This window comes from Brachyistius frenatus, unplaced genomic scaffold (genome assembly GCF_029030835.1).
Source record: "Brachyistius frenatus isolate BFR_SWC_R1_liver_20210118 unplaced genomic scaffold, ASM2903083v1 Contig_20, whole genome shotgun sequence".
Classification (NCBI taxonomy): Eukaryota; Metazoa; Chordata; class Actinopteri; family Embiotocidae; genus Brachyistius; species Brachyistius frenatus.
The window spans coordinates 1,984,826-2,124,640 of record NW_027210619.1 but is presented as its reverse complement, the minus strand read 5'-3'; the positions used below and the strand labels follow the sequence as shown (position 1 = coordinate 2,124,640).

Here is a 139,815-nt window from a genome sequence, read left to right as displayed (position 1 = left end):
AACAAGCACATTCAGACATCTTCGTTTGTGTTTTCCTTTGAATTTAGAGAATGACATGACTGAAGGAAGACTTCATCCTTTACTTTTTTTTGCCTTCCACTTTACCAGGTAAAATCTTGACGGATGACTTTGCTGACAAAGAAGGTCTCGAGATGGGTGACGAGTATTTTGCTAACCTGGACCACATAGAGAGTGTGGAGAACTTCAAGGAGGGCTATGAAAGCGAGGCTCACTGTTCAGACAGCGAGGGCAGCGGCGTGGATGTATCCCGAATAAAAATCCAGCCATCTGCTTTAGTATCATCTAACACTGGGGGACGACCGTCCAAGAAGGGTGAGACCAAATCCAAAGGTCAGAGATCAAACTGGTCCCTACTTCTCTGTAATGATTGTTCTCACAACTAGGGCTGTCACGATCATGAAGTTTTAGTTGACAATTAATTGTCATAGTAATAATTGCAATTCATGATTTAATCGTCTTTTTCTGCTCATTTTATATTTGCTGCAAATCCAACAAATCGCCTCCACCAAGTTATCCGGCTGTCCTTTTTTATTTGGCTTAAAAATGAAATGTGCCAACAGCATTGCTGTAGTGTTTGGCTTTGCAACTAAATTTGAATGTCAATAGAGGCTCATCAAACTGCGGTTGGTCGAATATTAGAAGTTAAGAGCCTCACAGTTGGTGGCGCTAATTCTCCGCTCATGTGCCATTCAATCATAGCCTGAAAAAGGGGGCAAGAGGAGATGATGTCGTTAAGAGACAACCAGTCAAATCTGGAAGGTAGAAAATGATGTGGAAATAATGATGGAAATATGACGTGTCTGTTGGTTTCATCCAGCTGTTTTTATATAAAGATGAATGGAACCAATTCTAATGACGGCAAAATGATTGCAGTCAGCTTCTGCGATCAGGCAATTATGTAATAATTGTGACGGGCCCCGCCACACCAGTTAATATTCTCAGTCCCGATAAGATTTTTCAAATCTTTTTCCTTCTCGCAGCCCGAAGCCCAAGCTCATCAAGCGACAGCAATGAAGAAGACGATAAAGACTCCAAGAGCGAAGATGAAAGCGACAGTTCAGACGACACGTTTGTGAAGGAGAACTACTTCAGCTCCAGCTCGGTGTGGAGAAGTTACACCACACGTGGTCAGGTCAAGGGCAACAAAGAAGGTGAGCCGGCTGCACCTTTGTAAAGACTGTCAGCGTTCGCTGTTTTTTTTTTTTTTATTTTCACCAGAAAGACTGTTCACGTTAGACCTGGTTGTGTTCTGAACGCGAGACTGCACGTTAGTGACCAGATCGGTCATGAAGCTGCTTTAGGACTGTATGAAAGTCTTTTCTATCGTCTCCCTAAATCTCAGCAGCAGAGAACAGACGGATTAAAAACTAAAACAGTCTGGTTCCTCAAGTCCTAAAATTAGAGGTTAGGTTTTGCCGTTTCTATTTCACATGACCTCAAATAAAATGTCTGGGTATTTTGTGCTGATAAGAAAAATGAAAGATCATTTAAGATTCTTGGAGTTTGCCCGCAATTTGTCAGTGAGTTTGAAAATTACAGACCAAATATGAAAATAAGAGTTATTTGCAGGCTGAGTCGACAGCATTATTCTTTCCTGTTTTTTTTTTTTACACTTCCAAGTGTAATTTTGAGTGTGTGACTATTGAAGTAAACAACATGGTAACTTGAGAGTTAAGGACATACCTCGGCAATGCACTTTAATCTTTCTCAGACTCACTTGTCTGATTATGGGAAACATATTAATTTCCTTCCTTTAAAACAGCTGGAGTTGTTTTTTTAGTTAGTTCGTGTTAATGTTTGCAGCATTCATTTCGTACGTCTTAACGCTGTGTTGTAAGGTTTCTGTGTTGCCTCTTGACGCTTACCTTTCTCCTTCCTGCCTCAGGGAGTCAGGACAGTAAAGATGGATTGGGCGCCTCAGTCAGAGGAACTGATGATGATAAGCCACCGTCGATGCCGGAGGAGACGGGGAAGAGCAAAGTGGCTTCCTGGCTGACGAGCCAGGGGCTGAAAAAGGCGAGTGAAGAAAACACAAAGAAAGAATAATGTTTCAGAGAATGGACATTTTTATTTCACATCTAACGAATATAGAACAACCCTTTTAAAAATAATTAGTGTCTTACACAGAAATAAAGATGTAATCCTACTTTCCTCTTTGATGCAGTATGTGATCATTTTTAAGATAGTAAATCTAACAAGGTGGTACTTTAGGTGTTTTTGTTTCATAATTGTTTTGCACAATTATCGTAACTTTTCTTTTTTCATCACAGGAAACTGGAGACAACAAGAGGTTTGTTGAAATTTCCAAAATAAGCTTAAAAGGATATTTAGTTTTTCCTGAAATAAAACATTTTATTTAACTATAATCCTGTGACTTGATGATCAATAATATGACCTGAAGTTTGACTGTTCTTGGGATTCATTTTGTTTTTTTGCAGTCACGTGAAAAAACAGGATGTGATGACGCTCTCTGACAGCGATGATGTTCAGACCATCAGCTCAGGATCTGAAGACAACAAGGAGAGAGAGAAAGTCACCCCAGGTAAACAGAAGAGAAAGGAAAGCAGCTGATTTCACACCACATCTGTCATAACCCCGTGGTTCTGACCGTTTCCACTTGTCATCGTTTTGTTTTTTCTTCTTCCTGCTTCAGGTTCAGGTTTGCCTAAAAAGCAGGTAGCAGTGAAATCTACTCGTGGCATCGCCCTGAAAACCAGCCACGGCATGATGGTAAAAACAGGTGTGTCTGGAGGCGGGGGAGGGCCAGGGGGTCAGGGGGGGAAAAGTGGGCAGCAGGGACAGACTGGAGGAGGCGGAGACAACACTCCCAAAAACACCCGGCAGTTCTTCGACGGTGAAGAGTCCTGCTACATTATTGATGCCAAGTTGGAAGGAAACCTCGGGCGTTACCTCAATGTAAGAATCTGTTTCAGTACAACCATTTAATGTTGTTTAAATGTGCTCTTTTCTTTTACACCGTCACCTCTTGTCTTTTCGCCGTGTTACAGCACAGCTGCAGTCCTAACCTCTTCGTCCAGAATGTGTTCGTGGACACACACGACTTGCGGTTCCCCTGGGTGGCATTCTTCGCCAGCAAGTGAGTTTTTGCAAGTTTGTCACAGATTCTTTTGACATCATCTGATGAGTTTTTGCCGACCTCAGGAAAATAATTGTTCTGCATTTGTACGTGTGTGTTGTTTCAGATACCGATACAAAAATTATTCCCAGGGCAGATTTGAGTGAAACATTCATGAGTTAAAAGGTCAGAGATGTCAGATGAATGTCAGCGATAAATCTCGCAGGAATTTGTGCTTGATCAGCTAGTGGTAGTGTTACTGTATGTCACTGAGGAAATTTGAGCCACGCAGCGTTGTCATTGGAAAAAAAAATTATGTAAACAATTTCTTTTTTCAATGCGATGCTCTTATCTGTATGAACATGGCCTTCGGGTGGTGCTGCTGTGTGGTGTTTAGTCTTGGGTTTCATAGGACTGTTTTTTTCCTCGACTGTTTCACTGTAAAAATCATATCAATAGTCCCCATCAGGCACTTTAAGATTGCTCCAAATTCACTCACTAAAATGTCACAAAGAAGCATTATGGGAGGAGCAAAGGGTTAAATGATCAACTCTGCGATTAGTGGTGGACCCGCTCGACCTGCTGAGGAACACAAATATTTAGTTATTCCTTCTCAACACTCAAATATTGTATGAAGACCAAAACAGGATTTTCAATAAAACCACATTCGTCCCTTATGTTTTTCTATCTGTTTTTGTGAAGGATTGTTCTACTTTCATTACAGTCTGTAATTACAACATTATGTACTTATTAATGCATTACATTGCCTCCATATTCACATATTGTGCTTGCACTGATTTGCTTGCTTGCTTCCTCGTGCAGGCGGATCCGGGCCGGCACCGAGCTGACATGGGACTATAACTATGAGGTGGGAAGCGTGGAGGGTAAAGTGCTGCTCTGCTGCTGTGGATCCACCGAGTGCAGAGGAAGACTGCTGTGATCCGTATGGATCACCTCTGCTGTATCTATAGGAAACTTAAAGAGCCCCTTCATCACTGTAACTTTGTGTTGTTTCTTTTTTTTTTTTTTTTTTTTTTTTTTTAAGTTTTACTATAAATTTTGCTACAGCTCTTTTGTTGCTTTGATTTTATATGAGCATGGTTCTCGATTTGTCTCGTTTTATCCCTGACATGTTTGTTTTACATATACATTTTTTTGAATTGACTATTCGCTATTGCATCTGAAAAAAGACAACTTTTTCAATTAAACGTCAATCAAATCATTACATTTTACCATTTTGAGCTCTGTATTAAATGTTTTATTGAATGCACCATTAACATGTTCCATCCTCATTTTTGTCCCTCGGCAGCAGGTGTCCGTCCGTCCGGCTGTCTGACCCATTCTTGTGAACGCTATTAATCAGGAATACTTGGAGGGGATTTTCCCACATCTAGCCCAAACGTTCACTCGGACTCAAAGATGAAGTGATTCAAATTTACAAGTCAAAGGTCACTGTGACCTCACAAAACACATCTGTGGCCATAAATGAAGAATTCATGATGCTTATTATGACAAAATGTCACACAAATGTCGGGTAGAAGGAATTGATGACTTTTTTATATTCAAGAGGTCAAAGGTCAACGCCACTGAGACATAATGTTCTGCAAAAACACATACTTGGTTTTAAGTCAATGCCATAACTCAGGAACAGAAGGGGAGACCATAATTCACATCCGAATCCGTGACACTAATGTTGGGTGTCCACCTTGAAATTGTGGTCACTGTATAGATCTTTGCTGTCGGGTCAAAGATGTGCGTGAGGGTCGTACTTTCTTTGCAGCAAAATGCTTATTTGAAGCATTGTCCACTGTCATGGCAACAACTTTGTGTTCCATCTGATTTGTTGGCCAAATTCCTGTGAAGTCTTCACTACATATATTACATGAGTTTGGACAGACATGGATCTAAACTGTAACTTGACTGGTTGGTGGAGGCAAACAATTACAAGGCTGTAATTCTAGTTTTCCAGATGGAAAACGAGTTATTTATGAGAACTCTCATTGGTCTTACAGAGGAATTTACAGTTTGAAGGAGTTGGATAATCTTTACTTCCTGCTCTTAATGCCGAACAGTGATCAGCAAATTGTATGTCTTTTTTTTTTTTTTTTTTTTCTGTTGTCATGAAATCTACTTCCGGTGTATTTCATTGTTTCATGTGACAAATGGATCAATCAAATTCGGTAAGTCCTCCCATCGGGACCGACCAATCAGATTGTCTCAGACAAAAATAAATAAACTTCAGTCACACAGTCGACCAAATCGGCTCTGATTTAAAGCAGAAACTAATCTCAACCTTTTATCACCTTCATCGGCTATTTCATTATTTTCTGAAAGATTTGCTCAAATGTTTTACTACCCAACAGTTTTAAAGCGCCACACAGGATGCTTCTCTACTATCTGGTGAGTAAATCGTTGAATGTGCCTTTAGTTCAGCTACTTTAAAGTGTTCACTCTGTAGGCCAATTATCTTTTTCAGTGATATACGAACTGCCATTACATCCCGTTGTTAATTGAATTTCTTAAACGGGATTAGAATATAACTAATATAGTTTTCTTGCATCTCTAGTTAGAGACTCGACTTGGACACAGCGGGTTTTTAAAGACATGAAAACCCTCAAAATTCATCCTAAATGCGCAAAAACTCTTCTTTCGCACGAGAACCCCCTTAAATATCCATTCAGGCTATCTAAAGTGGTTATTTATTGTCCCAGTCTTCCTGTAGTCACAGGACACAGATCGTTTTAGTCAACTTAAAGTGATTAGATACGTTAATAACTGAAGTAAAAGCAGAGACAGACGCAGCTTAATGTTTCTGCTGACGTATTTTTGTTCCTCGTGGAAAAATGTCCAGTACATATCTTAACGTTTCTCTCTGGGAATCTATAATATATATATATATATATTTTACATATCTGAGCTTAACCTTAAAACCCAGTTTCTCCAACATTTAAAAGAACTTCTAGGAGAGTTGAATTAAAAAAAAAATAAAGACGTCAGACTGCAGGTGCACCAGTGGTAAAAAAACAACAACAACAGAAACACCACAGTCAAAACAAGATTTCTGAAGCGTTTGAAGTCCCAATTGTAAAAAAAAAAAAAAAAAAACAGCTTTGAAGATGAGGGCTCAAATGTTATTTGAGGTTAAAAGAGAGAGAGAAAAAAACCCGATGAGATTTAAAATATGTAAACTAAGGACATTCCCAACTCAAAAGGTTTATTTTTAAGTCATTTTGATCGGTTGAAAACACAAATGAAAATGAGCATAGAAAGTGCTAGATTATTAATGTGTAGAATTTGGGATAATTTTCAATATAAGCTTTGACTCGTTTGAAAAAAACACTCACTTTTAACAGTTGGGTCTATTTGGAGGCTTTTGTTCTGACTCAAGAGTTCATGTTTACTGAAAAATCCCCATATCATTATGAGTCGATGTGATAATGTTAATTATCTACTGGTTGAGTGTTATGCCCCGGCATTATTAATTGAACATTTGAGCCCCATCATTTAGGTTTATTAACTTGACCATTAACTAAGCTTGTTGGTTGATTAATTAATTCAAAGTCATCTTATTGCCTACCTAAGTTTTGTCAAACCAGCTGAGTTAAATAGCTGCTGTATACTTGAGAAAACAATTTCAACAACCTTAATACATCAGGTTAATCCCATGGATGGACCAAATAACATAGATTTCTTACAGCAGCAGCTGTTGAAGCCAAATATTTTCTGGAGTCACTACACATCTGTGGGGCTTCTCTCAGACAGACTGGAATTGTTTTTAATGGAAGAAAAACAAACCATGACATATATATACCAAGTTTCCATCATATCTTACGTCTTCAAACGACAACGTTTCTTATGTAAAAGGAACTTATTTTCACAAGTTCTGAAGTGGTCTGAAAATTAAAAAAATTAGACATTCTTACTCAAATTAAAAATAAATTAACATATTATATACATTCAGTAAACTACATAAGATGAGTTGATTTGACTAGTTTCCTGTGTGATGTTTAACAATGTCCCATGATCTGCACTGTGAGAGTCAAACATCTTTATAAATCTTGTTCAGAAGCTTAAACAAGCTTCAAAAAGTGTCAAAGCTATAAGAACATTCTGACATTTTTGTAGGATATTTGCTCATAAAGTGTAAATAACTAAACTCAATGCACCAACATTGCTGAGTCTCATCCAACAGGCAGCCAAGCTAAGCCCCTGTTTTTCAGTCTTAAATCATATTAAACAAGATTGCATCGATGTGCTGTGTCCATTTCAGGCTGGTTGCTACAAAAGGCATCAAAGTTCCTCGCCGGGAATTCCTGAAAGTCAACGTTCAAAACACCTGGTGAGTAGTTATTTGAGTCATTTTCTCATATTTTCAGTCGGTACAGTTGTTGCAATAGAACTAACGCCCATCCAGTGACGACATCATGAACTACCTGCTGGAGCGCATCCCACCACCTCGTCCAGGTCTGCCGCGACCCCGCTTCTCCCTCTACCTCTCCTCCCAGCTCCAGTATGGCGTCATTGTGGTCTACCACCAGCAGTGTACTATTCTCCTGGGTAAGAAAGCATGCACAGACTAGAAGACAGGGAGACGAGAGTGTACTGGTGCTGATGTTGAACTTTGTGTCCTCTCAGAGGAACTTTATTCTGTCGTGGGCCAGCTGCATAAAAAGTGGAGGAAATCGCAGAAAATTGATATGGATGACCACAGCAGGTGAGAACAGGTGTTTCAAATGTCACACATTTGATAACCCCTGTTTCCTGCTGCTGAGCCTCCTGTTTTCTTCCAGACAAGCTCAGGTCCTGCCAGATGCTCTGTCTCTCCTGGAGGAGGCAGAAGGAGCTCCTGACCCTCTGTTTGGAGCGATGTACTTGCAGGATGCCATTCCCAGTCCCACTACACTGATACAGTCAGCTGAAAACACAGGAATGACAGTAAGTTAGATTACAGTTAGCAGACATTTGTAAGTGGTGATAAAGCTGGAAATGATTTAAATAGATGTACTGATATAAAGTAAACATAATCTTACTGCTTCTCAGATGAGTTGGGAGTTGAGAGAAGCATCTCCTGAGCATCCTGAACTGAGGAGTCCAGCTGCTGCTGCTGCTGCTGCTGCTGCAGCTGCAACAGAAGGCGGTAAGACGATTTGGTGTGCCGTAATGAAATGATAATAATGAAATAATGTCTTCAGGACGCTGGGCCATTGCAGTCATAAAAAATAGGATGCACTCTCAAGAAACACCCATAAATATAACTCTTGAAATGATAAATTAACTGCCAGATAGATCAAATGTGTCTCAAAAAGGTGAAATTTAAAACCTGTTAACAATAAATTGTTATATTTTCAGGATTTGCCAATATTTCATGCATTTTTCTTAGTCTTTGTTGCATCTTTTAAACATACAAGTTATTGTCCTGGTAGCACAAACTGTAAGTCTGACGATAATCACTCATAAACATTCTTTCACTATTCATACCCTCAAATGCATCATAAAAATATAAGAAATTGAACTATCGCACTCTCTATTTACATGTAAAATATATATATAGATATATTATATGTACAGCATGGCAGGCTGTGTGCAGTAATGGGCACAGAAACACTAATGAACAGAGCTCAGAGAGCAAATCAAGGCAGAAATACAGACCGGAGAGAAATTATAAATCAGTGCAAGCGAGTCAGGAAGTGTTACACAGCCAGATTTCCCTGGCAGAAGAGATCACTTTAACTTCTACTTGATTAGTTGCATCCTCTCCTGCTGGCTTCATTTGATTGTGTCGCTGTTGAAGTTGCATCTTGTTATTAGTGTCATCCAATGTGTTTTCTGCAGGCATAACTGCATCTCCAGAGAGCATCACTCTGACAGAGACGGAGCCTGTCACCATCCCCACTCCAGAGGTATGGCTGTTCAAACAAACGCATGTAAAGACATTCAAATTTAGAATCTAATTTCTTCCTCTCATTGTCAGTTTGAAGGTGCAGAGCTTGCTGATGAACATCTAGATATTATTGACTTCCTGTTGGCCGAAACAGATGACTTTCCAGAAGGTGTGTGGCAAAACTAAGAACTTTCAGGCAGTTTTAAAGACAGAGGTTAGAAGGAGAGAGGTTTGCTTGTTATTCATCCTTTAACATTTTCTAACAGAGAATTTGGAGAGACCACGAGAGGAAGTGACAGCAGGGGAGCAAGAAAGAAAGATAGAAAGAGAAGAAGGAGAGGAAGTGACCGCGTTGGAGCAAGAAAGAGAGATAAAAAGAGAAGAAGGAGAGGAAGTGATCGCGTTGGAGCAAGAAAGAGAGATAAAAAGAGAAGAAGGAGAGGAAGTGACCGCGTTGGAGCAAGAAAGAGCGATAGAAAGAGAAGAAGGAGAGGAAGTGACCGCGTTGGAGCAAGAAAGAGAGATAGAAAGAGAAGAAGGAGAGGAAGTGACCGCGGAGCAAGGAGCAAGAAAGAAGGAGATAGAAAGAAAGAAGGAGAGGAAGTGATCGCGTTGGAGCAAGAAAGAGAGATAGAAAGAGAAGAAGGAGAGGAAGTGACCGCGTTGGAGCAAGAAAGAGAGATAGAAAGAGAAGAAGGAGAGGAAGTGACCGCGTTGGAGCAAGAAAGAGAGATAGAAAGAGAAGAAGGAGAGGAAGTGACCGCGTTGGAGCAAGAAAGAGAGATAGAAAGAGAAGAAGGAGAGGAAGACCTGGAGAAAGATAGAAAAAAGGAGATCACAGGATCCACTCTTGAGTAAATTACCTACAGTCATTACACAAAAACACAAACACACACAGATCTACTGACTGTGTTTCCGCCTGTATCAGATTGCAGCCCACGACTGTCGCCAGTGAAGATGCCACATTGTTGCCTCAGGAGGAGCCAGGCCAGGCTGTGGAGGAGGCCAAACCCCCCATAGACCAGCTCACCCCCGTGTCTGTGCCCGGCATCCCCTCCCCACCCACTGCAGCAAGGGAACGAGAAAGAAGTCCGAGAAGTGTCGAGTTAGAGGTGCTGGCTTGGGTGGTTTTAGTTCAAAAGACAGAATATTTTATATAAAAAGAGACCTTTTATCAAGATTTTACATAATAAAGTTAATCAAATTTGTTTAAAAACGTCCATCTAGCCAAGTCGACTGGATGGACTTTAATGTTGTGGATAACCACCTGCCAGAAAATATTTTGCAGCCACCATCTTGGCTGCATGCGATTCTCCACGTCTCTCCATCAGCTCCATAATGTCAACGCGATAATAAAGGCACAAAATTGTCCCCAAAAATGTCAAAAGCTGTTCTTACCAATCACTTATAATGAATCAATAAAAGGATTGATGAAGCCATTTGTAACATTTTACAAATTTATAAAGTGCAACCCACTAATAAATGTATTTCTCACACTCCTCCCACCACCAGAATGTGCCTCCTCCAGAGAAGAGGAGGAGGAGGAGGAGGAGGCAGCTGATCTTCTACGACCCCGAGACGCAGATCCGCCAGGAGGAGCTGCAGCAGCAGATCAACGACCCTCTGGTTGAGACCAGATGTCAGCCTCTCCACCCGCCTTCCTCTCAGAGGAGCCATCCTGCTGCTGCGCTCTTCAACAACCCTTGTAGCTGTCAGTAACACACCTGTTAAAAAAAACCCACTGCAACGCACCCTCACATTTATACAAAAACATCTGATAAAGGCTCTGCTCACTGACACCCACACAGGTGTCTTCAGATATTCTCTACTGGGGCTGACGTTGGGTCGAGTTGTGAATCTACTCCGTTTTTCTATTATGGCCATTTTCCAATTACAGTAATACTAAGCTGCAGCCTTCTTCTAGTCTGGTTTCCTGTGAAACAACTCGGAGTGGAATTGATTAGAAGCCTCTAATCTTCTCAGAAATATTTTTTTTTTTTTTTTTAATGCTGTTGCCTCTTAATTTTTCTCTTAATTATTTAACTGATGTAAAGTGAAACACATTAAATCTCTAATTCTACCCTTCCGTCACCCCCTCCTCTCACACACACACACACACACACACACACACACACACACACACACACACACACACACACACACACACACACACACACACACACACACACACACACACACACACACACACACACACACACACACACACACACACACACACACACACACACACACACTTCTCATATTCTGCAGCTACTGAAGGACCTTACTCAAGTAATCTTTTCAAAAATAAACAATGAAGCTGTTTCCCCCCACAGTCTTGCCTGAAGAAGTTCAGTTTCTATGGAGACAGGCTGCAACCATCACGCCTGTCTTGAGTATGAACCTGTGGGTCGTGGAGAGAGGGCCCGAGTCCACCGACTCTGAAAGAGAGCGGGAGATGATGGAGGTGGCCCAAACAGAGGAGGGCAGAGTGGAGCTCAGCCCCAAGGAGGTTTGTTTGTTTGTTTGTGTAGTGGTGAAAAGGATATCTGTCAGGTCTTTCTGAGCAGGTTGAAGATGGGAAAAGTCACCAGATTATTAACCTGTTCTTGTACCTGTGTGTGAATACAGGTCCCAAGACAAGTGACAGAATCAGAGATGTATGAGTTTTCAGGTAAAATGTTTTCTGGAAAATAACGTGATGAATGAAATTCATAACTAAATGAAATGAGACACTTTTAATGTGGTTCACTGGGGACAGTTTGTGTCTGTGTTCACCATGTTGTCTACAACGTGTTTGGCATTCAGTTACATTTGGCACAAGCCGAAGTGTTTTGTACATTTACAGGGGTGAGGCAGAGGTCAGATGTCGGGTTAGGCGTGTATCACTTGTGATTAAAGATTACGGCAAGCCTCTGGGGAATGATTATAAGAAAGTGCAATGTCCTCTAACGTGTGTGTGTGTGTGTGTGTGTGTGTGTGTGTGTGTGTGTGTGTGTGTGTGTGTGTGTGTGTGTGTGTGTGTGTGTGTGTGTGTGTGTGTGTGTGTGTGTGTGTGTGTGTGTGTGTGTGTGTGTGTGTGTGTGTCCAGCTGAGGATATACTGACACTGGAGGGCTCTGACCAAAAGGAGCTGTCTCGTGAGATCTCCCCTATTTGGACATCGGACAAAGAAGTGTAGGTAACAGAGACAGATCTCTGAAAGTGTGTGGTTGAAGTCACACTTAAATGCATGTTGCACACGTGTGTGTTGGCAGGTCCCCCGTCTCCAAGCCTGTTTCTATAATGACGGACATCCCAGAGGTGGCGGATGAGTTGCTTGGGAAAGAAGTGGCAGAGTCTCCAGGGTAACCATTTCTAACCCCTAAAAACTCTGCGATGAGGATGTGGTTTTGCCCAGTTTTTAAAAAAAATGTTTCTTACGATTTGGAGATTGGTTTGCTGTTTTGTGTTTGTGTGCATCCAGGTTGGTGCCAGAGGTGGCTGAGCACGAAGTGGCTCCTGTACCCGTTCAGTCTCTTTTGCCACCAGAGGCCGACCGCAAAACTGTCAGCGACATGCTTCTGAAGCTGCTGGGTAAGGAGGACGTTTCACTTATTGTCCCATTAGTCATGATGAAATTGAGTCAAAGGGAAAGTTTGCCATTGTTGATGGTAAATGAAGTCAATTGAAGCACTAAATTCCTCAGTGTGTCTTATATTGAGTGAGAAAGTTGAAGTTACTTTAAGTTGTCCTGCTTGTGGAGCCATAAACAAAATAATAATAATCAGCCAGACGATGTCGTCTGCACAGAGCAACAGAGAGGAAAGAAGCTAGTTATTCACCAGGAATCTACTGATCATATACAGTACAATAATGTTAGCAGCTATTGTGAAGACAAACAACACAACATTGTCAAAAAAAACCCTGCTAGTTTCAGTCGTCTTTTCCAGTTTGTTGTAGTTTGTTGTCCTGAAAAAGGTCTCCAGCACACCTCTGTTCAAGTGAGGAGTAAAACATTCATGTATAGTAACACACACTCGGCTCTCTGGGTCGGCATCGATGACAGCATCCGACGAAAACTGCCCGAACTGAAATTCATAGCAGCAGAATGATTTCTGATGAACACTGTGAAATGTATCCTCGTCCACAACATCCTCTGCACTCATATCTTGGGGATGTTGTTGTAAACGTAGCTTGTCGCAGTGCAAGCGAAGACGACAAGGTTTTATTTTGTTCTTGAGCGAACCACAGAGCGTACCGTTGCAACCCAGACAACTCAATTAGCCCGACGTGCCTTTACACGTCAAACAATATCACCAGTGCCAGAAGAATAACTGATTTGCAAGAGGACATGACTGGCAAGGACAATCCAGGAGCTGAGCTGCAGAGAGCAAACAGCGGCTGGTGATGGCCTTCCATGCCAACAGAAACTAAATCAGGAATTTCAGCAGCTGCTTCCCAGAGACACGGGGAACATTAACAAAAACTGTCCTCCACGTCATATCCCTGATTCAGTTAACTAGAGATAAGGTTGAAAATAGGCAAATCGGTCCTTTAATGTTACATCGCCAACAAATGATCTCATAGTAATGAATTTCAGTTTAGAGAAAGGCTGAGTCATGTCTTTGAAAATACCAGATGGAGTCATCAGTTTAACAAACTTGTGGTTCGTGTACAGAAGTTCATAGAGAAATGATTTAGACAGTTCTTCATGCCATGTGCTATTATTCTCATATTTTTATGACTATGATCTTTCTGTGTTTGTTGTCTTCAAGATACTGAGCATGCTAAACCTGGTGTGTGTGTGTGTGTGTGTGTGTGTGTGTGTGTGTGTGTGTGTGTGTGTGTGTGTGTGTGTGTGTGTGTGTGTGTGTGTGTGTGTGTGTGTGTGTGTGTGTGTGTGTGTGTGTGTGTGTATGTGTGTCCAGCTGAGGATATACTGACACTGGAGGGCTCTGACCAAAAGGAGCTGTCTCGTGAGATCTCCCCTATTTGGACATCGGACAGAGAAGTGTAGGTAAAAGAGACAGATCTCTGAAAGTGTGTGGTTGAAGTCACACTTAAATGCATGTTGCACACGTGTGTGTTGGCAGGTCCCCCGTCTCCAAGCCTGTTTCTATAATGACGGACATCCCAGAGGTGGCGGATGAGTTGCTTGGGAAAGAAGTGGCAGAGTCTCCAGGGTAACCATTTCTAACCCCTAAAAACTCTGCGATGAGGATGTGGTTTTGCCCAGTTTAAAAAAAAAATGTTTCTTACGATTTGGAGATTGGTTTGCTGTTTTGTGTTTGTGTGCATCCAGGTTGGTGCCAGAGGTGGCTGAGCACGAAGTGGCTCCTGTACCCTTTCAGTCTCTTGTGCCACCAGAGGCCGACCGCAAAACTGTCAGCAACATGTTTCTGAAGCTGCTGGGTAAGGAGGACGTTTCACTTATTGTCCCATTAGTCATGATGAAATTGAGTCAAAGGGAAAGTTTGCCATTGTTGATGGTAAATGAAGTCAATTGAAGCACTAAATTCCTCAGTGTGTCTTATATTGAGTGAGAAAGTTGAAGTTACTTTAAGTTGTCCTGCTTGTGGAGCCATAAACAAAAAAACAATAATCAGCCAGACGATGTCGTCTGCACAGAGCAACAGAGAGGAAAGAAGCTGGTTATTCACCAGGAATCTACTGATCATATACAGTACAATAATGTTAGCAGCTATTGTGAAGACAAACAACACAACATTGTCAAAAAAAACCCTGCTAGTTTCAGTCGTCTTTTCCAGTTTGTTGTAGTTTGTTGTCCTGAAAAAGGTCTCCAGCACACCTCTGTTCAAGTGAGGAGTAAAACATTCATGTATAGTAACACACACTCGGCTCTCTGGGTCGGCATTGATGACAGCATCCGACGAAAACTGCCCGAACTGAAATTCATAGCAGCAGAACGATTTCTGATGAACACTGTGAAATGTATCCTCGTCCACAACATCCTCTGCACTCATATCTTGGGGATGTTGTTGTAAACGTAGCTTGTCGCAGTGGTCCTTTAATGTTACATCGCCAACAAACGATCTCGCAACAATGAATTTCAGTTTAGAGAAAGGCTGAGTAATGTCTGAAAATAGCAGATGGAGTCATCAGTTCAACAAACTTGTGGTTCGTGTACAGAAGTTCATAGAGAAATGATTTAGACAGTTCTTCATGTGCTATTATTCTCATATTCTTATGACTGCGATCTTTCTGTGTTTGTTGTTTTCAAGATACTGAGCGTGTTAAACCTGGTGTGTGTGTGTGTGTGTGTGTGTGTGTGTGTGTGTGTGTGTGTGTGTGTGTGTGTGTGTGTGTGTGTGTGTGTGTGTGTGTGTGTGTGTGTGTGTGTGTGTGTGTGTGTGTGTGTGTGTGTGCGCGCGCGGGCAGAGAATTTATCGTCCAGGAAGCTGCAGGTGGAGCAGGACGAGCCTTATGGCGACATCTTGATTTCACCAGGATCCAACTTGGACGAGGCGTAACAGACTTTTTAGCGTGTCCACTTGTCATTCAAGTCTCATCGTGAGCCTCATGTTCTGGCATTTTCTGTGTTCACTTTCAGACAAATTCTGGATTCAGATGATATCAGACACACAAAACAGTCGTAGAAGTCAAATGTTTTGTAAAAGATCATTTCATAAGAATAGTTACCGGTGTCTCTTCCTGATATGTTTCAAATTATTTACGTTTTTAAAACATTTTACGCTGCGTTTTTAAGTAAAAAAAAAAACATTGTTTACATCATTGGTCCCTGTTATTAATACGACCAATAAGTTGCATCAACTTTATGAGATTCCAGAAAAGTATTTAAACAGTTTTTATTGTTATATTTGTGATATTTTTCATGAACTTGCCTGATGTTAGTCTGCACAGACAGAAACCTCTGCTGAAAAGGTGTGTTCCCTTGAATGTGAGCTACAAAATAAAATATTGATATGAACTCTTGTCAGTTATTTCTGTATATAAAGCATAAACTGTATATTGGAGGGTATCTGGAGTATGTAGAGCGGGACATATTGGGGTGGAGGGGTGGGGGGGTTAAGGAGGATCAAGGAGGAGAGTAAGTAAGTTGAGTGAAACTGGATCTTTCTCACCCTCCTCCTCCTCCCCCTGATCACATCTTGATTCTCCTCTGAAGACTTTCTCAGGGGGTTGTGACCTAAGTTTATTATTAGCGTCTGTCTCTGCTCTCTCTCTCTCTCTCTCTCTGTCTGTCGTCCACCTCCTGTCTTTTTGTCTCATTTCTGTCCCTCACTTTCTGTGTTTGTCTGTACATCAGCTCTTTTCCGCTGTTTGATTTGTTACTTCTATTTGTTACTTCTGAAGGTTTTTTTGTTTTTTTTACTTTGTCACTTTTTGTGGTGAGACTGCTTAAATTGTGTCTCTCCTTCAATTCTGGTTTCTGCTGACAACACTGCAGGCTATTTTTTACTTTGTCACAACTCCATGTCCTTCTGTTTTTTTCTGCGCTGTTGCTTTAATATTTAGCGTCCAGTCCTCTGTGATTTTTCTTTCCACAACTCCTGTAAGTCTTGCTGCTGCTTTATCTGCCTCTCCTTCACCTTTGTGCAACATCCCTGCATCCACTCCTGCTCCACTCATCCTCTCTGTGTAGATCTTCACCTCTGTATAATGGGAAAGACAGAGCTGTATTCTCTGTGTAAAGGTTTTGTGGACTGTGTTTGCCTCTGCCTGCCCGTGAGTATCTGCATTTTCTCTGTATGCATTTTTCATGTTCTTACAGCTCTTGTCATTCTGTCACTTGTGCATCTGCATGATTTACTTCTGACCTGATATCACCTGCGCTGTGTGTTGAGGTTGAATGCGTAAGTTGTATCTTCATTGGCTTTCTAGCAACAAATCTGCAGATTTTTTATTTTTATTTTTACTTTTTATCTGCGTCAGTGTTGTGTCTATGTTGTGGTCTGTGGCCTGCACCAAGTGTCACCTCACTTACTCACACGCTGGGCTTCTGATATTAATAACAGTCTCAGAATGTGGATGGAAATAGAGCCTCAGCTCCTCCGAACAGGCCAGAAGTCACTTGGCATTTCTTATTAACCTCCTTTAGAACAAGCTCAGCGGCCTCATTTATAACTGTTGTGTCAGCACTAAACGGGGCCTGAAAAAGGTGTACGCCACTCCCTACGCAAAAGTCGGGCTTTATAAAAACAAACTTGACGGTAAATAGTCCGTACCTGTAAGCAAACTCTGACCCATCCGTACGCACGTTTTGGAGACGGGGAAAATTGGCGACACAGACGGTGAGGTGGTGAATTGAAGCCTGATTGTAGAAATTAAATTTGACAGACAACTTGATACGTATTACGAAGCATCTCACATATTTCATTTCACTTCATATCACATCTTATTTGGACACGGGTCCATTTTATTATTAACATTCCAACCAGCAGGGTCATTTTGGCTCGTGGCCTATAATCATTCCATGAGCAACTTTGAACTGTAAATGACAGAAGCAAATCTATATCTCACATTTAATCCAACTCCAACACGTTCCTTTTCACCGCATTTACATTCCAAACGAATCATCATCCTTTGTAAAAATCCAAGATAACATGAAACAGCATCAGGTTAAAGAACTGCAGAACAGTAAATATGTTTCTCATATTGTGGACATATAGTTTAATGCAGTTGTTGTGTGTAAAAGTGTTTCCACTGCGCTCTCAGGCGCGCAGAGCGCAGCGTAATGGAGACATCGCGGCGGAACTTCTATCACGTGACCACTCGCTGCGTTTCCTTTAGTTTTTGATCCCACAGCTGTGACAACCGAACAAATATGTGCTTCATATCCTCCACCTCGTCCACAAACGCCTCGAGTTCTGCCTCGGAAAAGTTATATTTCCGGGGCTCCCTCCGTTGTTTACACGATTCACCAAGAACCACTGATCCACATGGCTACTTTTATATGCATCAACCTTTATAATATGCTTTGCATTGACAATTTATGGTTGAACGTGGGCGTGTTGAAGGCGGGATATGATCTACTCGTGCACATTTCAATGTGGATTGTGATTTATAAAGGGAACATTGCGTGCAAGGGTGCGTGCGCACGGTTTAATAAATCAGAATATTATTTTTTTATGCACGCCGTGCGCATGTACACTTTTAGTATGGATCCCACACAATGTTTTACAAATGAGGCCCCAGGTCACTGGGAACAAACTTAATGCATTAATCCCGGCCCCATGAATGAAGACGTGCATAATATTGAGAACCTTCCTGTGCAGATTCAACTGAATATGTAAGTGTTTGAAAGGTGGTATGTTTGAATGCATCAGTGGCAGTCAGGTGTATGTCCAGCTGGTGACCTTTGCCCTTTCAGGCTCGGAGGTCAGATGTTACTCAATCTGTTTTTAGTTGGAGAGTGATGATTATTTGTCTTTTGCTCCAGCGGTCATGAATTTGGTTGACTTTGTTTGCAGCGGAGCAATAGCGAGGCTGCAGGCGACAACGAGCGGGACACTGAAAATGGTCACCTGATCTACAAATGTGCGGATGTCCTCGAAGACAGATGTAGGTGTCAGAGCAGCTGGAAGCGTAAGCAGCATCCGTAAAGCGCTCCATTTTTGATTCTAATCTCAATCTGTGTTACAGATGAGATAGTCGACACTTTAGGTGAAGGCACTTTTGGGAAAGTCGTGCAATGTTTGGATCACAGCAGGTAATTGTTTGATCTAAAAATGAAATCAATCGGTAGCTTGCATGGGTTATTATTATTTTTAAGCACAGTATTTAAACACAGAGGAGGAAGTCGAGTTGCCCTGAAGATTATTAAGAACCAGGAGAAGTACAGAGAAGCAGCCAAACTGGAGATCGATGTGCTGGAGAAGATCAGTGAGACGGATCCAAACAACAAACAGTGAGTCGTTTGTCATTTTATTCAGTGTTGAAATAATATTACTTGTTTAATGTGTTAATAATTGTACCTTTGGGTTTCTCTTCCCATCAGCAACTGTGTGCAGATGCTCGACTGGTTTAACTACTATGGCCATGTGTGCATCGCTTTCGAGCTGCTGTCTTTCAGCACCTTTGACTTCTTGAAATCAAACAACTTCCTGCCTTATCCAATGAACCAGATCCGAAACATGGCCCGGCAGATCTGCCACGCTGTCAGCTGTGAGTCCAATATGCATCACACCAACTGTTCAGCACCACACTATTTTTTTTCTTCTTTCTTTTCTCTTGTTCCTCTGGATCAGCGTCAGTGATGAGAGTAAGCAGGTTGCTCACAGCTGTCTGATGGAGCAGCAAACACAATATTCAGAGGGCAACTATCACCTGAGGACATGACAAATGTTCCTGATTTAACCTTTCTGTTGTCCTCGTTGTCTTTCGTGACCCAAAATGGATTTGAAAATGGGTCACGAAAGACCCGAGGACAACAAGTAGCTAGGACAGTGACTAACATTTACTTTTCGTAACTGATTAATTGATTTATATCTATAACTTGATTTATTATAATAGACAATTTCAAACTATCACAGTTTCCCAGAGCCCAAGGAGATGCACTCAAATTACTTGTTTGTTTGATCAACAGTCCAAAATCCCAAAACTGTATTGGTGAACAAAATCATTGTATACTTGAATAAAATGGCGGATGTATGTGTAGTGCTGTATGAAGTAAACAGGGAGCAATTTTGGACACAGCGTGCATCTTCAGGACTGAGTCTGTTTTTCATATTACTCTTCACGCCACTTATTTAACATTCATTTAAAACACTTGCATAATATCAGTAACCTGGTGGTTTAATTGATATTATGGCAACAAATTAGCTTTTGACTCAGACAGGGATATTTAATTAAAATTGTATCACATATAATTTTCCAAAGCAGAAGCACTCAGTAACTATTTGAGGTGCAATCACAATCAATATTAAAGCAGCAGTAGGCAAGTTGAACATCCACATTCAAAAAACCTTCATCTTCTCCTACCGCTACCTCAGACCACTCCACTTAGCCCCGCCCACCAAAGAAGCACTGGTAAACTTGAATTCAAGCCCGATCTCATAGACTACATAAAAGTGGACGTAGCTTCCGAGTCTGAAAAATAAAGCCATTGCAGAACTATCTTAAACTGCAATACCACTAAAGACCACTAGAGGTTGGCTCCAAAAAGCCTCTGGCTCTATAGACTCCCATTTAAGTTCCCTCATGAAATACGAAATCAATAAAAAAAAATTCCACGAGTCATTATAGTGATTTGTTAAGTCCCTCCTTCTCATTAGTTTTTTTGGCAGTTCTTCTGAAAATAATCCTATCATTCATAAGATATTATGCCTTGATTTTGCAGGTATGTCTGTTTGATTGACAGGCCTGTGGTGCAGGCAGGTTTCCGCTGTTGGTGGGTGGGAAGTTTTGTCCTCGGGTTCCCAACCAGATCGAGTGAAATCCACCGCTCACTCCTCCCCAGCTTGCCCAAATACGATCACTTCTGGCTCCGAACCGCTCCAAACTAGTAAAATGGCAGCAGAATATTCAGACGGTGTCTGTTTTTTTTTTTTTTAAACAATGTATACAGTGGTATGGGTGATCACAGACAAATATATATATATTTTTAAAGGCACCCTTCAATTACGTATTTTTAGTGATACAGTGGTAAAAATATGTTATTTCAAGCAAATTGTAATTAAGTAAAATTGCCTACTGCAGCAGCACATTCTGTCCTGTTTTTTTTTTTTAAAAATTTTTTATTAATTAAACCAACATTTTATCAGACAGAGTGGCTTCATGAGGGTATGTTTTTCCACCATCTTTTCCAGTCTCCCATAAATCGGTCATGATGTTCAACTGTTTAACCAACAAAATGTGACCAGAGGAGGGCGTCGGCTGCTGGCGAATCTCTATTTGCTTTCTTTCCTCTCCCCCTCTTCTGTCTCCCATTGCAGTTCTCCATGACAACAAGCTGACTCACACCGACCTGAAGCCCGAGAACATTCTCTTTGTCAACTCCGACTACTCCCTTGTATACAACACTGAGAAGGTCAGAAACACTGCAGCCATGAAAGCTGGGGCCTTCAGGGTGACAAGTAAACCAGGCTGTTAAATAAGCAGGGATAAGTGAAGGCAGAACAACCTGGGAGTTCGCTTTGTGTTCGCCTATTTGGATGCAAATTTGTCTCAGCCGAACTGTGAGCCATCTACATGTGTTCCCTTTATAGGCACATGCTGTATTTATCCAGAGTGATTGCGAGATGTGTTTGTTGACCTCAGAGGGACACCGTGACATGTTTCAAGAAATATTGTTTAAAAAAAACAAAAATATTTTTATTCATGGAAAACCCCATTTTATTTCAACTTGGGTCTGGTTTGGGAAATCATTGCAGTCATATTTCCTGTGTATTAAGCTTCAAACTTGCCAAAAAGAATAGTTTTTGGAAGAGAAACGGAGGCAAACACTTGAATCAGTACCCGATTAACAACCTTAACAATCCACAGACAGACTAATTGGTTCAAATTTGAACCATTAGACCTTTTTTTTTGACTTTGTGGTAAATATGCTTATTCATTTTCCTGCTAAGAATCAGCTTATCAAAGCATAAACTCTTTATACAGGGGAAAACAGCTACTCTTACACAACAAAGTCCACCAACAAGAATTTAATCGGTTCACTAATCGAGATGTTAAATATTGTTTGTTTAATTTGTAAGAAAAACTGAACCATAAAAACAAGAAGTTATTCATTTAGGAGGAGTTATACACTGAGCGGTTTTTTAATTATTTTTTTTTTTTTTACACCAGGTTAGCTTAGTTTCAGCTATGCTAGCTGGCTGCTGGTAGTAGATTCGTATTTACTGATATACATTTACTATATAAGAGATTTATACCAACATACTGGATGTGCACACTTTCAGTTTGTCTGAGCACTCAAGAGTCTTTCCCAGATTTCATTGTGGGTACATGTTTCCATGTTTCCCAGCCTTTGCATTTTTTGTTCACAGCGTTATTGTAAGCAATGGGAACGATGGCAGAGCTACCAAAATGAGAAATAAACTGACAAAACTTTAGAGACTGGTCAGTTTTTCTGTCTGCCCTCCATTTAGAAGTGCAATGAAAGGAGACTAAATGACACCACAGTGCGGCTTGTTGACTTTGGCAGCGCCACCTTTGACCACGAACACCACTCTGTCGTCGTCTCCACGCGTCACTACCGAGCCCCGGAGGTCATACTGGGTAAGAGATGTCGATTTATCCTGGAGAGGAACCAGGGGCTGTTTGTCTTGTTTGGTTGGTGACGAAGCTCTTTCCTCTCCCACAGAGTTGGGATGGAGTCACCCGTGTGATGTGTGGAGCATCGGCTGCATCCTGTGTGAATACTACGAAGGCTTCACACTGTTCCAGGTCACATGTGCAGCATGTTCAAAGAGGGATGATATTAATCTCGTTGTTTTGGTCTTCACGTGTTCATCTGTTCACTTACAGACTCATGACAACAAGGAACATCTTGCCATGATGGAGAGAATACAGGGACCAATTCCTCAGAGAATGATTCGGAAGAGCAGGTAAAACACTTCTGGCCCTTCTTACTGTAAAACATAAACACTTATACCAGACACCATCTACTTAGACTATTTTTCTCTTCTCAGAAAGCAGAAGTATTTCCACCGTGGCCGTCTAGATTGGAACGAGGGCTCCAAGGCCGGACGTTACGTTAAATCCAAGTGCAAACCGTTGAGGGTGAGCTGAGGCGAGTGCAAACATTCAGCTATCAGTTTACCCCTTGAATGACATACTCTCTGGTTTTGCAGAAGTACTTGTTGTCACATGGGACAGAACACCACCAGTTTTTCGATCTCTTGGAGAGGATGTTGGAGTACGAGCCCTCAAAACGTATCTCTCTTCCCTCCGCTCTGCACCACCCCTTCTTCCTGCCCCTTCATCATTCGGGAAGGAGTCAGGTCTGGAGAAACAGCTCTGATATGAGCAGATGACCCTTAGAAGACACTTTGAAGTATGTACCAGTGGGTTTGAAAGTTTGAGTTCAGTTGCCACAAATCATGCATATTTTACATTTCAGTCAGGAGGGACTAATTCAATTTAGCAGGAAATTAATATATCCACAATTTAATTCATTTATTTAACATAGTGTGTACAAAGAAAGTTGAAAAGATACTAAAGAGTCTTTACTAATTAAGCCCTTTAGCTGAGGCAAATTTCTGACATCAGCCTTGAAAAATACCCAAATTCAATCAGCCACACTTCTCAAGCCAAACTGAACAACCTTGGGCTCTACAGATAAGAGTCACTCGGGAGACTTTTAAAATATAATAAGTCTCCTTGTCTCCATCACTAGGACAGTGAGATTTGAAAAAATAAAAATAAAGGGACATTTTTACTTCTGCCTTATCCAAATTTTTGCCTAATGAGGTCTGTACAGTGATGGTGGTAAATGAATCGTTGACGTCGATGGGTGGGATGTGCAGCTGGATTGCTAAAGAGCTCTCTGGAAGGACACATGTTGACATGTTGACAGTGGTTTGAGGGAAGCTGAAGATAAGTGGCTGAAGGTTTAAACCTGTATAACATTCATTTAGCACATACTTCCTCCCAAAAGGACATCTAAATGTTTTTGCTGACCATGTTTTAATGCATGTTTCCGGCTTCCTGTGTTCTCCATTCGTTTCTGTATTGCATGAAAATCAAATAGAAGACTATCAAAATGTTTTAAAATCATTGCATATTTATACATTTTACTGTAGACTTAAGTGAACAGTATGAACCATTTGAGATCAGAAACAATCTTTCAATTTTGGCCATAATTAAAGGACACTTGGTCTTTTTGGTTTGAAATTCAAGCGAGTTTTAGTCTGCTTGTAGATTTTCATATACTTCAAAAATAAATGGAAAAACTAGAGAAGAAATGTATCCTTAAAACAGCAGAAACATGGTTTGAAAATAAATTATCTAAAAAATATACTTGAATGGGGGTAAATAGTTTAAAACATGCAAACCCACAGGTGTAGTCCTCTAAAGACTGAGATGCAAGTAGAGGAAATTTGCACCAACTTGAAATTTAAAACAAAACAAAAAATAAAGTGTCTCTAAAATTTAGAGGAAATGTTCAGTAAATAGAAAACCTGAAGGGATATGATCCTTTAACACAATATTTTTTAGTTTTGTGCTCTCAGTCACTTAATAACAATAATTTCTGTGTTTTTTGGTATAAGTTTTGTATCGAATGACATCTGCAGTCGTTTAATAAATTCAGTTCTTCAGTTCTCGCATTCTGATCGTGGCCTCTCAGTTCCTCAGCCTCAGCCAGCAAGCAGTCCAGTCCGGAGCAACACGCACACACACACACGCACACGCACACGCACACGCACACGCACACACACACACACACACACACACACACACACACACACACACACACACACACACACACACACACACACACACACACACACACAATGCCATTGACTCGCAGCCCTTCTCTGGCAACTTGATTGAGTGCAGCTCAGCAGAGAGCATGGTCACACGGCTGACCGAGAGGGAGCACTCGCCAGTTTTCCTCTTCAGCCTTGCCTCGGTAAGTGTGCTTGTGTGTGTGTCTGACTAAATGAGACCTTACCTCTGAAGTGTGTGTTGGACAGTTGTGTGTTCTTGTGTTTGCAGTAAGGACATGAAGACGTATTTGTTTATGACCTTCTTCCTTTGCAATGCTGAAAGTAATTTTAGATTGTGAGCTGAAATTACAATATAGAGACATTTTAATGTTAATCAGTGTTAGTGTATATCTGCAAACATTAATGTTATTTTACTGTCTCAACAGGACTTTTATTTAGACTGAGAATAAGACTGAAATTACAACAATGTTACGATATTTTCAACCAATCACACACTTTTAGTACAAAGCACTCCCTCCAATCTCATCGGTCGGACCTCGACATGCAACCAAACCAGAGACAAACACTGGAAGAATCCAGAATTAAACCCCGCTGAAGACAGAAATCCCACATGACAAAAAACAACTGAAGGCAGCTGCTTCGAAGATCAAAAGAAAACAATTAAAAAAGTTTCTTCACGTCTGTGATTCGAAGATATGGTGATCATTGGATCAACATGCTGTGCAACTAAATAATCGACTTTTCCACCTGAACCATGAGCAACTGGGTGGTGACACAAAATGGTAAACATGTTTTTTTAACATGGAACAGTAGACACTTTTCACCTTCAACATTGCCATCGTTGCAGAAAGGAAGAGACCGACAACTGAATTTCAAACTGCTGAAATTGTCAGATGCAACTGTTGCAGAACGTTGCTCTTTACCACAGCAAATTTTACGCGACCTCACAAAATGTTGTATTTTTCAGCAGGTATCGCTATACTGTTGTCAGATAGAAGCCATCAGTATGTCTATTGTATGGATGAAAACACACTCATATTTAGCTCAAATAACCAAACAAAGTCAGCAGATATATTTGCGGGATGCATTCAAATGTTACAGTCATTTCCCGTAAGTGCAGAGTGGCAGTTTAATAAGCATACTAACATGTGAGTGTACTCAATGAAGTATACTAATTGAGACGGGGTCTTTCTTCCTGCTGGCTGCCACTCCCACCTCACCTGCTCCCAGTTCCCCAATCAGCACACCTGCAGTCACTCTGTCAATCAGGCCACTTAGGATCTGAACTCCCAGTCTGCCACTGCTGGGTTGACAGATCAGAACTTATAGTTTATCTGTGTTAAAGCGTGTATTGTTCTATTTTGCTTGTTAATTACTTGGTAACTTTGGACCCTGCCTCGGCCTCACCCTCTGTATTTTGTTACCTGGCTGATCTTTGTAATCCCACCTCCTGCCCGTTAAGTACAGTTCATCGTGTGCTTCGTAACCTGCCTCTGTGTTGTTTGCTCCGGTTTCCTTCTTGTGACATCGTGGAAAGAAACACCTGAACAGGATATTTAGTATCTGCAAACTAGAATTACATGATATTACATGCAGAATAAACCGTAGGCGTAGTATAATGTGACCACAATTAACAAAAAAGTCATAACACTGCATTGAAGTAAAGAAGTAATAGCCTATCAAATCATTTGAGAATTGATATTTATCTTTAGGTTACAGACTGGATGTTTGTCTTTAGGTTTAAGGAAAACAGTAATGATCAGAATCGGAGGAAACTGAGATCCATTTAAACAAAATTCAAAGTGTTAAAAGACTTTCTGTTCTCGGATGACAAGAATGAATCCCGTGGTGGTCGTATTGGTTTTATTTAAAGCAATAATTTTAAATGTATTTTGATCATTATGCTAATTGCTTTCACAATAATATTTTTTTAATACTGAATTAGTACAGTTAAAGTTCCATCACCTCCTCAAGATGAAGGGGCCCATTAACACAATGAATCAAATACACAAAAATTATTACAAGATCTAAATGATATATTTGTATTTAATTTTTTTCTCTATGTTCTTTATATGTGTTTATTACCTACACAATAGGCGCATGTGTGATCACACGCACTGTCATGTTTTGTCATGGTAATTCCCTTTAATACTTAACCATGAGTTAGCCTTTTTGTGCTGAAGTTCTCACCGGACTGTGATGTCAACATCTTGTCTGACCGCTTCAGACATTAGAGGGAAGTTTTCAGTCATGAGCTCTGTCCCTTTGTCTGCCTTTTTCCTGTTAAAGGTGCTGCTGACTCAGAGCCACATCACCCTTCCTCCAGTCACTGGTGTGACTGGTGAACCCTGGATTGGTAAACTGAACTCAGATTTGTTACTGGGATCATTAAGGGGGGCGTGGCTTCTTCCTGTAATCTTGTTAAAGCATTAATGCTTCCTTACCTGACAGAAATCGAAGTGGTGGGGGGGAACAGATGGAAAACAATAGGAAGAAGGTAAAAAAGCAATCAAAGGATTTTAGATGGGTTGGCTGAAGTGTGGGTATGTGCTGTTGGGGCCAATGAGGGCATTAGAGTAGGTCACAGAGCATAAAACTGACTATGGGGAGGCAAAACGGATAATGAATGGCTGCAGAGAGTATTAAAGCAGTCCTAAAACATGTCCTGATAGAGGACATACCAGTTGACACGTACAATAAAATATTTAAAATGCCCTTATATCTGCTTCTACATACAAATATAGTGTCAAAAACTATTCAGCAAATGTTTATATGTCACTTATAAAAGCTATTGACAGTTTCTCCTTGTGATAATAGACACACATCTTCAAAAAGAAAAACAATAATTGAAGAAATCCAATGGATTAGCAGGAAAATCACATGGCTGAGGGATAAATAAAAAAAAATAATGAAAAGATTCACTCAATCTCCTATATTTTCCATTATAGCTAATCAGTGTCGATACTAATTTTGATCAACAAGCATTTAAACGTTGTCTCACTACTTGTATCTTCTTTTTCACTAACATATATCTGATCCATTATTTGTGAGCAGGTGAGGACGTATTCTTCTTCAATACAACATATTAATTAGGCAGTTGTTATATATTTTTTTTAATGATTCTTGCAGTTAAAGTTGCAGGTAACAAGTTAAAACAACTTGCAGAGATTGTCGAAAACATTTCTAGGATTTGTTTCACTGATGCAGAAAAACCTCCTCTGCATCTTTAAACAGCTTTACTCTGTCATATTTTGTATTTGGTGGAGGCACTTGATGGTGAGCTCACTCTGTCGCTTCCTCTTGGACAGCTTGGGCAGCTTTTCGATCCAGCTGTCAATACTTTTATCCCTCAATGATTCAGATGCTGCTCTCAGGCCAGACTCTCCACCTAGATGTCTCTTTGTTTCATTTCCACATCATTGCTCATCTTTTTATCTGCAAAATACCCACTGAACTAAATGGTCTTCTAAGGCATCAAAGATGCTTGGGAAGCTACGTATATCTGCATGACTTTCATACCAGTACCAGCTAGTCTTACCTTTACCCTCCTATTTTCTTAAATACATTTATAAGATTGGACTTAAAACTTTGCTTTTTGATAAAGCTTTTAGTTAGGACCATGTGTCTCAGGTCTCGGTTGCTGGGAGACCTCTCATGATGTACCAAGCTCCTCTACTCTCTTTTTCACTCTCTATGCATTAACATGCCACCATTGCTTGTCATTAACTGTGTCTTTTCTCTCGCTGTACCTTTCTGAAAGTATGTCTGGTTTGAGGCTACATTTTTCAGATTTTGGTTTACTGGCCCCATCAACATGCCCATTTTTTTTGTTTGTTGTCTCTCTATGCTGTTCTTTTTTCTCTCTGCTCTCCCCTCACCCAAACCATTTGAGGCAGATGGACAGACTGGCTCTTTCCAAGGTTTCTTCCTGTCAAAAGGGAGTTGTTCTTTCAACTTTCGCTCATGTGGGAACAGTTGAATTGTTCTCTCTATAAGATTGACTCTGCCATGATGACTTCTGTTGTGATTTGGCACTATATAAATAAAATCTAATTGAATTGATTAAATTAAGAAAACGACGCGGGAACTACAGTGATCCAAAAGTACAAAAGAGTCTCTGAATGTAAAAACAATGCTGATGTCAGGCCGATGAATGCATGCGTGTGTCACTCAATATGACATCAGCCGACGCCTCTAAATCTTCATGATAACACGTGTGTCATCGTGTGCCTTCCCTGCCACGGCTAACGAGATTCCCCTCATTAAGTCCTTTAAGTGGTAATCTGTACGGGAGAGTTGGGGGTGGTGAAGCTTGGAGCGAGCCCGCAGGAGGGAAAGAGGGAAGCAGAGGCTGGAACCTGAACAGCAAACAGTAATTTTGTCCTGGGAGGACAAGAGAGCACAGGAACAACATCTTGTGGAGAGTCTTCTGTATTTTTTTTCTTCTTCTTGTTTTCTCCAGTTTGTTTGAAAACTTTTGTCTGGAAAGTGATTGTCTAGTGGTGTTGGAAGCCATCTGGCCGGGTGCTTTATCAGGATTTTATGCTGTGAACCTTCGGCCAACTGTGGCCACCTGCAGGGTAAGAAAGCTTTGGAGGGGAAGACCACACTAAACCAATTTTGTGTGTGTGAATAAATAGTAACAAATGATGTGAGAAATAGCCTGTCCATAATTTAGTGTGCTATTTGTCACTTTATGTCCTTGTGTGGTTTCCATCTTTCTCTTTTTGTAACTCCCTCTAGATGATAAACATGTCATCTGTGTATGTAACCTTTGTAAGCAGGTGTGTGTTTACAAAGTCTGCGTGTCTGAGCCTTCTCTAACTTCTGTCCTTGTCCTTGGCAGGTCTCAACTAGAGTTATTGCTGTGAGACATGAAACTCTGTGTCCCGAGTTTGTCCTGTCAGAGCAACACAACATGAGCGAAGGTGAAAACCATCATATATTCACTCATCATCTGTCGAGGAAGTAGAGGTGTGGTCGTTCCCTTTAATCCCTAGAGCTGCAGCTCGTCATGGAGTCTGTGGTGAGGGTAAAGAAGTCGCTGAGGGCTCCCATCAGGAAGCTGACCAGCTGTGTGTCAGAGGTGAAGGAGAGGAAGTTGTGTGCCAAACGCAGAAATCGGAGGGCCAGAGGTGGGGGAGGCAGAGGAGGACGCAACAGGTTGGGGAAGACGCCTCCCCTCCGAACTGCACATCCCAAAGACCCACCAGTCATTTGCTTGTACCAAGCAGATCTGGAGAAGGAGAGGCAAGTGGACACTGTGTATAGTGTAGAAACAGACATGCAGTAGTGAAGGAAGTGTTCAGATACTTTAAGTCAGGCAGCAACATCTGTTACTGTAGAAATACATCAATACAATACTTGCAGTGGAAATGTTACTGAAGGGGCTAAAATGTACTTAAAGAAAAGTACTCTGTGATGAGACTATTATATGACATTGTCTCTTTAGATAGTTAAGAAAAAGCTAATTTGAACAATTATTATTATACAATTATTAAACTATTTAGTTTCATTCATGATATTTTATTAAAAACTAAAATCTTTTTGAAATTTGTAAGGAAATCTTAAATCTGTAAAATAACTTGTAACTGAAGCTGTTAGATAAATGTAGTTAAATAAGGAAAAGGGCAATAGTTCCTTCTGAATTGCTGTAGAGAAGCTGTATGAACTAAACAGAATGAGTGGAAATACGTGGACGTATAATACAAGTACCACAACATTTTACAGTACTTGAGGAATGCTTTATTCTTCCACCATTAAAAGAGACAGCAAAGGTTCTTTATGAAAACATGTAAACGGGTGTGGTTTTATAATTCTCAGGTGAAAATGGGAACTGATCCATCACATATGAAAATAAAAGTTTCCCCCGCTGTAAACACTTTATGTTAATGAAATTGTCACTTGTGCTTTTCAAATGTACCATTTTTACAGCATTACTGTCTCCAGTTGTCACAAAATGCTTTCATTGGAGTAGGCGACTGAAAAGAATCGCTTCAAATCATGTCACCCGTGCTGTGATAGAGACAATGCTTGAGCTGAATTCTGTCTGGTATATGTCAGGTGTATTTGTGTTTGTCTGCTGTGTTTACAGAAAGCTGCGGGAGGCAATGAACACTCAGAAGAACGCAGAGAGAGCAGCTATGAGAACTCACTTCAGGAAAAAATATCAGTTGTCTGAGGTCAGAGAGAGAACAAAATATGATACGTGCTGAAAAGAAGTATTGTAAGTTAGCAGGATATTCTGCAGTTCTGCAGATATAATGAGTTTATAAAATGGAACAATTTACAAAATGCTTTTGTTCAAAGCTCACATACACTGATTTCCTGCTGTTTTGAATTTTTTGTGAAACACAAACTTATTCAAGCTTTACCAAAGTTGATACATAACATATTTAAACCACCCTTAAATAGTTGTTCATGTGTTTTTTTTAAAAATCCCTGTAGTTATTTTTTTTTTTAACCATCTGCCAGATTATTGGATTTATTACCTGTTTCCATGGTAAATTGCTTTTGAAAAGATTTCAAATGTAATTATTATCAAGTCTCATTTAAAGGGCCATAACTCAGTAGTTATAAATCTGACCCACACACAGTTTTGGAACACTAATTCTGGAACACAGTCCTGACATTGCCAAACAAAAATAGATATTTTTGACAAAAATTGGCATCAATTTCCACCCTGCATTTTTAGAGGTATGCGTTCTTTGTCAAACCAAAACAATAAATAATAGGCTTACTCTTTACAAGTGTAGTTTATTGTACAGTTGTGCAGTGTGGAACTTTTGACTCCTCCCTCTGTCAGTGGAAGGTGATTATAACGAGCTTTATTCAAAGGCTCCGCTGTAGTCTTCTCCATCACTACTGGTGTGTCTGTAAACCGGAGGATACATTGTTAATAGTTGACAGATAAATGAAATAAGAGACAACTGACATCACAAGGACTCATTTCACTGTCAGATTTGATCCATTTGGTCCCATAACATTTGAAAAGTCTAGAGGAGCTGCATGATGGAAATATTTTGTTTCCGTTCAAGCATAGGGCTAAACTGGATCTGAGCTTCTTTGTCTGCCAGAAGTCTGTGGTGTACATGCTCTGTCCATAGAGCATGCCCAGTATGCATTCTTCCGCCCAGTGCTGGATTGTCTCACCAGACACCAGATTTAAAAACCCTTGAAGATTTATTGGTGGGAGGTTTGAACTCCTTTAGCAAGGGCTTGAATGTAACACATTCGTTTTTGTAAAAGTACTTCACTAAAGCTTTAAGTTCGTTAATTTGGATAATCAAGTTCTTATATTTTGTCACATCTTGAGCCCTTCACTTATATTCTTCCTCTATTTTTTCCTTCATGTCTTAGAGCCTGACGGACACAAACCACCTGAGGTCTGTCGGAAGCAAAGTGTCACTCCCCCACAAGCTTTCGACGATTATTCATCCCGAAACCAAACCCAAGGATGATGGCTTTAACCTGCTGAGCGCCTTTCAAGGCCTCAGCTTCAGCACAGCAGTGCTCACAGGGAGGAGACACCGCAGGACTCCCACTCCCACGCCGGCAAACGGGGACTCTTGTAAAATCATGTGATCAATATGTAATCCCAGAGATGAGTACTACGCTGTCTTCTGATTGTGTAAATAAGGGGAACAGCGGGGAGAATACACATGATTGCTGCTTACACGTGATTAAGCTTCACTGTTTTACATGAACACAGAGTCAGACTGTTCATACCTGTTGTCACAATGAAACCACATTATTGAGACTCTACTCTTGTACCTATCTTTTGACTTTTATGTAGCAAGCACAAAGTGTAACTGCCAGACAAGTCAATATCAAATATAGAATGAACAAGAAGAAAAATGTAATGTCTGAAAATTAGATGCAGGCTTTTAGTTCTGACCCCTACATAATAGCCTTTACGCACAAGCCAGTGAAATCTACCTATAGTGAGTACCATTTGTCCTAATCAGTGGGACATAGTTAAGTGTTGCCCGTGACTTTATTTTGTGCAGATGCAACAATAATAGTAACTGATAGTTAAATTAAAACTTTGATATCCTCACGAGGTGTTACATTACAGGCCAGTAAATAACATGATACAGTTTTGTTAAAAACACTGTTAATGAGGTTTTTTTTTTACATGATCTTTTAGCTCATTTATAGTCATTTTATATGTTTAAATAACTTGTTGCATTATGATGTACTGTCTTACAGAATCAGTTATTATATAGGGTGTTGTCATGATAATGCTTCACTAAGAAGCTGCTGTTTTATGATAGAGCAACTGTAGGTAGTTTACAGGGCTGTCGCAGCTCTACAAACATTATAGATCCAACTGGGTGATCTATGCACAAGTGAGGAACCTCAGGCCCACATGTTCACGACATGCATTGACAAAGTAATGAAAATACAGATGTGCAAATGATTATGAGTAACTTGTTTTACTGTTTCTTGTTCAATATTCGCTGAAATGTTTGTTATATCTGCAGAATGTATATGAGCCAAAAATATATGTGTGATGTGTCTGAGCCAAATATGAAGCTACTTCTTTCTTGTGATGGTGACTACTTTTTTTTTTTTTTTTTAGCTGATTTTGGTGTACTTAGTCTCATGCTGATGGCTATTGTACAACATGAAGCAGAAATATAAAACTCAGCAAAGAACCTTGTCACCAACATGTAGCTGCTTATATTCTTTTTATTTATTGTTGATTAGCTGTAAGTGAAACTTGTAATACAGAGTTTTTTAGCCAGTTGGACTCACTTTTTTTTTTTTTTGCCCTATGTGTGTTTGTGTGTGTGTTCTGGTCTGGATCAGCCTGACATCCTGGCTCTGTTGTGTTTCTCTTGAACTCTGACACTCACATTCATAAATCGCCTCCTCCTATCAGTTCATCAGCATGATAAAGCTCATTCAAGGATGTGTAGGAGGTTGAGGCTGGAGGAAGTAAATGATCAGTCCTCAGAAACGAAGACAACAAAGGGTGTCAGAGCTCTGGATGAGACCGACGGACACATCTGGTTTGGAGTATGAGGAGCATGTCCATACGAGTGACTGTGTGTGTCAGAGCTCAGAGCAATCGTGGCTCCAGAAATGTGCTTTTCGGTGTCACACCACAAAAGGGTCTTTGTATGACGGCAGCAGGGACTGTGGTGGATAGAAAGTTAGAAGGGGGGAAAGGAGCTCTTAAAGAGGTTAGAAGAAGAGGTGTGGATGGACGGGTGAGGAGCTTTGAGGAAATCCCTCACACTGGGAGGAACGGCTGGTACAACCTGGTGAAGTTCTGGAGAGAGGATCGTTTCCGGCAGCTCCACAAGCACATGGAGGGGACCTTCAACGCCCTCGGCCCCATCTACAGGTAGAGGGAGGTGTAAATGTGGACAATTGGTCTCCAACATGTAGCAGTCTTGAGTGTGTGTTTACACCATCACCTCTCTGTGTATGTGTGAAGGGAGAACATGGGCACCCTAAACAGTGTAAACATCATACTGCCATCCGACATCAGTGAGCTGTTTCAGTCGGAGGGCCTGCACCCCCGACGGATGACCCTGCAGCCGTGGGCAACACATCGAGAGATACGCAAGCACAGCAAGGGAGTCTTCCTCAAGTCAGTGCCAGTCTATGTTTTCATGTGTATTACTCGATGTGGTGATCTGTTTAAGCAGTAAAACTGTGGGGACTCGCCTCCCTTCCGTGGCCAAAATCTTCATCATTCTAGTCATCAAATTTTAGGGTCAAGACTTGACTAAATCCATACAATGTTCCTATGAGTATTGTTAATAAGTTTGTGTGTGTAAATGCATGTAATCACTTGTACCCTCATCATTTTACTCAATTTTGGAGTGGTTTAATCAGCTGTGCAAAATATTTATTCTTCGTTCAAGTTATTGTTTGCTGAAAAATGAGCCAAGTTGGATAAAACCTGGTGCAGTCTGTGTTGCCTTCTGCCCATCCTCCTCGGTGGGAGATGGTATTCATTGTTGTCTGCTACTGTGCCTTTTTTATTCTACTGTTGGGAAAGTGTAGAATTGGAAAATTACTCCAGCTTCTTCGTATTGCACCCATAAAGTTTGAAGACTCACATGAGGTGTGAAAATCAGGAGAGGCTGAGGTATGACTTTTGGTCCATACAGGTCCAGCTACAAAAACACTGGACTCTACGCTTCCTAAAATCCAACACATACAATATTTTATTTTGAGACTATCTGCCTGGATCCAAACCTACACTGAGATTACCCTAATGATGTCCGAGTTTGGAAAGTAGTACATATCCTGATGGGTAAACTGGCATTTATAAGTAAAATTGGTGGAAAGCCCCTTTAATTGACTTTCAAAATCAATTTGCTTTCACTTAAGCAACTGTGTATTGATGTAATTCACGCAACTACTGACACATACTGCAGTTGAATCGTATATAAAGGTTGCCTTTTTTTTTATTATAATGTTCTTTCATATAAAGAAATAATAGAAAATGTGAGAGTCTGAATTAATATGTTTGTAGGTCGGTTGTATTGCAATAATAATAGAATAATTACGGTCAGGAGTGACTAATAGTCACCTTCACAAGGCAGAGCTGCTTGATAAATGTATTGTGGCTTTCTTTCATATTCAAATTTTTTTGCTTCACAATAACTGAGCAGAAGTGAAATGGGTCGATTTCAATGCTTTGCATAAATTCTTCTCTCCGCAGGAACGGTGAGGAGTGGAGGGCTGACCGTCTGCAGCTCAACAAGGAGGTGATGATGAGCGCGGCGGTGAAGCGCTTCCTCCCCCTGCTTGATGAGGTGGCGGGGGATTTCTGTCGAATGCTGCAGGCGAGAGTGGAGAAGGAGGGGAGAGGGGGGGAGGGGAGACGCAGTCTTACATTGGATCCCAGTCCTGACCTCTTCCGCTTTGCACTGGAAGGTCAGAGGTCATCTTCCCCAGTGATTTGTGACATGTGGTTTCTTTGTGGATTTATGTGTCTTTAAGCGACTGAAGTTTGCATGAATTCCTGTTTATTTACACCGAAGCCACAAAACTCTGACTCTAGATAAAGTGAGGTAAGTGTAGGAGGTGACACAGGATGGAAATGTGTTGTCCCTTAACTGTCATGTCTTGTTTTCATCCAGCAGTGATCGCCCTTGAGCCCCTCAGCGAGGGGAGGGTATGGATTAAAGTTGCCTCCCTCTATTGACAGCCTTTCATTCAGCCTAACTATGAGCTCTTTGCATTGAGTCACAAATGCTGACGTAGGCTGTGACAGTTTCTGACGTCAGAGGAATTATACAATCTGCAGGAACATCACCTCTCTAAAATCTTCAACAAAAACAACTTTCCTCTTTCAAATATATCACTGCTTCTGCTTTAATTTTAAGATAGTCGCACCCTGTATGAGCACCAAACCTTACTCTAACCCGAGGCATTTCTGTCATGAACATATTCTGAGTGTAGGAGGTCAAGGAGAACATTCACCTTTAAAAATAGAAACAGCAACAAAGATGATCAAAGCTCCAGCATTTTTTCAGCAGGTCTGCTCCTTTCATGTGCCTATCTGCAACATGCCACATTCACAAATGTGAATGCTCCACTGACTCAGTGTGCTGTGCACTTGTTTGCATCTGTGTGTACGTGAGCATGTGTGGGGGGGGGAGTCGATGACTTTGAGTTTAGCTGCTCTGCTACTTAATGGAGCACAGCACACGGAACCAGGTGCTAAGCCATCGCAGGAACAGGCAGTCTAGAAACTCTATTCCTGATGTGTAGTTAATGTAACACAAGCAGGTCTGAAGGGCAATGGATGCTGGTGGAGGGGATACAGTTCCTCCACGACATCGGATACACTCAGAAAACAAAATGGCTCTTTCTGTGTGGGGATGGGTTTGAATTATTTTCTTACTGCCAATGAGATTTTTTTTTTTTTTTATTTTATTTTTTTATGATTACCTAAAAAAAGTATATTTTTGAATTGTGGTTGTCTGGAAGAAATGAATAAATTCATGACTCATAATATGTTGAACCCAAAAGGCCAAATAATCCTTCAAAAGCTTAAATTTACAATCTGAAAATACGAGTCAAGATGTTTTATAATCTACTTAAAAAACTGTCAACTTTATGTTTATTATTCTGAAAAGCCTTTGTGTTTGTTTCAGTATTGTTATCTCACCCTCACTCACCTATTATAACCTCCCTGCAGCCAGTTGCCACGTGATCTACGGAGAGCGCATTGGCCTTTTCTCCTCCTCTCCCTCCCTGGAGTCTCAGCAGTTCATCTGGGCCGTGGAGCGAATGCTGACAACCACCCCTCCCCTCCTCTACCTGCCCCCCCGCCTGCTGCTCCGCATCGGCGCCCCCCTGTGGACGCAGCACGCCACTGCATGGGACCACATCTTCAGCCATGGTAGGACGAGCTGCTATTATTGATTAGAGCCTTGGTTCATCTAAGGGTCTTTGATCGGTTTCAATGTGCTTTTGATGGGTCAAATACATCGCTTGAATGACCAGAATTGTATTGTTATTAGTTGTGTGTACATTGGGTGTAGAGCTCAGGTAGGCCTATATAGGTAGAAAGGTTCCTGTTGGCAGGTATTTGACCCCGGAAGTACAAAGGATTTTTGACCGCTGAGGCGCTGAAGTTTATGGATGCGTCCGAACAGTCCAAAAAAAATGACCTCCTAAGTCCTTCTATTCTTTGACCGCATTGGAAAACGTCACGAGGTCAAGGAAAGATGAAGATAAATTACAAAAAGCATCTTACTGTACTTTGTCTACTCAAGACAAGACAAAGTACAGGACAGTATAAGGTGCAGTAACATCAAACAGAAGAGATCAGCACCTCGCGAAATAATGCCACACTGCAACTTTGAAATAAATTGTTTTATCAGCACATAAGGCCTACTTTGGGTCGTTTTGTCGTGACTTTAAATATTATTCATTTTTAATGATCTAAACAATAATAGCCTTCTATACAACATGCATGCCCCTGGGCTCTGTAATTCGCCTACTTTATTTGACAGACAGATTTTGAGATCCCACATTAATTTCAGCATTTAAAAACTTTGTTTTATGTAAAACTATCTGAAATCCTAAGTTCTGCTTAAAAACACACATATTAGTCTAAAAAAAATGAGATAAGCCTATATAAAGGAAACCGAGTAAATTTCTGACCAATCATATCAAGCAAATGCGATTCATCAGCCTACTTGATGTAATGAAGACTGTAAATGTTCAAAGTAGACTTCGAGTCATTTATCTTCACTAATGAACCTAACAAAGAAGATTTTTAAACAGTAGTCCCATGACTTTGCTAGATCTTTACAATGTCTGTTAGTTTTCCCTGTAGCAAGGTGCAGTCAGTCTAACACCTGTCACTCCTGGGTTGGACATCTCAGTAGCTTGAAGTGATAGACTTGGCTCCTACGTCTCTTTCTCCTTCATGTCTCACACCCGACTCTGTCATCCTGTTCCCGTGCTTCTTCCAGCGGAGGCGAGGATCCAGAAGGGGTACCAGCGCCTCTCGTCCTCCCAGGGCCGGGGGTCTGTGGTGGGGGCAGCTGGAGGCGAGTACACTGGGGTCCTGGGGCAGCTTATGGAGAAAGGGCAGCTATCTTTGGACCTCATCAAAGCCAACATCACTGAGTTGATGGCTGGAGGGGTCGACACGGTATGTATGTGTGTGTGTGTGTGTGTGTGTGTGTGTGTGTGTGTGTGTGTGTGTGTGTGTGTGTGTGTGTGTGTGTGTGTGTGTGTTAGCACTGTCGCCTCACATGTGTGACTCCTGGGCCTTTCTGTGCGGATCTTTCTCCCTGGCTTGCTGGGTTCTCTCCGGGTTCTCCGGCTCCTCCCATCATCCAAAAACATGCACTTCAGGTCAGGTCCTGTGTGAGCCTGCTGCTCATCCCATTAATAAAGTGTATAAAATCAAATCAAAAATCAAATCTTCCTTGGTCAGACAGTTCTCATCCCATCCTCTCTGCAGACAGCGGTGCCCCTGCAGTTTGCTCTGTTCGAGCTGGGACGCAACCCGGAGGTGCAGGAGAGGGTCAGGCAGGAGGTGAAGGCGTCATGGGCACAGGCTGGTGGTGACCCTCAGAAAGCCCTGCAGGGGGCGCCAATACTGAAAGGCACAATCAAAGAGGTCCTCAGGTACATTAATCTCAACACGATCTGCATTTGGTCTGTTGCACCCAGGTGTGCGCACCTGGTTATTTTTCTGTTTCTAGTCTTCATGCGGACACACATCTCTGCATTTTGTTTACACCCTGTATCGTTTGTGTTCCTAGGCAGGCTCACATACTAAAACTCAAAGATTTTCATCAGTTTGCTCACTTGTCATAAACATAGACATGTGATTTGTTTTTTTCAAAGCACTTTAAGGACTTCTGTTCTCTGTTGTCTTAGAATTAAATGAAAGTTTGTTCTTGATCTTGGATGTAGCAATTTAACCAAACAATCCCAACTCAAGGTCCTCTTACTACCTTTCCAGGGCTTTCCTCTATTGCTCTATTGATTTGGCGACTCGGTAGTCGTTAGGTTGTGTCAGTCTTGTCACAGACCTGACAAGACTGACGATGAAGAATTGGTAACACAGTTGAAAGCTGAAGTGAAAATGAGTAAGTTAGCCTTTAAACTGATGTTTCCAAAGTCAAGATTGAACTACTATGTTTAAAATAATTACCATTTTTAAATGTGCATTTTCACACCTCAACAAGAAAGAGCCAGCAGAGCAGGATGCAATTCATATTTACTTTAGTGATGTGGATTCCCAAACGTAGGGTTCCCACTAGAAGATTATGGAATTTAAAAAAGTATTTTGCCAACATGGAAAATCAGGGGATTTGATACTTTTTTTTATCATGGAGTTTTGTTTGAAGCGTGTTTAATTTTTAGTTGCTATTAATCAGAATGTAATATTTCCTTTGAAGCATTTTTCTATATATTGTTATCTAACCCGAGTGGTTTTATCCCCTTCGTGCATGTTACTTCAGTCAGGATGTACTTTTTCCTGTAGCTGCTAACAAACGCAAACATGCCAAGAAAATAAACATCAAGACCTATGGCTAAAAAAACAATGACTTCAAAGATTGGGTGTTTAGTATAGATGACAGAAAGCTACTATGTATTCAAATGTGGGAGAGGGAACCCTTCACGGGCATGCCAACATTAAGAAGCATGCTGCTGCCATCACTGTTCCGCTGCAGCCAAGTGGAGGAGAATCTTTAGGATAGGCCAGCCCCAGGAAATTCCTTCATTTTGTTATCATTTAAGGAGATTTTTTTTTTTTTTTTACTTAAGTTTTGTACTGAAAACGCCTGTAAACTAGTAAATAAACTCACAAACTACTGTGAATAAAATATTCTGGCTGGATTTTGTTGGATCGGCAAGAAGGCAGCCTGTTTTTCCGTTCATTACAGGTCCTTTTTAGTCAGAGAAAGATGGGTCAATTTGACATTTAATTTAGAGTGGGAACCCTGCACACAAATTTTCAATCAAAGTGCTTCCACCGCTGACATATAACCGGTGTGTCATTTGGTTAACCTAACCTCATGAAATTCAAAGTGATGCCTTTATATGGGTATTTTAAAAACATATATAGCCTCAATACATATACGTGTAAACTTTCCTTTAACCTAAAGCAAAAACCCCGCTACCTCAAAACAAGCATTAGTCAAGGTGATGGAGAAAAAATAAATTGTTCCTTTAGATCAATGGAGCAGGAAAATAATTGATGCTCTGAGCTTATCAGTCTGAGCGTGTTTCCATCAACAGGTGTAGCTCTCAAGTACCTTAAATGAGAATTGATTCCCAGTAAATCTGAAAATGTGTGGAGAATTGAGCCAAAAGTCAAAAGTAACACCTAGAAAACATGAATCTGTTTGATGTTGTTTGTGTCAGGTTATACCCGGTGGGAATCACAGTTCAGCGGTATCCTGTTAAAGACATTGTTCTCCAGAATTACCACATACCTGCTGGGGTGAGTGTTCACACTGCAACTCTTTAGCTTATTTTCCTCTAAATTTTTACATGTAGTCATGTCTGCACTCACACACCTTCAGGAGCATTTAAAGACACTTCTGAGTGTTTTCTGGTCATCTCTCCCTCAGACAATGGTCCAGGCCTGTCTTTACCCAATGGGAAGGAGCACAGAGGTGTTTGAGGATCCGCTGCGCTTTGACCCCGGCCGGTGGAGCAGCAGAGAGGGGGGCCAGAGAGGGGGAGGGTTTCGCTCCCTGGCGTTTGGGTTTGGGGCGCGGCAGTGTGTCGGGCGGAGGATCGCTGAGAACGAGATGCAGCTTTTGCTCATGCATGTGAGTAAAAACAGACAAAGAAAGAGGGAAGAATAACGAAACAGGAGAAGGATGAGGGGGGAATCTGAGGAAAGGATGTTTTTGAGGTCCAAGACAGAAACACGATTTGATGAGTTTAACCAGCGTCTGCAGAGCAGATTCTTTACTTAAATAAAACTACCAGTACCACAAAGTAAAATTACTATAATCCAAGTAATTGTCCTGCATTTAAAATCTTAAAAGTACAGAAGAGTTAAATGTACTCACAGTTTTAAAAGTGCTTTTGTTACAAATATGATAAGTTATAAGTGCTGATACTTCAATGCATAGGCAGCATTTTTTCATAGCTTGTTAAAGCTAGTTTTATCTTCGTTATACACAGTTTAGTCCAATAGTTGCAAATGTAGGGGTCCAAAGAACTCCAAGCTACCCGTAATGAGTCATAAATCAAAGATTAACGGGCGGGGACGATAAAGAAAAAAACAAAAGTTCATCTTTCAGACTTTTCTCTAATCATCAAGTTTTAGTGAGAATCTCTTTTTGTTGTAACAACTCAGTGTTACGTTTTAAAAACTGGTCATTTTTCATTTAAAAAGTAATTTATATAGAGTACCTAAAGCTGTTAAATACACGTCACTGAAGTGGAAATTTAAAGTATCATAAAATCTAAATGCTAAAGTACTCCAAAATGCACTTTGAGTAAATGTACTTAGTTACATTCTCTGTAGCTTAACTGGTTCTTCTAAACATCTGCTGTGCTGCTTCTCTTCCTCTCTGTCTTGACGTCTCCATCGCCTCCTCCCGCTGCTTGCTCTAATCCTCCCCTCTTCTCTCTCCTCCCTCTGCGTCTAGATCCTGCTGCGCTTCCATCTCAGCGTGTCGTCCTCAGAGGACCTCAAAACTACAGTCACCCTCATCCTCCAGCCCGAGACTCCGCCACGGATCACTTTTAGCAAGCTCTGACACACACACACACACACACACACACACACACACACACACACACACACACACACACACACACACACACACACACACACACACACACACACACACACACACACACACACACACACACACTGAAAAGAATGATGCTGTCATCTTTTGACTTGTTTAATCACACATTTAAATTTTTCCTCTGATTAAACCCAGTGAAGAGCTTTTTATGCGTCCTTATACAGTTTGCATTCAGTCAAAATGAAGACAAATAAAGTATCATCTCCATCTCTTGTTGTCTTCATTGTGATGAAGCTTGCAAAAGGACCTTAAACACTTCTGCCCATCAGATGGCGCTAAAACTCACACCAGCCATTCATTTACATTTGTTGGGCTTGTCCCTACTCCCTGCTCAGTCTTCACCTGCTTCATGCATCCAACAGGTTGGTCTTTTCACTTCTAAAGATCTAAACTTTACAACCTTTCATTACTCTCTATGTGTACTGTAAGTGCTTTATGCAGTGTATCCATACTTGTATCCTGTTGCTATGTAATTAAATTGTTTATTTTAGCTCAAAATCTTTCCTGCTGTTTATTCTGTCGATCCACCCAATATTGATCTTTCCATGTTTTCCTTTCGTCAGTCGATTACCGTGAGATTTAAAGACATTATTTCCTCCAAAAGACCACCTGACTAACAGGTTAAAATGTGCTCGATGTACAAGTCAACTGGGAGAAAGTTTTGTTGCAACATGGTTTACCTGGTGTGTTCTCATATTTTCATAATTTGGGTGTTGAAAATTTAAGTTGAATATCATATTAGTGCACTTTGGTCATCCATGCGTTAAAGTGACCTTTAATCTGTCCTTACTTATGTGCAGCGTTATTATATCGTTGTTGGTGTGTGCTTCACAGAGTAGAAGGCTGCAAGTTAAATTTTCGCCATTTAACTCGGGATCAAAGATCTGTTTGTACTTTGGCTAACGATTTACACCCTCCGTCATCCTGCGTTCATGCCTTACTGTGTCGATACAACTCTGCACTGTGCACCTGCGCGCAGCTGTGAACACACCCTCAGCTGAACCTTTTAGAAAACGATGTCAATAAGTAGAACACACATCACCTCGGTGTGTCACCTCTCTTGTCAAACTCTCACACTTATGTAACATCAGCTGTTATCACTCCCACAGTTTTCTCAAACAGGATGTTGGTTTTGTGTTTCCTGAACAACTTTGAGGTTGCCAATAATGTAATCCTCTTCCAGCACAACTTGTTTTTCCTTTTTAACCGTTCAGTTAAAAATGATCCATTCACCTATAAGTTATTGATAACTTATAATTATAACTCATGACTTTTATCATGACTTTCATGAATAATTAACAGGTGATGTATTTACTTTTCCCCTATTAGACAGGCAGAAATTATTTATTCATAACTCAACATTTGAGCCTTTCAACAACCTGGCAGCCCAAAAGGTTTTCTTATTAAAAGCTTGCAGCTTATTTTTTATATTCAAAGTAAACAGTTTACTTTCCATTAATAAAAATATTATTTACAATCTTTCATAAAGGGGGGCTCATTATATCAGGGTCTTGGAAATGAGGGACGGCTTCATATTACTTGATGCAAACGTTATTAAGAGGAGGAGAGTCAATTGTAAGGAGGAGGATGTTGAGAGTAGAATAATGGTATTAAATTACTTATTTCCAGGGGACCTCCTGAAATCCCTGCAAAGTCCTCTGGCTGTCCCATGGACTTAAGCTTTGGTAAAACTAGCATATCAGTGAATGTGTCACTTTTGTAATGCCTAATCAATTGATCATTTGGTCTAAACATGAGAGAATAAGGAAAAACCTCTATAAAATTGTTTAAAACCTGGAGATATTCAGTTTACTGTGAAATAAAACCAGGAGTCAATCTTCTGATTTTTGAAACTTTCAGAGGAAATTATTTAGACCTTTTCGTTAATGAATGATTGAACTGTTGATTATTTTTCTGTATATATACTGATCGGTTATCATTCAAACACGGTATACAACAGGGAAATAGCATTGCAGAGATATTCAGTCCCTGGTTTGGGGTCAATAGTGTAATTTTGAGCTCTGGGTTTGGATTGCAAAATTCACAGTTATGCAGTGACATTGCACTGCAGCACATTTTGATAGTTTCATGTCATCACTGAACTGTTGACACAGTTTTCCCTTTTTAGCATCAGCTTGGACCACCTACTTTCTTTCAGCAGAGTCATCTGGTTGTTGCAAGCCGTGGACCCACTTCCAAGTGGTGTGAGTGGGAGGAGAGACGAGGGTGCCGCAGAGGGGTTGGAGGTTAGAAATTAATGTAAGTGACTGAATCAGGTTTGTTCAGTTGACACAAGACTCAGAGAAAGACGACAAGCACAACGTTCTCACAGGGAAGGACATCGAGGAGGAAGGACATAGAGGAGGAAATCTAGAAACACTACACAACAAAACCCAAGAGACAAACAGAGAGGGGGGGATCAAAGAAGTGGGTTTCAGTTGCTTAATGAAAGGTTTACTCTCAATGGGTAAGTGGGCTGATGATTATATTTTAGTTTGGAGTTTTGCACCTTCTCTTGCAGCTTCAGCATAATTTATAGTCCAGATGTGACCCTGTAGTGATGGTTTTACATGGATCAACTACCGTCACAGATGAGGTTTTGTGCAGTTAATAAGGCGTATCTTATTACAGAAGCTAATAATCAACCTTTTTTTATATATATATATAGTTTTATACAAATTATTCCATTATATTCCATTACCCAACTGCACAGCTTTGTCGTTTGTGCAAGACTTTTGAACTTTAGTACAGAGTCATAGTCAGACAAAAAAACTGCCCTCTTATCCTGGGTTCGCTGATCGATTAGACACATGGTGACCTCCCTTTATGTAAGAACGTGACCCTTTGCAAGCAGGTCACTCTCGGTACATTGTGGCCGCAGCCATCCCTGGGTTCACCTCTCTATCGGTCATAACGGCTCTGCGTTTACTGATATTTTGCAACTTTGGTGTCTTTGACCTGAAGGCCGCTATATTTATAGTCAGCCTTCCAGTAACAGGTGTGTGTGTGTGTGTGTGTGTGTGTGTGTGTGTGTGTGTGTGTGTGTGTGTGTGTGTGTGTGTGTGTGTGTGTGTGTGTGTGTGTGTGCGTGCGTGCGTGTGTGTGTATGCGCACACTCTGGGATGTGTCAGAGGAGGATCTCAGTGGGACACGTAATGATGTGTGCAGCAGTGCGGCAGAACTGGGTCACAGGGAGGAGGAGAGAGAAAAAGACACAAAGTGAAAAAGAGAGAAAACACTGACAGAAACTGAATCATCCACAGGATGGAGCAGCTAAATTCAGATTATTCCGCAAAACCTCCAGCCACCATTTCTTTTTATCATGTCTTAGTATGCTTCTCTATGTCACCTCAGAGGACAGAGGTGCAGAGGACTTCACCGGATTCACAGAATAAAAACATAATCTTAACAGGCTCGCAAACTAAAAATATTCAAGAAAACAGTCTTTTCAGCTCCCTCTTCCCTTCACCTCACCTCACCTCACCGCCTCCTCTTCCTCTCCTCCTCCCTCTCCTCTTGGTCCTCACCTCTTCGCTCCCATTGTGCCGTTAGACCCGACCTTGTCTGTCAGGCTCTACTCTCGTCCTCACAGTCTTTACTCTCTTCTCCCTGTGGTGGCAGAAATTGCAGGCTTGACTGATTGTGACATCCTATAAAATGCAAGCTAAAATAATCTACACCATCAGATGATTGAATAGATTTCTTTTAAATCTGTTCTGATCAATGTGTTGCGAGCAACAATGATCAAATATCTGTATGTGAAAGAGACCAGTCATAGTAATGAAACCGCAGGAAGTTGTGGCCAACGTTCTGCATTTTCTCGCTCATTTATGGAGCATTTCAGAATTTTTCATCTCATTATTTCGTTTTTGTTTTGACAACTTTAATGTTTTGGTTCACCCTCAAGACTTTCACAGTTTCACCTCCAGATTGGCAGATATTTCTCTCATTAAAAGCAAAAACGGGGCTTTTGAAAGTTGAACAGAAATATGACGAATGCTGATGTTGCTCTGCATCTGCTGGAATTGTCAATGCTTACAAAACATTTTAGTAATTAATCAATGAGAAGTTTCATTGTTACATTTTAGTATTATATGAGAAGTTTCATTGTTAGATTTGAGTTTTCTACTCTTTTTGCTTCTGTTTTCATTGCGCTCTTAAGGATGGAGAACACCAACATTTTATTGCTTGTCTAAGAACATCTGCAGAACAGCAGTGTATTGTTTTCATATTATTTACTGGTATGACCGCTGAATGTCAGCATGTAACTCTTGGTGACCCCTCCAGGTGGTCGTTAATGTCCGATCACTGTTCTCTTATCTCTGACGGTACATTCAAACTCTGTTGAGCTGCCATTTTTATGTCTCCTCTTCCCTCCAAACACATAGTAGAAGTGTTGCTGTTCTTGTTTAATAATTAACTCGGACATTTTTAATTTTATTCTTTTTGAGGTGTTTAGATCATTTGCTTTCGCAGGTGGAGTTGGCAACAGATTTTCATGACCGACTTCAACCCTCTGATAATATTTCTCTGTCTGCAATAGCTCGTATCAGTCGCTACTCGGAGTCAATGACCCTGCCAGACTCTTTCATCCAGTACCAGGAGCTGGACGCCAGCATGGCTGACACCTTCCTGGAGCATCTCTGTCTGCTGGACATTGACCAGGAGCCAATCACAGCATGCAACACCAGCATAATCTGCACCATCGGTGAGTGTGACAACCGACCGCAGACAGTGCGTCTCAGTTTCAAGTTTTTTTTCTGGCAACTGTTGTATGTCATTGGCAGCTCGCTGTCAGACAGCCAGAATGTTGGAATGGTTTAATTGCTGGCTGTGGCACATTTGGACTCCTGCTGCCTTTTTTCTGCCCAGAAACAAGAAAATATCTACAAAATCCTTCTCATTCAGTCAGAGCTCTGATTCTTTAGATCATGCTTTTGATTCCTCATGAGAGCAGTTGTTCATTATTCACTGAAAGGCTCAAAATGATCATGAAACACATAGATAGACAGGCAGACATTCATTTTAATGTATGGCTGTAACTAACAATCATTTCTAGAATTTTTTTGGACAATAAAACATCAGAAAAATATCAGGAAATCGTGAAAATGACCTATCACAAATTTCTAGGTTTAAACTAGGGACGGGTGATATGGACAATGTGGCAATATGTTTGCCCAAATATTTTGATATGGACATCATGACTATTAATCCTTTAATAAAATACTTGCACAATGAGAAATAAACACAAGTAATGTTAATATAATAACTAAATTGGGTTAAGACAAATATATGTTCAGAAAATGACATCACTTTGCTGCAATGCATCTTTTAAAAAAGGAGAGGACAACAATTATACTGTATCATGGTATTAGGATGTTCAAAATCAAAGATATTTATTCTTATATCACAATATCAATATAATATTCATATTTTGCCCAGCCCAGATCCAAGCTGACAGAGAACAAAGAAGCTGGAACCAGGAATTGTTTTGTTATTTTTATTTAGAAAATGACCAATAAATATGTGATTTAAAACTGCTAATTTCATGTCAAATGAATGTAAAATGTCCTTTATTTCACTCTTCTTCTTTTTTCTCTCTCTCTCTCTCTCAGGTCCTGCATCTCAATCGATCCCTAATCTCCAGGAGATGGTCAAGGCTGGAATGAATATTGCTCGTCTTAATTTCTCTCACGGCTCACACGAAGTACGTACAGTATAAACCTCTGTAGCATTTCTCATGATTACAGTTCTTATACACACAGTACATGCCTTGGTTTTTTCCCCCTCCTCTAATCTTATATTGCCTCTCTGTCTGTGTCTTTCAGTACCACGGTGAAACCATCAAAAACATCAGAGAGGCGGTGGAGACAGTAACCTCTGACCCTTTGTATTATCGACCGGTCGCAATCGCTTTGGATACAAAAGGTCCAGAGATCCGCACTGGACTAGTGAACGGGGTAAACACATTATGCCTTAATCTATCTATCAAACAGTCTGAACCTAATCAGTCAGTCACAGGCAGTCAGGTGTAAGAGGTACAGAAAATATGTTGACTCCTTTGTGCGATACATCATTTGAAGTAGGTTGTTTTTAGAAAAAACAACAGCTGCCTTCCTCACCATGATCTTATTGTGTTGTTGTTGTTGTTGTTTGTGTTGCTTGTCGTCTGCTTTGCTGAACAAATAACTGAGAGCTGTTGGAAACCAAATCATGCCTTGATTAGCTCACAAAATGCTCTACATGCCGTGTGATCTGCACGCAGAGTCCTGCTTGTTTTGTCTCTGCTAAAATCTGTCTAATAGTTTAATTGGAAGATAACAAAATATTTTTATGTTGTTATATTTCCAAGATTTTACCTTATCTTTACAGTTTATAATATATCGGTAACAAATGAACACCCATGCCATTTCACAGATAAAACATGATGTATAATAAAAATAATAATGAACTTTATTTGTACAGCAGAAATGCAGCGCAAAGTGCTTTACAGCAAGAAAATTACACGCAGTGCTTCACAAAACAAATATAAAGGAACATAAAAACATGTTAAACTGAAATTTAAAAATATAATTAAAAGAAAGAAATAAAATGCATAATAATAGAGAATATTAAACACAAGACAACACATTAATACAATATAATAGAGTTAAAATCTAGAATAATGCAAAACATTTTAAAGGCGCAGGAGTACAAAGTGCAGACAGAGCTTCAGGTGTTGCTAGTGAAACGCTAAAGTAAAGAGAGATAGATGGAGATGACAAAAAGGATGACACATTAATGCTTGTGGATTTAAAAAAAATATTTTTTTTATCCCTGAATGTAGTTAATAACGGTGGACGTCAAACAATGTTTTGACAGTTTTAATCCCACACAGTAAAAAGTGTTGTCCTCATCTCTCAAAACCTCTTCAATAAATTACCAGAACTATTCAGCTATCATGAAACACATCTGCTTGTTAAAGCTCAGCACATCAAGCAGTCATGGATCTAGACAGGAGCAGGATCAGGTAGGTTTTTTGTAACGTGACTCAGACACAATTTGTAGTCTTTCAACAGCAATCTGAAACAAATCAACGTACAGTAGACGACAACGTCTGAACTCAGAGGGCTGCAACTCTGAAGTGCCTTTGGAGATTATATTTATTTTCTCGAATAGCAGAGATGTTTTCTTCATTACGTGCATCACAGGGCTCTCTTATAAAGAAATGATGACACACACATACACACACACACACACACACACACACACACACACACACACACACACACACACACACACACACACACACACACACACACACACACACACACACACACACACACACACACACACACACACACACACACACACACACACACGGATGATAACTCCATCCGTGCCGTGCAATTTAATGGGTTACTTAGCTCACAATTACTCCTCTCTCAGGTTCTCATTAATTTTAAAAATGTGTGACTTTCTCTGCCGCTTTGTGTGTCATGTCTGTGTTTGCACAGAAAGTGGAGGAGGTGGAGCTGGAGAAGGGCAGCCATGTGCGTGTGGTGACGGCAGAGAAGGACAAAGACAAGACAGACGGGAAGATGATCTGGGTGGACTATCCCAACCTGTCCAAAGTCCTCAAGAAGGGAGCAAAGATCTACATTGATGACGGCCTCATTGGACTCAAAGTATTAGAAACAGGTAATAAACCTTAGGTTGACTTTAACGAACCTGGAGAGATAAAGCCTGTGTTAGTGCTGATACAGTTTGCATTGGAACATTACTTTTTTTTCCAACTAGCAACAACTTTGCCTAAGTGTTATTCTTTTTTATTTTTTTTTTTTTATTTTTTTTTTATTGATTTTTAAACCTACATAAATATAACATCTCCAATAAGCAGATTATGAATAGTATGTGTTCATGCATATATGTACTTCTGCTGGCACATTACACATAAACATTGATACAAGCATGTGCCTATATACCTGCTCACACAAATATTAAGTGTAATTCTTCCCATAGATCCCTGTCTTTCATTATTATATACTACTTATCATTCATTTGCCTCATTATCTTCACAATGTTCTTCTTGTCCTTTTCTCTGCTTTATTGTTGTAATACTAGATCAATACACAGCATTAATGTAGTTCAAAAGACCGCTGGTCACACAATCTGCTCTTGATGGTTCCCTTCTTGCCCCCTAACATAATTTGCCTCTCTGCCTCTGCAGGCTCAGACTGGGTTGACACGGTGGTGGAAGCAGGCGGGGTGCTCTGCAGTCGGAAAGGCGTTAACATCCCCGGCTGCGACCTCATCGGCCTGCAGGCAGTCAGCAAGCGGGACGAGGCTGACCTGAGGTTCGGGGTGGCTCACGGTGTAGACATAGTGTTTGCCAGCTTCATCCGCTCGGCCCAGGACGTCAAGGATGTGCGCCGGGCTCTGGGGCCGCACGGAGGAGAGATCAAAGTGATCAGCAAGGTGGAAAGCCGGCAAGGCGTTCAGAAGTGAGTCAAGAAAAATGCTTCTCAATTATTACCATTCAGGCAGAGTTATTTTGAGCAGTACGGTAGCTCAAGGCAGTGAGTCTTTCATAATTAGGCCTTGACAGGACTTATAAATCCATGATGGTGATCTGACCCTCCTGTGGACAGCCAGCTCTCAGTGATGGATGGACATATGTCAGCTTTAGATTTTAAACATCTATGATAAGCAATCTCTGTGGCTGTCTGTGTGAATTATAGCTGCCACTTAATACATCTGACACATTTTATGTCATCGCTCTCTTACCTCCTTTACTTAACATATGCTTTCTCCTGTTGCTCTTAGATTGGATCATACAGATTCGATTTTTACACAATTATGGTGCTCAGTATGAACCTCTGGCGTGAAAACCTCTGTTTTACGTCTCTTGCGGCTGTATTTTTTCTCACAGCTTCCAGCTGTTACTGGTTTACATTACTCTCACATAGATTACTTAGATTTGGATTTCTTCCAGACACACAATTCTATATGTTTTCAAGATCCAGAAGCAGTTACAATCTTTAAATTCAAATCCTATTTTTGCAGATCAACCATAAATTTGGATCATGCACAGAAATGAACTGCATCATAGTTGCTTTTGTCCTCTCTCCTCCCCCATTCCTCCTTTTGGGCTTTTCTCCAACACTCTCTTTTTTCAATATCCCAAACGCTCAATCCTTTGCCTCCTCATCCCCTTAATCTGTCTGTCAGTTTTGAGGAGATCCTGGCTGAGAGCGACGGCGTGATGGTTGCCAGGGGCGACCTAGGGATCGAGATCCCTGCAGAGAAAGTCTTCATCGCCCAGAAGATGATGATTGGGCGTTGCAACTCTGCCGGGAAGCCCGTCATCTGTGCCACGCAGGTCAGAGACGAGCACATGCACAAACACACCCACACCAAAGGATGCAGAAATTATAAATTGTGCAAATGAAGACTGCAGCTTCGGCCAGGGAAATGTCAAATTGGCCCATGTGAACTAAAATTAAAACCTAACAGGCACACATTAACCTTGCACTCCTGCATAATGGACCCGCACAAACGCACACTCACTTGTCCAATAAATTTATTTTGAAAGAGGTACACATCTCTTTTTCACACTCTTCTCCTTTCAGAAACACACACACACACACACACACACACACACACACACACACACACACACACACACACACACACACACACACACACACACACACACACACACACACACACACACACACACACACACACACACACACACACACACACACACACACTCCTGCAGCCATGTTGAGTCACAGTGCTGTATCTTGTTTATGCTACAGCTCTTGACTCAGAGTGACAGCGTTATAGCAGGTTTGCTTCTCGAGACCTGAGCCCAGATACAACACCCACATACACACATACACTAATCAGCATGAGCGTCTTAAGTACTACAAAACTGTAGCCTCTCAGGCGATGCTTCAAGCTATCTCATTTTCCAACTGTCTGCCTCACTTATTGACTCATAAAACTGAGTCTCCAGCATGCCAATAACCATCTCGCCAGACTGAGTCTAAATGATCTCTCCTTTCTCCTCCACCACTGCCCATCCAGCCACAAAGCCATTACCTCCTCTCCTCGCTTTCAACCCTGTATGCCTCCCTTCACTTTGTCAACTTGGAAAAAAATGTATATTTAAAATACAAAGTGACTTATTTTTCTTGGATTCCGTGCCGTATCTAGTTGACTAATGTACTGTGTGTGTGTGTGTGTGTGTGTGTGTGTGTGTGTGTGTGTGTGTGTGTGTGTGTGTGTGTGTGTGTGTGTGTGTGTGTGTGTGTGTGTGTGTGTGTGTGTGTGTGTCTGTCTGTCTGTCTGTCAATCTGTGTGTCTGTCTGTGTGTATTTTTGTATGTTTGTAGATGCTTGAGAGTATGGTGTGCCACCCTCGGCCAACTAGAGCAGAGAGCAGTGACGTCGCTAATGCCGTGCTGGATGGAGCCGACTGTGTAATGTTATCTGGGGAGACCGCCAAGGGACTGTTTCCCGTGGAGGCAGTCGCAATGATGCACTCGGTGTGTGTTTCTGTGTGCACACGCTGTCCGTTCTGCTATATATGACTTGGCGCCCTATGATAACGCTCCATCCCTCTGTGTGCCCCTTTCCCCCGCTCTCTGTCTCTGTCGCTCCCTCTCAGATCTGCAGGGAGGCAGAGGCGGCCATTTTTCACCGGCAGCTGTTTGAGGAGTTGCGTCGCCTCACTCCTCTGTCCTCTGACCCCACAGAGGTCACTGCCATCGGAGCTGTGGAGTCCTCCTTCAAATGCTGTGCTGGGGGCATCATAGTCCTCACTACCAGTGGCAGGTGCGCATACCCGCCCCAATACAAGACTAGAGTGTCCCAATTCTGCAAAAACATGAATTCATTTTAATGATGTTTTTATTTTACATCAAGTTGCAGTGATTTTAAAATAACTTATTTTTGTATCTTCTGTTTGGGAATTTTTTTATTTATTTTCTTACCACTCTTATGTCTGCATATTGAATATAACCTGGACCCAGCAACTGGCTGCTAAATGTAGCTTCATATTTGGTATCAATAATTAAACACATAGTTAGATTTAGAGGAAACGATTAAAAACACTTAACAGAGATATTTTATAATTACAACCCTGTTTCCATTATTAAAATTAAAAATATAACAAAGGAGACCTTGAACTGTTGAGCAGCAAAAAAATTATATCTTAGGCAATAATAGGACAACTTTTCATTCCCAAAACTCCAGAAACTGGTCTCCTCAGTTCCCAAATGTTTACAGAGTGTTGTAAAAAGAAGTGGTTTAAAACAGTGGTAAACATGACCCTGTCCCAACTTTTTTTTAAACGTTACTTGCATCAAATTCAAAATACGTTTTTTTTTTTTTTTTTTTTTTTTTTTAAACAATAAAACTTCTTAGTTTCACCATTTGATATGTTTTCTTTGGTCTACCTGCAATAGAATATTAGTTTATGTGATTTGCAAATCATTACATTTAGGTTTTATTTACATTTTACACAGCGTCCCAACTTTTTGGGAAACGGGGTTGTAAATAAGATATTAATAAAGGATCTTAAAGGCTTAAGCTTAAGCTGGTGAAACATTCAATATGAATGTTAAAGGGTTAGTGAATACACTTAAATACATGCACATATTATAGATGCATCAGTTAATTCTCATGTTAGACCTGAGTAAACATAATTTATTTTCTTCCATCTCTGCAAACATGAAGTGCACATGCCCCTTGAAGGTTGCAGCTCCAGATGTTTGTCTTTTATCCCAAAGCAAAGCCACAGATTGACTATTGCGGTATTGTTCCTGACTTTTCCTCTGGGGTTGAGCTTTTTGTTGGCTTTAATGCTTTATTGTACTAACCTTATGTTTTAGTGAATTTGATATTTTTGTGCACACGTTTAGACTCACATGCACACAAACAAACTGTATGTATACATGAACATCCATATAGATATACACAGAAATGCCTATTCTTAAGTCGTCATATACATAAAGATATTCAGAGATGCCTTACTGTCACCGTACACATACGGATGACACAGTGAAGAAAAATCTTGTTTAAATCAGTGAAGGAAATAACGAGTGGAGATGCTTCTCTGTAGGTGTACTGCACTTCACATCCCACCATGTTATGTGACGTGTAAAAGAGCTGTTGAGATTTTGAATCACGATGACAAAAAAAGAGGTTTAAGTAAACTTGAAAGAAGGTGTTTCAATGGAGCATGAATGAAAATAGCTTCAGTCACAAAACCTGACATCTTACATTTATGGAAATGAATCAGATTTGGAGGAACAGGAATATATTTGAGAAGAATTGTGTTCAATCCTTCCAGTCGGGGGCTTTGATAATTTATGCCGAGGTGCAGAGAAGCTGCTCCGGTTTTTCCCTCCATATATCACCCATCCATGGAAACGTTGTTCATGTGTGCCAATAAAGATAATTTATTTCCCCCCCTCATCCGTCTCTCCTCTTCTTCTCTCCAGGTCGGCACATCTCCTGTCCAGGTATCGTCCTCGATGTCCCATCATCGGCGTCACCAGAAGCCCTCAGGTACTTTCTGCTAAATCACAGAACTTTGTCTGAGCTGTCTACTGATGGATTTGTCTGTCTGGAAATGCAACGTAATTGTCGATGAGTCACACCCACCTTTCAAAAATGTACAATGTGTGATGACGTCAGTTTTTACTCCCGCTGTCTGCTGTTGTAAATAGTGACAGTGGTGACAGACTGGCCTCAATGACCAACAGGATTAATTTGTGAGTGTATTTGTGTTTTATGGAGTTTTCTACAGTGTGATTTGTTCTGACATAGTTGTAGCCAGAGCACAAAATGTGTTACAAACAGCTTTGAAATAGATCATCGTTGAGTTAATTTACATAAGAACCCACAGACATCCTTAAAGCTCCAAATGAAGGTAGGAGGTCAGTGTTGGATTCAGAGAAGCACATCTGGATGCTCCACATCTCTACTGATGAAGCACTCATATCCTGTCAGGTCAAAGGTTTGTCATCAACTCTGAGAAGCCTCGTTAAGTATTCATGATAAAACTGAAGGGTGAATTTAGTCAACGGGACCAGTTTCTTGAATTAAAAAGAGCAAAGCACCACCAACACCTTAATAACATAATGTTAGTTAACCTTAACCCAAGTAGCCACAACATTATAATTTTTTTTTACAAATGTTTTGGTGCAAACGTCAATAAGATGTGTCATTCTTTGAAAAATTCTCAGATACAACAAATACAATGTCCTTGTCCATTGGGTGAACTAAAGAAAAGGTTATGAGTTCATTACAATCAAAAGGGTTTGTCCCTGGAGAGCATTAATCAATTTTAAAATGATCATTGTGTCAGAAGCTGTCCAGAGCCCATGTAATAATGTAGATACAAAGGAAGAAGGCATGCTGGGAAATTTGTTTGTCCAAAGACCTCACTCTCTACCATTTGTGATAACTTGCATTGACATCATGACAATTTTTTTCCCTGGTTCAACCTTTTTGCAAGTAGCTCTTCAGTAAATGGACAGGAAGTTAGCTAAATGTGCGTACATGTGCGTGCATTTGTGTTTGGCGGTTAGGGGCCAAAGGATATTTTTTTTTACTGGGGCCAAACACAATTATGTCACACTGCAGGCATGAATATATTAAGTAAACTGTATTCTGCCTGTTTCACTGAAAGCACAGTTGATATTTTGGCCTGATGGAGATGCAAGAGGAGGGCTCGAGGGAATGGTTCTCCTGGGGGGCATGAATTGACATTATATTTTCATTATATCATCGTTTAGTTACAGTATACAAGGGGAAATTTTGGCCTGCAGATGAAGCTTCAGGAAAGTCACCCAACAGAAATACTAATATAATTAAATGCAAATTTAAAATTGTATGAGACAAACTAGTCATAGACCTAAATGTCAGGAAGGGAGAAACTGACTTTAGATCATTGGTTGACAACCTCAGGGTTGGAACCCCCAAACTGATCACAAGAAAAAATTGTGAGGTAACGAGAGAGGTAGATCTGTTACACAAAATAGTATATGTATTCTTTGATTTGTCTCTAATGTTTGTGAAATACTGGATATGTTAACCTCTTTAGGCATCTAAAAGACATTCAAATAAAACAGTCTGAGAGAAAATGGCAAATCTAATCCTAACTAATGTTCACATCAAGTCCATAACCTCTGATATGCAGCCACAGGTATGGACACTATATTTAGGAATTACAAAATGGTGATAAACCACTGCATTAGATACATCAGAGAGTGGGTTTCAAAGTCTTGAATGGACCTCTTCCTCAGGTGGCCCGTCAGTCCCAACTGTTAAGAGGAGTCTTTCCTGTCCTCTTCCACCCTCTGCCTGCTCCTGTCTGGGCCGATGATGTGGACAACAGGGTCAACTTTGGCATGGATATAGGTCAGTGTGTGTGTGTGTGTGTGTGTGTGTGTGTGTGTGTGTGTGTGTGTGTGTGTGTGTGTGTGTGTGTGTGTGTGTGTGTGTGTGTGTGTGTGTGTGTGTGTGTGTGTGTGTGTGTGTGTGTGTGTGTGTGTGTGTGTGTGTGTGTGTGTGGGAGGGGGGGTTTGCCAGCCTGTGTTGCGTGCCTGCTGACTTAGATAATAAACACCATATTAGTCACTCACACTTCTCTGTCCAACCACCACAGGAAAGGCAAGAGGATTCTTCAAGTCAGGCGACATGGTGATTGTGGTGACAGGCTGGATCCCTGGCTCCGGTCACACCAACATCATGAGAGCAGTGAACGTCCCGTAACGACCTTACTGGACTCTAAATCTGACTCCCATGCTGACCTGCCAGCAGTTTTAGATCTCAGTACAAATGTGATGAAAACACACAGACAAACGTGTTATAGCAACAACATTTAAACTTTTAATTGAATTTGAGGGGATTGTAAGTAAACACTGGAAGCGGTTGCATAAATGTTGAAAATGTCTTTAACGTGTGTTAAAAGCGATGACTCCCTTCAAATAAAACTTGAACCATTAACTTTAGCTCGCCGGTCTCCTGTTCTTGTCGGGACTGCTGCTTCACTAATTGAGCTGTCCAGCCTCTCCTTTTCATCTCTGATATTCAAATTAAATATTGTTCCTGTGGCTGCCATTGTTGAATCATATTGGTGCTCTTTTTAGAATTTGGTGATAAGACTTTCATTCCTGTCCACGGCCCTGAGATTATCTCTGCGGTGGCAACGTTTTTTGTCTATTATGAGCAGCGCTGGGAGATGCAGAGAAATGACAAACCTTGGACGTGACCTTTGTTCACTCAAATGACCCAGATGTCCACATCTGCATATTGTTCTCCTACAAAGTGACTATGTCTGCTCCTTTGTGGGGCTTTCTCATGTCTAATGAATCTTTATTTGACATCCTTGCCTTTCTTCTACAGGCTTTCCCTGCCTTCTTTGATGTTTCCTCTCCATCTCTAACATCCCTTAAATCCTCCGGTTCATCTCATTCATTCTCTGCCACTAATAGCCACTTTTACAGAAACTGAGTTGCTCTAAATACGTTTGTGGTTTGCTTAATGACAAATTATCTTATGCCTTTTTTTTTTTTTTCCAAGTAGGGTCAGTTTTCCGAACGCCTGCAGGAATAAGCCATGTTGAGTTCATGGTTTGCAAAATATACTGTAGATGTGTTCAGGTCCTTTGCCGAAGTAAAATTACAACAGTAAAGAATAATCTGTTGCAAGTGAAAGATCTGCATTCAAAGTATTACAGCTGTTGATACAGTCCTAAAGGCCTACTGTATACATAGCATGAAAAGTAAAGTTCCCAATTTGAAGAACCCCTTGTACATTATTATCAATATATTATAGTGTCTCTTATTTATTATGATTATTGTACAAACTGGTATGAACAATTTAATGTTGTAGCTGAACAATTTAATCTGTAGAGACAGTGATTTTATTTATTTATCATATGCTTTCTGTGTAAAATTGTTATCTCCATAGTTGTCAGATAAATATTTGCTTCAGTAAAATGTGAAGTGGAATGAAACTGAAATACTTCAGTATAGTAGAAGCACATCACATCAGTTTTTGAGTAAACATACGTTTCCATGTGATTTAGGAGTCTGCTGTTCTCCTCAAAGTCATTTATCATTCAGATATCAGGTGACAAGATTATATTCCTATGTCGTATAAACATTTTTTTTTTTTTTTTAGATTACATGCCATCATCAGCTCTGGGTTCTAACTAAAAGTTGTCCTTTGTTATTAAGCAGCGAAGGTTTTATCGGCTTCATTGTAAATTGTATTTTAAAGTCTTTTCATGTTTTCCTTCTGAAACTCCTGACCTGTGTTAAAAAGGCTTTCCCCCTTTTTCTTAGATTTAAACAGAATTTCATCATCGCTCTTTCCATCACGCGCTCCCTCGCTACATTAGGGAGAAGGGATGACGCGCGACCTGTAGCTGCGAGGGATGCGTGCGTCTTGCGCCGTTCGGGCATGCGGCCTTGGGGGACGGATGATGGGGATGCAGATGCCATGGCAACAGGCCGATTAGATCCAGACCTTTATATGCACGTTTATTTATTTCATATTTCATTTCCATGCGCTGTGCGCCTCTGTGGACGTGCCTGCCCGACCTCTGAGTGTTGAGTCAGAAACCGAAGTGAATTCAGCTGTGAACTGGACTTGATCCGCGCTGAACAGTCTGCGAAGGACCAAGCTGCTTACACGTTCAACAAGTTGTTTTATTTTTTTCATCAGAGCGCACCGCTTTTATTTTTTTTTATTTTTTTAAATGAAGATCCTCTTTATCTGTCCTCGGCGCCGTATGGGGAACGGACACCGCCGTGTGCCTGCGTGGGGGGGGGGGGGGGGGGGGGGGGGGGGGGGGGGGGGGGGGGGGGGGGGGGGGGGGGGGGGGGGGGGGGGGGGGGGGGGGGGGGGGGGGGGGGGGGGGGGGGGGGGGGGGGGGGGGGGGGGGGGGGGGGGGGGGGGGGGGGGGGGGGGGGGGGGGGGGGGGGGGGGGGGGGGGGGGGGGGGGGGGGGGGGGGGGGGGGGGGGGGGGGGGGGGGGGGGGGGACAATGTCATTGAAAGTGGGCAGAAGTGGGAATTCATGCCAGCAGCTGCTGGTGAGAGAACACAAGATTACGAGCGTCCGTTTGTATGAATACCTGACCAACTTAATTCCGGCATCAGTTTTATAAAAGAGCGTTGTTGTAGAGCCGGTAGTCTCTCCTCTGTCTGTGAGCGCTTCAAACAGAGGGAGGCAGTATGTCTGTACGCCTTCCATCATGATGAGCGTGTATTTTTCCGTTCGGATACTGAAATGACAACGTGTCGCGGACTCTGTGAGAACATTGGCTAGATTTGGGTAATTTGACTTCCTTCTGCTGCCGTGTGTGTCCCTGACGCTGCGTTTTTCTGTGTGCGTGTTTCTGGTGGCTGGAAGTGTGCGTGTCAGAATGAATCAGTGCGCCTCGGAGTGTGTTCGCTCGTGTGTGCCTTTTATGTGCGTCCCTTATGTCCATTAACAACCCGAAGCTCCTGACAAAGGATCAAGTGTCCTTGTCATTCATCCTCCGATGAATGTTCCCCTCTCGGCCGCCCAAAACATCTCTTGCACAATGATATATGTTTAAGAAAGCTAAATTGGGTGAGCACTCTGGACATATAGGCTACACAGACAGGACACCGGCGGACAATGAGCGTCGGGCGCCGTTATCTACAGTAACCGGGAATCCGGTGCCAATATGACCGGCGTCGGAGCGTCGAGGGCGGCTGTGGAAAGGAGAGGGTGGGCCTCGGGCGGAGAGCAGCGTTTCAAGGACGAGGAAGGAGGAATGATAGAGAAACATCTGTAAGGACAAACGGGGTCTTTAAGAAAAGTGAAGCTGGTGGTGTCACACTGGCAGGGTGAAGGATTTAATGTCTGGTGGGGCTTTTTCCAAGGGCACTTGAGGTAAGGATGGCCACATCGGCGGAGAGAGGGCGGAGGTGTGAACTGTCGGCTCTAGGAGAATGACTACAGAGCACTTTTCTACCGCACCTCTAATTTAACATTCAGACTGACATTGACATTTTCACCTATGTAATCTAGACAGGTCGACACTAAGATACTAAGCAGTAGTTTTCCTGGGGGGCGGGAGTTACAAGTTTTATTCACCCTCCCCTCACACTCCTCCTCCTCCTCCCTGAGTTGGGATGGATGGGGTGGCTGGGGGTGTGGGTACTCCCGGTAGTGCCTCGGGGTCTGGGGGGGACAGCCTTCCCAGACGTAACGGAGGGGACTCAAAGCGGCGGAGTAAGGGCAGCCTGCCCTCCCCGGGCTACAGGCTGTCCCAGGCCTCTCTGGAGGGGGATAAGGGCTCCTTTGGGGCGGACAGCATTTCCTCAGGTGGACGCGGCCGCCGCCTCTCCATTATGAGCTTCTCCACCAGGGATGGACTTCCCTTCCGCACAGCAGGCACCCCAACCACCCCGGTGCCCCTGCCGCCTCCACCTTCCTCCTCTGGCACAGCCCATCATCCTCCGCGCTCAGTGGGCTTCGCCGCCTCCCGCGCCGCCCTACCCTCCACCTCCTCCACCGGGACGGGAGTCATGGTGGTGGCCACAGGCGCAGAGACCACCACCACCACAGCCTGCAATACCAATGCCGCAGGAACCCCTGAGATGGTTGGTCAGTCTGGGCTGGGTGGGTTTAGCATGGGGCTGGGTGGGTTTGGCATGGGGCTGGACGGGGAAGACTACAGCAACTCCAACCAGAGCACCTTCATCCAGAGACAGTTCGGAGCCATGCTTCAGCCCGGGGTCAACAAGTTCAGCCTGCGCATGTTCGGGTCCCACAAAGCTGTGGCACTGGAGCAGGAGAGACTGAAATCAGCAGGATCGTGGATCATACACCCCTACAGTGACTTCAGGTATGGAGCCACACACATGTAGCTCAGCACACTGATGCTTATAAAAGAAATGCCACTTGTACCATATAAATGACCCATAATGCTCTTTTGGTAGAAACATGGATCAAAGCAAGTGGAATTGAGCTCACTTAAGAGAAAACAATTGCAGCATAATGACAGACACCTAAGCAGAAAGAGGAACAGGAAAAACATCATGCATTCAGCAGCCCCATCAGTTGCTAACAGGGGAGGAGGACAACTGGGAGTGCAGAAAGACATGCAGGAGTCTAAATATTGCTGGTAGCACAGTGGCAGTGTATTGGAAGTGATGCCAGGGTTGGAGGAGCGAAAGATGCAATGGGAGTGTCAGGAGGAAGAAAGGAAGCAGAAGATGAAAGGTTAAAATCAGAATGAGAAAGAGGCTTAGATAAAGTGCAAACTCTTTGGAGGCAGGGAAGGCAGAGGGAGAGGTGCTGATATGGAAAAGGTAGTGAATGGGTGGCAAGGACTCCAAGACAACAATGGCAGGTCTCTATTTTCGGAATAGTGAAAAAAAAAGTTATTGTTGCCTGTTGTGTCCAGAGAAAATGGTTTCAAAGATAACATGAAAGGGAGGGGAGGGAATGCAAATTATGAGGACAAATTTAGCCAAGAGGTGGGCGTTGTCTTCCAGGTCAATTAGGTAAAATGTATCTTTTCACATGAACAGTGGATGAACCCGACACAGCACTCCCTGCTGGTGACTGCACCCGAGAATGTAGATTTTTCTGCTACCTGAGTTGAACAATGAACACAAAAGGCAATAAGTATTGAGGGGAAAATGGCAATTAAGGCTGGTCATTAAATATTTTGTGTGAATGAAAGACTTTTGAGTCTTTAAGGTAAAGACAAATCTTCTCATTAGGATATTTCCCTTTTTTTTTTTTAATGGCGGAAAGTGTGGGAGAGAGATTTCATTTATGTCTACCAGCATGCCTTTAGCACTCCAGGCCAAAGCGCAGGCCCTCTTACAGTAGATATGTATTGTTATTCACAAATAAACAAGGGTGACCTTACATAATACACTCCTCAAATGTAGGTGGACAGCAGGGAGAGACAGCATTCATAATCTCCAGACAGTCTGCAGCTACAATGGATAACTTGATCCCCAGGGCTCGTGGCCCACTTTTGTCTTATCAACCGCCCACAGGCACACATCGACTGTGTCGTTTTGTGTTGTCTGTCGATCTCATGATCACTCGCAAGTGCTGATTATGGTGCTGCTCACATGTGATATGATGGATGAGGTCAGAATGAAGAGAAGGATGGACAAAGGGGTGTGGATGGATTTGTGGCCTCATACAATCTCATTGTCGCCTGCATTTATTGATATTCATGCAATATCTTAATAGTTCTTATTATCCTGTTGCAGAAATACAGTTGAATTTTGATTAATTATGTCTGATGTTCTAAATTATGCAAGTTAAGTATGCAGTATGCATAATTCATCAATCAAACTTTTCAGTTAAGTACCTGTAGTCTGGAGCGACATCTGAAGAGGAACTTTGTGTGGCCGAGTGAGAGAAGACAGATTACTTTTAGAGCCCCTTTATGTGTTTTTGTCCTGGTATCGACCTTGAGCCTGTGACTGTGTGTGTAGTGATATGTATACTTGTGTGTGTGTGTGTGTGTGTGTGTGTGGGGGGGGGGGTTCCATTACAGAGTCTGCTGATAAGCTCACAACCTTCACCTCATTCAGGTGAAGGTTGCTGCTGCACCTATAAGAATATATAACGAGAGGCAGGAAAGTGGTGACGAAAATTCCTGCTCTTGCTCAGCGAGAGGCATTCAAATGAGAGGAGGGCTGGCTACAGAAAGGCAGATGACAGGGTTGGTGGCCTTACACATAGGAACATTTAGTTGCTTCTGTGCTTGTTTGTCTGTGTGTCTGGCAGAATGATGGGTGGAAACTTGGCAGGAACTGACATCTAGCCAACTGCGAACAGGGAACCAATCACAGACCACTCTGGAGATACTTGGCCTCAATTATAGTAGAATTAGTGTTTGGTTTGACAATAGCTGAGCAGGTAGATGCAGGTCAGTTATCCTCCATCACCTGTTCATCCTCAAAATTGAATACTGATGAGGCCGTAGAGAGCAGCTTTGATTGCATTTACACTTGTGTGTGTATAAAAGTGTGTGTGTCAGGTCTCGTCAGGCTGACGAGTCAAATTCCTTTTCAGTTTGGATATGACATCTTGTCTGGTTGGTTGTTGTCATTTGTCAGGTTCAAGTTTGAATCAACCGCCACATCTCAGTGAGAACAGCAATTTCTTGGACACAGAGGCTGATCACTGTGCAGGGAAATGTGCAATGATATTCAGCAAACTAATACATTATAGTGGCAAACTTTTGATGTTAGATGAACTCTGATTTTTATCTGTGCAAGTTCTGTAGTAGACAGAAGTTGAAGATGAGAAAGACATTATAGAAGATGTAATTCCCTGAAGGATAATATACTCAGCAATGATAGTAAATACTTGAGTTAAAGTACCAGTACAACAAGAGGGCCATTACAAGTTAAATGGCTTCATTTAATCTAAAGCTACTAAAAGTAATGTCAGTGATATATGATTATAAATTACATTCGATTGTTAATAATAATACATCAACACATAAGAAGCATTTACTGTTCCAGCTGGTGGAGTTGGAGTTTTACTTTATCAAAGATTAATCTGAGAGGTGTTAAGATGGTTAACAAGTAAGGAAAGAAGAAAAAACAAAGTTCAGCTATATAGATTTTTATTTTTTATGGGCATTTCTCTAGATACTCATTCAAGGGTTTCTCTAGAAAATTGAAAATGTTACCTGTTTGGTCTTCAGAAATTTAGAAGGGAAATCTTTTTAATGGAACAGCTAACAATTCATCATGTACAATTTGACAAGAGACCTCAACTGTGGTTATTTTAGATCGCTTTAGTTACTGTTTGATATATTTTTATGTTTGTGTTTTTTGTGTGTAAAATCTTAAATGAATAAGTGGCTGCAGTGTTCAAATAAATGTAGTGGTCTGAAAGGTGCAATATTTCCTTCTGAATAGTTGTGGAGATGAAGTATAAAGTAGCATAATGCTGTAATACTCAAGTACCTCAAAACTAAACATAACTAGTACTTGAGTAAATGTACTTTCCATCACAAATACTAGGCTGCAACAATAATTTTCGTTATCCATTAATTTTTAAATTACTTTCTCAGTTAATTGATTTATTAATTTGTTTTAAAATGTAAGTAAACAGATAAACATGTCCAAATTGACATATTCAAAGTGCTTGTTTTGTCTAAGCAACAATCTGAAACCCCAAATCATTCAGTTTGGTATAATAGATGACCAAGAAAACCACAAATATCAAAAAAAATTGGAACTGAGAGTTTGTTTTGTTTTAAAGTAATTAATCAATTAAAATTGTTGTATTGATTTTCTGTTGATTGAGTAGTCACCCAAAAGACCAATAATTTCAGCTGTAGTACAACGTACAATATTCAATTATTAATTATAAAAGATATTTTGGATCTTCAGGAGCTCTACGGTCTTTCATGAAAACCACTTTGAAGCTCAGATATTTTTTAATATGGGTACCACAGACATGAAGAACCAGCACCATATAATGTGATTTATGAAATTATTTCCTTCAAGTAACAAAGCATGTTCTCAAGGTCAGGAATAAATCTCCATCAGTGCTATAACAGCTACAGAACTGCTATGTGTGTTGCTGTAAATAATCCCTCTATTTATTGTTAGTGATTATGAAGTGATACATCTGTCAGAATAAGTGACAGAGTCAGAGAGAAGTGTGTGTGTGTGTGTGTGTGTGTGTGTGTGTGTGTGGCAGTGTGATGACTCATGCATGCTTAATCTTTATCAGTCTAGTGGTAGCGTCACACCATGAGGTTGTGTTACTAAATTAGCGCTCAATAGCAATCGACCACGGGACCCGAGTGTTCTTTTTGGGAGAAAAAGAGAGTGTTGGTGTAAATGAGAGAGACAGAGGGAGGATGCAGTAATAAGCAAGTCACTGATACCAGTTAAGGTGACGGATAAAGGGATTAGGAGGGAAGAGACAGAGAGATGACAGGAATCATCTCCAGATGATTGCATTGGCTTTTCTGTCATACTTTAATCACCTCCAGTATCCGAGTGACATGACTGATTCCCTGCACTTGTATGAGAGGGCTACATCACAGAGTAACGTCCTCCAGCATGAAATACAGATTGATAAGGTCTTCCAAGGTTACTGATCCTTTCCCTTCCTCGATCCCTCGCCTTCTGACTCTCGTTCACAATTCAATTAATTTCTGCTTTCTTTTATTGGTATGAGGCATAAAGGATGTACTTTACTTTTGCCAAAGGATGAAACTGTCTTGAGGAAAACATTCATTATATACCACTACTGGGAGAATTTGCACTTCTTAGTGTCCTGGATGATCCCCAAGTTGTCACACTTGCCGCCTGAGCTTATTCAGAGGAATAACTTCACATAAGACTGTATATTAGAAAAAAGACATACACACAAAGTTCAGCTTACTCTCTGTGGAGAATACTACAATTAGCCGGTAAAGGCAGCAGTATCATGTCATGTGTGGTTTTGGCAGAGCTTTCCAAATCTTACAAACAAATCCTAATTATGTTTCTTTTCTTTTTTTAACAGAAAGCTTGCAGGTTTTCAAAAATATTAATATTTGGCACCTGTTTGAATATTGTCTTGCAAAATATTCTGACCCTGTGCTGTATAATTTTTTACAGATTCATTTTTTTTTTTTTTATTTCATGCTTTTGATGTCCCCAGTATTGTTCTGAACTGCAGAAACAACCTGATATCACGGTAAAATGTGTAGTACATCCATTAGTCCACTAGAGAACACCGTGTCAGTGTCACGTTTTGCTTCGCATAGGCGAGAAAAGTAACATGCCTTAGGTTTAGGAAAAGATCAAATAAGTAAAGTTACACATGAGTTAAATGTATGTTATATGTAATATAATGTAAAGTATCATATAAATGTAGTTTACTATTGTTACTTAAAAGAAATCCATGTTGACTTTTGCTCTCTCACGGACCTGAACACATCTGAGTGAAAGGCCTGTGTTTGCGCCATCCAACCATCGTCAACCTCTTCCCTTTCATACTGGTCACTCTCGTACTTTGTCACATGACTTCCTACTTCAATCCTTTTCACATGTATGTATGTCTGTGAGAACAAAGAGCGTGTGAGAGGCTTTGGCACGATATCAGGTAGAAAATAGTAAAAATAAAGAAGAAACCTTGAATGAGTAAATGTATTCAAACTGTTGACTGGCAGTGTTCATAGCTTACATTTAAAAAGAAGGAAATAACATAGGAAACTATCTTAGATAGACAGTAGATACTAACAAAAAACAATAGCGCAGGAGTTGAAAAACTGTCTGTCTCTGTCCAGATTCTACTGGGACCTGTTGATGTTACTGTTGATGATGGGAAACCTAATCATCCTGCCGGTGGGCATCACGTTCTTTCGAGATGAGAACACTGCCTCATGGATAATCTTCAATGTGGTCTCTGACACTCTCTTCATGGTCGACTTGGTTCTCAACTTCAGGACCGGCATTGTCAAGGAGGACAGCACTGAGATATTGCTGGACCCCAGGTCAGTAGGAGTGTGTGTGTGTGTGTGTGTGTGTGTGTGTGTGTGTGTGTGTGTGTGTGTGTGTGTGTGTGTGTGTGTGTGTGTGTGTGTGTGTGTGTGTGTGTGTGTGTGTGTGTGTGTGTGTGTGTGTGTGTGTGTGTGTGTGTGTGTGTGTGTGTGTGTGTGCGCGCAGCAAGCCTGTTGCCATGAATTCCAATTTGCTCTTCTGGCCATCTGCTGGGTTTATGTCCAAACAAATTCATGTGTGAGATGTGAAAAGGTAACAGGCAGCCAGTGGGAGCGCTTTGTTCAAGTTCCAGTGTGTTCCTGTTAAATAATGATGAGGGGTGTTGCATGCCAGGCAAAAACTGGAATCACTTCCACAAAGCCAGATTGCCAAATGAGCAATGTCACTGGTCCTCCATCTTTCTCTAACTCAGGGCGATCCGCCAAAAATACCTGAGGACCTGGTTCCTGGTTGACTTTGTGTCATCCATCCCAGTGGACTACATTTTCCTGATGGTGGACAGTCTTGACTCTGAGGTCTACAGGACGGCCAGGGCGCTGCGAATAGTCCGCTTCACCAAAATCCTGAGTCTGCTGCGGCTTCTCCGCCTGTCCAGACTCATCCGCTACATCCACCAGTGGGAAGAGGTGAGAAGCACAAACTGGGAACAGAGGCTAGAAAAGTATGAGTCATCACAAGCAAGGGGCTTCCTTATGAAATACTATGTTTTTGGGGTTGTGGCTCCCCATCTACAGGCATTTTTATTTTTATACAGGCCTTATTTGCTCCTTTATCCACACTTTTATGATGCCCACTTCCTCCACATCTCACCCCTCTTCATCCTCTCCTCTCAGATCTTCCATATGACCTATGATCTTGCGAGTGCCATGGTGAGGATAGTAAACCTGATTGGCATGATGCTGCTGCTGTGCCACTGGGATGGCTGTCTCCAGTTTTTGGTCCCCATGCTGCAGGACTTTCCTCCTGACTGCTGGGTTTCCAAGAACCTGATGGTGGTGAGTCTCTTAATCCAAGTGTGTCACTATGACTCTGCTGTGGTGAAACAACCTTTGCGGTTCGTTGTTCACACTCTTGAGAACAAAATATCTCAGGAGAGAGAACTTGTTCATATTTGGCACAAACATTCAAATTGATTTCAGGAACTGAATAGATTTCGGTGGTCCAAGGTGACATTGAAATGTCATGCAAAAAAACAAATGCTGTGCTTTATTCAATGCTATAACTTAGGACCAGAAAGGGAGATTGTGATTATATTTTATATTTATGTCAGACACTGAATTGGTGCCCACCTTGAAACTGTGGTGATTGTAAAGATCTTCTCTGCTGTCGGGTTGAATATGTGTGTGAAGCGTCCGCATTTTAGAACTTATAGTTTCTTTACAGCAACATCTGTATTTGAAGCATTGTCTGTTATCATTGCTACAACTTCAGCTTTATTGGCCTAACACGTGAACACTTGCAAGGACTGTGATTTTTGTTTCTCATTGAATTTACACACTAATACAGTAGACATACAGCAGAACAACAAAGCTCAACAAAGTCAAGTCAAATCAATTTAATTTATACATCCCTGTTTCACTAATCAAAAACTTGCCTCAAAGGGCAAAAATATACACAGCAAACAACATCCTTTATTCTCAGACCCTCGATTCGGATGAGGAAATAATCCCATTAGTGGAAAAACAAAGAAGAAGCCTGGGGATTGTTTTATCTGATCTTGTTATTGTATTTATCAAGTTTATTTGTCAATATTGTTTATAGATTCTGAAGTCTCCACTACATACAGTATATTATATGAATCTGGACAGTCATGGATGTACACTTTTTTTTTTGTGAACCTTTAATGGTTGGTGGAGGCAAATAACTGCAAAGCAATAATTGTAGTTTTTAATATGTTTCAGTGAATGATTTTATTGTTGGATGAACAACAAAGGATATTCCTGGGTTATCTGTGTGTGTGTACAGAATAGAGCTGTTCATCACATTTGATAGGCTTTGCTTCTTATCTGTGCTAATTGGCTCATGCAGCAACATGTCCAGTTGGAATAAGATCGACTATCATCAATACAACAATAAAAAAATAAAAAAACTATTCTGTAATTAAAATCCTCTACAGAGATCAGGTGGCTAGGTGAATGCACGCAAACAACTGAAGACCTGGGAGACCTGCTGGAGATTTTGTCACGTGCATGCAGGCCGTAGACGCAGATACACAGCTGCATGAATAGCTGACTCACGTCTCACTGGTTGCCTGAGTGACGGTTGCCAAGCAGACAGATGCTGGGATTTTCCCCAGAGAATGTCCCCTCAGTCATTGGACCATTAGCATCTTAGTATAATTGGACTCACACACAGCCTAAAACAGAAGGTGCACACACAAATAGAGGCGGTTCCTTTTGTTTTGAGTCTTTAGAGCATTTATTTAATAATGTACAATGAGTTCTCGTTCATTGTCCGTGTGGTTTATTCATTCTCCGGGCGATCAATTTGGCAGTTGTAGTTAGCAGAGTGGGTTTTAACACTTAAATTGCACTGCTGTCATATGTTATCTCAGCTGTATTTTCTGAAATGGTGTGGCTGAGTGCCTCTGAGGGGAAAAGGCTTCTGTAACCTGACTTCAATAAGAACAGCTCAATGTGGCAGAGCCTTGGTAATTAACACCTGAAACTTTTTTTACTCTTCCGTCACCCTTCCTGCCTTTCTCCCACTCCCAGAACGACACATGGGGCGTGCAGTACTCCTATGCTCTGTTCAAAGCCATGAGCCACATGTTGTGTATCGGGTACGGTGCCCAGGCTCCAGAGGGGATGACTGATGTGTGGCTCACCATGCTGAGTATGATTGTAGGCGCCACCTGCTATGCCATGTTCATCGGCCACGCCACTGCTCTCATCCAGTCTCTGGACTCCTCACGACGACAGTATCAGGAAAAGGTGAAACATGGCACCATCTGTTACTACATCTGTTTCTCACTATGTACTGTAACAGCTCAGACGTTCAACTTTGTTCAATTCCGCCTGGAGCTGCAACTAACTAATATTGTGAGGTTTAGGCAGGTTTTTGCATTAATCAGGTCTTTTATTACAGCCACAATTCCCAAAAAGTTGAGTTAAATGTAAATAAAAACAGTGATTTGCAAATCCCATAAACTAATATTTTATTGCAGATAGACTAAAGACAACATATCAAATGTTGAAACTGCAAAATGTTATTGTTTTATAAAAAATATATGTTTATTTTGAATTTGATACCAACACGTCCCCAAAAAGTTGGGACAGGGTCATGTTTACCACTGTTTTGCATCACTTTTTCTTTTACAACACTCTGTTGCTGTAGTTTTGGAAGTGAAACGTTGTCATATTATTGCCTGAGATATAATTTTAGTTGCTCAACAGTTTAGGGTCTCCTTTGTCATATTTTTCATTTTAATAATGGGTAAAACATTTTTAATTGGAGACAGGAGTGGACTCCAGGCAGGCCAGTTTAACACCCGGACTCTTCTGTACCCCACTTTTTTGAGACTTGTTGCTGGCACCAAATTCAAAATAAGCACATCATTTTCATAAACAATTAAATTTCTCAGTTTCAACTTTTTATACAGTATGTAATCTATTTTCAATTAAATATGGGTTTATGGGGTTTGCAAATTATTGCATTCTGTTCTTATTTACAGTTTGTTAGAGCCCAAAGTTCTTGAACCCTAATGGAAAGATACTCAATAGTATAAACCAGAATGGCTGCAAATCTTCCAATTTCAGAGGCTGAAACCAACAAATGATTGGTTTTTTGGATTAATAAACTATTTAAACATTGTGGAATATATTTCCGTCTAAAGATGACTCCCGTGACCATTACGGTTGCTGTGACACTCACAAAAAACACAAAACCCATCTTTAGAGTCAGTGTTTGGTTTGGTTCTAGCCTACTGTAGAAACATGGCGAGCTTCTTGAAAGGGGATTCCTATGTAGATATAAAGAGATCATTCTAAAGTAATAAAAAAAACACAATTATTTGTAGTGTCAGGTGATTATACACATTGAGAACATAATTATGAATATTATATTCCATTTCTGCCAATAGATCCCCATAAATCCTTCACACTGAACTTCTAAGATGGAAAATTTGTACTTGACTTGTTCACAATTCAAGCTTTGTCCAACATCACTCAGTATTTACTGTTTAGTGCCTGATATCCAGTGTCTGTGCCTATTCATGTAATGATGCCCTTAAAAATGTCCACAAAGCAACTAAAAAGTATTGTTCAAGGTATGTACATACGTTTGTTTCTCTAAGTGTCCCCTGAGGCTGAGTCACATTTCTAGATTTGAAAATTACAATTGTTCAACATCACACCTGACAATGATGGTGTAAAATGATGATAGATGTCGTGTAACAATTTATACTTCTTGCTATCGGGTAAGCTATTGAGTGTCTATTATGATGTGAGTAGTGACTGAGTGGATGAGGACGTGATATCAGACACAATCACAGAAATTTTAAGCCTGTCACACAGAGAAGTTCCTTTAAAGGAGAAAAAAGGAAACCCGTAAACAAATAAAAAAATTTAACAACACGTTTCAGCTAAAGTTGTATCGAAGTTAATTGTACAGTCTGTGTGGCAAAAGAAACTCTAGCATACTGTATGTTCTTTTATTTAAAAGTGAATGTGTTTGTTTGTGCCTGGGTTATTGCAGTACAAACAGGTGGAACAGTACATGTCGTTCCATAAGCTTCCTGCAGATGTTCGGCAAAAGATCCATGAGTACTATGAGCACCGCTTCCAGGGGAAAATGTTCGATGAAGAAAACATCCTGGGAGAACTTAGTGAGCCACTTAAAGAGGTAATAAATTCACAAACACCCACACAATTACACATTCTGTCCACAAATGCTGTGTTCATTCCTCCGGCAAAATCTCTCTGACTTTCATTCTCTTCTGTCTTCTTTTTCCTCTTTGTTTAGGAGATAGTCAGCTTTAACTGCCGTAGCCTTGTGGCCAACATGCCGTTATTCGCCAATGCTGATCCCAACTTTGTGACCGCCGTGCTGACCAAGCTCCGCTTCGAAGTGTTTCAGCCGTTTGACTTCATCATCCGTGAGGGCACAGTTGGACGGAAGATGTATTTCATCCAACACGGACGAGTTAGTGTGCTGACCCGTGGCAACAAGGAAACCAAGCTGAGCGACGGCTCTTACTTTGGGGGTGAGGACATTTTGACGTCTTGGAAGTTAAACAGGAATGAGGAGTTTTGGGGGCTGAAAATACCTGATTGAGATTTTGAAGTTGAAAAAGATGGGGGTTCACTCAATCATTGCTCTTACTCAAGTATTTACTGTGGGGTATATTTGTCTCACTGCCTTTTCTCTACTTGCGTCCTTTCCCTCTTTCTCCTTTTCCATCATATGTCCATCTACTATCAGAGATCTGTTTGCTGACTCGTGGACGGAGGACAGCCAGTGTCCGTGCAGATACATATTGCCGTCTGTACTCTCTCAGCGTAGACAGCTTTAACGAGGTTCTGGAGGAGCATCCGATGATGCGGCGTGCCTTTGAAACGGTCGCTGTTGACCGACTGGATCGCATTGGTAACTTGCGGATTTCTGATTCCTACTTACATTTGTCTCCCCATCTCATGCGTGCAGTGACTCACAATGTTTCACTTAATATTATTTCATTCAATGACCTTGCCCAACACTTGCAATTATCCATTCAATTCTGGTAAATTTCACAGGCTCTTTTTCAGGATTGTCTTTTTTGAATCATCTTTGAAACAAGAGAGAGAAATACAAATTGAAATAATAAAGGATAAGCAGCGATCTTAGTGAAGAACAGAAAAACCTTGAGGCTAAGAGTCTAGCTGTCTGATTTGTGATTACTCAGCAGGAAACCTCAACTTGTAGAAAGGGTTTCATTCTTTCATACCTCCAATTTTTGAACTTCTTTTCACACTTCATATCTCAGGAAATTAACACATTTTTGGTCATATTTTCTCCCCTCTTTTTCCTCTACAGGCAGGAAGAACTCCATGCTCCTGCGGAAGTCGTCCCAGGGTGGCTCGCTGGGTGGCAGTATGGGTCGTGGTGGGGGTCGGGGTGGGGGGGGTCCAGGAGCTGGAGGTGGCCTGACAGCAGGCAGTCTGGGGTCCTGTGACAGCATGCTGGTGCAGCAGATTGTTAAACACGACAGCATGCCAGCCATGCAGGATGCCATTGCGGCCGCTGCTGCAGGAAGAGGCGGAGTCATGGGAGGAAGTGGCACAGTGTCTCCTCGACCACGCCCTGTCATCTGGGCACCGCTGGTCCATGCTCCCCTGCAGACTGCAGCTGCCACCAGTAATGTAGCCATTGCCCTCATGCACCAGCAGCAGCAACAGCAGCAGCTCCAGCAGTTGCAGCAGCAGCATGCTCTTGGAGGGACCTTCTTCCTGCCCTCCCCTCTCATCTCCCCCTCTCCCTCCTCCTCTTTCCCTCTGTCTCCACCTCGTGCTCCCGTGTTACAGCCCCATCGCCATTCTGTGAGCTCTCTCATTGGGATGATGGCGATGGGAGGAATGGGTGGTTTATCCCCAAGAGGAGGATTTCCTGTCTCCCCCTCGGCCGTGGGGCCCCCTGGTGGGGTGACATCGCCCCCAATTGCTAAAACTCCACCCACTCCAGCCTCTTCTGTCCCGACTTCTGTCCAACAAGGAAAGACTCTCCATTACAGCCCCCGCCTTCATGCTGATCATCCCTCAGTGATCGCAGGATCACTCGGAATCCCAACAGGAGGAGGGCCAGCCCCACCTCTCCACAAGGTGCCGACCACCAACCCACCTGTTGCCTCCGGTGGCTCGTCGGATGGTAACACTTCTGGTACGAGTCAGCCAGGCGCAAAAGAGGCTCTGTTACGTCATGGAGGAAACAGCTCTCAGGGTCTGCCAACTTTGGGCAGACTCACCCAGGAGGCCAGGCTGCTGTCGGCCTCACAGCCCACTTTGCCTCATCGTTCCTGGGCCGGCGTGCAGCCTCACCCACCTCTCCATCGGAAGGCCTCTGGTGGTAATTTGTTGGCGGCTCCTTTCCTTGCAGGGCAGTTAGCCAGGGGATGCAGTGCTGGCATGCTGACCTCCAACCCTCCCGTACAGATGATAAATACACCGTTTAATGCACAAACACAAGCACAGGCCACAGCTGCTGTTCAGCCCACAATAGCGCAGGCTATCTTTGCAAACACAGCCACAAACACACAATCTTTAGCTCACACTGCCTCAATACCCACACCCACAGCTGCACACCTGCCTTTTACAGCTTCTTTGCCATCTTCCTCCTCTCCAAAGCAGACCCCACTTTCCTCTGCCACTCCTTCACCTGCACCAACTCCTTCATCTCCTACACCTATACTCTCCCAGACCCCTCACCCAAAACGAATCCCAATGACCCCTCCTCGCTCCTCCTCTCCTCCTCCCTGCTCCACCCCTCCTTCATCAACAAGCCTGCTGTCACTCTGCTCAACTCCTCGTCCCAAACCGATTCCTACACCCTCTCCCCGTTCTTCCTCTCCCTCTCCATCCTCCACACCGCCTCCATCTTCTGTTTCTACACCTGTTCCACTACCTCAGCCTTATGGGACCAAGTCATCTTTTACCTCCTCTTCTCCACCATCCTCATTACTCACCTCTTCCCCACCACATCCCCAGAGCCCCAGAGCCAAAGCATCCAACACTCCTCCTTCTGCCTCTCCATTGTCTGGCCACAGCCCTGCCCTGACCCCAATCCCTTCTCCGACACCGACTCCCATTCAGACAACCCGCACCAGAACATCTACACCCTCACAGACTCCTACTCAAACCCTCACACCAGTTACTCCTACCCAGGCCCTTAGCCCTACGCCTTCTCCATCTCCTGTCCCTGTTACATCTCTCCCCTCCCTGAGAAAGTCCCAAAGTCCAACACCTTGCTTCCAACCCTCTGTCGCCAGCTCAGCCAGAGGCCCCACCTCGAGCCAGATCCCAAAACAAGCCTCACCTCTTACCCCAACCCCAACTTCGACTCCTGCCCCGACACCTGCCAGCACTTGCTCTACAACTAAAGTAACTTTCTCTGTGCATCCTGTTAAGCAAACCTCTCCCGTCCTTACTCCAAGCCCCACTGCAGGCATGAGCTGTACCATCAAACAAGTCCCATCAACGACCTCATCCTCAACAACTGTATCTCCAAGCCAGAGCTCCACTAACCCCTCCTCTCTTTCTATCATCACCACCTCTTCTAGTGTCCAACCCACCTCCTCTCACCCCCCAAAACAAATGCCAACTGTCACAGCTGCCCCTACCCCCTCCTCAAAACTCAATACACCCTCTGCCCCTGTCCAGACCTCTCAGGCATCCGCCACTGCCACCACCCAGTCAGCACATGCAGCCGCCCCTGCCAACTCGACCTCCCCTAAAGGTGGGAAAAAAGGACCCTGAGCGGTCGCTCACCAGAAAAAACTCAGAGGGACTAAGACACAAACTGCCTGCCAACATGTAAAAAAGAAAATCTCATCGGATGTTGGACTTTATGTTGGGGCCAGTGCTGGTTCGCAGAGCCATGTGTCAGAGTTGGCACCAGACAGCCGATGATCTCGTGTGGACAGGTACATGTTGTTTGCATTCACTCTAGGATGTGATTGTCTTAGAACATCAGGTGTTCATGTGACTTTCAACCACCAAGCCATCAATCAAGGAGAAGGACTTTATGGGTCTGCTGAGTTGTTTGTACTGGCTCAGGCTGAGTCTCAAACAACATCCAAATGTATACATACATATCTGTGTTAGTGATTGTTGGAGCAAGCAGGGGAGCTGAAGTGGAAATGTGCTGCAGAATACAAACACATTAAAATGACACGTAACCGATGGCTGCGAGTCTGAAAAAAAAATGTATATTTTAAATGTAAACAGCAATACCTGTGAAGCATTTTACTCACTCTGGTAGTGTAACAGGACATGACAATAATAATAAATGTGAGAAGATAATATTTTTGCTGTTGGGAAGAAAGTTTATTGTGATTTCAAGATGCAAGCAATAGAACAGACACTTCCTGATTTCCAGCTCCAACTCCCTCTTGCCTCCCATTCTTCACCGATGTGTAATATTTTCTCATCAGAATTACAATAATTATAATGATATAGCGTTTAAAAATCAATATTAAGTCGATACTCATGAATTTGAATACTTAGGAGCAGTCCATTGGTAGTTTTGTTGTCCCAGGTGTGTGGTATTTAGTTTTTGAACAAAACAAAACTTTTAAACCTACATATGTTCACTCTGACAACTTCTGTAAATTGTGTTTCTTTGTGTGTGTGTGTGTGTGTGTGTGTGTGTGTGTGTGTGTGTGTGTGTGTGTGTGTGTGTGTGTGTGTGTGTGTGTGTGTGTGTGTGTGTGTGTGTGTGTGTGTGTGTGTGTGTGTGTGTGAGAGAGACACGCACACAATACTGCTCTGCTGTGCACTGTGGCTCACTTCATTTTTGTTCCACCCAGATCCCTACTGTAAATACGTGCCTCTCTGTGGGTCTGTTGTATGCTTCCTCACTCCTCGGCCTCTGTCTTTCATCTCCTGTCTGTCTAGCTGCCTTTCATCTGATTTCACAGCTCTGGTCGCTAACTGTTTCTTTGACGCTCACAGACTCGCTCCCTTTCTCTCGGTTTGGCCGACACTTTGCTCTCCGCTGCCATCAGCCTCATGTTCAAATGGCGGTCTCCTCCTTCTGTCGCCCTGTGACACTGTTTCAGCACCATTTCCAGTGATGTTTGATGTTTTCTGTGGGTAGCAACAAGGCATTTCTGTCTTAACCCCTGATACCATGTTGCCTAGACTATATATTTAAGGACCAAATGTTTTATTTTCTATTTATCACAGCTTTAGCTTTTGAAAAGAAAAAAATAGCTAATAATGCTGTCAAAATGATGATCTTGAGTGTGGCATTGAAGGTTGCTCGTGATGATGATGTTGACAAGATAATGATGGTGTATATCTGGTTGTAAGAATAAAATAGATTTCGATATCATCTTGTTGAGTGTGTTGAGGCATGAGCTCATTTCTGTATGGCCATGCATTCAGTCCCACATGTGCATTGTTATAATGCTGAAGAAGCATGTAATCTTTGTGTATTTGCATAATTGACTTGAAGCATTTGATTTCGGTTTCCCTTCACAGGTTTGCCTGAGTGTGGGAAGAGTTTGGGGAGGTCATGGAGAAGGACTTTCGGTTGGCCTTAAGGAAGTTTTGGCAAACCATCTGACGAGAAGGGAAAAGTAAGGCTTATTCCAAGCTAGATTCACCGAAAATCTTGAGCTGAACATACGGCCTTGGTTGGGAGCAGCAAAAAAAACTGCATGAGTTGGAGCCTAAAATCTAAGAAATAAAACCAGAACTCTCCGCACCACTGGATATCACAATCCAGCAGTGGAAAAAAAGTTTTCATATCCTTAAGATCTGTTTTTTTTTTAAGTATCTCAGCAGGTTTGAGGAACTGCCATCTGAAAGAGATTAATCTTTGAAAAATCATCATATTTCATAAGCTTATTTTTAGTTTTTTAATGTAAAATCTTAAAACTATAACTATAGCTGACAGAAAGATGTAATGGAATAATAGGTAATAATACATACTATGTAGCCTAGAGAAATATGGGCTATAGGCCTATTTGAAATTAAAACAAGTAAGCTACCTCAAAATTGTATTTAATAAAGTATTCTGTTAATATAATTTAATTAAAATCCCCTTTAATTTACATATTTCCATTCTACTTTAAATGGATTATCAAAATGGATTATGAGTACACCAAGTACAATTTGAGACTCAACTTGGAGGTGAGCCTGCTGACTCATTGGACTCATACATGATCTCGGAGGCGACTATAGGTTTGGTGACTCGTACAATACTGCTCTGCGGTAAAAGAACTTCCTATGTGAGCTGAACGTACAAAGCCTTAGCCCCCCCGCCCCCCAGTCCTGATTCTGAGTCTGGATCCCCAATCCTAATCCTATACCCCTCAGCAGAGGGCAGGCACACTTGGATCCAAGGTTAAGTTTATGAATGTGGGGACACTTAAATCTCTACTCCTCTTGAAAGAAACTAAATCAATATTTGTCTCTATGAGGCTGGATTACAGTCTCACTGATACACTTGCTTCCCCTTCCCTTCCTATAACTTTCTGTCTCACACACATTAATTTCCCCTCCCATTTTATTAGCGCTCAAGAGGTTTTCAACAATCCTTCAGCTCATGTGGCCGTCAAGGAGAGAAATATTTTTCACATCGACTTAAGATGCATTAACATATTCGATTTACACTTGTTATTATTGGCACTGTTTTTGGGTAGCCCCTGCTGTGTCTCACAAAGCCGCGTAGGATGATTGCCTTGTAGCTGTAGAAATATTTGAGAGTTTTCAGCTATGCTGTTTAGAAGCCTGTTCTGACATTTTAAGTGAGGGGGAGTTGTGTGGCTGTGGGCTAAGGAAGAAAATCACACATGCTGTATTTCCAACCCTGTTTTGACACGTTCACAATGCAGAGTTAGAGCAGTTTAGTAGTGGAGGCCTCAGTTCAGCAGCCAGGTTGAGATTCAGGCCTGTTGGTTGCGCAGTGACCACTAGATGGCGATGACACATTAATAATCAGATGAGCACAGCAGTATGAAGGAGTCTCTTGATAGCAGCATTTATGTTGCTTAAACATATAGTAAGATATCTTTCTGCAGTGAGAGAACAGGAGGGCCATTAAAGCAATGAGACTATGTGAAGTCAAGAGGAGAGTGGTTGCCAGGAGACTGTGTGGAAGAGGTTAATGAAGGCAGACCAGCCTGGATTACCAGCCATGAATAGAGGTGGGGGGATAAACAGGACTTGTAATTGGTGCCTGTCACTGTAGCTCTTAAATAGACTCGGAGGGAAGTCTTTATTCGGTGGAAACAAACTCGACAGCCAGGTAGTTTGAGGTGACAAATCATGAGTGTTTTATCACTAATTATACCACAGTGTGGTCAAAGCAACAGTCGGTGCATTAACAGACTGAAGAGTATTTATGTTATGCTTTAAAACACTTGTTTCCAACATTAAAAGCAGCCCAGTGTCGGTTAATGACATCTTGTCTCACAGGTTGCATGAGTTGCAAATATAGTATTCAAAAATTCGCATTATATGGTGGCAGAATTTAAGTGAATGAAGTAATTAAGTACTTTAAGTGCTTTAGGAAAAGGTACTTGAGTATTTCCATTTAAAGCTTCCTATAGTACATTGCAGAGACATTTTTTTACATTTTACTCCACTACACAAGTTAGTGGGAACCTTTCAAACAACTATTTTAAACAAAGTTTAGTTCATAAAATACTTCAACCTAGTACAACAGTAACATAATCTAGAAATTATATACTATTTTATACTGACACTGATAGTGTCCATTGTGCTGCAGCAATACTTTTCACTTTTTTACTTTTACTTTCCTTTAAGTAGGCTACATGTTTTGTATAATAATTTAGTATCATCAGAAAAATATAAAAATCTTTTTTTCTTAATTTGTAATAGGGTATTTTTTTTTAATATTATGTATCCTATTGGATCTGAACAGCCTGCTTCCACTGATAAAAAGAAAAGAATACAGACAAATCAGAAACAAATAAGCATAATTAAGCATATTTTTTTCTACATCCGGTCTTGATCGTCTTCAGACTATCTAGGGACCTTTTGTGACGCCCCGACCCCCAGATTGAGAACCACTGCTTTAAAACCAACTATCATGAGAAATAAGGAGCATTTAGGGCGCATATGGTGCGCATGCAACTTCTTATTCTGGTAGCACATCCACTGAACTAGCACAGATTTGAGGTTAGGGGGGTGGTAAAAGGTGGGCTGGCAGAGTTCACCGCAAAATTATATATAGACTTCATGCACCCTCACTACAAAACCCACTAACACACCCCAGGAGCTACAGTAGACGAGGATGAGATTCAAAAGAGCGAGGTGATTCCCATGCAGAACCACTTCAAACAGGAGGCCTATACGTAAGTCTTCTAAATTTAGTATCTGTGCTCGTGTCACCAAAAAAAATGCACCTCACTTTTCACTCTGGAAAAAAATGGTCATAAATAAGCTACTGTATATGTTTCACTTAACCGATTCACTAAAAGTCATAATTTAAAAAAAGTCCCTATTAGTGTTGTCATTTGCCGCCACCACATTGGATGTGACACATCCTCTGAACGAGTTTAATTTATCATACTAGTTTCCGTTTATCAGCCTGTCCTGGCACCTACATGGAGTTGGTATCAGTTGGCTGAACTCCGCTTCTCCATCCGGTCACCTCCAGATGGCTTCTGCTGGAATATTGCTGAGTCATGAGGAAGAGGAGGAGGTGGACACTGAGTCCATTTCGACTGAAAATGCTTTCGCATCTAACAGGTAACCTATAGGCAGATATCCCCCAATCCGCTTTCACTGCCCGCTGCGCTGCGCGGCGATGCCCAGAGGAGAGAGCAGGAGGAGGAGGAGGAGGAGCAGGGTCTCCAAACCTGCCCACCTATCTCCTCCCTCCGCCGCCGACAGCGGGACAGACACCTCTGCTGGCCTATCGCACCAGAGCCGGACCCCCTCCGTCCTCTCCCTCCCTTCCCCATGTGCCCTGCCCACCCCGGCGGTCTCCTCTCCAGCCCTGCCAGAGCCAATCCGCGACTGGGTGTAAGTAGGGCAAGCCGCTTCCTGGTTCTCAGAAAGGAGGAGCTGGGAGTCTGAGTGGGCCAGCGGAGGCAGCAGACTGGGGGTCAGAGCAGCCCAGTGAGCCGGCGGTCTGCAGATACAAGAGACAAGAGGACCGACAAGTTAAACGCCGACGCACGGTTTGGCGAAGAATTAAAAAAAAACCTCCCGAGAGTCGAGCGGAGGACCGTAGCAGCGGTGACCCCCCCCCACCCTCCCGGCGGAGAAGAAGACAAGAGCTGGGAGGATAAATAAAAAGAAATACAAGAAGTAGAAGAACTCGGCAGGGTGGGACGGAATAATCCAGGAAGTGTGGAGGCCGGTCAGGTGGGAGGCAGGACAGGTGACACACCGGCACTCAGGTAACTGCTTCACCTGGCTGCTCACGAAATGACAGAAAACTAGAAAAGAGCTGCAAGTTAAATGTGATTTTAGAGACATATCCGTTTGCCATGACAGTACCGGCTTGCCTCAGCCCCTTTCTCCCTCCTCCCTCCTTCCCGGTTCTGATCGGGGTCACGGGAGGACTATCCACGTCACGGGTATTCGGTAACTCCCGTCGACATGTATTCAGCGCGATTCGGCTTGGCTTTCAAACGCACAAAATGAAACATAGGCTGTGTGTGGGTTTGTGTGGAGTTTTTTTGTTTTTGTTTGAGCAGGTGCTGCAGCCGTGGTTCGATATGTGCGCCTGTGCGCAGCGGCCAGGTGAGCCAGAGAGAGAGCGGGGTCGGCGGGTCCATTTCTGGAGACTCGGCTGCTAATTATAGCCGAGAACACCGGCTGACATCCAAAACCTAACCTGCTCTCACGCACATCACCTGCCTCTGCGCTGCTCACGGGCACGCAGTACAGTGGCTCTGCTGGATTTAGGCTCTTGCACCTCTAAATGATCTCCCCTCAGTGGTCTGTTAATCATCATCATCCTCCCAATGGCGCACCCAGTGTTTTATTTTAATCCCGTCCCTATGTTACAATAGGATGTGCTCACAGGCTGTAATGTTAGGTTATGGCTTCAGCCTGCATCCTGGGTGGGGAGGGCTGTCATGCCAGTGGGCTTGTGTGCGCGTGTGTGTGTGTGTGTGTGCGCGCGCGTGTGTCATTGCAGAGGTAGATGTGTTGCTGACTCGCCCCTCTGACAGACCGGCCTAACAAGCTCAACTAGCTTGGGTTTGGTTTCCCTGTCCTGGGCACAGCTTGTTTGGTTAAATCTTTCGGTGTCTGTGCAGGCGGTTATGCCTCATGCCTTCTAGGCTCAAGTGTTGTCAAAGCTTTTTTATTTTTTGGCTCACCTCTCTGTCTCTGAGGGGCCAGAGAGGCAGGCTACACGCCTACAGTTGTTGGAAAGCTTGTGACTGAAGGGAGGAAAAGTTTGGAGAGGAGAAAGCCAGGGTACTTTGTATTTTCTTTCTGTCTGTGTACCAGTGACCACCATCATGTGACTGGTACTTCTAATGCTCACTCATCCAGCGAGGCTTCCCCACATATGGAAGAGCCATCACGGTTTTCAAATATATTCTTAATGCCCGCTCTGTTTACGCTAACTTTGTCTGCAACATAATTAGACATCTGTGCTTCATCCCTCGCTCCTGCTGTCCTGACGTGACCTCCATCCTGCGCTGCTGTCTACAGGCCTGCTTCTTGTAGCCGATATCTGTTTTCCTGGGACACGTCATCATCGTCATGTGTTCACGCTGAATCTGCAGACACACAAATATTTTTTTTTTTTCACTTTCCTGTATCTTTTGGATACTTCTCAGAGAACTGGGAAAATCTGAAAAAAATACTTGTCCACATGCCCTCACCTCAGTGCGGTATGTTGTTAATCATGTTCATCACAAAGAGGTGTCTGTGTGTGGGCTTTCCCAGCTTTACTTACTATTGGAGAACTTCTTTTCTGAAGAAGTCAAAGTAGGAAGCAGTTGGTTTCTATCATTTTTTTTTTTTTTGGTCTTTTACAAGAACTCCCCTACACATACACTCAAAATTTCATGTGATGCATCATATCATAGCTTGTGGGTATGCGTGTGTGTTCATCCATTTGTTCTGTAGCTAACTCGAATGTATTTAAAAAAAAAAAAAAAAACTAAAGGCAAACAAGTGTCTCAGTCAGTACTTTGTGGTTTCTTGATATCAGTTCATCACATTCCCCATTTTTGGGGTAAATAGTACTCAGATTAAATCAGATTAATTTTCTCTTCTGTTTCTTGCAGGTTTATGACTGCTGCTGACCCCTGAGCAAAATACCAAAGAGGAGCGGGGGAGAGAGAGAGAGAGAGAGAGAGAGAGAGAGAGAGAAAGCAGGCACCCATCTTCTCCTGTGTTTATGGACTGGAGGTAGGAATTTTACGCCATGTAATACATATCACACAAAAGTATTAGCATCAGTCACACTTTTCCTTGCGCTGTCTCTGTTTCTTCTTATTCGGCTGATGTATAAAGGGACAAAGATTATCTCAAAGGTTCTGTATGCTTCAGATGTAGTAGTTTGTACAATGTAGTTTGTCCAAACACATCTAAAGGGAAAGGTTTTAATCCCTTCCAAATGGTCCCGCTCAGAATTGGAGCAGAAAGCCCGCTATCACAGATTCATCGTACAAATGGAGATAATTGTGCTCAATTGTAGGACGCACGTTAGTGAAATAATGCATCGTGTTAAGTCACTGAAGTAAATGTGTAAAAAAATGAGAAAAGAGATGGACATAGAAGTCACCTACTGTGTCACTTCTGCAACCGTGATTATCTGGTAAATGCTGGACGCAGATCTGATGTATCATAAAAGTGATGTCAGGGGAAGGGATTTCAGATCTAAATGGGATGTTAATCGACTTGATTGTCTTTCATCCTCAAAAACAGTTGCTCACTATCATATAAATATGTAGCTTCATGGCATATTTTACTTTTCTGTTGGTTAGCGCCCCCTAAAGAAACACAAATTGGTCAGAAAGCTCAAGTTAAAAATGGGTGACTTTTCGCACATTAAACTATGGCCAAGACGTCAACATGGTGTCAAGTGACCTAATGTCACCTCATTAGTGTTATCTTGTAAAAATGTAACTATGTAGATGTGACGATATGCTACAGTTTTAGTATTTCAACACATGCCAGCATGCAGATGAGTTAAATAACAATGCACTCGCAAAATGTATTTCAGCATTGAAACCACCACAGACCTGTCTTTTTTCCATACAAATAAGACTTTCTATACACATTTTCACAGATAATACCATCACTTGCTAAATGCATGTTCCTGGTGTACCAGATGGAGATCATTTGAAATCCACCTACTTTCATTTATCAGGCTGACTAACACAAATACATTAGATGTACTTGGAGCTTGACTAATTTTCCTGATATCAGCCTTAAAAGTCTGCTCTATTGAACTGTCACATTTTTTTTTTGCTTCTCTGACACAGTTTACACCACAAACATGTCGTGGGGGTCAAGCCTCAGTAAACATTGGTCTTCGTCGGGTGGGAGAAGCTTCTTGAAAACCTGCCTGTGCTTGGAAAAAAATATGAGCTGAATAAAGTGGTCAAGCAGCTAAATATTTTATAGGCAACCTGGAAGTTAACTCCTCTGTGGTTGGTTAGCTACAGACACTCTATAACTCCAACTGGCTTTTAAAGATGGCTCAGGAATAATGCTAAAAATAAACTTGTGTGTGCAACAGGCTGATGATATTTATACATTTTTATTGGATAATAAACACAAAGATGCTTTTGTGGAGATTTAATTGACAGTCTCATAACAGTGAATTTACACAGCAGAGGAAACACTTCTCGAATACTAACAGCTCCTTCAGCTCCAGGCAACAAAATGCCGGCAAATTATAAACCTGCAATTAGAATGCACCAAGAAAATACATGTATTTGTAATATTACATTTATATTACAAAACAATAATGAATATTATTGTTTTTTTGACTAACCCAAAGCCCAATTTCCATTTCCCATTACAAATAGTTTATTTTTAGGCACATAAGAATAAATTTGTAAAAGAATAATTTATTGTGGTGTTTTTCACCCACAGACCTTATTTCAGACTTTTAATTCTGACTAAATTGTAATGACTGTTGTGAGCAAACACTTACCAAACAAACCATGTAATGAATAAATGTTTTGATATTTCTCCCTTTGGCATTTTGCCAACCCACTTAGACAACAAAAGTCTGACATAAACTCCTCTTAATATCTCAATCACTGACATCGATAGAGTGAGCAAGTTAGATTTACTTGACCCAACAAACCCAATTCAAATCTTTGTAATATGAAGAACATTTCCAACCACATTTCATGCACCATTTGTAGTTCTTTCAGCACACTCCAGCATGCAAATAACTTTGATAATGATGTATAATTGTAATTAACTAGATCTCAAAACGGCCTGTTTGGCAGTATGATTGCCTGGCTTGTGGTATTGCTCTGTAGCTACCTTGGAACAGTTCACTGCAGATGCAAGTGAACATGCGCTCAACTACATGGTAAAATGCTATTGACTTTCAGAGAAGTTGAAAGAGAGTCTTTTTGGAGCCAACCCCTAGTGGCCTTCTGTGGTGTTGCAGTTTATGGCATTTCCACATTGGCCTCATTTTTCAGACCCGGAAGCTATGTACACTTTTATATCCAGTTTATGGTACAGACAGAAATTCCTTGCATTATAGTATAGTGTAGCGCCTGTTAAAAAAAAAAAACCTGTTTGGCAGTATGATTGTCTGGCTTGTGGTGTTGCTGTGAAGCTTTCTGGAGCACAGTTCGCTGCGGACGCATTTTTATTTTATCAATAATTGGAAGAGATGGAGAGACTTCACCACCAGGATATGATGAGGATTGAAAAAGGACAATGGCCAGGTAAAAAAAAATTATTCACCTGTATATTTTTAGCTAGCAATAATACTTAACAACAGTTAATGTTTGTCTGATGTCATTTATTCTGAAAATATGATTGTATATTTAGAATAACCCGTGTTGGATTTGAACAAAGTACATGTACAGCTTATGTATATAGATCGCATAGAACAGCACAGATACAAATATATTATGATGTTATGTAGTATTGCTGTACTACATAACTACCCAACAGTATATAAAGTTGTTAAAATTAGTACAACCTTAAACATCTACAGCAGTAAAATGCAACATACACGTTAATGCACCAGTAATATTAACGTAAATACATCATATAATAGCAAACACTGACTGGGAGCCTTTTCCTGCACAGTATGTACTTTTACTCATCATATTTTGAGTAAATTTTTCTGATTATATTGCATACTTTTACTTGGGTACGGTTTTAAATGCAGGACTTTTTTTTTTTAAGTGGAATATTTTCCGTATGGTATTATTACTTTTTTTTACTTAAGTAAAGGATCTGAATACTTCCTACACCACTGAAAATACTCCTAATATCACTTTAATATCAAAATATGGCTTTGTCATGAAGCCTTATCTAAGTTCACACTAAATATCTGGTTATTTAACACTTCTTCCCGAAACCAGGCCAGACCTGTGTACTGCAGGATAAATAGAGACCACCCAAGATGGATTTAATGTGCTGCTCGCCCAGGTCCAGGAGCAGCACCAGGGACTCCCTGCTCATCATACAAACAAACACAAACTTATTTATAGAATATTTGAAGATTGTAAAAAGTGTTAAGGACTTGCATACATCCTGTTAATCATGTTCTTCGTTTTGTATTGATGTTTTTGTTGTCAAAAGTTGTAAACATTGCCGGAAATGAATAAACAATCCATTTAACACATTTTATTTCACTAATTTCACAACAAATCTTTAAAGTTGATACAAGATACCGTCAATGGACAATGGAAAAAAAAAAAAATAAAAGCGACTGGAGTCAAGCCGAGTCAAGATAGTGTACTGTTAGCGGTGAAGGAGCTTATGTCTTTTGTGACTTTTTTTTTTTTTAATTATTGAACTGCAGCTGCGCCTTAGATACAGATTTCAGTTTCCTGATGATGATTGTAACAACACGCGAAATAAGAATTCCTTTCCTGCTTTCCAGAAGAGTGAAAATGCCACGAAAAATTTTTACATTATGTAAATGATGCAGAAATATGTAGTGGTGAACTACTGTCTCTTTGAATGAGGTCTGAGCATGAAAACAGCAAATATGTTTTCCATACTGTACATATATCGATTTAAGTCGAGTTGAATTTGCTTGTGACTTCAGTGTGTGTGTGTGTGTGTGTGTGTGTGTGTTGGTGTGATAAAATCATGTGACTTTGCTGGAGTGTGACTGGTGACTACCATGTGTCCGTGAACTGGTGGGTGTAGAGGGAAGTAACATCAAGTGGTCTGTCAGACCAGGAACACACACATGCTTACAGACACACATACTGTATACATGCATGCACACAGTTCCAGGAAATGCTTTAATTAGGCCATGGGAGCCCATATAAATTCCCCCTTTTCAGACACGGGTCTTTCAGTTTCATACGAGCCGACCGAGTGGGAGGAAGGTAGAGAGAATGGGGGAGGAAGTATGGGAGTTGAAAGAAGTAAAGGTTTCTCTCCTTACCCCCCTAATATCTGAAGCTGTCTAAACCTTTTTCTTGTGTCCTCTTTGCTCCCATGGGTCATCGATGATTTTGCGAAAATCTCTTGATTCCCAACTTAAGTTTTAGTTGTTATACACGTCAGCACTCAGACTGGTGTGTCATCGTGATGGTTCATTCAGTTGCTTATTTTCTGGACATCCTTACAATTAACTCGCTGCTGTAACTGGACCAATCAGTTTTATGAGTAGAAGTTTCCTTTATTTAAAAATGCATGTAAACCATGACCTTTGACTTTGGGACAAACGCCGCGTTTTCACCATATATATCCGTTGTTTCTCCACATTGAAGCAGTTATAGGGTGACTACATGGTGTCCGTAATCCAGTCTGCTGCTACTACAGTTGAGTCTTGCCCCCACTCGATCTGTGTCAATAGAGGAAGTTATGTATCTGCCATTTCCTCTTTTCAGTCATGAGTTTCTGTAGCATTTGACAGCCCTCCCTTGCTCTCGACCACCAGCCTCACATCCCACGCCACCCCAGTGTTAACCAATCAGCAGGTGCCCATGACTCTTCTTCTTGTAAAGAGTAAAAAAAAAAAGGTCAGCGAAAAAAGCTACATGCTGAAGATGATTGTGATTCAGCTCTTCTAGTAACATTGCAATTGTTTCTGTACACATTGAGCAGGCGGTTATCATAAATAGGTACAGTGAGACAACACTTCAGGGAAAGTGAGAATAAACACCCAAACATGAGCAAGCGAAATGGAATCATTGCTGCTGAAACGGACCCCTTTCATGTGTGGTGTTCAAAGGGGAACTCCAGCAGCAAACTGAGGCTTTTATTCCAAGAGGCAACATATCATCCCTTTTGGAAAAATAACATTACTTTTGTCAATATTTAAAATAAAAAGAATTGTCTTAAAAGGATATAGAAATCATCGAATTTGTATATATTCAAATATATTATTTTCGACCACACAATTATTGGTCCAACATTCATCTAATATCCACCATTCAGGCTGTGAAAGAGAAAAACACAGTTAAAACGTCCAATTGGACAATAACTCAACAGTTAGTTCAACTTCCCGTCTGTTGTCATTTTTGCTTGTCTGGTTTCTGACTTTTCAGACACCAACGCCATGCACAATGACGCAGCCGTCAGCTCGGCTGTAAACCTCTGATACAGTATATTTAATGGACTGTAGTTAGAGTAAAAACAATCAGTCTCCTCCTCGTTCACTGCTGTTGAGCAGATTTGTCAGGAAGGTGACGCATCTTTTAGTCATGTCCTCTGATTGTCTTTTGCTTTCGACCAATCTGAAAATGTTTGGTTGTTGTTCTTTTTGCCTCATCTCTCTGAGCTGTTGATATGTCAAAAATGTTTTTCAATTTATCTCTACATCTGTTCTAGTGGTCGAGCATCTTTACTGAGTACAGGAAGAGGAAGCTGATCAGGATCAGTTCATTTTGCGAAATTTCTAGCTGTCTGTGTGTGTATGCGTTTGTATGTCTGTGTGTCTCCAGTGGTTTTGCAATATCTTCCTCTAAAGTGGGAGGTCATCTGTGTCAGACAGCAGCAGCTGTTGAGACCCTCCTGGTGATTTGGCAACTTTAATGTAATAGACACACACTTACACCCATGCACATTAACAATATGAAGTGTTACTTTTCCTAAACAAGTATTTGTATCAACAAGTGTGCCAACTAGAGTGAACTGGCTCTTTTTATTCTTGTGTTCCTCAGCCTTTTCTCTTGGTTGATTACATTTATATTCAGATTGAATCCTGTTTTTTGTACTGCATGAAAATATTCACAGGCAGCAGTTCACTTAAAAATATCACATAAATGCATCATACTGTAGACACTCTTCATTTCTTTTACCCTCATCCCAATCTTCAAAACCACCCCATGTACCTAACCCTTATTCTATACACTGACATGCATGCCCACAGTAAACACGTACATACAACACTGAGAAAAAAAACCACCTGACTAATCTCTTTACTAAAGCTATTTTCTGAGGCTAATTGATTTGAGAGTCTTTTATTTACTTCTACAATGATTTCTGCAGCCACAGTTTGTGTTGTTGTTGCGGTTACCTGCATTAACGTGGATTTAAGTGTTTTGTCCCAACAATAGATGGGTTTTGGTTTCCAAAAATAATCGTAGAGTTAAATCAATACCTCTCCAACACAGTCTGACAAATATTAGATATTGTTGGGAGAAAAACATAAATATATATGCAGGCTTAAAAAACACAAAATTATAAAAAATGTGTCAAATTCATTGATAAGTTTGAATTTATAATGTTTTGACCATTTTCATTCGATTAAGTAATTTCAAGGGACAGTATAGTTAAATATCTAATTGTCTTATTTTTGGTGTCTTTTAGACAAAAAGGTTAACGTTCCTCTTTGGCCTTTTTTTTTTTTTTTTTTTTAGTTTAATAGATTCAATACATTTGAGAAACAGAAATTAAAACATTTATTTCTAAAATACAAAATATTTAGAATTATTAGTGGTTTATATTATCATAGATTTTGAAGCAGTCTGAAACTGGCCTCTTTGGAAAGAATTACTGAAAACGCTTGTGTTTTTATGAACTGTCCAACTGTATCTAATGTAAGAAACCCCCGTTGACTTACAGCAAGTGCTGATAAACTACAATATTTTTGATTATACTCTATCACTCTTTCATTGATTGCTTTTTAATGTTCACATGCCGTGCCGTCGTACGTTGTCGTTCTCTCAGTGGAAACATTCAAATCAATCAACTGAGTACATATAAAAACATCATTAAAACCACATGTGAAGAAAAAACAAGTTTCTCTCCTGCTTTTGCATATTAATTGACGCAGAGTTTGGTGTGTAATTCACCCACACACCTTGATGCTCGGATATTCACACACACTCACAAACACAGCTGTGGAGTGCCGGGGGTAGAAACTGCTGACCAGATAAGGAGCTGAAAGAGGGGGAGAGTAAAGTGTGAAACCTCTCCGTCAGCATGCCTTCTCTTTTACATCTGTGCATGTTCTCCATCTTTGGGTGAAACTCCCTTTTGGTGATGCTAATGATAGAGGTGGCTGCAACCACATCTCTCCCTCAGACATCTGTACACACACGCACCCACACACACACACAGAGACACACACCTGCAAGGACTCTTGCTACTTCCTGTGGCTGCGCGCATGTGTTCTCCTCTTGCTCGAGCTCTCTGTTTATCTCCTAGTCGTCATGTCACGGCTCCTCTCCCCTCTCTTTTTCTGTCTCCCCCTACCTCTCCCCTTGTAACTCAACTCTCTCTACTCTTGTTTCATGTCTCCTCGCTAACACAGATTGTTCGAGGCTGGGACTAGATTTTCCTGTCTTAACCTCCACTCTTCTTTATCTCATAGAGTATCTCTACACCCACTCCGCATTCACTCACTAACTCATTCTCGTGTGTTTCTCCTCCCCCAGACCTGCCTTATTCTTGTGTGATTTCTAAGAACATGCATGTTTTTAGAAAACATACCTCCCTCATGTTCCTTTTACTTTTGTTGTCTCTTCTCAAATCACAGACCATTTTCCTCTTTCCAACCTCAGATTGATTTCCTTTCCTGCCTATGCTCTCTCCTTCCTTCACTGTGACAAACCAAGCAGAAATCTCAGACTTTACACTGATCTCAGGAAATATATTTAGATTTTTTTTTTTCATTATTTTGTAAATAATTTTGGAACTATTAATCATCAGCTTCAGTGTTCACACAAATTGTTTTCAGAATTAAACAGCTGTAAAAAAAAAAAAAAAAAGAATAGCTTTATATTTTAAAAGAAAAAATAAACTATTTAAACCCTACTGGATTATTTGAATTTGTCTCCCACTTTGGCTTTTTGAAAAAAGAAACTCTAACTGAGAAAATTGACAGGATACATACAGACTATATTCCATTCAAAATACAAATCAACATTTGTTTCTGAAAGGACAATTTGAGACAAACACAATTGTATAACGCATTATAAACACTAAAATGCAAATATGACGTGACAATATATGTTAAAACCTCTTCAATGATTAATGCCACTAGCTATTGTGAGAACCAGGACCACAAAAGCACATTATGATGATAAAAAGTTGGAAAAAATGAACAACAAAACAATTAGATTAGTTATAATGTCTAAGAATTAAAAAAATAAATGATTACTTGGTCGAGGTTTGGGCTCCACAAAGACCAGTGTTATAAATCTATATAACTAATACAGTGTATCAGTACTAGTTGGGATGGAGGAGCATAAAACCTTTTATCAAAGTCAGAATTTCAACAATATTTTAGTTGCAGTTGTTTAACTCATTTAGTTTAAATTAAAATTTTACAAATTTCTTCAAAAAAATTTGTTAGCAAATATTCTCTCAAAAGTCGACTATTTGTCCCCCAAAATATTGACATGAATTTTTGAAGGTGTTTATAAGAGATTTTAGATTTTGCCAGTGCATATATCAGCTGTGAAAAGTTGTATTTACTCTGACTTTAGGTCAGAATTTGGTGGATATAAGGGACCGAACGCACAGTATATGTACACCCAAATGTCTTGCCCCGTGTGCTCATAAGCTGATAATCCTCCAGCAGATTCACATTGGTGTTCAGGTCTGGCATGCAAACTGGCTGCTGTTGTAGCTCACAGCAGAGTGCTGTGGTGTGGGAGGGCGAGGGGATAAGGGCGTCCGCTCTGCCAGCCAAATGAATAATGTAATGTGTTCTTGGAACTAAGACCACAATGTGCGCATGCGTCACACTTTACACACACACACACACACACACACACACACACACACACACACACACACACACACACACACACACACACACACACACACACACACACACACACACACACACACACACACACACACCATAATGCCCCAGTTACAGTAAGTACAGAGGAGGGCCTGGTTGCAAGGGTTTTCTTAAGTAAAAGAAAGAACAAACTTCTGGCGACTGCTATCAACTCAATGGACTTCTCTTTTTTTTTCAAATTCCTCTTCGGTCCAGTCCTTGCAGGGTGCAATCGTTCCAATTAAGATGTCTCAAGTCTTTGAAAAATTCAAATGGAAATTCAAATTCGCCCTGGTTGCATGGTTGCATCTGTTTTTATATCTCCTGGTGGGATGCAAATGTTCAGTCCGGAGGGAACTGTTGGGACACAGAGCAGGTTGAGTTTGTGCTTTATCAGCCAGCAGAAAGGAGCTGTGTTATTAAAAGACATGCTTGTGTCAGTTTAGTTTGTAGCCGGTATTTTTTTGTGTGGTTTTGGAAACAATCGTTGCATAAAATGTGAAGGTTTTGCTCTCAGTTAGTCCTGTGAGAGCTTTACCGAGCTGAAAGCAGCAGCTTTAGTTTGGCAGGCGTACATTTGTACTCTCATCTCATCCCCCCGTTTCCTCCTCCCCTACTCTTCCTCAGAGAAGGTGTCCCAGCACCTCTCTCCACTCACTACCCCAAATAAGTGAGGTGTAAAGAGGGTGTAATCTTTGTCTTTCCTAACCCTTAAAATCTGTCTGTCACACAGAGAAGAAAAGTGGTGTGAGGAAGACGAGTGTGTGGAGGAGAAACGGTATGACCTTGAATCTTACTTTCCATGTGTTTGGCTGCCTTGTTGTTTTTTAGGTGCTGTGCTGGTTTAGCATCTTGATTTTTTTGTGTTGTGGTTATGAATAATTTCTTATAAGTACAGGTTTTTATCTGAACGAAAACACTTGTACGTGTGTGTGTGTGTGTGTGTGTGTGTGTGTGTGTGTGTGTGTGTGTGTGTGTGTGTGTGTGTGTCTAGAGTGTTTCATTTGTCTGCAGTTTAGTGTAATAATTATATTTCATAATGTATTCCAGCTGCTCCACTGTGTTTATGTATCCCCAAAGAGGCATTACACATACAAACATAACATTTTAGATATAAAAAATGCGTTGCTTAAGTTTGTTAACTCTGCTTTTAAAGTTTCACTTTTTTTACAAGTGACATTTAATTTGTAACTTTGTCTAAAAACTATCCATAAACTCGTCCTTCAGTTATTCAAGTAGTGTGAGAATTGAGAAAGCCGTCACAACTCATGCAACCAACTGTATGTGTTCACATCAACCAACACACACGTACACGTGTACACACACACACACACACACACACACACACACACACACACACACACACACACACACACACACACACACACACACACACACACACACACACACACACACACACACACACACATGTATACACACGTGTACACACACACACACATGAACAGGCACTTTGGAAAACATCTGACATCAGAATTCATAAAAGCATTTCTCCTTCTCCCTCTCAGCCACAGTTTTCTGTGAATAGTATAAAGTCATATTTTCCCCCTTAGTGCTGGAGCCTGATCTAATTGAGGTGGACTGGGAAAACTTACAGCCTTTAACGGAAAATAAGGGCCATAAAAATAATACTAACAGTTCTAGTTCCAGTGAGCACACACTCTCTTGGTGTGTGCAGTAGGATTTCATGATATAGACGACGGACTCTTTATGCTGCTTTTATACAGAATTCTTTGTGTGCAGATTTGGTTGGTGCTGGAGCTGTCTTTTTCCTGGCCGTCACACAAACTCGTCTCTTTTTCTACTAGGAGTAGCATTGAGTCGTGGTAGTGGGCAGTAATGGTGGATTTAAGTTTCCATTTCCTCTTCAGTAAAAAAAAAACAAATGCACGTTTTGTTTGATTTTTGCTTTATTTTAACGTTTGGTCACATGACCCGGTAGCAGCTGCGGGTTTACGACAATCGGCCTGGCCGATAGATTAATTATTTGAAATTTTCCTGTTATCATTTTTTAGTTTTTTGAAAGAAACAAATATAAAAATACAAATCTTTGTTGTCAAAGAAGAGGAAGAGTGTGCGCATAATGAAAGCAAGGGATGAGGAAACCGTAGAGTTGCAGAGGAGGTAAATTCCTCCGTCGTCGACAAAAGAGTGGGAGGTAAGAAGACAAAACAAAGAAAGAGATGAGATACAATTGTTGGAAGGATCTTAACGTCTGTCGCATTAAATGCAAAGACATAGAAATATATGTACAAAATTCAAGAGGTAAATTACTGTTCAGTAAAAAAAAGATGTGTGGTTGTAGTTTTGGCAAGAATATCAATGACTTTAAATGACGCACCTCAAAACATACAGATATCAGTTATTTGACGTTAGATTACTGAGGTGTAATTAACATGAATAAACTTGCAATGACAGTAATTAAGATTTATAATAATAGCTAAACACTTACTGGTGACTTAGCATGATTATTTTGTGTGCGGGACAAAGTGTGCTTGTGGTATCTGCTTGTGGGCTGTTTTAACATTTGTTACAATGTGTTGCAAGATTCAGCAGCTCAGCAGACACGTCCTTGGTAGGACACAAAAAACAGACAAAGTGACAAGGGAGGAGAAGCGGGGGGAGTGGGGGGGTCATGAATGTACAGGGTGTGCTTGTGCATGTCATGATGTGTCAGTATTAAGTGACTCACAGACAGAAAATTGATGGGAATCATTACATCTTCTTTGCAATCTTATTATTTTCCGAATACGTCTTTGTTCTAAGGAATATGCCTAAAATAACAAGCTCGAACCACCAACCACCCATCATGCTTTTTTTTTCTCTCTCTCGCTCTCTCTCCCCTGTGCCGGAAATTTAGTGCACGTTGTTGTATGCTCCTCCTAAAACCCCTTTGTGTTTCGCTGATCTGCGACTTCACTTCATTAAAAATCTGGGTTTTGCGTTTTAGAATCTTTTTGCTTGTTGAGAGGCCTTTTAGGAAATTATATCCTGTATTGTTTATTTATGCACATAATAATTATTAGTAACAATCTGGTTTTAATGTGATCATGTTTACTCACTGATTAACAATGATGGTGATCCTTAAATATGACATTGAGGTCTGATATCATATCTGCTTAGAGGGAGACAAACTGTATGTATGTAAGGTCAAGTCATGCAATTTACAGTTTGGCCTACAGGAATTTAGATGGAGAGTCTCCCCTGATTTATTTTACACTCGTGATACTTGGGCTGCGGCCAATGATTATTTAAATGATCAAGTAATCTACAGATTATTTTCTCAGTTGACCATTTGTCAATAAAATCTAAAAAAGGAAAAGAAAAATGCTTGTCAGAATTTTTGTAAAGCACAAGATCTTGAAATTTTTATTTTTGTCCAACGCATGATCTAAAACCAAAACATATTCAATTTGCAGTGATATAAGACAGAGAAAAGCAACAAATCTTGATAATAATCTAGAAATATTTGGCATTTCAAATTATTTATCAAAACAGTTGCAATAGTATCGTGTGAATTTAAAAAAAAATGATGTAGCCAGAAGCAAAATATACAATTGCCCCGTAACTTTGTCACTTTCCTGTATCAGCAATTGACACATGGTGTCTGTGTTGCCTTAAATTGAAGCGATAACCTTTATGAAAATGCTTTTTGCTTGAAAAATAACTGTAATTATTGTTACAGAGGTTATTTTATGTAAGTACTGGGTGATGTTTAGCATGCTGTGGTTTCAAAGGAAGAGCTCTCTGCACCAGTTTATCTCAGTGGTACGATGTGACATAGGTTGACTCTCATATTGCACCTACCTGAATGTTTGTTCCTGGGTCTAATATGACTCATAATGCCAATATGATTTTGGTTCTTACATGGTTGCTCAACTTTGGCAATCTTTGAGTTGACTAGAATTCATATTGCAGTTATTTCTGATGTGTTTTGGTTGCATGTGCTGGTTTTCTTCCTGCTCAACCATTTGAGCCCGACGTGTGTGGTATGAAGGCTGAAGGTTTTTTGTTCAGCAGCACCCACCGTCCAACCGCAACCTCAGCTCCACTACAACGCGTCTACCTGTTGGCCTCCTTCTGAACAAGGAGAGGACGAGGAGGAGATCATGTTTATCGGAAAGTGTTCGGAAAATGGGCCGTTGGGTTTTGGAGAGAGGGGGCGCGTAGGCGACTCGGGGGGGGGGGGGAGGGGTATCTCTGAGTCTTCGTCAGTCACATTGCACCCTTTTTTTGATACAACAGGAAGGAGAGTGAGTGACAGAATGTGCAAAAGAGGTAGACATCCCCAAGGATGAACGCTTAGCGCCGTGACTTCTGACAAAGAGATCAGTCCTTTAAGTTACACATCTAAGGGAAGAAGGAAATAGGAAAAAAAAAGAAGAGTGGTTTTGAAAGAGAGCGAGAAGAAAAGTGAGGGAGAAGACTTGTAAAGAGCAAAAAGATGGATGCCATGAGACTACCGCTGCCTCGTCTTCAGCTGACGGTGCCCATGCCCATGAAGACGGGGAAGGTAGGATAGAAATTTCAGACTTCTGAGTGCTTCAGCTCATCCTCAGAGGAGAAAGGGAAGGTTTTCATGTTGCTTTGAAGGACAGGAAAGGGCCAAAAAGTTTGCGTTGCATAAAAGTATTGGCCCGTTCTTAAGTTGTATTTATTTAACTGACTGTACTTTCACAATTTTTTTCTCGTTGTTGTATGGGTGGAGTGCGTTTGTATTTGTTTTAAATAGACTGTCGTTATGATCGTCACATAACAGGTTAAATCTAACAATGGTGGGTGGGGGGAGCCAAAGAGTTGCACGCATGTGTGTATGCGTGCATGTGTCTTATATATATATTTCTGTGTGTGTGTGTGTGTGTGTGTGCGCTGTATCGTGTGGTTGTGCATGTGTGTTTAATAGGGTGTGTTTTGGAGCAGGTTAGTCAAGTGGATGTACTGTTCAGCACCCTCTGGGCACTGTGTGAACGCTGTTATTGGATGGCCAGGGGGCTGCCAGTTGCTATGGGAGGGAGATGAAGAGCAGGGAGGGGGAATCTGGAGGGTGAGTTGTTTGTGGAAAATCTGGTCTGCTCAGGTGTGCGAGAGATATTGTCGACCATGGGTGTAGTGTGGACAGGGTGAGGTGCGAGCTTAGGGATCCAAAGAAGGGAGCTGTTGGGTCTTATTACCATCAGGCCTCGTTACATCTCACGGAGAGAAACAGAGTTAGTGTCCTTACTTGACTTTCATTCGGAGATCTTACCTACAACCTACTGCTCATACAACTTACTGTCAAAAAAATGGATTGTAAGGATCTTTATGTGATTTAAAAAAGAAAGAGTCGTAATAAGTGACACTAGTTAACCTATAGCACTTCTAAACATTTGTTTGTGACGCAGGTTCACTTCAGTCCTTGTAAAGGTTGTAATTCTCTTGCTGTTTTTTCCTTCCTCATTCTTTCACTGGTACTCCCCCTTTCACCTACTCTGGCCTGTCACTTCCTCACTCTTCTCGTCTTCTTCCATCAGTCAGTCCGTCTCTTTCCTCTCCTGGTATTTTAATCAATCAGCTAATGCTATAAAGGTTTCCCTCACGAATTAACCTTCTGCCCTTTGGTTACAACACCTACAGCTCTTTGCATAACGCTGTATCCTTTCCATGTCATCATTGGCAATAATTTGGTTCCATATCTCCCCTACACGCTAATTATTTCTATTCTTTCTTGCTTTTATATTTGGCCTTTGCCATCGGCTCTGTCATCTCCATTGCGTTCTTCCTCTGATGCCCCAACCCCCATCTCACTGGGCAATATCGCTGCCTCCTGATTAAGTAATCTGTGGAGGAAGTACATGTGTGTGTGTGTGTGTGTGGGGGGGGGGGGTGTGTGTAAGGATCATGGGGGAGAGTTGTTGCTAAGCCCTGTTTAAATTGTGCCTCACGTGAAAGAGAGCTCCTTGTGTCAGTCAAGCTAATGAAGATTTACTTTTGGGCCATTTAAGTATTGCTCTAAGTAGATTTTGACTCGGTTAAGGTAAAATTCTGTAATCTGCTCTGCCCCTTCACATACCGGATCTTCCCTTTCTTCCATGTAGGTGGCAATGTCTCCAGGAGAGGACGGTCTGATTGGGATCCCCTTCCCGGAGCACAGCAACGAGCTCTTGTACCACCTCAATGACCAGAGGAGGACGGGGCTCCTGTGTGACCTCACCCTGACCTCCCGCGGGGCACGTTACCCGACGCACCGCTCCGTCATGGCTGCCGTCAGTCTCTACTTCCGCCGGTTGTTTGGAGGAGAGGAGGGCGGCAGCGAGGGCGGAGGGAGTTTCAGCGTTTGCCAGCTGGACTGCGTGGCACCCGACGCCTTGGACGCCCTGCTGGAGTTCGCCTACACTGCCACCCTAACCATCCACAGCTCCGGGATGAGAGATGTGCTGCGAGGGGCTCAGCTTCTGGGCATCCAGTGCGTGGCTGACGCCTGCAGAGACATCCTGGGGGAGACGGCTGAGGCCGAGGGGGAGACGGCAGAGGAGCAGAGAGCCCAACACACAGCTACTCAGAGAATGATGGAGGTAGAGAGTGGCATAATAAAGGGGAACAGAAGAAAAACGGACAGAAAGAAGGTGAAGAAAATTGGGTCACATCACATCAACTCTTCACCTTTGAACCGACTGCCTGCTTCTCCCGTATCGCACCTTTCACCTGCATCCGACAGCCTTCGCTCCCTGCCCTCTACCCAGCCTCCCAGCCCCGAGCAAGAGGAGCTTCGCCTCAAACCAGGGCAGAACGGTGATCCGAGGGCGATCAAAGAGCCGGGGAGAGGGGCCACACTAAATGGAGGCCTCCTTCACTGGCTGCAGGAGCGCCCCCGTATCGCCCACCAGCCTCCCGTCCGGCCCTCAAACGACAAGCTGTCAGAGGATGACGAGATGGAGGGTTTTGGCGATGATGGTATGCTCACGGGAAGCACTTCCATACCTACCTCTGTAGCTGATCGAGCGGCGGCTGCCTCAGTTGGGGGAGGGGGGAGGAAGAGGAAGTCTCAGACCCCCCAGCAGTGTCCCGTCTGTCAGAAGATCATCCATGGAGCAGGAAAACTGCCCCGACACATGAGGACACACACCGGAGAGAAACCCTTTCAGTGCTCTGCCTGCGGAGTTCGCTTCACCCGGTACAGAAACTTCTTCCTAAAAATATGCACAAAAATTGAAATGTTTGAGTAGCTTTCTCACATTGTTTCTGTCACCATTTTCTCCTTCTGCTTCATCATCCTTCATCTTCTTGTCTTTTTTCATTAGCAATGATAAGTTGAAGATCCACATGAGGAAACACACAGGCGAGCGCCCCTACCCCTGCCCCCACTGCACCGCTCGGTTTCTCCATTCATATGACCTCAAAAACCACCTGTCCCTCCACAGCGGGGCGCGGCCCTTCGAGTGCCCGCTCTGCCACAAGGCCTTCGCCCGAGAGGACCACCTCCAGCGTCACCGCAAGGGCCACAGCTGCCTAGAGCTGCGCACACGCCGGCCTAGACGTGGGCCTGAGCTGGTGGAGGACGGGAGAGGGGATGGAGGCAGGAGGGAGCAGTCCAACCCGCTGGAGGCTCTGTCTTTACAGGCCCACCCCTCCGCCTTCCTCCCCCGCACGGTCCAGGAAAGTGGAAGTGGCTCCAGTGCTGGCCCTCCGCTGATGTTTGCAGGTGATGCAGAGAGGGAGCGGTCTCTCACCCTGCAGGCTCTGGCCCAACTCGGGTCTCATAGGCTGGCCAGCTACCCCGAGCTTTTCTTGCGAGGGCTGGAAATGCGAGGAGGCCGAGAGGCGGAGGGAGAAGATCCAGGAAGAACCCACTCGCCGGCAGCGCAGCGCAACCGATGGGCCGATGAAGTGGAAGAGGAAATTGGAGAAGAGGAAGCGGAAGAAGAGGAATAGTGAACAGAGTGTCCGTGTGTGTGTGTGTGTGTGTGTGTGTGTGTGTGTGTGCGTGCGTGCGTGCGTGCGTATGCGTGTGTGTATTTGTGGTTATGCATCCACAGTAAAAAAAAAATTCACTCAGGTGGTTGGACTAATGACCTGCTGCTCACATATAGAGAGCGCTTAAAAAAAACAACAACAAAATATTAAATGAAAAAAATGGAAAACGGGTTTTCTGAGATATTTTAAATGTTTGTCCTCTGGTTGTTGGCATTTGATTTTGTCTTTTAATTTTGATTTCATGTTTGCAGTTTAATTTCAAGTATTTTAGGTTTGAGCTCTTTCTTATGACTTGATTTTTTTTTTTTTTTTTTTTTTTTTTGTTAGTGTGTGTTTAGTGTGTGATTACCGGGATGCTTTTCACTATGCAAACTAAAGATCCAGGGCTGCGGCATAGAGGGAGATTTGAAGATGTATATTTTAGTTACAAATATGTTGATTCAGGTGCAATTCAGAATTCATATCACCTAGATCACAGGAATGAGTTTGTGTGCCCACTGCACTCTGGTGGTTGTCAGTAGACCTGCAGTCTAATTAATCAAACTTGTCCTGTGCATTGTAAGCAATAATCCCATCTCTTTTTGTTAGTGGTAGAATTTTGGCTTTGATTTGGTGCTTAAACCAAAGATTTTAGTTTTTCCTTTGATCTTAAGGAGAGGAGAGAGGTGAATTGTAGCCAATGTTGGTTTTGAAGAGACTATTCTTCCCAACTGTTTTGATCGCCATGAATGAGAATCTGCTTCCATAGTTGAGTGTTTCAGAGCTGTAAAGCTCTGTGTTAAATGCCTGACCAAAGGAGACAAAGTCTGGGTCAATGAGTTGATGGTCATTAATTTTGAAGACAATTATCTTTTTTTCCCGGGAGCTGATTTCAGTCTTCCAACGCACTCATTTGGGTTTTTTGTTTGAAAAAAATTTAATAAAAAAGGGGGTAAGGCGGGGGGACGAATGGGACGATGTGTCCCCTTTTCTGTATTTATTTATTTATTTTTTATTTATTATGGCTCTTCTGCTGAAACTCTTTTGTGAGACCAAATCCAGGGTTGGACACGAATCTCAATCAACTCGTAATCGAAGTCTTACAAGAAGCTGCATTGCGCTAAAGATGTTTGCTCAACGTCTCCATTTACCCGAAGGCCTTTTTACAGGCTGAGTGTCTTCTTTTGGCGATTCTTCCTCGAATGCATTCTTTGCACATTTAACCCCGTCAGGTTCTGTAATAACAGAGGCACATTCCATCCTTTGGGGTAGAGAGAAGGGAACAGAGCAAAGAAGTGAGGGGGTTTAAAACCTCTGATGTAACTGGAACACAAAATGACTTTCCAGCATGCTTTTCTGTTGTTAACACAACGTTTTTAGTACTGTATCACATATTAATGCATGGCAGTTCTTATAGATCGGCCACCGCTGTGTCTAAAGGGGTCATTATCTTTTAAGCTTATCCACCTTTGACCAAAAACTTCTTAGTTTCATCATGCTTTCCCCGGACCAGCACATCCAGCCCTGTTGCAGGGCGTGATGCAACCGTTGATTGCTTTAAATGGCAACAGTTGTATTTTATTTTCCAGCTCTCTTGAAATCTATGTAGTCAAAACCTGCTGTGTCGGTCGTGCTGGTCGGGCCTTGTATGCACTATCCGCTCCTTGTTGTGCAGTGAATCTTTTTTTTTCCAAAATTTTCAATTTATTTGCACTATGAGATTTGAGAGCTCTAAGCTTTTTTTTTTTTTTTTTTTTTGTCTGACCATTAATATCTAGCTAATTAACTCAATACCAATTAAAATTGTGATTGAAAGAGACAACACTTCTTTAAATTCCACATACATACTCTTCCTCCTGCATATTAGTAGAGTTATAGTCGAATATAATATATATTGGGATGAAGTTGCCTTAGTTTTTTTTTTTTTTTTGTGCTGCAACTATTCTCAGGAAATCTTGAGCAATGCACTAAGTGATTATACAAAATATAAAATGGAAAGAAACTGTTTGGTGCTGCAGGGTGATTGATGCTCTTCATGCAAGCGTAATGGCAGTAGTTTCAAAATATTCGATTTTATAGATTTTGTATTATATCATTTGATGTTTAAAAACAAATGAATTAAACCTAGAGGAAAATCCTAGCAAAGAAAGTGAACTACTGGCCTTACTGGAACCAGTCGTACTGGAATGGTATGACAGTTGGTTCTGTGCTTGAAGGGTGTTGGTGCTCCCCGTCAGAGTTTTGTGAATGAATGAGGTTCAACTGATGCCAGCTGTGAAATGTGTGTTTCTATGTGAGCTGTTTGTTTTCTTGGCTTCGGTGAAGGGACATGGGGTACGGTCTGAGTAGGGACCCCGCTATCAGGGATACATTTTTGTCTTTCAGTTTTTAGTGGACCTTCTCAGAGATATGAATCATTTTCCCATGATTTGTTTCAGTTAATGCAAAGAAAATAAAGATATCTAAGCTTGCCTTTTCTGTGTTACTGGTAATTTTTTGTTTTACTAGGACTCTTTTAAAGGTTTTAAGAACTACAGTCGGAATGATTTTTGAGCCTGATAAAAATCAATCTAGAGTTTAGAAGATCTTATTTTATATATCTGTAATATCAATAGCTTTTTTTTTTTCTTTTTTTTTTAATAAACAGTTGTAATAAGGAACTCTTCAATTAAAACAGTTGTGACCATTGGGGAATTTTACTGTTATGCTCTCTGATGGACAAACTATGTAATGGAAACACAGTTAGGCATTTCTTTGTTAGCCGATGACTGTCTGTGATAATTGTGAAATAATATCAGCCATCTGACTCAACGGTGAAGCTTCATTAGTAATCCTTTATAGTACAGCCAATGAGATGGTCTTTAATATAAAAGAGTTACATTACATGGCCTGAATTCCATTTAGGACTCTCAGGGTCCTGGTGGGTCTCACTGTCTCATGGCTCAGTGAAACACTTGAATAGAACAGATTAACTGTTGATATTGCAAAGTCTGTGACGTGTTGAAATATCTACTGTTAAAAAAAAACATGACAGACATTTTGACTTCAGGGCAGAAAAAGCACAGGTTTAATTAAATGTCTGCCGGTAAAACGGTCTGTTGTCAAATGGAGTAATTATCTGTGAGGGTTATTTAGTGGGCCTAGGATCATTTTTTTTTACATTAATAATTCACTTATAAACCTGCAAATCGAGTACTAAATCCTTTAATAAATGATCTAACGTGGCCTCATGTTGACCCATCATTTGATTCTGCGTGTGTGCAGGTATGCGCGTGCGTGAGAGATTTGATACCTGTCGGACGCCGCAAGAGCAGCTGGAACAGGATATGACGTAGATTCGTAATCGTCTTAGTTCAATTAAGCTGAACCAGCAGGGCTTCGCTTCAGCTCCTTCAGCAGCAGAGGTTTCAAAATCGATTAGGTCCGAATGAGAAGTCACACGGAGACCCCGGGAGGAGCAGCTTCGGAGAATCAAGAAGTTTAGAGTGAGTTGGAGGTTGGTTGTCTTTTGCCCCCTGCAGCATGCTGCCTCCTAGGACGCTGTGGACCGCTGTGGCGCGTCAGGTCACTCAGCGTCTGACCTACAGCACTGCTGCACAGCCACAGGTAGGCCTGCCCTCGCACAGAGATAGGTTACAGACACGGCGTTTTCACTGAAATGTGATCACGCACTATATCCAGACAGCGTTTTGTAAGAGGAGGAAGACCAGATGGTGATATTCTTTTATTAGCTATTTTGGGGTCAACTTCTGGCCTTTGATCCAAAGATATTACAGTATTTACAGTACAGCTTTGGCCTTGCAGTATTTCATACTGTCGTATATGACTATGATATAGTGTATATATACAGGCCTATCTATATAAAAGATGGGACAAGAATGCGTTTTGTTTTCATACATTTGTTTAAAGAGGTGTTATTAATACAAATTATTTTAATTTTATTGTAAAATTATATTGTTGAATATATTATTTATTAGCATTAATATAAAATGTGTGTGTGCATGTAAGCGTTGCTGCAGAAGTCCTTGTTTTAAGAATTTAAGAACTCTGTTTTGTGGTTTTCTAGTTTATTCAAATCATCTGAAGTCTCCGGATGTTATAGTTCCTTTTAATTTCTTTTAATGGTGATTTTGAAACTGAAACTAGAACCTTTTTTTTTTTAAAGAAACAATGAATTTTAAACATATGTTGATAGTAAAACAAAATTCTCAGAAATCCATTTTACCAGTTCACACAAGAGCAAATAAAGGCCTCCAGTGTGTTCAAATCATTGTTCACACTATGCCCTGGTGTGTTAACTGTTTTGTCATATATAATTTGATAAGGCTGCTCTCATATTTCATGTATATGGATGCTTGCAGTAACATTATGTCACATGGAAGCTTTATCAATCATGCTTTTCTTTTACCCTCCCCTCTTTTATCAGGTGAAAGACAAAAAGATCAAATTTGGTCCTCTGAGTGATCAAGACCGGATATTCACCAACTTGTATGGCCGGCACGACTGGAGGTAGAAATATTTCCTGTAAAATTATTTTCTTTCCCCACTCTTTAATGACCTTAAATTTAGTAGCAAATCCCTTTTCTCTCCCTCTTCCTACCAGACTCAAAGGAGCCCTCAAAAGAGGAGACTGGTATAAGACTAAGGAGATCATACTAAACGGGCAGGACTGGATCCTGAATGAGGTGAAGATCTCAGGGCTTCGGGGCAGAGGAGGAGCAGGATTTCCTACTGGCATGAAGTGGAGTTTCATGAACAAACCTAGCGATGGCAGGTAGGATGAAGAAGAAGATATCTGATCAGACGGGGAGGCTAAAGGCAGCCTGACTGTCCACACCAGTAATAACACTCTGTTCACATAGGCCCAAGTATCTGGTGGTGAATGCTGATGAGGGGGAGCCAGGGACGTGTAAAGACCGTGAGATAATGCGTCACGACCCCCATAAGCTGGTAGAGGGCTGCCTGGTGGCTGGGAGAGCCATGGGTGCTCGTGCTGCATACATCTACATCAGAGGAGAGTTTTACAACGAGTCGTCAAATCTACAGGTATACAACTACACAGACGCATGATGAAGAGGCTATCGATGAAGTGTGTTTTCTAAAATGTGTTTGTCTGCTTCTTTTCTACAAACAGGTGGCTATTAATGAGGCATACAGAGCAGGGCTGATAGGGAAGAATGCCTGTGGCTCAGGGTATGAATTTGATGTGTTTGTGATGCGTGGAGCCGGAGCCTACATCTGCGGAGAGGAGACGGCCCTCATTGAATCTTTGGAGGGCAAACAAGGGAAACCTCGACTCAAGCCGCCTTTCCCTGCAGACATAGGTGAGGTAAACGCTCCAGCATCTCCTGCATCCTGTTACCTACAGCCGTTAATTACGGTGTAAGAAATTACATTGCAATTACAGCTATTCACTGCTGTTCCATCTCTCTCCCTGAAGGGGTGTTTGGATGCCCGACAACAGTGGCCAACGTGGAGACAGTTGCTGTGGCGCCTGTGATCTGCCGTCGAGGCGGGGCTTGGTTCGCCAGCTTTGGGAGGGAGAGGAACTCTGGGACGAAGCTGTTCAACATCTCTGGTCATGTGAACACGCCGTGCACGGTGGAAGAAGAGATGTCAATCCCTCTAAGAGAGCTAATAGAGAGACACGCAGGTGTGTGTTTACAGTCCAGCTCTGTGTTGATGTCGGTTTACTGTATGAGATGTTAACATGATTTCCTCTCTCCTCTAATGTCATTGGTGCAGGAGGAGTGAGGGGCGGCTGGGACAATCTATTAGGAGTGATCCCAGGGGGGTCCTCCACTCCCATCATCCCTCGGCACGTGTGTGATGATGTTCTGATGGATTTCGACGACCTGGTTCGTGCAGAGACCGCCCTGGGAACTGCAGCCGTCATAGTCATGGATAAATCGGTAAACAATTGCCATAATAATCACACAATGCACAGCACAGTCAGTGACAATGGGAAGCAATTCTGATTAATGTGTTTTTTCTGTAGACTGATGTGGTCAGAGCCATTGCACGTTTGGTTGAGTTCTACAAACATGAGAGCTGTGGCCAGTGCACCCCCTGCAGAGAGGGTGAGGAACTGCATCAGGATTAGACAGTCACAATGTGGTGTTTAATAATGCATCACCTCACCCTTTAATTCTGTGTTTTTACCTTTTCTTGGTTGCTTTTCCCTCTTTAATAAGCTAGAATGGTCATGTGTACATCCACAAAACCTAAGTGAGCTGGTGCAGGATACCCCAAAAATATCCTGAATACATTAGAATAATGTAAACACACTGGAATCAGGTATCTGTTAAACTTTAATACCCAAATATTATTTTCTTATGTGCCAGAATTTTAGATTTCTTTCTGGACATTTGGTTAATTTATCATTCATAGCCCAATTTATATCAAATTTTATACCTCAAAACATGGCAAAGGTAGATTTTTTTTTTTAGGGCTGTTGAAAGTATTTTCTGATTTATGCAGTGATAAACAGTCCCTTCAGGATTTCGATCAAAAGTGCTTGATTTCGCGTCAGTATTTCTCAAACATTTAGAGTTTTAGGTGAGTATTTTGTGGTAAAATTGTGTGAATTAGAAACATTTGCTAGTGGAGGAAAAAAAAAGAAGCTATTTTTTTCTAAGCTGGGGAATTTGTTCATATATCATTCGTGGCCAGATTTCTATTTAAATGTTAACTTTTGGGGAATTCAGGAGAAACCTACAGACAAAAATAGACAATAATAAACAACTAAATGTGTATATTGGATGTTTGGATCTAAATACTGAATATTTAGATCCAAGCACTTGTGAAAAATATGGTGGTAAGTTTAGAAAGCCACCTGTTATTTCAGTGCACTGAATACATATTTGTTGGTGTCAGATTTGACTATCAAATATTTAAGGACTTCAGGATAAAAACGTGATTGTTACATCCCTCTATCTTTTAGGGAAAGGAGTGATTGTTAATTTCCCTTGTGGGTATTCACCATGGAAAGAATCATGTTGAGAAGCAAATTTCTTAACCGTTTAACGGTGCTGTAATTTTGGAGTGAAGGTACTTTCATGTTCTATTCACCTTGCCTCTCTCCTGTGCTCTCCTTCAGGAGTCGACTGGATGGATAGAATGATGTGGAGGTTTGTCCAAGGAGAGGCTGCAGTGTCAGAGATTGACATGATTTGGGAGCTCAGCAAGCAGATAGAGGGCCATACCATTTGTGCTCTGGGGGATGGAGCTGCCTGGCCTGTGCAGGTGACATTTTTGGGAACGTTTTTGTTAACAAGCTCAACATTAAACCGGTTTTAAAAAAGTGCAAATTTAGATATTAACAGGCAGTTTTGTTCCCTTTTTTTTATGTGCAGGGTCTGATCCGACACTTCCGTCCAGTCATGGAGAGTCGAATCGCTCAGTACAACAAGAAAAATCCTCCAAGAGAGCCAGAGATTGAAATGATCTGAAACTGTGACTTTAAGCATTCAGTATTATTATGCTTCTCATGTTATAGTAATAGTTTTAAAAATGAAAGTATTTCTTCTTGTTGATTGCACCATGTTTAAAGTTGGCACCATTTCAAACCTCTGCAGCCAACATGGCTTTCAAATTTTTCATGTGTGGATGAGTAGAATATGTCTGTAACATACATTCAGCAGCACGGTGATAGTTAATTGTCAGCTGTGACCGATTTGGTTTCTGATCATCACTTTGCCGCTTTGTACGATAAAACACCTATTAACAAGGAAAATACTAAATGCAATGAAACACTGGTTCAAACACGGCAATAAATTAACTTTATTTCATAAAAGCATGAAATAAATTCAATTGGTCGACTACATTTAAGTCCAAGATGATCTGTACAAAATAAAAAAGCAGGATGACATCACAGAGACAGAAAAAAGGAAAATGGGGGAAAAGTAGGAAAAGTTGTGCTGGGACAAAATGAAAACCGGTCAGTGATGTACAACATCACTGCCCTGTGATATTTTTACAAAGACATTATATTCAAACACTTCACCCGGTGTGGGTTTTTATTCAATTCAAAATGAGACTGGAGTTAGAATAATCCTCATCTGGATATCGATATGTCCACAAAATAGGTTGAATCATCAGTCCTGCAAATGTTCATCTTCAAACTATCATGTGTGCACATAAAAAACAAACAGGAGATTTACAAAACATTAGTATGTCCCAAATGATGCAGAAACCAACACATAGCTGTTAAGAGTCATCCATTTGATGAACAGTGCTCAAAAAAGACAGGCTCAGTTTGGGTGAATGTCCCGTAAGACTCGGCAGAGAGGACTGAGGGAGTTTGGATTTTTCCTGCTTTAGGGTGCCATCCAGAAAGGCATAGACTGCTGTTGTGGCTGTGTTTTGGCACGAGGGGGAGGTGGAGGAGGGCAGCGATAGCCCTGTGTCCAGCCTGAGGAGGTGGAGGTGGGGGGGATTGTCCCAGGGTTACCTTGCCCTGAGGCTTTGGAGGAGGGGTGGTGGTCTTCCTCTTCATCAGAGGAGTCACCGGTGTACGCCACCAAACCTGTTTTCAGTCTTTTCACTGCAGGCTCTGAAAGAAGAAGAGGGGGGAGCACATGGAAGAAGAGACAGACAGAACATTTGGAGAAGGGAGAGAAAACCAAAGACAAAAAAAACAGCAGCAGCAACACGTTTCAAATACGACAGGTGCAAGTTAAATATTCCAAAAACATTGTGGGAGAAACAAATAGTTAATGGTTTTAAATTAAGGTTTATGTCAGCAGAGTAGAGGAGGGGGCAGCCGTTCGAAAGCAGCCATTGGTTGGTGGGGAGCGACAGTGTTAGGGCCGTCCAATCGAGTGGCAGGACGGCGTCACAGGACGAGTCGTGCCCCACCCCCAATCAGCATCCAGCAGCACCCCAGAGATACATGGAAGAGAAGAAAAACACAGAGAAAAAGAGAAAAACACAAAAACAGGAGAGATTCTCGTTAGTGAGGAAAGAAAACCAACTGCGGAAAATCCAGACTGATGATGTCATCAGAACGGGACGGCAAGGTGGACTCGGCTTATCAGACTCCTTTACAAAGGACTGAAAAAAGCACAAAAGGTGTTGAGGCTTAGCTCCACCTCACTATTTGAAGATTTTTTAGTCACAGCAGCAGAATCCTGTAGGGGTTATTAGAAGCACAAGGGCCAGTTTGAGGGTGGGTGTGGATGAGTGCATGTAATGCTGCAGTAAAGTAAGCTTTTTGGGCCAACTGTGTGTCTTAATACATTTGCTGAGGGTTTATGTAACAGATACACCGCTTCAAGGATCTCCAGTAAAACCACTGAAGTTTAGACCTCGGAGAGGATTTGCATTTTACTCTTTGCCGCTCTATATTAAGTCTGAATGAATCGAGGCCAAGCTTTTAAAGGGGCTCAGTCCACAGTCATGAACTGTGGATTTGGATTTGGGCAGGGATTTGTCAGTCCACAGGATAACGGCCTTACCCACAGGGCCTTGCGGTGCCCTTCTTTCTTCCATCTTGGGTCTCACTCCGTTCACAGGCATAGCTGGTGGAGGCATTAGCTGCCTACTGTACAGCACAAAGACAAGATTGTGAATCAACAGTGCCGACTGAGCCATGTGCACTTTATCTGAATAACATTTAGAGAAAACCTCTGTGTACCTGTCCCTCTCACTCGACGGGCCAGAGGAACTTGGTGGTGGGGGTCCTGTAGTCTCGGGGCTGCCCACTAAGAAGCCTGCACCTAAATTAGTCATATGAATGGGTCCATGCTATGAGCAGAAAAACACAGGCACGATTAGCAGACATCCTCCACTAAGCCCTGTCCTATAATAATATACCTATCCCAAAAGCAAAATTAAAACATCTAGTTTACCACAATTCTGTGATTACGCTCACATTTCCCCCTTCCTTTATATATAATATAATAAAGTCCTGCCCCATCAGTATAATACCTTTTTCTAAAATTCCATATTACCAGTACAAACACATGGGTGAATTGTATGTGAACAGGAAACAGAAGCCCACCAATCTCAACTAAATTACATTTGGAAGGAAGGATGAAATATTCGTAGATCCATCACAGCTATTAAAGCAAGAAGGCTGCTTATGCAGAGCTTACACATCATTAGCTGATAAAAGAGATTCGACACAAACACATACAAACCTGGTTTTTCTTCAGGTTTCTGGAGGGCTAAGGTGCTCTGTGGTCGCAGTGAGTTCGGGGGGTACTTAAAAACTATGCACTTTCACATAATCTCAAATCTGGAACTGCCACTATAAATGTATTAATGAGCTGCCCGGCTGATGTCAAAAGCTGGCTCTCGCTAAATTTTCTATGCCTCAACGAAGGTAAAACAGAGATCCCGCTTATCAATCCCTCTCGCCTTTCAGCTGCTATACCGGACAGTCCCTCATTGTGCCCTGGCCCCGTGGCAACCCACTGTAACTTCCATGTCAAAAATCTGAGTGTGATTTTGGACTCATCTTTTATATTGGATCTCCAAGTTGCGTCCGTTGTCAAAGTCAGCTTCTTTCAGCTAAGAATCTTCGCTAAGGTAAAATCCTTTCTCTCTTCAAAAGACCTGGAGAAAGTTATTCATGCTTTTATCACCTCTAGACTGGACTATTGTAATTCTTAGTATGCTTGAATCGGCAAAAATCTTTGATCACGCCTTCAGTTGGTGCAGAACTCTGCAGCGAGACTTTTAACTGGTACACGGAGGGATCTTAAAATCCCTTCAATGGCTATTCATTGGCTACCAGTCCAGTATAGAATTAATTTAAAAAAAATAATAATAATATTTGTTTTTAAGTGTCTAAATGGAGCCGCCCCAGTCTATCTGTCCGACCTGCTGCAGCCCTGTACCCCACCTCGCTCACTCGGGTCTCTCGACCAACAGTTTTTAGTTGTTCCTAGAACAAAAATGACGACCCGGGCCGACCATGTCTTCTCTGTTGCTGCCCCTTAGCTCCGGAACAACCTCTCCCTTCATATTAGGTTGTCATACACCTTCCAATGTTTAAAAGCCGTTTAAAAACCTATTTATTTTCCCTTGCCTATCCGCTTCGATCTTTTGTGTGATTTGTGTTAGTTTGTCTTGATTTTAACGTTACTTACTTTCAGTAATCCAGTCTTTTTGACTGTTTGACTGCTTATCTATGTCCAGTACTTTGGGCAACCTTTGTTCTGTGTTAATCATGGACTATTATCATTACAATATTTAGTAAAAAAAAAAAAAATGTCTGCCATTCAAAAAAATAATAATTTTAAATCACAAAAATTTGGTCAAACAAGTTTTATTGTGAGTAGATGTAAACTGCAATTCTCTCATCTTCCCTCAGGCAGCATTCAAAATAGTCTTTTTCTGTTCATTTGGTTTAGGTGCTGTGAAAAAAAGACTTGGGTGCTGCAGCTAAGTGTTATAATGGTATAAAAAACCCTGCAGAAAAATACAAAAAATAAACATTGGGGACTGGAAGGTGGAGAATAAAAAAAAGAAAAGAAAATGTGGAAGAGCCGTTTATCACCTGGTATCCAAGCAGGCCGCTGTCCCTCTCGTCTGGCACCTCCTCTGTGAAGCGTCTTTTCTGTGGTGGGTTGCCGGGGGCGGCAGGAGGCGGAGCTTTGGGTGGTACGGCAGCCGAGGGAGGAAAACGTACAGTCTGCACAGAGGACAACAACAGTATCAAGTTGTTATCTCTTTGCATGTGTCCAAAGTTAATATTGGTATAAATATTGTTTTGTGCAGTACATCCTTGATTAAATAAAAAAAATTAAGCCCTGAATGAGTCGTACCTGAGGCAGCATGTCTGGAGCAGATGCTGGAGCTGGAGCTGGAGTCGGGATGGGGACAGGAACAGGAGCAGGGACCGGGCGGAGAGGGTACTGAGCGGGGACACCTGCCGCTGCCACTGGAGGTATTGGCGGTGGGACAGTGTAAGGTGGAGGGACAGGTTGGGGCTGAGGTGGGGGGACAGCCATGGGGTAACCTGGCTGGAATCCAGCAGGGGGGTAGTAAGGAGGCTGAGGAGGCATCCCATTCACTACTGGGGGCTGCGCGAAACCTGGGGGAAGAAGAGGAGCAAAACTCTCCCAGTGACTCCTACAAGTGTAGATATGCGTGACTGAAACTATCACAGCTAAAAGCTGAGGAAAAAGAGCAGCCCCCAAATCTAGTGAGAAATCTGAACCAGAGAAAGACTACCAGTCATTATTACCTTGTTGTGTTGGCATCATCGTGCTCATCTGATTGAGGAAGCGAGAATATTCTGCATGGACCTAGAAAAGGAGAAACATCATACGGAGGCTTGTTAATGCTTCAAGCAACAAAAATGAAAATGTGTTATCGTAGGTGATCATATTAGGACATCAGTGCCATGAAGATGGCAATTTGTTATGAAAAAAACATGAAATAAACCTACGGTATATCGACTAGACTTGATTGATTGATTGATTGATTGATTGATTAATTGATTGATTGATTAAATGCCCTTCATCAACACCACTCTAGCAGCACACATTCATAATATTATTTCCACAATTCCTGCTACAAAGAATTGTAGACACTGATTTTTAGACAACAAGTTTTTGTTTTTAAAGAGTTACACAGTTTAGAAAGGTCAGTGTCGTTGATCATTAGTGATCAATTGTGGCTATTTGATCAGTCAATAATTGGCAAGCACCACTGATAAATTGACCCCATCTATATGGTTGTTTTTGGTAGCTGGACTGAAAATGTCCATACAGGCGGAGTAACTAGGGCCATGTGCTGTGAATTATTCTCACCACAGCAGTAAATAAATCTTTTAACAATCAGCTGGGTAATTACAACAAAGAAAAACTATAAAATCTGAATCTCTGGTGGTCACTACAAATGTGAAGATTTTCCTTTGTAGCTGGAAAGAGAAAACACAGACCTGGACAAAGAATAATTTCACAGTAACAGGAAGAGACTCACTGTCTGAAGCAGGTTCTCACACAGGGTTTTTGCTGCTGCAAGTCCTTCTGGTTTAGGATGACTGCAGAGGAAAACAACTGCATTTAGTTCTCAAGAGTTCAAAACAATAACCACAGCTTAAATCATAATGCTCCATTCTGAGATATTGGCTCTTACGAGCAACGATTGTTGATGTTTTGTAAAAAAGGACAACACCCACCTGATGTAAATGTACATGGGTTCAAAGGCCTCTCGTCCAGAGGCAGGCTCTAAGCAGCCTGATCCTTTTCCTCTGAGGAAGACTTTGGCCCCAGTCTCTGCCTGGATGTGCTGCAGGTACGAACAGCCGGGGCCTTCGACCCGCTCTTTGACCACAAACCCCAGGATTGCGTGCTCCAGGCCCACAAAGACCTTATCTTGAACATAATGCATCTGAGAAATGAAAGAAAACACAAGGGTGTAAATATAACTATAAGTGTTAGTGTAGGTAATTATGGCCCTCTTTAAAATTCAAAGAAAGGTCATACTGGTGGAGTTTTTCTACAAATTTATGCACATTAACTAGAAATTGTGTTAAACATAAGTTGAAGAACTTGTTCAAGCATAGATTTTTAGAATAAGTAATGTATGTCTTCCATCTTCAAGGCAAACATGGTTTTAATGAATTTGGATGAAGTATGTAAATTAAGATTCAGAATGTTCAAGTTTGGTAATTCATCAGTGGCCAACAAATGTCTTTTTTGTTCAAATTATAACATCTTTTTTGGTAATGCAATGCTCTTTTGCAGTATTGATTGTAAATATGATTCTGCACAGTGAGTAGAGTTTACAAGTCTGTCAGAGTTTGTAACCGAGTCTGTCTTACCCCTGACTGAAAATGTGGTTTGTGGTGGTTCATGGGGGGCAGTGAGGGTGGAGGCGGGTTCTGGTGATGGTAAATTGTGACTGAAGCCCCACTAGGGGAGAAAGATGAAGACGATGATGAAGCAGTCGCAGCCTTCACCACACCATTGGTGATGATCTCCTTGATTCTATTAACTGCTCCTGGAAAAGGAGGAAAGGAAGTCATCAGTCAAACTACAGCGCATGTGAAGACATCCATTGACGGCCGATTGAACACGAGTTTAAAAGAGTACTGACGGTCGACGAGCTCTCTTGTCTGTCCTTGGACATGCAGATACAGAGGTCGATCCCTGTGTGGAACGAGCAGAAACAAGGCTGTGTTAAAGTACAAATATTAAACATCAAGTCAACTAGTTTTATGACCAGTTACTGAAAATGAAAGCTCAGTGAAGTCACCCTGGTAGAGCTTTGCCCTTCTCATCTGCCATCATGTAACGCCCCCTGGTTGAAACTGCAGCGCCGCTCACTTTACTGATCTGCATGTTAACAGGTACAAAACATGTCGAAACATTATCCACAAGCCAAGTGACTAAACTCTGTGAAATGTGAGTCTATATTGTTGCCAACCTCGTCCTGTGTTTGCCCGCGTGTTAGGAGATTTCGACACGTGATTGGGACATCGTTGATCTCAACTTCAGCTACCACCAGGTCATCTTTGGCTTTTGCTGGTACTGGAGGCTTTCCAACACCCATAGCCTGGGTGAGAACAGCCAACAAGGGACATTAATGACTTCATGTAAAGTGTAGCTGGAGACTACACTACTTATTATATCATTTATACTTGTAGGATGGTTCTCTAGCATGGAGATAGATAAATACTCTATACATACCTTGGGTTGGGTTTCTCTGTATAATATTGTAAAGTTCTGCTGTAAGGACTTTGATGTGTTAAGTGCCATGAAATAACCTCTGTTGTGATTTGGCGCTATATAAATAAAATTGAATTGAATTGAATACTTTATATAATGCCACAGAGTAGGTTATATCATCATATTTCCAACCCCAGTAACATGGGATGATTACCTTGCACAGCTGTTTAAGTCTTTGAACACTGCTTTGTATGAGACTACACGGGTTGCTCATTACCTTATCAGGTGGTCCCGGGATGCCTATCTGCGAGGGTTTGAGTTTGCCTTTGGCTACCAACATAGCATTAATCTTGGCGGCCACAGCAGCTGCAGCATCCAGAGCCCCGGTGGGCGCAGCTTCCGCCTCCCCCATCCCACCGGGGCCAGACCCAGGGCCAGGCTGGTCCCATTTGCTGCGGCGGCTGAGAGGAGAGGAGAGGAAAAACATAATGAAGTGGGAAAAGTAAAGGAGAGACTGAACCAAATTTTGAGGTTCCTGCGAAGCTGAAATTAGCTTCTGATTCAGCACTGATGGAAACCTTGACTTACAGGTCAGGTCCAAAATTGTCGAAATGTCCTTTTTGCATTTTCCAAAATAGAATAAACATTTCACACGAGAAACTGTGACTGACTGACAGATAGACAGATAGACAGATAGACAGATAGATAGATAGATAGATAGATAGACTTTATTGATCCCGCATGGGGGAAATTATTTTCAGATTTAAATTACAGAGAGAAATGTAGCCTTTCTAGAATAATCTGATCCAGATTTGACCTGTGTTGAGTATAATGGGTTTTAGATCTGGAACAGGAATAAATAACGTGGTCTGGACAAATGTCAGCTTTCTTTACTTTACTTTCTTTACTTTCTCACAAATAGATAAAATGATGCCACAAATTACAAACTGTGTTTTACAGAGTGTTTTGTCCTGTGTGGGATAATCTAGTCATGGTTTGACCTTGATTTTGCAGGTGTAACCACCAAAACGCCGGGAAGCTTTCTTAAAACCACACTGTTGTTGATGTTTTGGAAAGTGTCCAAGGAGTCAAGACTGTGGAGTCTGTGGCCTTTGCTTCTTTCTCCTTCTACTAATTTAACGATCATTAATGTACACGCAAGAGCAGGACAACATTGAACCCGCTTGTATTCTTTGGAAAATGTGTTGTATTAATATATAACTACAGGATAACCAGCATGAGCCACTAAGCCAGCAGCAGACCGACAACACTCCGCCATGGTTAGATAACGGGGCTAACATTAGCTCGACTAGCCGGCTAACTGAAAGGATCTGAACAGGGTGGTGGGGGGCACAGAAAGAAAAAAACAAAACACAAAACAGTCCGGTTTGACACACTCACCCGCTGTTTTGTGTTCCACAAAATGACATCAAATAGATATTTTCCTTTCAATGCCAAAATAACTAAGAGGAAAGCTCTCTCGACTTCCACACGGATTGTTCAGTGGGCTGCGTCTCTTGCTAGCTCCAGCTCCTTCCATCACCGTTTCCGCCTCCGGTGGATTCCTGTTGGTTTACAGTGACGCCGCTAGAGGGCGCCAAATACCGCACACACACACACACACACACACACATACAAAAAAGTTCAGGTGAGCTGCGGCCGCCTCACCTGTCTTCCTATCTTTCATCACCCTTGACGAGTCCCCCCCCGCCACCACCACCCCCTCCACCTCCACCCCCACCACCCCCCACCGAGACGGCATCAAAGTTTCCAGTGGAGAAACAAGCCCGGGGCGGCTGGACCTGCTTCATGACCCAGGTAGGCTGCAGCAGCTGTACTACTTCCTACAAATGGCTTGTAAAAACGTACGAACTTAGCTGTCATTAATTTGAAAACTCGGGGCGGGATTTTGTTTGTGCATTGATTTGTGTTGCAGGTTTGGGTCAGATCAGAAAGTGCCAGCATTTAGCTTTCAGGATTTAATGCACCATCCCTTCCTGGTAGGAATATATTTAAGATTTTACAGAAAACCCCATGGATGAAAATGGACTCAGTTTTTGTTTGTGAAAATAATATAAGCAACGACATGTACATATCATGCACAAATGAAAAGAAAAACACTCTTCTAAAGGCTTGAATTCAACTTTTTTTGGATGTAAAAGTAACTGTGAGGTTAAGCTCATAGTTACCGGACTTTAAAAATCAAACACAAAGTAAAGAATAACAACCATGTTTCCACCGACGTGACCAGTTCATTGCATTTTAATTTTACTTGAAACTGTTGGGAAAGTTGATGCCTCTTTTGTGGAGAGATTTCACTAAATCTGTGGAACTAAGATTGGCTGAAGATTTCCGGAGCCTCCCAGGCCGCCCTAAAAGGAGAGTCAGACCCTGACCCATGCTGATGTATGATGAGGCCAACATCTAGCAGCGTGTGCAGAGTCAGGCCACGGCATCATCATACCTGCCGGCTCCCCGGGGCTATGCTGATGCACTGGGTTACTCAGAGTCACTCTGGCAGGTACAAGTGTTTAGTTACTGACCACCCAGGAGCTCGGAGACACAGCCAGGAGGTGCAGGTTACTCTGGAAGGTGAGAACGCCATGTGGGGGCGACATGGATCAACAGATTGAACAACCAGAAGCCCTGGTTGAATTTCTTTTGTTCTGTGTTGCAGGGTGTTGAAAACAGTCTCCAAAACTCTACTTTCTTGAGTTTAATTAGGATCAAGGTCTGTTGTGTTGTCCATGAGAGGAAATGGTGTGATTTTAAAGGCTTGGTATTAGTTTCCAGACACTGCTCTGGCCTTGTATGTATTCATCCATTAGGAGTGAAGTTATTTTTATTCTTTTCATCAGTTAAGAGAAGCATTAATAGATTGTTTTCAGTCCTCTTACAGCAGTTTGCAGCTATGCTTTAACTGAACTAGTGGACTTGATTTGATTTGACAACTCTGAAACTATTTTCACTGAGAAGTGCAAATGTTTTACTTTTTTAAACTTTATGGTTTTAAATATACCATTAAGCTGTGAATGACATGTGAATCACATTTCTTGTCAATATATGCTCTCTGCTTGTTCTGCAGCATGGAGCCATCAGGACAGGAGGTGTTCTCCTAGTTAGGGACACAGTTACTGGGGTGGGTCAGTTACTGAGCCACCTGAGCTGGAAGTTCAGGCGGTGCAAAGACAGACAAGTGGAAGGACATGTTGTGTAACAGAGACAGAGTGCAGCCATTTAAAGTTGTTACTTGTGCATGGCATCATGTTTGTGGCATGATAATAATGAGTCAAAGGACTAAGTTTGTAGCGACATCAACCCCTTTCTTTTATTGGGTACCGGTCATTTTTATCTACCAACACATGAAAAAACTAATTGATGGGATGGCATCTTCCCTCATCCCCCCCTCTCTAAATCGCCTATTGGTGTCAAATACATTATTAGTTATTCTTTCATTTCACCTGCAGGTGGCACTCAAATTCTAACTAAGACCTTCAAACCACAAAGTTCACCCTTTCAACCTCACTATGATAGTTACCCTGCTGCTGTGTTTTACCTGTTGGCCCTAACTTCACCACCTTGAACCTGCTTTTCATTTTGACACTACTGAGTGTCCTTTTACACAGAAAGCAGGATGTCACCTCAAAGATATTCAATACTATTTTTATACATAATAGGGCTGCAAGTAACTATCATTTTCATGATCAATTCTTGGATTAATTGACTATTTGTTTGGTCTAAAAAAAAAAAATGCCAGAAAATATCTTCTGTCTACCTTCCTTTGTCTTGTCTTCAAATGTCTTTTTTTTTTCTTTTTTTTGGCCACCAGTCCAAAACCCCCAAATATTCACACAATAGATTTTAAAAAGCTGAAAATCTTCACATTTTAAGAGCTGCAACTACCTATGTATTTTTCCTTAAAATAGATTCATATTAACTTTCTCTCAAAAGACTAACTGATTAATCAATTAATCATTTCAGTGGTAATACATAGATTACTCAAACCTTTGTTTTAATGTTGATTAGTGCGGAAATGCAAAAGGTCCTGCCTCAGCCATGACCTCCCTGTACGAGCAAACTAAGGGGTTCACATGAGTGAAGTGTCAGAAGGTCAGCGGTCAGCAGAGCTTTGACGCCTGAGTTTACAGGGATGACTGTTTACAGGCAGTGTGCTGTAACAGAGAAGCGGTGCAACACGGGGAGAGCGAGAAGGAGCAAGAGAGGCAGACGCGCCATATTTACTGTCTTTCCTACTAAGAGCCCAAGTGTGAACCGTAATGTGTGTGTCAGTTGATGTAACCTCCGGCCTTCAAGGCATGCAAGCCTGGGACTCGCCTGATCCTGGCGGCTGACACAGAGATGTGAAAACAGGGCATGTGATGGGAGGAGGGTGCCTCACGGTGGGGTGGCCATGGGTTGAACAAAGAGACACTGTGAGTATCCAGGTTTTAGTGTTTGCTGTCAAACCAGCAATTACAAGCACTTTTTTTTTATATATATATTGTGTGTGGATGTCCTATGTGGGTTATCATAAAATTGAGTTTGTGCGTTTGATTTCAGCTGCAGTGATGTTAACAATGTTGAAAGTCTTTAATGACTTTGATGATAATATTGAGACATTTAAGTACAACTTTTTGTTATTAATAAAAATCTAAGTGAAACTTCTATATATTAACACCATACAAGGTGAGAGCATACAGAGGAATAAAAGTTTAAGCGAGGCAGAAAGTGTGGAGAGGACATAAAGTGATTGAGAGAAGGAAAACAGATGGGGAGATTGAATTTTAGAGGAGGGAAGGCGGAGTGCGAAGGGAATCTTTTTTGTGTATGTCTGGAGAGAATGGGAGCCTCTTATACACCTCACAGCGTGAATTTGGCCCGGGCTGTGGCCTCGTCTCGTCTACTCAGTGGGGTGCTTTCCTGAGCGGGCTGCCCAGGGGAGGGGCACCTGCAGCAGCTTCTAACACTGGTCAAGAGGGGAGCCCAGTGGGCGGGGTGAGGGGTCCCGGGATGGAAAGATGCTTGGTGGTTCCAGGAAACTGACATGTGCTGGATTTATGAAATCCTCAGGTAGGACAGTGCAATGCTCTCAAAAGAAAATATTTGTCCCTGTGTTTTCCCCGTGGCCTAGAGCGGAAGACACTGCCTGTAATCTCGGGATGAAATCAGAAGCTTCTGTTGCACTGGAGGACATAAGTTATGATTGGAACGAGTCAGCCTGTGCTGGCAACTACCAACACAAAGTTTATAGATCGGCCAGCCTGCCAACTGAGACAATATTTTCCATCCATTTGGTTGGGTTGACCAAACACAGCGTATTTGAAGTTTATCAAACACTCAGTCACCCCTGCAGACCCGAGGGAGGAATTAATCATCTGATATATGGAGTTTTGGAATACATAGATACCCAAAACCTGTCCACTATGCAGACTCAGAAAATTAAACATCAACCTCTCTGTGCTTTAATATCCACACTGCTACTCAGTGTCTTTTTTGGATAGATTTCATCTTTACACAAGCTATACCCTCCATCTTCTGTCATTTTGGTATGACCCAGGGGTCCAAGTCTCATGAAGGCACATGATTTCAAACGTGTACGGAGCTGGCTCTTTGTCTGCGAGAAATTCCATTTAAATGGACAAATGTGCTGCGAGAGTCTCAGTTGTCTGTGAAAGCTGGATGGATATTGCATTAACTTCACAACAGAAGCGCTACCTGTGGTGTGACTGCACAGGGTTCTGGATAATAACTGCAATAGGAACTTTATGCTCAGAGGTAGCCCGGCCAGGTAAATGGAAACACATGGTCGACAGCACGGACTACAGAAGGGCCCTATGCAGCCTCAGAAATAATGGCATCGTGGTGCAGAGAAACGCACGAGCTCCCTTGACAAATGCTTTTGGTATGCGTCTGTTCAACCTGTTGCTATTAGCGGTGCAGTAAAGCCCCACAGGGCTTCAGGGCTTCTTGTGCAGCCCTGAGGTTTCTGTTCATCAGTTAATGCACTTACATGGATCCACTTTATACGCAAATAAATAAACCCAAACTTTAAGTATGCCTTCATCTCATAATTTGAGTATCATTTTACTTTGCATTTTAAAATGAAATCACTCAAATTATTCATTATCTATGAAGTCTCAGAGGTTATTGAATGTCAAGCCAAAACACAGTTAACCACAGGTAGGTAATAGATCTAAATGGTCCTTCTATGTGATTTGAATAGAAAAAGAAAAACACCTTTTTTTTCAGATAAGTCACTTGACACGAGTTCTATAACTCTATAACTATAATCAGCAGCGGTGGAATTACATACTTCTTGGATCAGTGCTTCAACTTTATCTGCTCTCGCCATGTAACTGTTAGTCTCTAACCTAAGGAGTGTATCATTGTTTTTTAACGTCTAGATTTAAATATAATTTTTTTGACGGGCATTACATTATAAATTGTAGATTTTGTACATTGATTTTGTAGTCTTGTCTCTCACTCAGCATCAAATGGAAAATGTTTAAGTCTTATTTATTTATTTATTATTAGGATGTGTGTCGTCTGTAGGGAAAGCACTATCTGCACGGATACCGACATGCTATAAACTATGGAAAGTAAGTGAAAACAGTATTTAAGCAAATATCACAGCTTCTGTAACCACTGCACTGGGCTATATAATGTGGTACTGAGTTAGTTTTCTGCAAGATATGAACTTTCCATAGGTTTTCAAGTTCCACTCTAAACCCTGTGCTGTCTAATTCATGTTTCTTTCTTTTAGAAGTAGTGCAGACAGGAAGCAGAGAGCTGCATCAGTGGTCCACTGCTAGACTTGAACCAGGGACTATGTAATCTAGAGCATGATTGGTAGGTTGATTTTATCAGCCGATATCACAGATATATCACTAATTGTGTACATGTTGTCGGATATGGATACTTTTTTACAGAACATAAAGATGCTTGTGTGTGTGTGTGTGTGTGTGTGTGTGTGTGTGTGTGTGTGTGTGTGTGTGTGTGTGTGTGTGTGTGTGTGTGTGTGTGTGTGTGTGTGTGTGTGTGTGTGTGTGTGTGTGTGTGTGCGCGCGCGTGTGCGTGTGTGTGTGTGTTGATTTATAATTATTGCATTTCCAGTCAAATTCACTGTTTCAATGCACTGATGGCGTTTTGGACAATACATGTTATTGTTAAACTGTAAAACATGCTGCCTCCACTTAGTATTGGTCAATATATCTATACTGGTTTTACTCCCTTGGGCTCTTGGCATCAGCCTCCAAAAATCCAGTAACAATTGCTCTCTAATAAGATCACATAGTCGTTATCTTAAATCGCCAAACCTGGAAGACAAAAGGCACTGTGTTTCTGACCAAGCTCTTGCGTTACCCCTCCACTCCTTTTGTCTCATCATCCCATCCCTGTCCTTACTCTTCTCTGTCAAACAACAATATTTGCTCATCTATGTCAAAAAGCAGCAGGGTTTGAAACACAGTACAGTGCAGTCTTTGAGTCAGACGGACAGACAGGCCGTCTCGAACGGGGAAGACCCTCAGGAGTCACTGACATGCTGACACAGACACACAAACAAAAGTACAAATGCACCTCATGGTCTTCTCACCACAAACGACTTTTGGAATTATTTTTTTTTGCTCTCCGTCTACATTTCTTCCTCCATCTTCACCATTGTTGTTCCTCAGGGTTTTTACATCTGCAGTAGTTACAGATCCAGTGACACGGTGCATCGCAGAAAGCATCCTCTTTATTCAAGACTATATATTATGCAATATTATAAACATCAGTTACAGTCAACACTAGTTTAGGCCATGCAAAGCACTGCATGGTTCATAATAAGTACATGTTCAAACCCAACATGCAGGCTAAGATTATAATTTTTTTTTTTTTTTTTTTTTTTATATGTCAGGGTTCAGGGGAAGAAAACAAAAGACTGTTGAACCGCTTAAACATAATTCATTATGTCAACAAACAGTGTTTCAGAAAAATGTCCCAACGAGGGCCTGACCAGACACAAACAGTTGTTAAAAAACAAACCTTTTCTTTGATAGTTCTCTGAAAACAAACAGAAGTGCATCAGGGTTTTACTGAAAATGCTTGTTCATACGAAACATATGGCATAAGATTGTCTCTCCTAATATTACTGTATTCTGTTTACTGAATAAACCAGTCACCTCCATTTTTTTGGTTAAATGTTCACAAATGTAATTTCTAACCACTGTAAAAGGAACTTTGCCATTGTTACAAAAACAATATCATTAAAAAACATTTTAAACCAAATTATCAATATATAAACTTGCTTGCCATGGCATTATTGATACGATTTAGCATCAACAGTTTGAGTTTTTTGCAGATCAAGCCTTCATTAGCTGACATGTCATTCAGAGATTGTCATTTTGTGCTGGTAAAACTCAAATATTTTTAACTGTTAATCTCCTAATAAGAAATATTGTCCTTTCACAAAGCATTTGTACAAAGTGCTATCATTTGTTTAGTATTGTTCTGCTTCTGTAGTTTGCAGGCTTGCCTGTTATAGAACTTATGAAGCATTCATATACAGTACCTTTTCACAAACATGTGTGCATATTGTTAAACACTCATACATGTACACACTCCCATCATTGTCTCTACTGTTGGAGAGGAATAGACACTACTGTAGTGGACTGCTCTTGCGACACAGCTGATTTGCTGATGTCAGCATCTGCCGGTTGCATTTTCGTTTTCCAGTCAATAGTGTGTAGAAGAACGGGTTCACACAAGAGTTTCCATAAGTCAGACCTGTGAGGATACGATTCACCGTCACCTGTGTCCCCACTGGAACTGTCCGCAGCATGTCGGGCTGGTAGAGAGGCAGCAACTGCCAGATCCAGAAAGGGAGGAAGCAGGCCCAAAAGGCCAGCACAATGCCCAGGATGAGGAGCAGGACTTTAGGTTTGGGAGCACGGGGAGGACAAGCAGTGCTGCTCCCATTGGCCCAGGCCGGCCGGGTCTGTGACACCCAGTAAAGCCGGCCTAGAGTAGCATAAAGTGCTCCAATGGCCAGCCCAGGACCGAGAATGCTGGTACAGAACAGCACACTCAGGTAGGCCTTGGAACTTTGCTCATCCCATGCCGGGACACACAGCTGGCCCTCCTGGTTCTCCCCATCCTCCAGGTGCAGTGTAATCATCATGGGCAGGCTGAGAGCCACTGCCAGCCCCCAGGCCAGGCCGACACGCAGCAGCCCAGAGGAGTTGGAGGACGAGATGTGAAGCGGATGGGCCACAGCCCGGTAGCGGTCCAGACTCATGGCGGTGAGAGTGAAGATGGAGGCGTGCATGGTGAGGAGGTCCAGGCTCAGCAGGAGGCGACAACCCAGCTCCCCGAAGGCCCAGCCGGACGCCAGGCTGTCGTACACGATGAAGGGAGCAGTGAAAAGGTAGAGCAGATCAGCAAGAGCAAGACTCAGCACCTGGAGGTGAAGAGAAGAGGAGGAGGAGGAGGAAGGAGAGGAGGAAGGGGAAGTGGAGTTGGCGAGGCAGGATGGTATGGGTATTCTCGTTAGACAGCAGGCTCCACGTCTTCTCCTACCTCTCCTGCGCCTGAGAAGCAGGCCCAGAGTGTAAAGGTTTCCTGTGATGCCCAGCAGGGAGAGGAGAGAGAGGAGGGAGCAGAAGAGAGCGGTGGATGCCAAGCTAGGTGATGGAGAGATGGATGGAGAGGAGGAAGGCATAGAGAAATTGGGGATAAAAGGGAAGGTGTATGGAGAGGGTGGAGGCAAAGAACTCGAGAAGTCCATGGTGTAAAATTTTCAAAAAGTTTATATGAGAAGGGATGCAGCCTATTAATATTCAAATATCAGACTGTTTCACAGATGCAGAAGCAGAGAGGAGAAAGATGAAGTTGAATGGGTCAAAAGGTAGAGACAGGTTGAGAGGAGAACAAAAGGATAACTGTTAGTTTTCTATCACTACTTTCCACTTTGTTATATTCTCTTTAGGGCATTTTATTTGTTTGGCACATGGGTTAAGAAGAACAAAGCCTCTAAAATTGCGCCGCTCTCCGACGGTGCAACAATGTGATTTATGCATATTTAAATTGTGACAGCAGATAAAGAAAATAAAGTCATATAAACATGTAGAAATGAAAATGTCAGCGAAACAGAATGGTTTATGTTTCAGCACAAACCTGCTCTGGTTGGCACAGCCTCTATAGTTTTATAGTTTCACGGGGAGCTGCCGAGGCTGCTTCGGTTTTAGTAAAATAATTGGAATTGGAGGGCTGCAATTGAAGACTATATATCACAACCGGAGCTTCCTGCTCCGTCTTATATGGTCAACAGTTGGGCAACAATTAGGCTAAGTGGAACAAGAAAAATGTAGGAGACACGAGAGATAACATGGTGTATACGTTGATTCGAGCAGATCAGTTCTAAATTGTCGAGTGTTTATTTGGATCTCTGTGCGTTTTTGCGCACTGGTGGTTCGGATGTGGTACGTGAAAATCTGCCCACTCGGTGGAGAACGCAGGGGGTTGAACATGGCTGATGTCCGGCGATATGTAACTTTTTTAGTTTCTATGGTTAAAGAAAAGTATCAGGAATATATTTTGTCAGTTGTGAGATCTGCCTCCGACTGGTGATTTTCTGCAGAATGTAATCTGCAGCGACATCAAAGCAGACGCGGGGTGCCTGACAGAAACGGCCTGTATGACACATGGTGACTCAGGCGGTATCGGGGTTAAGAGCTACTGTTGAACTCTAAGGGGAGCAGCCAGTCCCCCGTGGTGCATGCGCCTCCGAACGTTACCGGCCCTCTTTAAATAACAGCTATATATCCATGACAGAGCCACGTCATTCAGGTCAAGTCCATTATTTAGAAGATTTTACCTTTAACGCAAAAGTTAAAAGCAAACATTTGAATTACATTACATTAGTATTTCCTCAAATGCCTTCATCCCCCCCAAAAAAATAACATATCAACTCTACAAAAGCTGCAGTTTATTTTATTTGTAGATATACTTTTTCCATTTTGGGCGCTTAAAACATTTAACAGGTAGCCGCAAACTTTAGAGATAAAATTAAATTCATGGAAGAAATATCAGTATATCGTACCGAGATGTAAAAAAAAAAAAAAAAAAGAAGTTGGTTATTGCATAAAAAGGCCCACACTGGGCCTTAATCAATGAAAAAAAAACGGACAATCTGTAGGCCTAATGGGTTTACAATCCACACAGTATTTATAAACCTATGTCTAGTCACGTGTATTAATCAGAATGGATGGATTTTTTTTTTTAAACTTACTTTAGGACAGTTTATTCCCAGATGCTGAAAAAATAATATTCCACGGGTTTGTTTTGAGAAAAAGCTCAGTTCCCATTTTGAGGGGGGGGGGGGGGGGGGGGGGGGGGGGGGGGGGGGGGGGGGGGGGGGGGGGGGGGGGGGGGGGGGGGGGGGGGGGGGGGGGATCTCCCTCTCCTCATGTAGTCTTTAAATCCCTATGACCTCCTCGGCGCAAAATTAGGATTATCTTTATCTTCAGCAGAGGAAGTGGAATTATTTGGAGTTATGTGATGGTAGTCTTCACCCGAATTTTTGTGATCTGATCAATGCTGTCTTGTCTGGTTCAGTCCTCAGAGCAGCTCAGTCATGTCTGAGTTAACCGGAGGAGTGTATGTCAGAGGAAAAGGGGTGGGATGGGACGCTGAATGAGGGGGCTTCTCCTGCATACTGAATATTAATATGAAGCTGTGCTGAGGTGCAGGGAGCCCCCAGAGTGAATTAAATGTTTGGTTTTTTTTTTTAAAGCAGAACAGCCAGAGAATACTTATAAATACTTTCCTAATCATAGATTTCATTTTCCAATCATTAATAGCGGTAGACAATTTATTTGAACAGTCTATTTTGCCTGAGGTTGAAATCTGTTATGACAGGTTTTATCCTAAAATAATGAAATTCATGATAATTACTGTTTACCCATTTCAGTTTCTTTGAATTACGACTAAAAAAGCATTCCGAGTGAGCCGCCGCAGCAGCGCTTAGTACTTTTGTAAGAATTTAAAACACAGATAAAGTTAAGTATCTGTTTTGACTTCGTATATTTTATAGCCACATTTAGGGTGGTTTACTGTAAGTTTGATGATGACTCTTTAATGGTTTCAATACCTTTAAACCAGGCATAAGTCTCACTATGAACTCGCAGCAAAGACTTTCAAATTCAAGAATCTGACTATAAATGGTATCATAACATCATATTTTGGCAAATAATCAGTCGCATGTATGGCTCCTGCAAGAAGTTTTTACAGCTTTGGATTTATGAAGCCTGGATGTTTTCTAACAGAGAACACGTTTATTCATTGATTGCCTTTAATAGGATAACTTTTTAATGTAAAGAATATGATAAATACATGAAGATCTTCATGGTTTTTCTTTTATAAGAAACCAAAAATGGCTTTCTATTTCTAATCCTGCACTGGAGGAAAATCTTGCCACAAGACAAAATGACACATTTATTGTCCACACATCCACACAAAAAAGTCCCTGAAAAAAAAAAAATCAAATACATGAGGGTTACACTTGAGTACATCAAAGAATATTGAATATGCATTCAGAGGTTAAGACCTGGATGGTTGTCACTCAAATGCTTAATAACAAAAATAAGTCAATCAATGTCAAAATGTCAAACTGCCTTTGACATGGCTTTTCTTGTGGATAAACCTGCTTAGTACATGGAAAGCAAAATCATACATTTAGACAAAAGTGACTCTTCCAGTGAGATTAAAGTTGAAATTGAGTTTTGACTCTGTGGGAAGGTCAGAGACACAGACCCACTGAGCCAGCCGATCAGTGGTCTTTGCTGTCATTTCATGACGCACTGCAATAACTAATGCACTTCAACTCTGACCCAATGTCAATACCACATCAGCTCGTGTTCAAACACCAGGCGTCTCACACCCCCACGAGGGATTTATATGATGATTTGCTGTTTAAATTATATAGGAAATTAATTATCCTGTATACTCGCCTGTATCAACATTTTTCCATGTCGGAGCAGAGTTTAACTGGTAGAGGCTCTGACAACATCACTGAATAAACACGTCTTTCTGAAGTTATCAAAAGCAACTTACAGTTGCCTGTTATCCACCGAGTTGTTTTTGGCTCCGCAGTTGTCGAAGCCACAGCTGTGGTTTGCCAGCTTCAGGAGGCCGAACAACTTGGAAATGATTTAGTTGTGACTAGCCAGTAAAATGTGAAGGCTGTACGCCCCGTGTTGGTGGTGGGGAGTCCACGTTGGCTGCTTCATACATGTGCTGGTGTACATAAGATAGACAGAGACAGGCAGTAAAGACGAAAGAGGGATGGGGGGAGAAGTGGGGACATACCTATCCCCACGGGGTGTGAGGAATTTGAACAAATACCTGGCACAGGCATGCCAAAATAGGGGAGAAGGGGGGAGAGGAAGGTGGAGGCATGAGCAACCCAGACTCCCTCACACACTGAGATGGACAGGTATAAAAGCTTATTGGATAGAAATGGAGAAGGAGGCGTGAGTGCCAGGGTAGCAAGACGGTTTTAATGAAGTGATATCAGGTGTCCTGCATAGGCTCACATTTACATAGAGGTGGAAAAAAAGGAGCAAGACGATTATGAACTGTGAAACCAGACATTTGGAAGCGGATATTGCTTAACTTTAACACGCAAACATGGAAAAAAGGAGCCTGACTGCGCCTGAGCACTCGGCTGTTTATTTGTCTTTGTCAGAACACATCAATCTCACCCTGTGTGGACACATTATATAATTTCTAATTAAATTTAGCTGAGCTATGGGCTTCTTTTCTAGTGCTTTGACCTGGAGTGCATGTGTTTTTCCTTTATTAATTAGTCTGCATGCATCTTTAGTATTCAGTATTCAGATATGAGAGGTCTGAAGATGACAGCAGAGAAAAATGACTCTTTGTCTGTGCTACTGTTGCAAATGAGGCGGTCAAAACTTCTTTTTTTAATTGTGCAGACAAAATCTGTCTATATTTATAGTTTTTATTTTTGTGCTTTAGGTTTTAGAATACTTTTTTTTTTTTTTGCAATAGCAACTTAAGATGATCTGTCTTCAAGGGCAGTACTGTTTATTCGTTAAATCCAGTTACATAACTCAATGACAATAGTTGTTTTTTTTGTAATTTAAAGGAATAGTTATTATTTGCTTGGTAAGATATAACCAGCTCTGTCCTGTGCCATTATTTATGTGTGGCCATATACTGTACAAAGAGGCTTTATTATTTTCATTATTAATTACTCCACTCATTATTTTTTAGTGAGTGCTATAGCTTTTTTGCTTCTAAAATGACTTGACCAATGAAACGGTTATATTTAAATTGCTGCTGATTATTTTTCTACTGATAAACCAATCAATTATTTGTATATTATCTGTAACTTTCCTCATGTAATAGCTAACTATATTATGAATGGAAAGAGAAACTTCAGGGCAGTGTTGTCTGTTGCTTCATCACCTGTTACTGAACATGACTGACAAGTAAATGGATTACGTCCATCCCCGGCACTCAACTGATGTATTTAATTATTCTCATTGTGAACTTGTCACATCGACACGTTTTCTACTCCGTATTATATTCTGAGGTTTCTGTTGTGTCAAGATATCAGGAGACCAAACTGTCCCTGAGGTCTCTTTTGTGTGACTGGAAGTTCACGAGAGGTTGCGCGTGTTAAAACAAAATGGAGCTTGAGATCACACTCTCACTTCCCTGAAAAAACAGTATTTATTATTCTGTATATCTTCATCTATTTATGCAGCACACCCAAATGAAGCGGCTTTAACACGTCCAATCAGTAGGTAGTCACAATATGACAAATGCCCTACACATAAACACTAACAGCTCCCTAACCTTTTTCCCGGCTGTCCTTGGTTTCTTCATTCATTTAATTAATTAGCTTAACCGTTTTTGAGCAAACCGACTGACAAACTGCCTGCTTGTTGACTGTCCTCAGTACAGAAACCTTGATTAAATGGGAGGCCGTTTTCATGTGACAAATGGTTGTTGGACCGGGCTGATTCACAACTTGTGATGAGTTATTGATCCCCACTACCCGCCACCAACCCCCTGCCTGTCTGTGTTTGCAGCTACACATCAAATTTCTCCTGCTCCCTCAGTGCCGAGCCAAGAGTTTGTCCTGTGTCCGTGCGTCCTCAGCATGGTTATGCACCCAGATCAGTCTGCTTTGTAACATTTAACACAACTTACACGGTTCAATCTGCCTTTTGAATACAATTTAAGTACCACTTGACTGTTTATATTGCATAAAAGAGCTGATCTGAAACAAATTGTTGATGGACAGAAAGATTTGTTTTTTGATAGTTGATACATCATTTTTCTTACATGTTTTTAAGAAAAACTTGAAACATTCTCTTGTTTAAATCTGGTTTTCTTCGTTTTATATGAACGTAAACTGAATGTCTATTGATTTATTATATAAGTAATCAACACTTGCACCCCTGGGAAAGGAATAACTGATCTCCTTTTATGTCTTGCAGCAGTTTTCCCTTGAACTTATTCAGCAGTTTTCTTGACATAAAAAGATTTTTCTATCGTGCAGTGCAGGAGATCTGTGTTCTGTTTTGGCCCCTGAAGTCAGTCTGCAGAGGGCAGACACCACATTGAACCAATATGCGCTTACCCCTGAAATCACGGAGCATTAGATTTGGACCTCGTGTGACCATGACAAAATCTGGAACTTGTTACATGACCTGAGAGTGAGTTTGCCGCTCCATCTGCAAAAATCTAATCAGCCTTTCACAGATCCATATGGAACGTTGTCATGGCAGCCAGCAGGGAGCTGGGTTCTCGCTTACCAAGCAAGATTGTTTTGTAATTCCATTCACATGATTTGCTGTGAATAGGAAAAAAAAATTAAGAAACTAAATAAACGATAAAATTAGTATAATCACACTTTTATGACAGAAAACCCCACATTGACAGTTCACTTACAGACTCACCCTTTACGTTGAAGGAATTTCTATAAAACCAAATGTGTTAGCAGGTTTCCCTTCTCTCTTGTTGCCATCTCTGTTGTTTATCATTTTTCAAGTCATAAAACATCTAAGGTGTGAACTTCTTCTCCTTTAGTGTCGGCACAGCTGTAGATTTGAAATCTTGGCTTGTAATTAGGCCGTCGGAAACCAGGTGTGTAGCCTCTGGTCAATTTGCAGCCATCCAGTCTTATTAGCTAATGACCAGTTTAGAATGGGAAACTTTAAAGTCCTTTTGACTGCAGGCTCCCTGATGGATGCAAAAATTGTTTCAATCTGCCCACTGGTGGCTTGGAATCAGTACTGCATTCCCACTCATCCTCCAATAATAATAATGGACTAAGCATGCAATACTTCAGTGAGGACGTATGACCGCAGGCCAACAGAACAGCTTGAACCTCCAAAGGATGCTCACGCCCTCATGCTGCTAGATATTACCCTCTAAACTGTAAAAAACTAAGTCAAGCAAGCATTATATCAAATTTTCAAATACTGCTGTATATTAAATGTAAATACCACTCTGAGAGAGTAAGTCACGACTGGAGCTGAACAGTGGAAATGTTGGCTCACTGCGTCGTGGTTAGAAATGAGCACTGCTGGTAGTTTTATGCTTCATTACTTGCCAAACAAGCAAAAATGGAAAGTTTTGTCCCAGATGTACAGTTTTCTTTTTGTTTGGTTTTTAGGCCACTAAAGTTTACAAGTTTACTAAAGCATCACATCAAGCCACACGTTAAGTAGAATATATGACACAAAGATGTTCAGCCACAGCAAACGCAGTTTGCCCAAGTATCTTTTGGCTGTTTTGGGCCTCTGTCAGGTATCCCTTTAAGAGATGACAACAATGGAAATGTAACATTTCTGACCAATAAAGCTTGTTTGAATTTTAGATGGAAAAGAGCATGCAACAAAGGTCCCTGGCTGGATTAAAATTAGGAGCACTGCAATTCATGGTCAGCGGCTTTAAAAAAAAAAAAAACCACAGGCCAAAAGGGCAAAATATGTTAAAGAAGAAACAATCACAAAGAAACACCACTAAATTGATTTTCAATGAATCTCAATTTTCTGTCATCAAACCTGCTGATTCTCTTGTCTGTTATCCCTACCCGGCTCCACAGTGAAGAAAAGGAAACCAGGATTGTCCCACGTCAGTTGTAATCATGTAAAACTTTAACAGAAGGGACCAAAAAGTGATTGATTACAAATTAAATCTTCGTTGATAAGACTCTGCTAGTTCTTTCTAAACCTCATGTGGTTCTGAGCGTTCAAAAAGTCTGACATCATCATGCCTTCTCACATCTCTCTCCCTCTCTCTGCTCCTCTCCTCCCAAACAGTTTTCCATGGGTCAATTACAATTAAAGCAGTGTTTTTAAACAAACACTTGTGCAATTTAAAATGACACACGTCACCCCTTTATGCACAGTATGCAATCTGTGACATTGATTTGGGTTTAATTTATACACATGTAAAAGTATTATACGCCAAGACAGTTAGATTATTTTCCACATGGATTTCTGATGACGACTTTTCGTAAAAACAGACAAATTCACAGCAGCAGCAGGTTTACATGTTTATGTTGGTGGATACAGTTGATTGATTAATTCTGGCTGCTACATGGCCCTCGTTTCTTCTCCGTTTGCCCTCAGTCATCTTCAATCTGATCCCTATTTCCATAGAATGACTGAGCTCATGACATCATAGGTCACTTCTCGGCCTCCTTCACCGAGATTAAATCAGATTAAGTATTAGTAAACACACAAACAAACACTATTGCTCTCTCTCTTTTTCTTTCTGTCTCTCGCTCTCTCACACACAAACACAAACACACTCGCACACACACACACACACACACACACACACACACACACACACACACACACACACACACACACACACACACACACACACACACACACACACACACACACACACACGCGCACACACATACAGTCACTAGGTACCTCAGTACTCTGACTAAATGGTCACCATTAAAATGTTCACACACTGTCTGTCATTCAAATTTACAAATTCAAATGACCTTTATTGACGTGGCTATAATTAAGGACAGTTTTGTGTACATATATGACCTAATTAAAAATTCTGTGAAAACACTATTAATATTAATACTTATCAACACAAATGATACTTTGTTTCATGTAGTAATATGATAAAGGTCAGTTCTAATAGTTTATAGGTGTCATATGAGGGATTATTTAGGTTGTTAGAAATGTAGTCAAAAACTCACAAATAGTATTAAAGGTTTGGAAAGGGGTGTTTTCATGAGCTCACAAAGTTAACCTATTATGAGTCCGTTTTTTATTATCATTTAACAATAAATGAAGAGCTGGCCAGACTTTTAAAATATTTTCCTACAAATAAAAACACCAGCCTCTTTGTTTCACAGGCTTTTTATATAATAATTTCGTCACTATTTACTAAACATAAGAAACAACTTGAAAGAACTAAATATATTGCATGTTTCAATTCACATAATCTTGTAAATTAAGCGTGTAAAGTGTGATTTAACGTCGATGAATCAGAGGCTCCCGTGGCAAGGTCACTCTGGCATTCCGGAGAGGCGCGTGCAGGTCTCACATTGGGGACAGATAGCATCGCGACGTGAGCGCGCTCGGTAACGACCTGAATGCTCGAGGACAGACCGTGAGTGTGGGACATCTCGCGCAGTGCTTTTAGAAAAAATTATCAATTTGATTCAATTTGATAAGGATTTAAAGTGACGTCGCACCTTTATAACGGGAGGAAAATTTCATCTAATGGTAAGTGCTGACTGAATTTTACTGCACAGGAAGTTGTCAAAACCACTTTGATTGATGTCATATGAGTTTGATCGATGTCACGTGGTAGTTTGTCTCAACAGCCTGTGAACTTAAAGTGGAATTTTAAAATGGGTAAACTACATTTTATTATGAAAACAATGACAAAAAATCTAAACGGCATCAGAAATTCTGCAGTTTGAAACACTTGGGGGTTTATAATGCAGTTGTATCCCTTCCGATAGCCTGTTTTGTATTTTTGGTATTTCAGATGTTTTAAAACTGGGAAACTTTAAGTTGACCTATGTAGCCTATAGGTTACTGGGGAGGACTGGAGGATCAAAAAATAATCAAAAGATATAATGAGATATATATGTTGGAGGAACAGTGCAGAAAGAGTACTGAACAGATAAGGTGCCAGAGAGCTTTGTGTGCCCTGATGAGCCAGCCTCTAATCCTTTTTTGTTTTTGTGAGTTGTAACAAGATTGGAAACACATCCGTATTTTGAAATGGGTTTTGAATTTATGTAATGCTTTTCAACAACTGAGGAAAAACTGTGAAACACATTAAGGCTGCAATAGTTGTAATGGCCTTTTGCGCTTTTTCTTTGCAAAATGCACACTATGTAGTCTCAGTAAGTTATAAACAGTTATTTCAGCAGTTAGAAGTGATGGAGAAAACGACTTTAAATCAAGTGGTGAGATTGCTATTTTGAAATTTGCTATTTTGTAAAACTTGGTTTGTTGCAAATGGAGTCTCAGTCAACTCAACAGATTATGTTTTCATTACGATAAAACTTTTAAGGGGACTACAATTCGAAATAAGCTATTTGACCAATGCATAGATTTGAAGTCAGTTTGTAATTTCATGTTAAGCCTAAAGATATTTTAGGTTAGTTACTCAAGTAACTTCCATAAAGTTTGTGGATATGGAAGTGACATAAAACATTTTATTACTGCCTCTTGGTTGTTTGCCTCTGCCAACCAGTCAAGTTGCAGTTTATATCCATGTCTGTCCAAACTAATATAATATATGTAGTGAAGAATGTGAAGGAAATTAGGCCCATAAAGCTGATCCTGATAGTATACAAAATTATAGCCATGACAAATGACGGTGCTCCAGATATGGATGTCGCTGCAAATGAGATACAAGTTGTAAAACATGAATGCTTTGCAAACATCTTCAACTGGACAGCACTGAAGATCTTTACAATCACCACAGTGTGAAGGAGGACACCCAAGATTAGTGTCACAAATTCAATGTCTGACCAAATGTGAAATATGGTCACAATCTCCCTTCTGAAGTATTGAATAATGACCAGAAAATTGTTTTTGGAGAACAATTTAATGTCACAGTGAACTTAGTCTGACTCACCCAATATATAATGTGAGAACAAATCTGCCAATGATCAGCTGGACATCGAGACATACTCTTTCCCTTTCGCAATCTCCATGTGACCGTTTTCAAAATCCCTGTCGCAAAGGGAAACAACAACATGCAACTTGAAACTGAAATTGAAAATGCCAAGTTGTGTTGTTGATAATGAAATAAGGTGGGCCTGCATGGTTCTTTTTGTTCTTTTTTGGGGATTTAGCCATTTTAATGCCAGGACTAGCCTCCCCATGCACAAATATTGCACCAAACCAAGTCACAGTGACCTCTGACCACCAAAATCTAATCAGTTAATCCTTGAGCCAGAGAGGCCTTTAGTGCCAAATTCTCTCAAGGTGTTTCTCAGATGTCGCATTTACAAGAGTGGACGGCTAGAAAACCTGAAAAAAAAATTGCCTTCAGCCACAGGAATGAAGTAGAAGCTTAGTTTGTGTCCATGTTATGGGTCAAGCTCCAAAAATCCTGTATCCTGCACCTCCCTCTCAAACTTCAAGCTCTATTTCCTAGATTTATTTTTTTTTAAATACCAGAAATAGATTAAAAGTTATTATTACAGAGCAGGGACAGCTGCTTTTCTCTTTTTTTCAGTCAAGCCACTTTAACTTTGGATTTTTTTTTTAAAATAGAAATTGTATTGTTTTTTTTGGAAATGTATGTTCATCTGGAATTTGATGCCAATAACACATTTCATAAAGTTGGAACAGGGGCATATTTACCTTTGTGTTCCATTACCTCTATTAACAACAAAAGGTAAACATTTGGGAATAGAGTAGACCAGTTCCCGGAGTTTTGGAACCGAAATGTTGTCCCATTCTTGCCTGATAAAGAATTTGAGCTGCTCAACACTTCAGGGTATCCTTTGTCGTATTTTCTGGAAATACATTATGCATCAAATGTTTTAACAGGCCGGCCAGTTTAGCAACCAGACTCCACTGCTACAGAGCAATGCTGTTGTAACACATGCAGAATGCGGTTTGGCAATGTTTTGCTGAAATTAGCGAGGCTGTTCCTGAGAAAGGCCTTTTCTGGGTGGCAGCATTTGTTGCTCTAAAACCTGTATATATCGTTCGGCATTAATGGTGCCTTCCCAGATGTGCGAGCTAACTGTACCATGTGCACTATTGTAACCTTACACCATCACGGAAGCTGGCTTTCAAACTGTGCTTAAAACAAACTGGATGGTCCCTCTCATCCATGATTTCCAAAAAGAAATTCCGATTTTGATTCGTCAGACCACTGGACAGTTTTCCATTTTGCCTCAATCCATCTTAAATGAGTTCGGGCCCAGAGCAGATAGCTGTGTTTCTGGATCATGTTTATATACAGTTTCTTCTTTGCATGGTAGAGTTTTAACCTACAATTGTGGATGCAGCAATGAACTGTGTTCACAGACAATAGTTTTTGGGAGTGTTTCTGAGCTTATGCAATTATATCCACTACAGATTTGTGTCTGTTTTTGATGCAGTGCTGCCTGAGGGCCCGAACATCACTAGCTACAATGTTGGTTTTCTTCCTGGTTCCATGCATACAGACATTTCTCCAGATTATTTTAATCTTTTAATGATATTATGTATCGTAGATGATGAAATCCCCAAATTCTTTGTAATTTTACATTGAGAACATTATTCTTAAATTCTTGAAAAGAATGTATGTTTGTGATGCACATACTAAAAACCTGCCATTCTGCATGCATTTGTCAGGAATCAGTATACTATTGTTGTCATGGTACTGTATGTGATTGTCTTATTAGGTGTTACCCTGTCCTTTACACCTTTTGATTGTTTTTATTTTCTGATGCAAAATATGTGCAAATAGTTTCACTCAGCTGTGTTGTTTGTGCTGTCTAAACAGATTAGATGAAAACAGCTGATGCAGTCATGATACTGTATGCTGTTGACCTTCTCCGTGGCGTATTTAAATCTCCAGGGACACGTTTATACTACCTTTGAGAAGCTTAAAGATTACAGAGTGGTGATGCTTCATCACAGATGTGTTCATGGACATTTTAGGGCTGCATTTCATGTTGGATTGCAAACAAAAAGAAAATTTGTTTCTACAAAATAATTGTCAGAAATACGGCTCTCCAGACAGGTCAGTTATTTGCTTGTAAATGCGTATAGGGCTGCAACTAACAAATCATTTTCATTCTCAATTAATCTGTTGATTTTTTATTTTTTTTCATGATTAATCAATTTGTTGTGTGGTCTTTAGGTTACAAAAATGGCGAAAAATGTCCCAAAGCTGAAGGTGCAGTTAAGATGTTCAGATCCTGATGGGTGATGAAGGCTTACTGTGCTTTTGCAGTCCGGGCCCCCAACCTCTGAAATGAGCTTTGCTAGATTGATTCATGCTTTAAATCCCTTCTTAAAACATTCTTCCTTTTTAAAATTTAAAAAAAAGTTTTAACATCTGTGTGAATTTTACTTATTTGTTTAATTTTGTTGTATTGTTTTATCCTTCTGTGAAGGATCAAAGTATCCAACTTTGTTAAGAAAGGTACTATACAAATACAGGTTACTGTTACAATAATAGACTATTAACTAATCAACTAGTGATTACAGCGCCAATTGTAACAGAATATTTATGAGATAAAAGGAGGCATAAAAACATTTTAAATGCAGTAATGTTGTCTGTAACCTTATCAGTCTTGACTGTGAACTTTTCAGAGTTCTGGGTATTCTCTTAATTAAAAAATGTGTTGTGTAGAGTTTTAACCAGCACACTGCAACCTGCTCCATCTTAACTCCCCAGATTAATATGTGGTCGTCATCACACAATGACCTCTATCACCGCACGCAGCTAAGGGAGGGATGGCAGTGGACAAGTTTCAATTAGATGGAATAAGGCTGAGTGCCAAGATGACTCCACAGTTGTGCCTATTATCAGATGTTTTTCCTACGAGTGTGTGGGTTTGTGTTGTACTACCTACCTCACCCCAACCAAACATATCAGTTTTACTAGCGCATTGTCCAAATTAGCAATGGTCAATTCCATCTACTATTTTATTATTATCGTTATTATTATTATGCAGACAACTTACTAATGCACAACAATCAGTGTTACGTGTCAGATAATGAATGACTGATTTCAAAGGGGAATTGACGATTAGAATGAAGCAAGGCCTTTTCCTTATCTCTACATGAGTTTAGTGGCTTGAGGTTACATTAGCAGCTGCTAGCATAACACACCTAGAACCTCCGGCTGACCCATTGGAAGTCTAGCTGCATTGTGGGTAATGCAATCTGCAGGTTTTAAAAAGGAAAAATAGAGAGTAGAATAAAAGAGAGGCTATCTGTGGTCCTGCTGCATTCATTTTCATCCCATTTTTTTTTTTTTAACTGTCCATCGTGCGTCAAACAAAGTTCTCAGAATATTATTTAATATTATTTTTTACTGCAACATCCATGACTGTTTGGTTCTCTGATGTTGCAAAAATCAACTGCAGCTATTGCATTATATGAACTATATTGATCAGATTGAGAAAAGGTCATTGCATGTTTGTAATGTGACTGTGTAATATTATGATATTTTTAGGCTTCGCTTTTAGAGCTTCTGCAAAAGCGTGCATAAAACAGTAAAGTAAAATTGTACAGATTAATTAATCTTAAAATAAAAGTCATGGAGAGGGACAATGAAAAAAGCCTGTCAGTGAGCAATGTGACACTGGGAGAGAGAGTCCCGATCTGTGCCCTGATTTCTAACCTTCATTGATCAATGTGAGGTATTGATGACTCCATATTTGCATTGTGGCCTCCCAATGTTGAGGGTCACTTAGGTTTTGTGTTGTATATTGTGTGCAGTGTTGATTAAACTTTTCACACCATTAATGACGCATTAAACACTTCGCAGAGCAAAAATAGGTTGTGAATGTCACCTACTCAAATTGTTGTTTTTTGAACATAAGAACAGGAAATAGGCCAGATCCGTCAGGTGGCAGGAAGAGTGGCCTCACAAAATGAAGTTTGGTGATTTTTTTTCTTTCAGTGACACTGAAATCATATTGTCTGCAAACCTAATCTGGCCACATAACACCTTAATATGGTCAGATAATCTGGATAGAAAGAGGACAGGAGAGTGTGAGAATACATGGTGAGAGACCCCGTGTGAAAGAATGAGGACAAAAATAGGTTGTAAAAGTGGATTTGTGTGTTCTTGCATGAGAACTTTGAACGTAATCATTATCAAGTAGATGTTTTGCAGTACCAGGTTATTGGGTTAAAGTCAAATCTGTGACGGTTGTAATACAATTGGACAACAACTCTGTTTTTCTCAAATATCAGTGGTAATAATCCACCAGTCATATGGTAATGCACATGAGCAATGTTTTATGTTTACAGCAATTTTTAGGTTGTAATTTTGGTTGAGTACTGCCTAGTGCTTTATTTGCCTTGTTTATCAAACCCTTAGCTGCTGTTACAAGTCTGATCAACGATTTAAAAGGAACTACATTCTCAGCATAAGATTTCACTTTATGCTGATAATGTAATTTAATTTACTTAGATTTTTCTCAGTAATCAAGGCCACAGTGGAAGAGTTCACTATGATTATTTTATTTTCCCCTATGGTATTAACCTCAGATATCTCCCGGCCCTTTCATTGGTCCCCTACAGTGTTCAAGTACATGTGAAAGTGTCTTTTTACACTGTTTTATGTACTTCCATGTACCACTTTTTAAAAAAAAAAAAAAAAAAAAAAGGCTAAGATAGCTATAGTTTAACCTCTAAACTGGGCAATGCCCCATTATTATGTATCATCTGTTAACAACCAGCTACAACTGTGTTATAGACTGGTTCAGGGCTGCAACTAATCATTATTTTCATTATCATTCCGTCAGCTAATTATTTGATTGATTAATTGATATGCTATAGGTTTAAACATACCCTTTACAATTTCCAAAAGTCCAGTTCATCAGATTTCTTAAATCGTTCGATCAATAGTCTATAACCCAAAAAGACCCATTTGGTTAAAGGACCTCCAAACATTAATGGTCTGATCACATCTCCCAGGCTTCATCATATAAGGCAGGACAGCAGATCAAACACTTCTCTGGAAGCATGAAGCAACGGCTTCACATGAACAATTTTCCCACATACCCCTCCATGAATGTTCTTATATGAAGATAAATATTTTCCACCTCACCACGATAAGGTTCAGCAACCAACACAAGGACACATGCACTCTCGCTTTGCATACACACACACACACACACACACACACCCACACACACACTTCATCTCATCACCTCCTCCAGCTACTGGCGTCAATTGTCCAGAGACAAGTCAGCCTACTAACAGAGATAGTGGACCTGAGAGCTTGTTCATCTGGTAGTGTGCTGACAGGAACTATAATCAAGGCAGCAAGGTCAGAACTACCTCCTCACACATTTGATTATTAACTGAGCATTGAGCAACACAAGCCTGAGAAAATCAGTCTTTTCCATATTACTACATTTAGCAGTTTAATAATAGCTTTTGTATTTATTTGATTGTACTATTTTATTGTACTCTTTTGGTTGAACCTTTGAAATCCTGAAATGGTTTGCAATCTTTCCACCTTCATGGTATTTGCATAATGCTAGACAGATAGTAGTGATAGAATAAGAGATGAGAGGTGAAGGGGGCTTTTAAGTCTACAATGGTCTATACTAATATGACATTCCTGTCACATTGGGGGAATGTCTCTGCTTTTAACAGCTTGGTGAGTTTTGGCGCACAACAGACGTCACATGATCTTTGTCAAAAATACAATGGTCACAAGATGTGCTACATTATTTTGTCCACCTATTTGAAACAAGGAGTGTTGATCAGTATTGATCAGACTGCTATATATATATATATTTTTTTTCCCCATATTAACAAACACCCTGTGTGTAAATCCTTTGA

General features: G+C 41.3%; 11 protein-coding genes across 15 annotated transcripts in view; 9 read left to right on the top strand and 2 right to left on the bottom strand.

The window, feature by feature from the left end:
- setdb1b (SET domain bifurcated histone lysine methyltransferase 1b) overlaps positions 1–4,137 on the top strand; it is a 13,490-nt gene extending 9,353 nt beyond the window's left edge. The window contains exons 18-25 of the mRNA XM_069695864.1: positions 109–333; positions 1,002–1,172; positions 1,907–2,037; positions 2,292–2,311; positions 2,460–2,563; positions 2,675–2,937; positions 3,030–3,118; positions 3,920–4,137. Coding sequence (XP_069551965.1) covers positions 109–333; positions 1,002–1,172; positions 1,907–2,037; positions 2,292–2,311; positions 2,460–2,563; positions 2,675–2,937; positions 3,030–3,118; positions 3,920–4,037 — 1,121 coding nt within the window. The 3' untranslated portion in view covers positions 4,038–4,137. The remainder of the gene's footprint in view (positions 1–108; positions 334–1,001; positions 1,173–1,906; positions 2,038–2,291; positions 2,312–2,459; positions 2,564–2,674; positions 2,938–3,029; positions 3,119–3,919) is intronic.
- Positions 4,138–4,240: 103 nt separating this feature from the next.
- Positions 4,241–15,884, top strand: LOC138619415 (meiotic recombination protein REC8 homolog). Its single transcript, XM_069695867.1, has 21 exons — positions 4,241–5,497; positions 7,368–7,436; positions 7,512–7,654; positions 7,733–7,811; positions 7,888–8,032; positions 8,138–8,234; positions 8,930–8,997; positions 9,069–9,147; positions 9,245–9,525; positions 9,630–9,832; positions 9,907–10,090; positions 10,491–10,689; positions 11,315–11,490; positions 11,610–11,652; positions 12,070–12,154; positions 12,235–12,324; positions 12,444–12,553; positions 13,888–13,972; positions 14,053–14,142; positions 14,262–14,371; positions 15,359–15,884. The coding sequence occupies exons 1-21, from the start codon at positions 5,442–5,444 to the stop codon at positions 15,448–15,450; spliced, it is 2,484 nt and encodes an 827-aa protein (XP_069551968.1). The 5' UTR covers positions 4,241–5,441; the 3' UTR covers positions 15,451–15,884.
- A 272-nt stretch (positions 15,885–16,156) lies between these two features.
- clk2b (CDC-like kinase 2b) lies at positions 16,157–24,206 on the top strand. 2 transcript variants are annotated; one of them, XM_069695865.1, is made up of 12 exons: positions 16,157–16,493; positions 16,584–16,666; positions 18,412–18,502; positions 18,584–18,650; positions 18,732–18,848; positions 18,939–19,105; positions 20,875–20,969; positions 22,030–22,159; positions 22,245–22,327; positions 22,409–22,488; positions 22,573–22,663; positions 22,735–24,206. In XM_069695865.1, the coding sequence occupies exons 2-12, from the start codon at positions 16,601–16,603 to the stop codon at positions 22,915–22,917; spliced, it is 1,170 nt and encodes a 389-aa protein (XP_069551966.1). In that variant the 5' UTR covers positions 16,157–16,493; positions 16,584–16,600; the 3' UTR covers positions 22,918–24,206. The 2 variants fall into 2 exon arrangements, with proteins under 2 accessions (XP_069551966.1, XP_069551967.1); XM_069695866.1 differs by lacking the exons at positions 16,157–16,493; positions 18,412–18,502 and having other exon boundaries at positions 16,652–16,666.
- A 5,141-nt stretch (positions 24,207–29,347) lies between these two features.
- On the top strand, positions 29,348–31,917 carry LOC138619410 (complexin-4-like). Its single transcript, XM_069695861.1, has 3 exons — positions 29,348–29,587; positions 30,432–30,515; positions 31,693–31,917. The coding sequence occupies exons 1-3, from the start codon at positions 29,348–29,350 to the stop codon at positions 31,915–31,917; spliced, it is 549 nt and encodes a 182-aa protein (XP_069551962.1).
- A 1,442-nt stretch (positions 31,918–33,359) lies between these two features.
- On the top strand, positions 33,360–41,558 carry cyp11c1 (cytochrome P450, family 11, subfamily C, polypeptide 1). The gene is made up of 9 exons (XM_069695833.1): positions 33,360–33,688; positions 33,782–33,937; positions 35,021–35,235; positions 36,506–36,709; positions 37,791–37,972; positions 38,288–38,454; positions 40,204–40,282; positions 40,413–40,616; positions 41,448–41,558. The coding sequence occupies exons 1-9, from the start codon at positions 33,360–33,362 to the stop codon at positions 41,556–41,558; spliced, it is 1,647 nt and encodes a 548-aa protein (XP_069551934.1).
- Positions 41,559–41,952: 394 nt separating this feature from the next.
- On the top strand, positions 41,953–56,622 carry pklr (pyruvate kinase L/R). Of its 2 annotated transcripts, none has more exons than XM_069695781.1 (12): positions 41,953–41,974; positions 46,156–46,320; positions 47,228–47,319; positions 47,441–47,572; positions 49,109–49,292; positions 49,822–50,095; positions 50,823–50,973; positions 51,994–52,146; positions 52,269–52,435; positions 54,106–54,172; positions 55,915–56,029; positions 56,277–56,622. In XM_069695781.1, the coding sequence occupies exons 1-12, from the start codon at positions 41,962–41,964 to the stop codon at positions 56,381–56,383; spliced, it is 1,620 nt and encodes a 539-aa protein (XP_069551882.1). In that variant the 5' UTR covers positions 41,953–41,961; the 3' UTR covers positions 56,384–56,622. The 2 variants fall into 2 exon arrangements, with proteins under 2 accessions (XP_069551882.1, XP_069551881.1); XM_069695780.1 differs by lacking the exon at positions 41,953–41,974 and adding an exon at positions 43,812–44,079.
- Positions 56,623–58,666: 2,044 nt separating this feature from the next.
- LOC138619371 (potassium/sodium hyperpolarization-activated cyclic nucleotide-gated channel 2-like) lies at positions 58,667–76,163 on the top strand. Its single transcript, XM_069695779.1, has 9 exons — positions 58,667–60,499; positions 65,930–66,136; positions 66,556–66,769; positions 66,977–67,138; positions 68,858–69,076; positions 70,839–70,985; positions 71,106–71,346; positions 71,565–71,729; positions 72,156–76,163. The coding sequence occupies exons 1-9, from the start codon at positions 59,784–59,786 to the stop codon at positions 74,585–74,587; spliced, it is 4,503 nt and encodes a 1,500-aa protein (XP_069551880.1). The 5' UTR covers positions 58,667–59,783; the 3' UTR covers positions 74,588–76,163.
- A 3,548-nt stretch (positions 76,164–79,711) lies between these two features.
- Positions 79,712–101,604, top strand: zbtb7b (zinc finger and BTB domain containing 7B). Of its 3 annotated transcripts, XM_069695821.1 has the most exons (5): positions 79,712–80,211; positions 82,063–82,186; positions 91,918–91,962; positions 97,277–98,352; positions 98,480–101,604. In XM_069695821.1, the coding sequence occupies exons 4-5, from the start codon at positions 97,283–97,285 to the stop codon at positions 99,108–99,110; spliced, it is 1,701 nt and encodes a 566-aa protein (XP_069551922.1). In that variant the 5' UTR covers positions 79,712–80,211; positions 82,063–82,186; positions 91,918–91,962; positions 97,277–97,282; the 3' UTR covers positions 99,111–101,604. The 3 variants fall into 3 exon arrangements, with proteins under 3 accessions (XP_069551922.1, XP_069551920.1, XP_069551919.1); XM_069695819.1 differs by lacking the exon at positions 91,918–91,962 and having other exon boundaries at positions 79,714–80,211; XM_069695818.1 differs by lacking the exons at positions 79,712–80,211; positions 82,063–82,186; positions 91,918–91,962 and adding an exon at positions 95,415–95,715.
- Positions 101,605–102,476: 872 nt separating this feature from the next.
- LOC138619394 (NADH dehydrogenase [ubiquinone] flavoprotein 1, mitochondrial-like) lies at positions 102,477–107,772 on the top strand. Its single transcript, XM_069695837.1, has 10 exons — positions 102,477–102,737; positions 103,558–103,640; positions 103,735–103,905; positions 103,994–104,177; positions 104,266–104,455; positions 104,572–104,784; positions 104,877–105,043; positions 105,130–105,211; positions 106,231–106,376; positions 106,487–107,772. Exons 1-10 carry the CDS (start codon positions 102,654–102,656, stop codon positions 106,580–106,582), a joined length of 1,416 nt encoding a protein of 471 aa, XP_069551938.1. The 5' UTR covers positions 102,477–102,653; the 3' UTR covers positions 106,583–107,772.
- Positions 106,890–115,310, bottom strand: khdc4 (KH domain containing 4, pre-mRNA splicing factor). The gene is made up of 14 exons (XM_069695813.1): positions 115,160–115,310; positions 114,036–114,219; positions 113,517–113,645; positions 113,346–113,425; positions 113,187–113,239; positions 112,912–113,090; positions 112,267–112,478; positions 112,068–112,128; positions 111,328–111,388; positions 110,906–111,174; positions 110,638–110,772; positions 108,769–108,878; positions 108,590–108,675; positions 106,890–107,685 (listed from the first exon to the last, which is right to left on the bottom strand). Exons 1-14 carry the CDS (start codon positions 115,186–115,188, stop codon positions 107,450–107,452), a joined length of 1,824 nt encoding a protein of 607 aa, XP_069551914.1. The 5' UTR covers positions 115,189–115,310; the 3' UTR covers positions 106,890–107,449.
- Positions 115,311–122,379: 7,069 nt separating this feature from the next.
- uts2r3 (urotensin-2 receptor 3) lies at positions 122,380–123,524 on the bottom strand. Its single transcript, XM_069695843.1, has one exon. The coding sequence runs from the start codon at positions 123,522–123,524 to the stop codon at positions 122,397–122,399; it is 1,128 nt and encodes a 375-aa protein (XP_069551944.1). The 3' UTR covers positions 122,380–122,396.
- Positions 123,525–139,815: the final 16,291 nt, after the last annotated feature.

What these genes read in the sequence shown, in the direction of transcription:
- uts2r3 (XM_069695843.1), bottom strand. Translation starts at nt 123,524, where the DNA reads ATGGACTTCTCGAGTTCTTTGCCTCCACCCTCTCCATACACCTTCCCT.
- LOC138619415 (XM_069695867.1), top strand. Translation starts at nt 5,442, where the DNA reads ATGTTTTACTACCCAACAGTTTTAAAGCGCCACACAGGATGCTTCTCT. An exon ending in GTCAACGTTCAAAACACCTG is followed by an intron (nt 7,437 to 7,511) that starts GTGAGTAGTTAT and finishes ACGCCCATCCAG; the next exon opens with TGACGACATCATGAACTACC. An exon ending in TGGACATCGGACAAAGAAGT is followed by an intron (nt 12,155 to 12,234) that starts GTAGGTAACAGA and finishes GTGTGTTGGCAG; the next exon opens with GTCCCCCGTCTCCAAGCCTG.
- zbtb7b (XM_069695818.1), top strand. Translation starts at nt 95,647, where the DNA reads ATGGATGCCATGAGACTACCGCTGCCTCGTCTTCAGCTGACGGTGCCC. An exon ending in TGCCCATGAAGACGGGGAAG is followed by an intron (nt 95,716 to 97,276) that starts GTAGGATAGAAA and finishes TCTTCCATGTAG; the next exon opens with GTGGCAATGTCTCCAGGAGA. An exon ending in TGCGGAGTTCGCTTCACCCG is followed by an intron (nt 98,353 to 98,479) that starts GTACAGAAACTT and finishes TTTTTTCATTAG; the next exon opens with CAATGATAAGTTGAAGATCC.
- LOC138619394 (XM_069695837.1), top strand. Translation starts at nt 102,654, where the DNA reads ATGCTGCCTCCTAGGACGCTGTGGACCGCTGTGGCGCGTCAGGTCACT. An exon ending in GCCTTTCCCTGCAGACATAG is followed by an intron (nt 104,456 to 104,571) that starts GTGAGGTAAACG and finishes CTCTCCCTGAAG; the next exon opens with GGGTGTTTGGATGCCCGACA. An exon ending in GCTAATAGAGAGACACGCAG is followed by an intron (nt 104,785 to 104,876) that starts GTGTGTGTTTAC and finishes TCATTGGTGCAG; the next exon opens with GAGGAGTGAGGGGCGGCTGG.
- khdc4 (XM_069695813.1), bottom strand. Translation starts at nt 115,188, where the DNA reads ATGTCATTTTGTGGAACACAAAACAGCGG. An exon ending in TCCCGGGACCACCTGATAAG is followed by an intron (nt 113,646 to 114,035) that starts GTAATGAGCAAC and finishes GTTCTCACCCAG; the next exon opens with GCTATGGGTGTTGGAAAGCC. An exon ending in CCGTCGAGTGAGAGGGACAG is followed by an intron (nt 108,676 to 108,768) that starts GTACACAGAGGT and finishes TGTGCTGTACAG; the next exon opens with TAGGCAGCTAATGCCTCCAC.
- LOC138619410 (XM_069695861.1), top strand. Translation starts at nt 29,348, where the DNA reads ATGGAGTCTGTGGTGAGGGTAAAGAAGTCGCTGAGGGCTCCCATCAGG. An exon ending in ATCTGGAGAAGGAGAGGCAA is followed by an intron (nt 29,588 to 30,431) that starts GTGGACACTGTG and finishes GTTTACAGAAAG; the next exon opens with CTGCGGGAGGCAATGAACAC. An exon ending in AAAAATATCAGTTGTCTGAG is followed by an intron (nt 30,516 to 31,692) that starts GTCAGAGAGAGA and finishes TTCATGTCTTAG; the next exon opens with AGCCTGACGGACACAAACCA.
- cyp11c1 (XM_069695833.1), top strand. Translation starts at nt 33,360, where the DNA reads ATGAGGAGCATGTCCATACGAGTGACTGTGTGTGTCAGAGCTCAGAGC. An exon ending in GGACCACATCTTCAGCCATG is followed by an intron (nt 36,710 to 37,790) that starts GTAGGACGAGCT and finishes TGCTTCTTCCAG; the next exon opens with CGGAGGCGAGGATCCAGAAG. An exon ending in TGCAGCTTTTGCTCATGCAT is followed by an intron (nt 40,617 to 41,447) that starts GTGAGTAAAAAC and finishes CTCTGCGTCTAG; the next exon opens with ATCCTGCTGCGCTTCCATCT.
- LOC138619371 (XM_069695779.1), top strand. Translation starts at nt 59,784, where the DNA reads ATGGATGGGGTGGCTGGGGGTGTGGGTACTCCCGGTAGTGCCTCGGGG. An exon ending in ACATCCACCAGTGGGAAGAG is followed by an intron (nt 66,770 to 66,976) that starts GTGAGAAGCACA and finishes CTCTCCTCTCAG; the next exon opens with ATCTTCCATATGACCTATGA. An exon ending in TTTCCAAGAACCTGATGGTG is followed by an intron (nt 67,139 to 68,857) that starts GTGAGTCTCTTA and finishes TCCCACTCCCAG; the next exon opens with AACGACACATGGGGCGTGCA.
- pklr (XM_069695780.1), top strand. Translation starts at nt 44,058, where the DNA reads ATGAAAGGTTTACTCTCAATGG. An exon ending in GAAAGGTTTACTCTCAATGG is followed by an intron (nt 44,080 to 46,155) that starts GTAAGTGGGCTG and finishes TGTCTGCAATAG; the next exon opens with CTCGTATCAGTCGCTACTCG. An exon ending in CCGTCATCTGTGCCACGCAG is followed by an intron (nt 50,974 to 51,993) that starts GTCAGAGACGAG and finishes GTATGTTTGTAG; the next exon opens with ATGCTTGAGAGTATGGTGTG.
- clk2b (XM_069695865.1), top strand. Translation starts at nt 16,601, where the DNA reads ATGGGAAAGACAGAGCTGTATTCTCTGTGTAAAGGTTTTGTGGACTGT. An exon ending in TTGTATACAACACTGAGAAG is followed by an intron (nt 20,970 to 22,029) that starts GTCAGAAACACT and finishes CCCTCCATTTAG; the next exon opens with AAGTGCAATGAAAGGAGACT. An exon ending in AGAATGATTCGGAAGAGCAG is followed by an intron (nt 22,489 to 22,572) that starts GTAAAACACTTC and finishes TTCTCTTCTCAG; the next exon opens with AAAGCAGAAGTATTTCCACC.